At 39.4% G+C, this 117,723-nt stretch overlaps 1 protein-coding gene across 3 annotated transcripts; it reads right to left on the bottom strand.

Annotated features, from left to right (window-relative positions):
• Positions 1-22,482: 22,482 nt before the first annotated feature.
• ccr6a (chemokine (C-C motif) receptor 6a) lies at positions 22,483-93,643 on the bottom strand. 3 transcript variants are annotated; one of them, XM_039747687.1, is made up of 4 exons: positions 93,561-93,643; positions 73,148-73,267; positions 28,059-28,140; positions 22,483-25,535 (listed from the first exon to the last, which is right to left on the bottom strand). In XM_039747687.1, the coding sequence occupies exon 4, from the start codon at positions 25,524-25,526 to the stop codon at positions 24,435-24,437; it is 1,092 nt and encodes a 363-aa protein (XP_039603621.1). In that variant the 5' UTR covers positions 25,527-25,535; positions 28,059-28,140; positions 73,148-73,267; positions 93,561-93,643; the 3' UTR covers positions 22,483-24,434. The 3 variants fall into 3 exon arrangements, with proteins under 3 accessions (XP_039603621.1, XP_039603623.1, XP_039603622.1); XM_039747689.1 differs by lacking the exon at positions 93,561-93,643 and adding an exon at positions 91,923-91,953; XM_039747688.1 differs by lacking the exon at positions 93,561-93,643 and adding an exon at positions 89,327-89,411.
• Positions 93,644-117,723: the final 24,080 nt, after the last annotated feature.

Raw genomic sequence — 117,723 nt, 5'->3', positions numbered from 1 at the left:
TCACTATTCAGAGAGTGAATGTAGAGGTAGTCCACTCCTGCAAGTACTTGGTGGGGGTCCACATTAATGATAGGTTAGAAGACTATGCTCCTTTATTGTGGGAAGTGACATCCTTTGCGTCTTCTACAACCCTGTGATGGCCAGTGAGATTTTCCATACTGTAGGGTACTGAGCTGAAAATGAAATGCTCACTTTAAAATATTTCTTTTGGGAGTATGTGAAATTTTATTTCACGTACAGCACCAGAAGCATGAATAGCAAAAATACAGACTTACAGGACATATAAAAATCAATTGATAGATAAAAAATAACTAATTAATATATATATACATTAAATAAATATTTTGCTGACAAGCAGGGAGAGTATGTTGAAAAGATGGAAGAAGTACTTTGAAGTATTTATGAATGTAGAAAATGAGAGAGAGTATAGGTTGGATGAAGTGGAGATAGTAAATCGAGAAGTACCAGGGAACAGCAAGGCTGTAGTGAAGGAAGTTATGAAGTGGATGAAAAGTGAAAAAGAATATGTGGACAATATACCAGTGGAGGCATGGAGATGTTTTGGTGAGATGGCACTAGTAGATGGCAGAGTTTCTAAATGGATTGTTTAACAAAATCTTGAAAAGTAACAAGATGCCTGAGGACTGGAGAAGAAGTATATTAGTAACAATGTTTAAGAATAAGGGAGATGTGCAGAGCTTCAGTAACTACAGGAATATAAGGTTGATCAGCCAGACCATGATGATATCGGAAATAGTGATGGATACTAGGCTAAGAGGAGAGGTGGTGATCTGTGAGGAGCAACATGGTCTCAGGCCATGAAAGTGTACTACAGATGTGACGTTTGCTTTAAAAGTGCTGATGGAGAAGTACAGAGAGGGTCAGAAGGAATTACATTGCATGGTTTTGGACTTAGAGAAAGCATATAACAGGGTACCAAGAAAGGAGTTATGGTACTGTATGAGGAAGTCGGGAGTAGCAGAAAAGTATGTGAGGGTGGTATAGAATATGTATAAGGATAGTGTGACTGCAGTGAGGTGTGAGACTGGAATGACAGGGCCTTTGAGCTCTTTCCTGTTTGCAATGGTGATGGACAGACAAGCTGGCAGATGAGGTCAAACAGGAGTCTCCATGGAATATGATGTTCATGGATGACATTGTGATCTATGTGACGGTAGACAGCAGGTTGAGGTGAACCTGGAGAGGTGGAGGTACACACTGGAGAGAAGGAGGATGAAACTCTGTTGGAGTAAGATGGAGTACATGTGTGTAAATGAAAGAGAAGGTGTAATAAGGGAGCTACCGCAAAGAGTAGAGGTGGTGAAAGTAGACATATTTAAATACTGGTGTTCAACAGTCCAAAGCAATGAAGTATCTGGAAGATTGGTGGAGAAGAGAGTCCAGGGATGGTGGACTGGGTGGAGAAGAGTGACAGGAGTGATTTTTAGTAGAAGAGTAACAGCAAGAGTAAAAGGGAAGGTCTATAAAACAGTAGTGAGACCAGCTGTGTATGGTTTGGAGACAGTGAAACAGATGAAAGGACAGGAGGGCAGACAGGATTAGAAAAGAGTATATTAGTGGGGGAACACAAGTATGACAATTTGGTGACCAAGTGAGAGAGGCTAGATTGAGATGGTTTGGGCATGTGCAGAGGAGAGATGAGGGGTTCATCGAGAAAAGAATATTGAGGATGGAACCACCAGGCTAGAGGAAAAGAGGAAGGCCAAAGAGGAGGTTTATGGATGTGGTGAGGCAGAAAATGATGTAAAAGGCAGCGATAGATGGAGACAGATGATACACTTCCATAAATGGAAGCAGCCAAAAGAAGAAGAAGATATATTATGCATAAATAGCAAAATGAATACAAGTGCACTTAAAGAGTATATGTATTTATCCTGGAATGTTGGGAGGAAACATTAATTTGCCTGATAGCAACAGGCAGAAAATACTCCCAAAGATGTAGTTTAGCATACAATGGTGGAATGAACCTTGCGTTAAAAGTGCCTAAAAGTGCTCCAAGAGCCTCTTGGAGGGGATTTTTCATGACAGCCTCCAATTTTGCCACCACTGTCTGTACCACAACACCTTCTGGCATGTCTAGGGGTAGTCTTTTGATAGAGCAAGTGGTGCAAAGATGAGGATAGATAATGTAGGCCACCACCCCGTGGTAAAAACTATTTTCTAATCTGTTTGTAAGGACTGTGAAGGTCCTATGCTGCTTTCCAGAGGGCAAAGTTACAAACAGACCATGACCAAGATATGTTTCCTCCCTGCTAATAATGACTGCCTTTTTCTGTAATTGGACAGTATATGCAGTACATTATCCAGGTTTGGTACTTCTGTCCCAATACCCTGCTGAGATGCTGTCACTACTCACTGCAGCTGTCTTCTATTATGAACTGTGCAGCTAATAATGGGATTATTTTGTCTATGGTGTGGTGCTTGAGGTCTGTTAACAGTTGGGAAGGTAGTTGAGCCTTTAAGTTTTCTCAGGAAGAACAGCCCCCGTGGGTGTTTTATTCACTGGGTATAGTGACGATGATAGTTTATTCATTATGTAGATTCCAAGAAATTTAACACTTTTCATCCTCCATCCATAGGTGTAGAGGGGTAGATGGTTAGTAAGTCTAGTTCTCCTGAAATTTCCAACTGCTTTTGTTAAATATATTTTAAAGAATAGTTGTTAAGCAAATGTTACTTCCAAATATTTTAGTGTGTTGTACTACATATTGTTGTCTATCTTATGTTCAAATGATGACAAGAACTTTATTTTATAGTCATGTTAAACTGAAGTCTCCATTCAGTTATATACTAAGTAAGTAAAAAAAAAATAATTTTTCAGAACTCTCAGTGTTTTAATTTTTTTTTAATCTTGGATTGTCTGCACAAGCACAGGGCCAAATATGGTCTGTGAATACTTCTGAGGTTTTCAGGCACTTTCGGTAAGTATGACTACTGTTAGCTCAAACTTGGTTGATGCACACTTGTGAAAAAATCCCAGATGATTGGTGTGAATGTATTTTCTAAATATCAGCCAGTTCTTTTGTATATTACTTTTAAGTTTGAACCACATTTTAAATGCTGTTATTGGCTGGCAGCTCTCAGCTGATTTTCAGGATCACATTGTTGTTTGTTTCATTAAATTGAAATAGTAGATGTTCTGCTTTGGTTGATTTAAGGAAGCATCAGAAAAGCCAGCTTCTTGCACCACTATAATTATCAGAAGCTCTGGGTGAATATCTTATCATGTGCTGCTAGCATTTTTCTGGAATATTGTTTTTTTTGGAGGCATATAATTTGTGACCAGATGCTAATAAAAGATAACTCCTGAATTGCTGGAACCAGTGTCTTTCTCTAGCATGTTAGTTTACAGCCAAATAGTATTTACACCTTGCATCCATTATGCCACAGAGGCCTTTTTTCCAAATTAGCCACATATCACCATAAAGTAAGAAAGGATTATTTTGCCCCTTGGTGTTGGGTAAGGAGTCCTCATGCTCTTTGGTAAAGAGCTGCCAGATCCCTGCCTTTTGGCTTTAGGACTGCTGTTGTGTTCTAGTGACAGGGACAGTGCGCAAGTTAAGGAAGTGTGGCCTCGGACCCAGACACACACAGACGGACATCATTGTTCACCCAACACACGTTTATTTACAGGAATAATTATATTTACAAAGTTCAGTGCACGTCCCAGTGCCTCTTGCACCGTTCCCCCAAAGTCCAGGCCTCACAGTTCTTTGTGCCTTTCTCCTGGCCGCCTCCAGTCCTCTCTCCAGCTCCGTCCTCTTCCACCCGACTTCCGCCATTGACTGAAGGGGGGCGGCCCCTTAAATAGGAACCCGGATGGGCTCCAGCTGCTTCCCGGCACTCCTCCGTAGACACGCCCCAGTGTGGCGGAAGTGCCGGCTGCACACCCGGAAACTGTCCGGGTGTCCCCTGTCGTCTTCCCCCCAGCACTTCCTGGTGTGGCGGAAGTGCTGGGCTCCAGGGATATTTAGGCACCGGGGCACCGCCTGGCGGTGGCCACGGGTCCCTACAGGGCTGGGCTTCCAAGCCCTTTACCCGTGGTCCCCAACATAACCAGGGCGGACGCCCCCTCGCGGTCTGGAGGAGGTACAAGCCCTCCTCCGTTCCTCCTGAGCGTCCCGGCCGGGCTCCAGCCCCAGCCGGATGCCACAGAAGTCATATTAATCACAGATGGATGCAGTTGTATAGGTGTGCCCTCAGAGGCTCCAATGTCATATTTTTCTCTTGTTTAAATGTATATATTTTTTAATTCTTTACTCTTGTTTCTATCTTTTATGAGGTAGCATTTGCATAGTGAGGACATTATTGTGGACTTGCAGACCTTTACTGAGCTATGTGTATCATCTGCATGCACATACTATGTCATGCCAGCCATTTATTGTAATCGCAAGGGCATTATTTCACAGAAAGTCCAAACTGATTCAGCACTTCCTGTTTTGACTTAAATATGTCTTTGACATTGGGTTCTTGATTCCAGTTTTTGTGTAATAATTTTGTACAGTAACTTATTGTTTTAGTGTGTGTTTTGTTTTTAATTCCAAGAATTGGATATTGTGATATTATCAGATTTGGTCACATAATAAAAATTCATGGACCAATTTATTAAAAGTCCACTTGCATATTGATCTATTAAGTTGGAACACCTAGTGACTATTCATTTATTCAGCACTCTGTGGGTTTAAAAAGGAAGACTAGTGACTGTCTACCCAGGTATGATTGTGGGTGGTACAAAGACTTAAAAGAATACCTTTGAGAGAAAAAGGTTTGGGTTGTAGAAAAGAAAGCAAAGCATTTCTTTCTCCTACTTGACTCTGACTCCAGCATCATCTTACAAAGGTAAGTTAAATGAAACTGGAAAAATTTCACAATATGAAAAATGAATGCCAAAGCCATTCTGCAATAGCTTGCACTTAACCATGGCACTAAAACACCGAAGGAAAATATGCTACCAAATGTATTACTCAAATATTTATACAATTTCTTAGACCAGCTTTCTCGTCGTTAGGGTTACACAGCATCAGTGTCCACCTTTAAATCTTTAGGGGCAACTTTCATGCTTTGCCAGTCTTATCCAGGGCTCTTGCATTTACTCATACTGGATGGATTAAGGGTTGACAAACAATCTAACAGTAACTTTTTTGAGCTGATGAAAGAAATCCACATAAAAGCAGGGAGAGAAAATGGTTAAAAGTAATCTTAGGTTTAACCAGGCTCAGGATATCAGCTGCCCTTTCAGTATCACTACAGTTTTGTATTTATTTGTTGAGAATTAAATAATTATTTCAGTGAAAAAGCAGATATCAGTGGTGCTGTGTAATCTGCTGCCCAATGGAGTCCCCCAGTGGTAAGAATTATTTATTTAGCTTAGATAGCTAATAAAATGGTGAAGTAGACCTGATGCATGATTAGAGTTGTGGAGTGAGATGGCAGTAATTTAAAAGGATTTCCTTCAGAATCAACAAAGCAATTAAAATATTTTACTGTTTAGAACAATAAATAAATCTTTATGCATATGTCTACTTAAACTATTGTTTTCATTGCATTGTTCAACCTATCATTATACTCACGTATTTATGGTCACAAACTAGCTTCTTCAAATATTTCAATCAATACAAAGGCAAAATGATCAAAAATAAGCTTGGCAAAACACATAAATCCTTCTTCTAGATCATTTATTATGATTGGCTTAAAATATTTTACTCAATCTGATTAGTATTAGTATCATTTTATTTGAGTTGGCTGTACAGATTTTCCCACACACATGTGGAAATATCATGTGGGAAAATATGCTTTAAAATCATTATCACAAAGTCTATAAAAAAGCAAGAAAACAAAAAAACCTTAATTCACCTTCCTGAGCTTTCTGGCCTTTAATGAGCAGATACCAGAACCTTAAATTGATTTTTCTTTCAGATGCCCTACATGCTCTTAAACTGCTAACACTTCATGCCTCCTTCTCCATTGCTCTTGTTATGGTGGCCTGGGACTCATTGTCCTCTTAGACTCAAGCTGTTACATCAAAAGATGGTGCAAATTCAACAGGTAGATGAACATGTGAAAGAAAAGCATGGTCTTGAACTGTTAGACCTTACAATGATCCGTCACTCTGGAAATCTGTCTTGTAATAGAAACAAAAAGAAGTCTGAGGCTTGTCTTTGAAATGAACAGGAAGTCTTCAATTATTGGCACCTTTGTTGAACACATCTGGTGGAAAATAACATTTTTCTTTAACCTAAGAAATTCCTGTTACTTGACCAAAAATGCACACAGAAAATAGAAATTAAAACTTATTGTGTATCACCTCAACAAACATATCACCGTTATTTGCTTGTCTGGCCAGCCTGTACAAAATAGCTGATCCTGTGCTCTGACCAAAATAAAAAGAAGATTACTTACATTCTTCTAATTTTTAAGATGAAATGTAGCAAAATATGTTTATTACTTTATACAGATAAAATGTTAACATTATTTAAATAATCTGTTTGTTAATAATTAAACATGTGAGGACACCGTGTCGCAGCCATAGTGACGAGCTGGCGCCCATGCAAGGATTGTTCCTGTCTTGCGCTGTATTCTTGCTAGGACTGGCATGACACTGGATGAATAGAATAATTAAACATGTACTACGAAGATATTTCAATGTTCCTTAAAGGTTTTGAAGAATCGGCGTTCTAAGCCTACAGATGGCTTAACATTCTATTACAGAGCTGATTGTGTGTCGATTAGTTACTTAGAGAAAGAAAAGGAAGGACAGGAATTTGAGGTAGGTACATTTGAAAGACAGTACTGCTGCAATAAATTATTTAATAAAAGGTCGCACAAGGTGGAGCAAGCATCTTAAGGGAGGCAGGACCAATATCTTCACCGTCTTCCCATGTTTAATAACATGCTTTCATTCCTACCATCATGAATATGATAACAAGTATACTGTACATCTCAATATTTAAATTATTCAGAGAGCTCTAATATCAGGAATGTAATGGATTTTGTGTCCTGTCGGAGGAAGAGAAAGCCCGTTTAAGAATCATGTAGTGATTCACACACATAGAGCACATAGAATAAATACAATACAAAGCATTTAACGTGCTGCTTTAGTTACGCTGGTATTTCAGAAACTAGTAAATTAAAGATTTTAAGATGAAGTTTATGATGTTCTACTTTAATGACAAAACTATGTGATTAAAGTGCAAATTTCAAGATTAAAGTGGAAATTGAGCTTTTTTCCCCCACTGTGTCCCTATTTTTTTTCCTTTCTCTGTACCCTAATAAGCTTTCATATGACACTCAGACGGTGGGCTACGACTCGTCTTTTCACAGTGACTTTGATATCTGACAACTTCTTTTTTATGTCGGGCACCGTGCGACTTTGTGAACTTGAGCTTCTCGAGTTTCTCTGACACTCTATGTTACTCGATCAACTTCCTTTTGTTGATTATACCACTGTTTAAACAAACAAACAATAACTTTTTCCTTGCCTCCACTTGGTATTCGCTGAAATTCTTCTATTTTCCCCTGTGCTTTTGCCATTGCCTTTTCACAGAACACTGAGCTTAAGGACCATTTATATTGATTTGCATATTCAAAGAGGTATAATTCTGGGAGGAGTTTGGGAGTGGTGGCAGGCACGTGCACGTGCGTTACTTTTCACACTTACTGGGATTTATGTAGCAGAAGAACATGGAAGTTGGTAAACATACAGATTTATGCATCTGGAGTTTTTTGTGTGTACAAACATTTCCGCTTTTGTCCATACGTCATGTTTTAGTGTAAATTCTACGCACGGTGTTATGCATGAGGCCCCTGGACGTTAATACAAATAAATAAATACACACAAGCTTGGTCCGCAACAGAAATGAAATTCTGCGGTATTTCTTTATCTTCATCTTCCTTGCTTTTTACTTTATACCAGTAAATACAAGGTATCATCCATATACTAACAAGCCAATTGTCCTTCATTTACTTAAAATATGGAACCAATGTAGGAAGCACTTTATGTTAGAGAATATTTTATCTGTGGTACTTCTACATGATAACCACCTTTTTCCAATATCTCATACTTGCACAGTTTTTATTGTTTGGAAAATGTATGGGATTAAATTATTTAGAGATTTGTATATAAATAATGTATTTGCAGCCTATGAAGAACTACACTCCAAATTTAGCTTCCCATCAACACAAATTTTCCACTACTTCCAAATCATAAACTTTGCTAAACGAAATCTGCCCAATTTTCCTCACCTCCCACCTATTTCTATTCCAGAAGAAATATTGATCAGTCTTGATGACTCAAACAGCATTTCTCTAAATATAAAAACATTCTGAAGTCCCTTAGAGTACAGTGGGAAAAGGATCTCTCACTAACATTTCAGAAAAGGAGTGGATGGTAGCAATGCACAGAATTCACATGAGTTCCATATGCACAATGCATTCAAATGTTCAACTTAAAATATTTTATCAAACACATCTATCTCATTTAAAATTGTCCAAAAGGTTTCCAGGGCAAGATCCAACCTGTGAATATTGCAGTTGAGCTCCAGCCTTACTAGGCTACATGTTTTGGGTGTGTACCAAATTAACATCATTCTGGACAAAATTTGTTAAATGCCTTGGTGTTTGGTGTACTCAGATGGGCTTGAAGTGAAGAAGGACAAACAAACTGTAATTTCCTTTACTTCACTATTAGCACGTAGACTTATCCTGCTCAACTGGAACAATCCTAGCCCACCTCTTGTAAATCAGTTCGGTAACTGATGTTATATACTACAGTATTTGAAATGGGAAAAAATCAAATTCTCACTCAGAGGATCTGTTCAAAACTTAAAACCTGTCAGGATCTAATCAATAACATTTTTATAAAAAACATTTATGTTAGTGGAGAAGGACTTCTTTCTCTCTTTACTACTCTCAAAGTTTAACTCTGGCTGTAGGGCCTTCCTCTCTATCTCAAGGGTGGGAGTTGAATTGAATTTAGTTTTATTAAGTTTGACTTGATTGTTTGGAACATTACATGCTTTTAATAAATTCAATAAAAGATGAAAAAGAATTGCTTAACTTCAAGACTAGAATATTGGCTTCTTATGGTTACTTAGAATATGGTATAAATAAGTTTGCAAATAGCAGACTGGCATACAGTTTTCAGACCGTTTTGATAGGAACATTTGAAAGTAAGACTATATGACCAAATTTAGAGAAACATGAAACAAGATAAGTAAACCTTAAACAGAACTTTCTTTAAACCTTTCTTTTCTTTAATATAAATATTTTGTCTTTTTTATGTGAATTGTTTTGCTTTGAAATTTTACTAAACTTTTACAACAAAGATATTTGGTAAGTGGAATTATTTGAAAACACATCACATTAATGGCAGAACTGTTCTATAAAGCAAACTAAAAGCTGCAGAGCTTTGATAATTTAGAACAAATACAGCTACAATTATTAAACAGGGAAGTTAAACTTCAAGAGTAAAACCAGGTTATTTCTAAGTTTAATCATCCATACATGGAAATGTACAAAAAAGAAGTTAAGAATTTTTTTTTTGGTTAGAATGGTTATTGGATTAAGTTTGTGAGCGTTATATGAATAAAGTGATTTTAGTAACAACGAATGTGCCACACACATGTGAATGCACTCCAACAACTAGTTTCTTTGTATCAACAAAAACACAGAATGGGACTAGTGGTGACATCCCTAAAAATAAAAAAAAATGAAATGGTACTTAATTCTTGACAAGGGCTAATGTGTTCCTAGTAAAATACAGCATGTTCAAAAATTCTACCTATGAATGTACAGGTGAGAGATCTTCTAGCACAGGCCACCACCAGGATCATCTAACATACGTAATTTACACTAAGTTTAAATCAAGATCTTAATTCATAGCCAAACCAAGGGTGAGTTGTTTGTTTTCTGTTGTTTAGGGTTACGTCTTTAAAAGAGACCCACAAACTAAGTGTATCATGTCCTTATTAATTGCTGTTTTCTTCACTAACACTGGAATTTACAACTTTCGACAGTGGAATATTGTCCAAGTAGTACTTCAGAGGATGGATGTAGTGGCACAGTCTGTTCCAACTCTGCTTTAAGACAGACAGGGTGCTTTTAAGTAATCAGCAGAAGTTGGGACACCTGTGCGAATTGTTTGCTTCAATGTGCAAGGCTTCATTTACATTAGTTGCTGCAGAATGTATGTAGGTTGTAACCTATTAGTTGTTTCCTGAAGAAGGCCTATTTGTAATAGTCTGTTATTTCTTTTTTTAGTTTTTGCCAACCTAAATTTTAAATCTAACCCTCTGCCAGTTTACTGCTTATGTTTTCACCATTTTAGTTCATTAATTGCATTTCAAGTTATTAAACTGAAAGAAAACCGGAAAAAGTCTGGTACTCTAAACCTTTTGACTTGTAGTGTAGCAAAATCCAAGTAAGTAATTTCTGAATTAGAAATATACTGTGAATATGCAAATATTAGCAAACAGCAAACAATCTCTGCTGGTACTTGATTTCTGTATTATTTTTTAAATACTGTGGAAGCACCAAAAAGTGTCACAGCAACGCTTAACACATTTGACCTTCCTGTTTACCAAAACTTTGATCACAACTGCTGCTGTGGTTTACCTATGCTTGGAGTGTGGCCTCTTACTGGACACAAAGTGTTTATTAAAATGCAATCCATATGAACTTCTGCAGCACCTGCACTGACCGTGTCATGTCTCATTTCACTCAGTAAACATTGGTTAGTTTAGATAATTAAAAAAAATATTGAAAATAAAAGAAAAATATGAAAATGTTATTGATGGGAATTTAATGCTTAACAAATACAGGAAAAGGGGATGTTTTGAAAAACATTTCAGATAAACTAAAATTAAATGCAGTTAAAAAATAATTATACTGTCCACTGACTGTGTGGAGCTGGTGGAGAGCATAGCAGTGATCATCAGCAGAGATCCTTAAAACAGGACAACTAAACTGGCACTTTTTAAAACAATAAATTAACAAAAAATATATATATATCACCTTTCTTGATGCATTATATCACTAACCATCAGCCTTCTCATTAAGATTTACACATCACCTTGCAAGATAGTATTTTTTTAGCATCCCTGTGACTTCTACTGGTAAGAACAACTGTAACGACATTTGGACTGGGTACAAGGATCATATAGACCTCAATGACACTCAGCAGTACATCTGTAGATATGCCGTCATGGGTTTTGTGATCTTTATATAGAGGGATTCTTCTTAGAATGCTTAATTGTATTATCATACAATTACTGGGCACTCACTAGGTATCCTTTGTACATAACCGGAAGTCTTTTTTTTTCCAAATTCTTTAAGACTTTGAGGCTCAATCAGCTCTATGAGTTACACTGTTAAAATTTTAATAGAGAACAAAGGTAGATGGATGAGAAAACACTAAAACACCTCAGACTATGATGGGTTTGAAAGAGTTGAGGCAGGGTGTTTAAGTAGGTGTAGCTGGTTTTAAAAAACTGTAGGAATATCCATCCATCCATTTTCTAACCCGCTGAATCCGAACACAGGGTCACGGGGGTCAGCCGGAGCCAATCCCAGCCAACACAGGGCACAAGGCAGGAACCAATCCTGGGCAGGGTGCCAGCCCACCGCAGGACACACACACATTCATAGATGTACAGTATAAATAAACACAGAGCCAAAATTACAGTACTATTACAGTACTTCCCCTAGATGTACATGTTGCAGATATCAAAATCTAAAATATTTTACCAGTAATTGATAAATGTTTCTCTTTGTAATGGGGTTTCTAAATATCATGGAATTTCATTTTTTAAATTTTGGCCTTGTTATTTTATTATTAGCATAATGTTTTGCATCTTGCATGATGTCACTGCTATGGCACAACAGCACATTTGTGTCACATGATTTTTAAGTTGGCTCTGTATGTTACTCGTTGTCCAGGTTTATGGATACATTCTACCGTCTTTTAAGAGTGCCTCCCTGTAATTCTTGTTGGAGATAACAGATTTTAGCTGGCCGCGGAGTTTCGTTTGCATATTGGGTTTTGTTATTTAATCATTTAATACCAGGTTTTGACTCCCTACTTGTCTTTTGGCTTTCCTTTGGCTTAAGATTCAATCTTGTCCTTTATTTATATAATGTTTTCAAAGATGTCAAAAACTAGATTGACAACTTTAGAAGTAAGTTCAAATTTACTGCACCTAGGAAGACATCGCAATGACGAACATAAAATAGAAAACAAAAAAAAAATTAAAGTACAATCAAGATGAAATTTAAATGTCTGGTTCACCCATTTAAATATTTTAGTGTTGTAGAGCAAATACAAAGAATCAATTATTAAAGCATAAAGAAAAATACCCCCTTTCCATAAAAAGCAGAGCATTGGGACCTTTACTGTTTTCACTTTACATGCTTCCACTGGGATCTCTCATTAGGAAACATAATGTTAATTTTCACTCGTATGCAGATGACACCCAGTTATACCTTTCATTTAAATCAAATGAAGTTTCTCCGATGTTGTCTTTAATTAGTTGTGTTAGTGAATTAAAGGAATGGATGAATGAGAACTACTTGTCTTTAAATACAGATAAAACAGAGATGTTAATTGTTGGAGGGAATGACACTGATCACAGCAATATTTTGTCGTCATTTAACTCAGTTGGAATCCCAATTAATTTTACTGAATTAGCCCGCAATCTAGGTGTTATCTTTGACTCTAGCATGTCATTTAAAGCGCATATTACAAAGTCGTCCAAAACATGTTTTTTCCATCTTAAAAATATTAGGAAATTAAGGCGCTTTCTAAATAAACAGGATTGTGAGAAATTAATTCATGCATTTATCTCTAGTAGGATTGACTACTGCAATGCGGTGTTCACTGGATGTTCAAACTGTTCTCTATACAGCCTCCAGTTAATCCAAAATGCCGCTGCAAGAATTATTACAAGAACAAGAAAATATGAACACAAAAACCCAGTTCTTAAATCCTTACACTGGCTCCCAGTTAAGTTCAGGGCAGATTTCAAAATCCTCCTTTTAACATATAAAGCATTAAATGGCCAAGGTCCGGTTTACTTGTCTGAACTTATCATGACTTACAAACCTGAGCACATTAAGATCTCAAGATGCCGGTCTGCTTAGGATTCCAAGGATTAATAAAATAACAGTGGGAGGTCGAGCTTTTAGTTACAGGGCCCCTAAACTGTGGAATGGTCTTCCTGCTTCCATAAGAGATGCCCCTCGGTCTCAGCCTTTAAATCCCGGCTGAAGACTCACTACTTCAGTTTAGCATATCCTGACTAGAGCTGCTGATTAACTATACAGACTGCATCTCTGTTGTTAGTCATTAGCACTATAACATAAGTAACATGATAATTATATTTGAATACTAACCCTCACCTATTCTGTTTCTTTTCTCGGTACCCAAATGTGGCCATTGGTGCCACGGCCCACCTGCCAAGTTGTTTGCCTGCCTATGGTAAAGTCATCCCTGATGGAGGATCACAGGAATCATGGGAAAGAGGGGTCCTTTCATCGGAGCAACGTTTCAGCCGTGGCATGGCCAAATGGGGAGGCAGCTAGATGGATGAGGTCTCCAGGACTCTAAAAATATCCAAACCTAATTATGTCATATCATCTACTGTTAAACCGTAATTCTAAAATTTTTATTATTATGCTGTATTAAAGAATTGTTCTGTTCTGTATATTGTATTGTATTGACCCCCTACTTTTGACACCCACTGCACGCCCAACCTACCTGGAAAGGGGTCTCTCTTTGAACTGCCTTTCCCGAGGTTTCTTCCATTTTCCCTACAAGGTGTTTATTGGGAGTTTTTCCTTGTCTTCTCAGAGAGTCAAGGCTGGGGGGCTGTCAAAAGGCAGGGCCTGTTAAAGCCCATTGCGGCACTTCCTGTGTGATTTTGGGCTATACAAAAATAAACTGTATTGTATTGTATAAAAATAAACTGTATTGTATTGTGTATTGTATTGTATTGTATTGTATTTCACCCCACTGTACCCATGGTGTCAGAGATTAGATAACTTGTATACCCAAAACATTCAGACGCATCCAGTGGCCATGCTGTCAACAATGTGCTCACTTTAATAGCTTGTGGCAGATGGCCAGAACCTTTACCCATCCAGGATGTCCATTTGCTGGAAGGACCGGGGGAGAGAAATTGTACGGGGCATTACTTCCACCTGAGCGCTAGATGGCAGCCCCCCTGGGTTCCCACAGGGCTTCATGGGAGGTGGAGGTCGGCACAGCCCTGTTAGTTTCCATGGGTGCTACCAGGGGGTGCTGCAGAGTCCTACTTTGCTGGTCTTCTGCCTCACCTGGAAGTGTTTCCAGACTATGCTACCAGACACCGGAAGGATGAAAGGAGCCTACTGCCACTGCTCCATTAGAACATTAGAACAATCTAGACGAGAACAGGCCATTCAGCTCAACAAAGCTCGCCAGTCCTATCCACTTGTTTCCTCCAGGAAAACATCAAGTCGAGTTTTGAAAGTCCCTAATGTCTTACTGTCTACCACACTACTTGGTAGCTTATTCCAAGTGTCTATCGTTCTTTGTGTAAAGAAAACCTTCCTAATGTTTGTGCGAAATTTACCCATAACAAGTTTCCAACTGTGTCCCTGTGTTCTTGATGAACTCATTTTAAAATAAAAGTCTCGATCCACTGTACTAATTCCCTTCATAATTTTAAACACTTCAATCATGTCACCTCTTAATCTGCTTTTGCTTAAACTGTAAAGGCTCAGCTCTTTTAAATCTTTCCTCATGATTCAACCCCTGTAGTCCTGGAATCAGCCTAGTCGCTCTTCTCTGGACCTGCTGCAGGAGTCCAGGAGCCAGAGTCAGGAGGAGGAGGATAAAGCTTGCCAGGAGGAGTTGAGGCAGACCAAGACAGAGAAAGGAAGAGAGAAAAAGTCAAAGAAAGAAGTGATGAGTGCTTTATTATTGTGCTCATTGTGATTGTGCTTATTACTGTGGGAAACTCTTGCTTGAGGAAGTTCCTGAGTAAAAGCCTTTCTGTGTGCTGGACTTGTGCCTTGCAAATTCTTGTGTTGGGTTTGGGGAGCTGGTGCGTAACTTAGTTTTCCACAAGCTCCATAATGTTATGAGTATCTACTTATAAAAATGCATTCTTTTTGATATCTAAGACTTTTGTGTGGTTTATTCATAGAAATTCTTGTTTAATGTTTCATAAAAGATTTACAGCCATGTTTCTCTCATGTGTTTTGGGAGGAAGCATTATTTTGTATTATTATTTTTGTTACAGCCCCTCAATGGCATTTTGTTTGTACAAAGGCACTTCTAGTTTGTGGACTGTTATTGCTCAGATGCTGTTCCTAGTCGCCAGTGGACACGGGTCTGTGAGTTGCAATATCTGATGTCATCTATATGACAGTTTAAATGCCGGAGCCATGCTTCACTCATTATCTGTGATTTGGATAACAAACCATTTAAAAAAATAACATACATTTCTTAGTGTTTCTGGTTTCAAATGCTTGGTAATCTTTTCAACTAATCTCTCGTTTTGATTTTTGACAAAAGAATACATTTTGTCTTCTCCATTACAACCGTTTTGTCAGCCTTTGATTCCCTGTCCTGTGTGCTGTATTTTTGCTTGCTGCTCAGTTTTCTGACATTGCACAAAACTACTGCATTGATAAATCAATTGCATCTAAAATATGGAACTAATCAGGACTTTTAGAAATAAGTTGTGACACCTAATTTTAGGCCGATACATAGGACTTGTGATTATCTTTTCTTGAGTTTCTTGTCATTAACACAAAAGGGCCATGTCCTGTTATTTTTTGACCAGAACAATTAATGATATACTGCGACTGCTTCTCTCTATGTTTGCCCCATCATATGCTTTAGGAGGTCACTTTATTCATATATTCTACAGTTGGTGAGAGCTATTTAGACCAGGATTAGAGAACACAAAATTAATACTAGGTCTCTGTTAATGCAACATTCAATTATAAAGCACTTCATTGGCAAACTAGATTCTATCTTGTAACTTAAATTCTTAGTCTTGTTTAGCCATACATAATGGATGGCCATTTTGATTCCGGTTTTCTACAGAGGGAAGCCATTTGGATATTTACATGCAAAATAGCTGCACCATCCATCCATCCATTATACAACCCGCTATATCCTAACTACAGGGTCATGGGGGTCTGTTGGAGCCAATTCCAGCCAACACAGGGTGCAAGGCAGGAAACAAACCCTGGGCAGGGCGCCAGCCCACACAGGGCGATAGCTGCACCAAATGAGCTTAATTTCTTGTTTTCTATTAATTTAAGAGCCCAGATGTGTTACTCAATAGTCTGTTACTCATTCTACATAGGGTACCTTGTGACTAGAACATTCTTTGAGGTTTTTGTAGTTTTCTGTTCAAATAAATATCTTTTGTACAGATATGTGCTAAATTTTCCATTTCTTATACACAGTTCTGCTCTTATTGCGTTGACTATTTTTAGCTATACATAGCAGATGGGCCATTTGAATAATCAACACACAAATTCTGTTTTTTCTTCTTCTGTTAGTTCACAAACTGAGTTTAAGCTGTAAAAAGAGTCTTTAGTTTTGTTGTGCGGGAAGTGCTCCTGGGTCTTCTGGAGTATAGGATGACAGTACTTTCCTGGAGAGAAAGAAGAGAAGTGAGAAGACTATAGTTTGGACTGTGTTTATTGTGATTTCAGTATCTTCTGAAGCACTTTGGGGCCTTAAACAAAAGGTACAGTGTTATAAAAGAGGTCTTTTTAAATTGGAACTAGTGGTTGAGGCAGTTGTAGTGTCAATATGGGGTGCAGGACAAACCTTATATATACATGTAACTAAAGCGATTTACAGAAAAAGTTGGAGGTTTACACTGCCATTATTACTAGCATTCAGGTTTGTCAGCTGTACATGCCAAAAGACTGCTCTATGTTCTAATTCTATTATAATGAAAACGCAGTTGTAACTAATTATTTTTTCAGTCCTCAGCACTTCGTTCTAACAGAATTTGACCTGCATGTATATATATACGTATACTGTATATATACAGTATATATATCATATACATATATATATGTAGCTAGAGAGAGAGAGAGAGAATACCAGCCAAAAGTTTTACAACACCCCCATTTCTAGTCCAGTGAATAACCTCTCTCTCTCTCTCTCAAGCTTAACTGTCAGAAACTTGTCTTCTGATTCTTCTTGTCAGAGTTTCCTTCAGTTTCCAAATTTCTTTTCATTCCATTACTTTAATGGAAAGATCTACACTTTCAAGGGTTATAACGGCCTGTCTGTCTTTTTCTCACCATAATAATAGCAATATGTAGTGCAAAATTTTCCAAATATTCGTCATAGGAGGTCTATTGAACCACTCTTTGTCTCATCCCTCACCTAGGACCAATTTGCCTTGGGTGGCCCTACCAGGATCCTATGACGAATAAAAAATTTGGACGGCGTTTTCCCTTGCCTGGACTCGGGTCACCGGGGCCCCCCTCTGGAGCCAGGCCTAGAGGTGGGGCTCGATGGCAAGAGCCTGGTGGCCAGGCCTGCACCCATGGGGCTCGGCCGGGCATAGACCGAAGAGGCAACATGGGTCCCCCTTCTCATGGGCTCACCACTTATGGGAGGGGCCAAGGAAGTCGAGTGCAGTGCGAGTTGGGTGGTGGCCGAAGGCGGGGACCTTGGCGGTCTGATCCTTGGCTACAGAAGTTAGTTCTTGGGACATGGAATGTCACCTCTCTGAAGGGGAAGGAGCCTGAGCTAGTGTGCGAGGTCGAGAGGTTCTGGCTAGATATAGTCGGGCTCACCTCAACACACAGCTTGGACTCTGGAACTATTCTCCTTGAGAGGGGCTGGACTCTCTACCACTCTGGAGTTGCCACCGGTGAGAGGCGCAGAGCAGGTGGGGCATACTTATTGCTCCCCAACTTGTAGCCTGTACATTGGGGTTTACTCTGGTGGATGAGAAGGTAGCCTCCCTCCACCGCCTAACTGTTGTTTGTGCGTATGCGCCGAACAGCAGTTTGGAGTACCCACCCTTTTTGGAGTCCCTGGAGGGGGTGCTAGAGGGCATACCTTCTGGGGACTCCTTCGTACTGCTGGGAGACTTCAATGCTCACGTGGGCAATAACAGTGAGACCTGGAAGGGTGTGATTGGGAGGAATGGCCCCCCCGATCTGAACCCGAGTGGTGTTTTGTTATTGGACTTCTGAGCTCATCACGGATTGTCCATAACGAACACCATGTTCAAGAATAGGGGTGTTCAAATGTGCACTTGGCACCAGAACACCCTAGGCCTTAGTTCGATGATCAATTTTGTGGTAGTGTCGTTGGACTTGCGGCCACATGTCTTGGACACTCGGGTGAAGAGAGGGGTGGAGTCAACTGATCACCACCTGGTGGTGAATTGGCTTCGATGGTGGGGGAGGATGCCGGTTAGGCCTGGTAGGCCCAAACATGTTGTGAGGATCTGCTGGGAACGTCTGGCAGAACTCCCATCTCCGGCAGAACTTCGACCACGTCCCGAGGGAGGAAGGGGACATTGAGTCATGAATGTGCCATGTTCCGTGCATCTATTGTTGAGGTGGCTGAACGGAGCTGTGGCCGTAAGGTGGTCGGTGCCTGTCGTGGCAGCAATCCCTGAACCCATTGGTGGACACTGGCGGTGAGGGATGCCGTCAAGCACTTTTGTCCCGTGGGACTCTGGAGGCAGCTAATAGGTACCGACAGGCCAAGCGGAATGCGGGCATGGGAGGAGTTTGGGGAGGCCATGGAGAACGACTTTCAAATGGTTTCGAGGAGATTCTGGTCCACCGTCCGGCATCTCAGGAGGGGGAAGCAGTGCAGTGTCAACACCGTATATGGTGGGGATGGTGCGCTGCTGAACTCGACTCGAGAGCGTAGGGTCGGTGGGGAGTATCAAGACCTCCTCAATCCCACTAAAGCAGAGCCTGGGGACTCGGAGGTGGGCTCCCCCATCTCTGGGGCTGAGGTCAACGAGGTGGTCAAAAAACTCCTTGGTGGCAGGGCCCTGGTGGTGGATGAGATACACCCGGAGTTCCTCAAGGCTCTGGATGTTGTAGGACTGTCTTGGTTGATATGTCTCTGCAACATCGCATGGACATCAGGGACAGTACCTGGTTGACAGCATTCACCATGTTGAACTTTCTTATTTATGGCCCCATCTTCACGAAATTTGGTAGGTGGCTTCCCTGTGCTAACCAAAACCGATGTGCGTACTTATTTCAGTGGTATGACGCCACTGTCGGCCGCCATATTGAATTTTCCAAACGTTACTAATTTTCCAACTTCCCGTGTAGGTAGAAGGCTGAAATTTAGCATGCTCATTCCTTACAGCTTACTTACAAAAGTTAAGCAGGTTTCATTTCGAAATTCTGCGTGTAACGGTCATAATGGTTGACAGCGTTCACCATGTTGAACTTTCTTATTTATGGCCCCATCTTCCCGAAATTTGGTAGGTGGCTTCCCTGTGCTAACCAAAACCGATGTGCGTACTTATTTCAGTGGTATGATGCCACTGTCGGCCGCCATATTGAAGTTTCCAATGTCACTAATTCTCCAACTTCCCGTGTAGGTAGAAGGCTGAAATTTGGCAGGCTCATTCCTTACAATTTACTTACAAAAGTTAAGCAGGTTTCATTTCGAAATTCTACACGTAACGGTCGATAACGGTCAACAATGTACGCCATGCTGAACTTTTTTATTTATGGCCCCATCTTCACGAAATTTGGTAGGCGGCTTCCCTGCGCTAACCGAAACCAATGTACATACTTACTTCGGTGGTATGACGCCACTGTCAGCCGCCATATTAAACTTTCCAATGTCACTAATTCTCCAACTTCCCGTGTAGGTAGAAGGCTGAAATTTGGCAGGCTCATTCCTTACAATTTACTTACAAAAGTTAAGCAGGTTTCATTTTGAAATTCTACGTGTAACGGTCATAACGGTCGACAACGTCCGCCATGTTGAACTTTTTTATTTATGGCCCCATCTTCACGAAATTTGGTAGGCGGCTTCCCTGCGCTAACCGAAACCAATGTACGTACTTATTTCAGTGGTATGATGCCACTGTTGGCCGCCATATTAAACTTTTCAGCGGTCTTTGTTACTTATGGGCCCATCTTCAAGAAATTTGGTACGCGGGTTCCCAATGCTAACTGAATCCATATATACGTCCATAGCCTGCAGCTCGGTCACCGTGTGAGGCGCTGTTGGGTCCCCCATCCCAACGCCTCCCACGTTGTTGGCTGCCTGCCTATATAAGGCTGTCCGTCGCTCCAGTCTCTACATTCCCTTTCTTGCTTCGCCACGGGATTCACGTCTCCCTGCTGATAACTACAGCCTTTTTATTTAATCCACGGCGTCTCCGCTGTTTTATTGTTCGTTTATTACGACTATAGTTATTGTTTAGGTATTTTAGACTTACTTTACATTGTTCAGGTACCCATTTCCTTTATCATTCCAACCGTACCCCCATTAACATGTCTATTGAGGTGATCACCATCGATCAAAGAACTGTCACTTACCGAGTGGTTTCCATGCCCGGAGATGGCACCTACCTTTTCCATCCTCTGTGTTACATATTGCACGGCCATATCAGGCTCACTCTTGATATCCGGAGGAACATTGTGTCTTATGTATTGAATGACTGGGACAGGTTCAAGGTGTGGACTGATGATGGTACAGGAGATAATTATGCTACACAGGAGCACTAGAAGAGTGAAATACTTAAGCCCTTCACCTATGGTTCTGCATGTGAGTTGATGGCTGCCACTGAATTGTTCGGTTGTCGCTTTCAAGTGTACCAAAATGGCCAAATATTTTACACCTTTCGATAACTGCCAGTGCCTCTTAAACATCTTAGATTCACAGGTGACGATTTCAGTAGTGGACACTTTGATGTTTATGAATGTTTAAACTCTCAAAAGCTGGATGTGAAGTTATCGATGAAACCGGTTGTATGCTTACAGCGCTTGACAGATGCCGAATGTCACTTCTACGCAAGTCCTGAAAATACTGTCATAATTGAAGCAAACCATGAAACTCAAACCGATTTTGACAGCAGCAATCCAAGCTGTGAGATTTGAAACAAGGTTACTTTTCACATGGCCAAATGAACGTTGCATGCTCAAGAGTAAGCTCAGCACACAGCTTGGTCATACTACAACCGGAGGGCCGAACTCACAATGTAGTATACAAAGAGATCTATAACAAATAATTATTGGTATATTTTCTCTCAGTTTAAAAAGGTTTAATTTTCTTCTTAATAAAAGTTTTAAGGCAGTATTTCGCTGCTGCGAAGCGCGGGTATTTTGCTAGTGTGTATATATACAGTATATATATTGATATGTGAATATATATATATGTATATATGTAGATATGTGTATATGTAGATATGTTTATATGTATATATGTATATGTATATATGTTTATATGTGTGTGTGTCTGTGTGTGTATATATATATATATATATATGACAGCAACACTCATAACAGTGACAAAACAATTACATTGACAATCATGTTACGTTATTTTTAAAATGTTTCCTTTTCTTTTTCATAACTTCTTTAACACACGACTTCTCCACTGCGAAGCACAGGTATTTTGCTAGTATATACTGTATATATACATAATATACTGTTCTCTTTCTCCAAATATGTAATATATATCAAAAAAGATACGTGAGATTTCAAAATTTAATACTGTTTCTCTTCAAAGATAATACAAACCTCAATTACCATTTTTTTTACAAAATGTTTTAAAAATCCCAAAATGTGATGTCATATCTCAATAATTTTCTAAATGAACACAGTTAGTTTTTAGCTCTAAATTCCATGACATATCTAGATTCAGTCCTCGTGGTCTCCTTGAACATTTTAGGATCGTCCTCTACAGTTTGTGGTAAAATAATTTGCTTGCAACACTAGACTTAAGAAAGGTGAGGATAAAAAAAATATATATTTTCATAAAGTAATATATAAGCAGGTGTATTTAAAAAATAGCACTTTAATATTGATCAACATGTATAAGTGATATAGTACATTATTATTTGTTTATGTGGTTTTGATTATTACAAAGTCATTTACAGTAGCAATAGCTTCAAAAATCTATTACATACTTTTGTGTTTTATGTTACAAAAATCACAATTTTGATACCGAACTGAGCAGATTTCTGTTGTAATTTACAAAGTACCATTCTTAAATTGTAAATCATCTGTCAATATAAAAAAGTTTCAGAAAATTAAGAATATATTTTTTTACATAATATTGAGCATTCAGTTAAGTAACTGCTGACCCAAAGTATAGTAGGAAAGACAATGCTATATAAAATATTTGTTTTGAAACATATCCAAAAATGCAAACAAAACACAACAACAAAAAAAAATCTTACAAAAAGCATTTTCAATAAAGTTTCTCCAAGTCTAATTATTTAAATAAATATTTAAAAACTAGATGGAAAAATATATTTAAAACTGTTTTACATAAAAATAACAAACAGTTAATGGCAAAAAAAAATATTGCATAAATGTATCTGGTGACATATTTTTCTTAAATCAGTACCATTCTGAAAAAGCTGAATTTGAAAATATTTTTCTTCCAATTGTTAATGTTTATGTCTCCAAAAGGATTCATGAAGACATTTTCTTGTAAGCTGTTGAGTAAACTTTACCAAGCAGCAAACTCATTTTACAATAAATCAGAATTTCTTGTTGTCATTAAACTACACAGATAGCATGAAACAGCATTTAGACATATTTGTCAAATATCCTGCTGAACAATTTATATTTTTCACCTTGTTCATGATACATACTGTACATTGTGATAGCTTCATTTTTATGTTGTTGAGTAAGAAACAAAAGATCGACTATTACAAAAATAAATACATCTTTCTGTTTTATACAATTAAAAAGGCACAAAGCATTTGTTTGGCATGTTGATTAAACATTGATCCTTTAAAAAAATTGTGTTTATAGGCCTTGAAACATACAAACAGATAACATGAAAAAATAATGCATGTGCAAGCTTAATTCAGACTTTATGTTGTCCTGCTTGTATTCTTACATTTCTTGTTAACTATTGACACACACATGTGCATGGGAGGCAGCTAAAGGGCTTCAGGGGGTGGCATTGTGCACTAACCCTTTCTTTCTTTCTTCTGCTTCACACCCAAGGGAAATTCCACCTGGGGCCGATGGCGTCACTTCCTATTCTGGGCCCGATGATGTCACTTCTGGTTCCAGGCCTGATGACATCACTTCCCCCAGCCGGCCATTTTATTAGCCGTACAACAGGCCTGTTTTGGGCTCAATTTTGTAAAAAGATATTGAGGACTTTTTGTTTTCACCCAATCTTCAAGTATACAGGATGGCTACCCCAAACCTTTTTCTGTGTTCCTCACTTTATTTGACACCATCTTTATGAGTTACCCAACCATCTACATATCCAGTCACCTGTCCATTTCCCAGCTTGTTTTCCACATCATTGGATTCTGGTGGTCTATCATACCTCAGACACAAGGTAGGCCCAGTCCTAAAAGAGATGCCAGTCCATTGCATGGTATGTGCAGCCACACTCACTCATGTGAAAAACTGTAGGGTCACCAATTTAAAGTAGTCTTTAAGATCTAGGAGGAAACAGGAGCCTCTAGAGAATAACATGCAGACATAAGCAGAGGGGATTTACACCAGAGCTGCCAAGGCTTGTGTGACATCAAAGCTAACCACAATGCCACCATATCTCCATCTTGATTAATTGGTTAAACTTAACAATTAACTTTAGGGTTGCTGATCCAGAATACAGTCGGCAAACAAAAAGAATGTATAAATTACAGCAACTTTGAATCCAAAAGGAAGATGTTTCTACTGTAAAGAACGCCTGTATCATTCTTGAAATATTCCATTTGAATGATCGATTTGGCAGGTTTAGTGAGCAGAATCATCGGATTTACTCTGGAGCACTCCAAATTTGAAGCAGTTATTTTTTTGCATGTGTATACCACTTTGAACAGTTGGCTGACTGACAGCTGGGTGCAGAATGTAATTGAAAATAGGGGTGAATATAGAAGATGAACAACTAGATGATGTGGCATTTAGATGACGAGTCCAGGCATTATTTTCTGCTCAGGTTTTAAGAATGCAAAGTTCTTTCAAAAGGATCATAATTGCTTTGGACCAGATCCTGTTACAAAGAAAAAGTAGATTTGAAATTATTGTCTGCTGTTCGACATGACAGTCCATTCAAATAAAAAATATAAAATATTCATGTCTTTTTGACAATCAAAGCTGTCATTGTTTTTTCGTCATAAACCAGCTCTTCATGTTGGCTTGCTTTTGTAGATTTCCGACTGCAGCCATGCAATCCAAGCCAGAAGCAGGAAAGCCAAAACCTACATTGTAAAAGATGAGCCGTTATCGACGTCATACACCTCGCTGGTCTTGCGGGACATGTACATTTCTGATGTAAATCTTGAAGGTCGTCTAACAGATATGTATTTCTTGCTGATGCACCACAGATCTTGTAAAATCTTTCTGAAGTGGTTCCTAAACTTGACACCAATAAACGCATATAGTACCGGATTGAGACATGAATGGAAGAAAGCCAAGGCCTCCGTAAAGAGCATCATCCTGGAATGGTTTCTTTCATCTGGACAGAAACGGTCTGTTCTAAATTTCCGCATTAAGTCAATTAGAAGAACAATGTTATAAGGAAGGTGGCAGAACACAAAAACAATCACCACTGCCACGACTACTCGCACAGCTTTGTGCCTCTGGAAATTACGGGTGTGCAACAGTGTGAAAATAATGCTTGAATAGCAGAAGATTATAATGACGAGAGGAAGGAAAAAGCCAACAGACAGCTGAATGGCAGGCATTGCTGTCTTTAAAATGATAGCTGTCTCATTGTCCTGAAACCTGTGTTCACACACTGTGGTGTTATTAATTTCATAAGTCTCATAGAATATGAAAGTGGGTAGGGACACAGCAATTCCCACCAACCAAACACAAAAACAAATAACATGACTGTATATCAGGGCAGTTGACCGAAGATTGAATGACCTCCTTGCTTGAACAATGGCAATGTAGCGGTCAGAGCCAATGCAAGCAAGCAGCAGCATGCCACTGTACAAGTTAACGCTGTAGATGCCTTTGAGCAGTTTGCATGTGAAATTACCCATTACCCAGTTATTCAGTTGATTGACTGTAAATATTGGAAGGGAGAGGTCAAACAGTATGTCTGCTATGGCCACATTGAGGAGAAAAACATCGGTCATGGACTTGGGTTTCTTGTAGCACGCATAGGTAGTTATCACCAATCCATTGCCAATAAGGCCGAGAACCAGAATTATAGAATAAACATATATCATAATATTATTAACCATATCCCGGATATCAGTCTTATCACAAGGATATGCAGTAGTATCATAATCGCAAAAACCTTCTTCTGTTTCATTACATAGCTCATATTCATAGTCTTCCATTTTTGAATCCTGAAATAAAAACAGATTGCAGCAATTACACTGATATCCATAACAGTTCTGAATATCCTTTAACAAGCTTTGTTTCAGACATTTTGCATTTTATTTCAAAGTATCTTTGAGTGTGCTGAAGCTCACATTCACATCAGTAATTCATGAAACTCCAGTCTCATCGAAAGGGAGAGAACTGTGGTACAGTTCCTACAGCAATTCTTGTCTTCTTCTTGTGTAACTATTATGGCCAAACAGTAATGAGAATTGCTCTCTCAATGAACAAAATGATCCATTTTCATTCATTTTACAAAACCACTCCATTACAGCAATTAAATTCATTCAGAAGTCATTTGCTCATTTTTATTGTGTTCATGAGAATTACTTCTGATGAAAGCTTTGAAATCACTTCAGCTGGTTTTGTAACCCCCCACATACGATAAACCATTGAACTTGTGTTAATGTCGAGTTATGCTAGACATCAAGATTTTTGGGGTTCCTGTGTAGACCTGAAAAAAAACACATTTTTAAGCAGTTTTTGTCCATATTTTGTGCAGGAAATCACACCCTTATGATAAAAAGTTAACCAGTAGGTGTCAGAAGGACATGAAGTTGTGCCTGCTACTTTAACTGACCCCAGAGGTGTACCCCCTAATGGGATACAAGGGGTCAAAGTCACTGCTTTATACAGAACTTCTGGGATTACTCGTCAAGAATATGGTAATATTTTTTTATATTTGATTATTTATCGGTGGTCCTAGCTCTTTAAGGGCCACTCTCAGAAGGTTAAACATTATAAACTTTAAACATATTCATGTGAGCTATCATTTTAGACCAGTGGTTCCCAAACTTGATCCCACAGGTTTTTGTTCCATCCAACTTCTGTTTTTAAATGGACTGTTATTTCCATGTTTTTGCGTTTTGGGGTCAATTAAGAAATTACAAAAGAAAGTGTGTTAATAATTTTAATAAAATGGAGCAGTTACATGTGATAAATTTTTTTTTTTACTTTTTATTTATCCTGATTTCCATTCTGCACTTCCACTACTGATGAATTAGTGGGTCTGACACTGAATCAGTTGGAGCCTTTTAGAATTTAGTGTTGTTCACCCAGTTGCTTGCTTTGCTTGTTTTTAATTAGAATGATGAAGGGAGCATACTACACAGAATAAGGGAAAAATAATAGGACAACAATAAACAAGAGTTAAGCATTTAAAGCTATAGCAGAAAGAGAAATATTTCTAAATGTCTTGTAGAGTAAAAATCATACTGCTGTGCTTTTTTGAATGTACAATAAAAGAAGAGAAAATACAAGACCAGCTAACTAAATTAGATCAATTATTATCACTTATTGTGAGTTTGGTTGGAACAAAAACTTGTAGCCACAGGACTCAGTTTGGGAAGCACTGTTTTAGACTATTTGAAGGCCGGTAATTACTAATGCGATATTATTTTTGATTTTTGATTCTTTACTAGGGATCTAGTCCTCTCTTGGCTTCTATTAGATTGAAAATGTCTATTACAATCAAGACTATTTAGACTTTAAACATTTAAACTGTGGCATACATTTTAATATTCCAGTTACTTGAACAAACCTTTCTTGTTAATCATGAAGTTCTACCTCATGAAGTAAATCATTACTTTTCTTATAAACACCTCAAATTAGGGAATCTTTTTCTAATATTTTTTATTTGTTTAATACTGGAGCTATAGGTCATCTTGGCAGCCACCAATCTATCATACAATACACACTCACTTAAACAATTATAAATCTCCTAACAGAAAATATCTAGATGTAAAGTCACACTTTCTTCAAACATGTATACATATCTAAAATTGTGTGACTTCTCAGGTAGCAACATTAAATAATCAGTCCCGGTTTGATGCAAACTTTATAGTAATTTATATTTTCTTTAGTTGCCAAAATTACAGCTGAAACCTTCCTTAGGAGACAATTTTTTATTGTCTGCACTTTTTTTAACAATAGATATTAGAATATCTAGGTTGTAAACGTAGATGGAGTGGATGTCACCTGGTAGCACACTCATGTGTACCCCAAAAATCCTCAGTGGAAGGAAAACTGAGGAAAATTACTGTATGTGCCAACATGGGAGTACATATATTCTACAAAGACAGTGACTGAGGTGGCATTCAAACCCAGGCCTCTGAGAGAAGACATAACATGCAAAAAATCTAGGGTCATTGGGGCCACAGCTCATTCCAACAGCACCAGATCCACGGCAAAGAACAACCTTAAATGTTCCAGTCCTTTGCAAAGCTCGTACACTTGGGAGCAGTTTAGGATTACCAGTTATCCTAATACACATCCTTGAGATGTAGAAGGAAAACCAGAATACCCAATGAAACAGAATATGCTAACTCCGCTCAGATCGTAGATGCATGAGATAGCAGCTCTAACCCCTGCATCCTGAAGCCCCTTTGCTGTCATGCAATATAATTTTAAAGCGTTTAAGTCAAGGTGTGAAGGAAATGCTGTCCAACCTGAAATAAAAGGGCACATAGCTAAATAAAGTGCGATCATACCTGAAGAGTTCAGTACAAATTTCACAGGACGAAGTGGGATGAATTCAGAGCAGGGGAACTTCCAACAGGCATTAGGAAACAGCTGTGACGAGAAATTTTAAAAACAATACAAAAAGAAAATGTGTCATTTTAAAACAGGATGCACCATAATTTAGTTAGTAAAGAATAAGACACTAAAGCACCATCTAGTGGTGTAACCCCAAGCAACTTACTGAACAGTAGTGGCACTAGGACTGAATTCTTACTTGCATATTAATACATTACATTTCAATTGAAAGATTTATTATTTTTTGTCATATATCTTTTTCACTAGAATATTTATTATACTGTAAATAACAATACAGCCATTACTGCTACCAGAGGAGCAAGTATCTCACAAGGCAAATCAAATTTTATTTGTCACATAAACACAGCACAGTATGTAATGTAGTGAAATGCTTAGTTGCTAAATTCCAAGATTGTGCATTATATTAATGTTATAAAAATAATTAATTAATAAAAAACTTCATATGAAATAATTAACAATAGGCACTCTCCTCATTGAGGATGTGTATGGACTGTGGACAGAAGCTCCTCCTCAGGCTGTCTGAACAGTGGCAGTGTATACCTGACCGCATTACAGTAAAGAGGCTGTATTTGGGATGACTGGTAGCATTGATATATATATATATTGTTGCAAGCGGCTGGGGGTGGAGCCCTGAATGGACGCCCTGGAGGACAGGAGGAGGGCTTGTACCTCCTTCATACCACGAGGGGGTGACCGCCCTGGTTGTATTGGGGGCCATGGGAAGAGGGCTTGGAAGCCCAACCCTGTAGGGGCCTGTGGCCACCGCCAGGCGTCGCCTCAGTGCCTGAACAACCCTGGACCTCAGCACTTTCACCACACCAGGAAGTGCTGTGGGGAAGTGGAGCAGGGACACCCGAAGGGCTTCCGGGTGCACAGCCGGCACTTCCGCCACACTGGGGCGTGTTTGCTGAGGAATGCCGGGAAGCAGCTGGAGCCCACCCGGGTTCCTACATAAGGGGCCGCCTCCCTTCATTCAGAAGCGGAAGTCAGGTGGAAGAAGGACGGAGCTGGAGAGAGGACTGGAGGCGGCCAGGAGAAAGGCATTTTGACTGTGAGGCCTGGACTTTGGGGGATCGGTGCTGGAGGCACTGGGAAGTGCACTGAACTTGAACTTGTAAATATTATAAGTAAACGTATGTTGGGTGCAACAAAAGATGTCCCTCTGTCTGTGTCCAGGTCAAGGTTCACAGTGGTGTAGTCGGCAGGATGCTCCGTCTGGTGCAAGATGGGGACCTGCATTAAAAAAACATTTTTCTGTTGACGGCCCGGCGGAGCAGCAGACCCCACACACTCGCCATGGGAGCGGCACGCGCACAACCCCGTGGGAGCGGTTCACCCCACGGACCGCAGCCGATCCGCAGAATGGCCAAACTCCCCGGGTGAGGAGTGCAGCGGGCTCCTGCGAGCATGTCGCGGCAGAAGGCGCCCGGAACGGCATGTTGCCTAGCGAGGCCATGCCGGGGACGTTTCCCCGGACAGACAGGGCCTGGGAGGTAAGTTCCCTGCTTGCTGGCAAAAGGCCCTGCGGGGCTGCGTGTGCTTTGTCCTCGACAGGCAGGGGCTGCCCGGATCCTTGTCGGTGGCAGGCGCATGTCGAACCGCGGCGCCTCATTAACAGCAGCAGCTGGGAGAGCTGCTGAGAGGGAGACGCTGCAACCCGAAGAGCCAGCATGCCGCCGCACTGGGAAGGAAAGAGCCAAAATAGCAACGGACCGGAAGTCCCACCCGCTGACAGGCACGGGATTGTGTGTCTTGTGTGCCCGCCAATGACTGGATAGAGCCAAGGAATGTCAGTCTCGTGCCTGGAAGAGACCCGATTGGGCCAGAGGGAGTGGCCCACAGGATGCAGACGACGAGTGCGGTTGATGGACAGGTAAGCCCACCGAAGTCTGTCTCCCTGTTCTCGCCGGTGGCTCTGCGCGAGCCGGAGTCCCTTCAGCCCACAGAGTCATCTTTATTACAGGTGCTACGTGCTCTCCCCGTCAGGTTGGAGAAGCTGAAGGGGAAGGGGGTCACATCATCGGAGACACCGTGTGATATGGAGGAACAGCGCAACGCTGGAGCCTTTGGCCGGGAGAGTACGGCGGGGAAGGTGAGTGTTGCCCTCCCTGCACAGCATGAGGGAGGATTCGCCGAAAACGGCCGTGACATTAATAAGAATGACCGGCATTGAGTAGGCAATTCTCCAACAGTGGACGCGGCGGTGCAGGCTGCACGCGAAGTGAGGAGAGTGAGATCACATGGGCTGGCAGGACAGGGGCTGATGAATGCCCTGGGTCCTAGCGCCCTGCGCTCCAAGCCCGCGGCAGTCTCCTGTCGCTCTGCAGGGACACAGACGGGGCTGGATTTGAGCTTTCACCATGCTCAGACCCAGACCGTCAGAGCGTCCAAGAAGAAAAGGAGAAACTGAGGGGTGAATGCCGGTTCCTCCGATAAGATGGGACGTGTTCCAGTGAAGGGCCGTCCTCTGCGGAGGCAGAGGGAAACACCCTGGGCGGGTGGAGGAGCCACCTGTGAGAGCGGATCCGCCAACGACAATCGGACGGGCATGGAACCAGCGTCGGAGGAGCCGAACAGGCAAGTCGCGGGCTGTTGGTAGGAGGGGAGAGCGCTGCCGGTACAGAGATCGGTGGGACGCTCGGTGCGGGTGTCCAGGCAATGCTTCTGGCCTTCCCTTTTGTCTTTTTGTAGGACTGAAACCCCGATGAGCATTAGGACCAGCCTCGTAGGGAACCTGCCCTCCTGGAACGGGTTGCTCCATGGGAAGACTCTCCACCAGAGATCGGATGGTGCCCCGGCTGGCGGGGACTGTAGAGGCGAGAGCGATGCAAACCGATTTGGTCGTGACCCAAAGTAATTTCCCCCATAGGATTGTATGTAAATACAATGAATCCATTCCAGACCGTACAACCTATGTAAATATATTTTTTTAAAGATTTTTAAGCACAAATATAGTTAATTACACCATAGAATGCACATCGTAATAGTAAACTAAATGTAAAAACATTGAATAACACTGAGAAAACCTTGAACAACAGAGAAAACTAACATTGCAAGAGTTTGCGCTATAGCCTTACAACCCGATCGCTGTAAACACTTTTTTTAAAAGAGTTTTAAGCACAGGGGAAAAAAGGAACATTTGAAAAATCTGTAATTTAATAAACCACCAAGAAAAGTAACATTGCAACAATTCACACTACGAACCGAAAAATGAACATTTGAAAAATCCGTAATACAAAAACTAACCATAAACCACAAAGAAAACTAACCTTGCATGAATCGAGTTCTGGCATGTAGTGAGGAGGAACTGGGTAGAGAGGAGATTACAGTGCAGAAACCATGGTTAACTGCAAAAGCACACGAAATACTGTAGAGCACAAAGTGTTCACAGGTAAAGCATGCACGTCTGACCGAGAACAATGCAACACGTGCTGAAATCATCGGCGCACACAAACCGAAAGGGAAACTGGCTTGTTCATATACCGAGTGTGTGGTCGTGAGGCAAAAGTTTGGCCATGCTCGCAGGAGCCCGCTGCACTCCAGCAACGCCCATTGACCTTCCTAACAATATGCGGTTAGTTTCAGTGTATTTATAAAGCCGCGCCAGGAAAATAAAAGAGTCACCACACAGGAACAGTACCACCACTTTGACGCTGGGTGCCGCCAGTCTGCAAAACCGACCGGAGAACTTGCATACGACAAGGAATGAGGTACCGTGGAAATGTGTGTGGCTTTATGCCAAGTGTAGGTTTTATACATCGCAATTTGAACGTGGAAAACTTTCAGTGCGTATGCAGCGTTTATACATAAGGCCCCTGGTGCTTCAAAAAGACGACCTACTGGAAGCAGGTGTCACTTATCACATAGATGACTTGAAGGAAGCTCCAAATCTGACAACTCAACGTGAGACCCAATTTACTAAGAAGTCACCCCTTTTAACATGGCGATTACTTTTGTTGCTTTATGCATTATTTTTGATTAAGACTGCAAATATATATATGTTACTAATCAATTGATTGATTGATTAAATTAATTAATTAATTAAAGTAATTAATTAATTTTATCATCAACAAAAAATATGAACTTCAAGCTGTCTCTCACAAACATTCTGAAAATTGAGAACACTTGATTACTGCAACTCGCTGTATTCTGGGATTAGTAAATCCCTGATACACAGGTTACAATTGGTCCAGAATGCTGCCGCGCACTTTCTGGTTGGGTCAAGAAAGTATGACTGTGTTTCTCCAATTTTAGCTTCTTTACACTGGCTGCCTGTCAGTTTTCGAATTGATTTTAAAATCTTGTTGCTAGTTTTTAAATCTGTACATGGGCTTGCTCCTGCCTATTTATCTGAATTGTTTGTATTACACCAGCCATCTAGAGTGCTTAGATCTTCTGGTCAGTTGTCCCTTGTACCAAGTGTAAAACTAAGGGGGACAGGGCTTTTGCAGCTGTTGCTCCTCACCTGTGGAACTCTTTACCTCATTACATAAGGGAGTCGTCTACAAAGTACAATTGAACTGTGCAAAACAAGATTAAAGACTCATTTCTATTCACTTGCATTCCGTGACCTTCAGTAATACTTTCCAAATAGTTTCCTCATTGTGATTATGTAACATTACTTCTATTTATTATTTATTTTTATTCATGTTCATTTATTTTATTTCTATTTATGTTATTCATGTTAATAGTATGTTTTTCTTTAATTTTACTATTGTAAAGCACTTTGGCCACAGCATGCCAATGTTGTTTTAAATATGCTATATAAATAAAGTTGACATTGACATTGACCTGCAGGACTGCTGTTGGAAAAAGTAAATAACCTATTGCTGTGAAACTATGATGACATGGGCTTTGAGCTTTTCAATCTGAATCAGAAAATTCATTTGAACATCTTGGATCAGAGTGACTCTTCAAAGTAGGGACAGCCCCTTCTGAGCTCCTCCCCCTCAAACATGTTATACAATGTTTTTTGTGCTACCTGACCTTAATTCACTGTGACCTACATTACACGACACTTCTTGAAGGAATCTTTACAATAAGAAGTTGTTTGTTCTCTTCAGTGCATGTGAAACTTCATTGACAACAGGAAAGAAGTGTTAGGTACACCTGTGGTTTTTTTTAGATCATTGCTGATTTAATAATCAAGCAATAATCTATTGCTTGATTGATCCTGCAATGCCTTCTTCTTGAACACCCAAAGTTCTTTCCATCTTTACAATTGCTTTTTCATCATCTATTTGATAACTGCCTATTTTTACTGCAAGAACTGCCATGTAGAAATCAATTTATGATCCAGCCCATCATAAGCTTCCTGTTTTTTATAATCTTTCATTTTTTTCTTACTTTAAAAGATTCTCTAAATGGCTGGAAAGATAGCACAGTGGTCAGTGCTACTGGTCCACAGTTTCTAGGTTCATAACCCAGACCAGTCATCATCATGGTCCTCCCTTCTTAGTGTTCTAGTTTGCCACCGCAAAGACATGCAGGTTAGATTAACTGGTGACTCTAAATTAGCCAGGTATGACTGAGTAGATGAGATACCCAGCGATAGACTTATGGCCCCTTGAATTCTGGTTTGTGTCTTTTTTGTTTAAATAAACTACCTCTTAGCCACGTCTCTTCTGTCCAATTTCTGTTGTTAACAAGGAGCCTTGAAGTCAAGACCATTTAACAAAACTGGCATATCCGTATATTAAGCAGTACTGAAATGTTACATTGTATGCTGTCATCGTAACCTAATATTGCAAGCATTTTGTGTCATTTTAGTATAACCTCATTGACATTAAACACAGAAGTGTGAACAGTGGGAGGGTATGCTTAGTCATCAGCTGGTGACGCCACATGGTTTGCAGCAGGTGACAAAAACCTCTGTTGCCAAGATGGTACTTCTGCTGTGTTTTGAATGTTTCGCTTGTGGCCAGTTACATAACTTAAAATTCAGGTTGCCAGAGGTACACATCTGCCATGTAATTTTCTAATCCACTGAATTGCCAGGAGGGTGGGAGTGTTTTGCTGGAGCCAATCCCAGCTAGTATAGGGCACAAGGTAGAAGCAATCCCCTGGACACTCACACACCACCCACACATACACACTTGGGTGAATTTGACGTCTCCAATCCACCTAACCTGCATGTCTTTGGACTGTGGGAGGAAACCAGAGCACTCTCAGGAACCTCATGCAGAAGCAGGGAGAACATGCAAACTCCACACAGCGAAGACACAGAATGTGAACCCTGGTCTCCTTACTGCAAGGCAGCAGCACTACCACTACACCATGGTGCCAAGCAATGGCTTACTCCTTCTTGAATTCTGGTTTATTATTGTGAAGGGCTACCTCTTATAATAAAGTCACCTCTGTTCTGTTGCTTCTTATTAAGGTGTTACTAAGGAGTCTGGAAGCCAAGAACACTTAATAAGACATTTGACATTTTTGTATATTATACAAATGCTCAAATGCAACGTTGTATGCTCTCCTAGTAAATTAATATTCCACTCATCTTGTGTCATTTTAACATGAACTTCTTGACATTAGCATAGCAGCATGAAAGGTGGGAGACTATCCGTATTCATCAGCTGGTGACTCTGTACAGCCTGTAGCAGGTGACAAAACCTCTTTTCCAAGATGCTAGTTCCACTCTATTTTATATTTTACCATGTGGCCACTTACATAATTAAAATTACAGGCTGCCAGAGATGTACATCTGTGCATGTTCTAAATACTTTAGCAAAATGTATGAAGACTGACCTGATTCTTTTCATCTTTCCTACTGATCACAATATTGCATGCATAGTGCATTTAACAAGTTTTTTCATCTCATTTCTTATATACGTATATGATTTTGGATAACATTACAGCTCCAGGTTTGATTCCTGGGCTGGTCACAGTCTGTGTGGAATATCATGTTCTTGCTATTTTCTTGTTACCCCACCAAGGTGTGAAGGTTAGGTTAACAAGTGTGTCCTTCACAGGACTGTCGACTCATCCAGAGTGTCAAGAGCAAATGTCCAGAATTGGTGCTTTCCTCAGTTACGGTGCATTTCAAGAAGACTCTAGAAATTAACTGGTGTCAGTGAATTGATGGACGTCAGTTGTTTAACATTTCTGGTTTATTTGATTTTGCTGTGTAATAATATATCTTTTAATCGGTGCTTGTAATGGCTTCTTCTTGTCTGTCGACAATGTCTCATTTTCTGGGTTTGATTCTCACTTTTTTACCATGGCCATTCATAGGCCCCTACACACTCCTGAGGTTTGTATTTTATGCTAGAATTAATTATGATATTTTTAGTTTCAACATGTAATTGAAAACTAATGCTCTATTTTGTCTTGAAAAATTCAATACTGAACCTTTTCGGTATGTTGTACACAGCTTCTGTGATGTAGAAGTAAATATGATATATTGATGAGGGGCTCCACTACAAACAGAAAAACGTTAAACCAGTTAAATCGACGGTTCTTGTGACTGACTTTTCTTACATTTTTTTAAAATATTGTTTTTCAGAAGCAGAGGAGGTGGGTATGGAATTATAACCTTGTGGTTTTGTCATATCTTTATTAACACATGCAAATGTCTATACCACATCCTTCTCAGGTGAAATACCAATTTAGGTCAAATAAAAAAGTGCCTACATATTTATCATTGACATATATAAACACAATGGTAATATGATTTTTATTTCTCAGTCTAAATGTTGTTCTCTACATAGCACCACAATAAAAGCTAAAACTAATACATATAAAGTTCCAAGTTTAGAGTTATATGTTATACTTACAAAAAGTTTTATCCGTGTCTAAAAAATTTTGTAAAAGTAAGTTCAATTTACACATTACAAAACAATTCCATTACACTATACAACAAAAACAGTTTTGCTTAGGAACGGCCATGTTAAGGAAGAGTCATTTTCCCTTCTTAACTGAAGACCATCGTCCCTACAAAACATTGGACCAAACATCCATACTACTCACATATATTTTGGATTTAAAATCAATTCTTATTAAAGCCCTGTTTCCCCAAAATCCACAAGCCCTTCCATCCCCCCCTTACTGTATCTACTGTAAAACCCCACTTCTCAATACCTCTCTTAATTTTCCTTTCTAGCTCCTTTTCGAAAATCTTTTTTTAACCACCGCGCATCTCTGGTCACAGACCTCTTTTTCAGGATACACCTGATATCCCATATGCACTTCCTTGCCAGGCTAATAATAAGCCATATCAACAAGGCTTCCCTTGAACTTCTGCCATTTCCAGCTAGACCCGCTCCTTTCAAAATTAAGCCATACAACAAAACAACTGAATCTTTTACCATTTTCAATAATCCTTCAACATTTGCCCACACATCTTTTGTCCAACTGCACTCCCAAAACACAGGCCTAAGTGTCTCCACCTCTGTACAGTCTGGTCTTGGACACGTCCATATCTGTGTCAAACCTTGGCTGTACATCCTGTCCTTCACACATAATCTTCCACACACCATCATACAATTCAGGTCCTTTAAAGTATTTTCTAGCCATTTTTACTGTACCACTATCCATTCCCCTACTTCAAACTTTCTTGTCAAAGCAACACCTCCAAATTGCCTATACTGCTTATTCATAGCCTCCTGGTCTCTCCTCTGCCTCCAGTGATGGTATATCCATAAAAATAACCAGTGTGTTTATTGAAATCTGAAAACTTGGAACAGTTACTTAACTATTATGATGAATATCATTTGGAGTGTGCCGTTATCAGTTTATTTAGCTGCTCACTGATTTTTGGAGATACATTGCAGCACATTTCTCCTTTTGACATATATAGACCTTTATTGTTTAGGGCATCCCCCCCACACACACACAAATTTATTATTAATACCTAAACTTATTAGAATATTTTACTCTCTCAAGTCTTTTTAAAATAAAACTGGTGTAGGAGCTATAGGTCACCTAATGTCTGGAATGATCTACTTACCAAAATACATACATCCCATCAGTCACTGCATTTACACTCACTAAGCGAATTACTCCTTATCTTACAAAAGCAAAGAGCTTTTAAAGAGTTGTTGCTGAGTCTGTTGTTACAGCTTTCTAGTAATGATAGCAATCAATGTATGTTGCTGGCTCTTAATAAGTCCAGGATGAGAAAATGTGAGAATATATGTGATCTTGAATGGATCTGACCCCTTAAACAAATTGGGTATCTACCTTGTATTCATTAATGCAATGAAAGACACCCAAAATCTAACTGTGACATTAAAATATGATTAAAGGGGGGGCAAGAAAATGAATGAATTGATAGATGGATTTATATGTACATTGATATTTCATCCATATTTGTTAATGAATTCAATTCTCTCTGCTTAAAGTAAAAGTGTGTAATATAAAACTGAATTCAGTTGAACTATCTTGGATATGACATCGTTTAAGAACAGTCGAAGGCTCAGGGTGCAGGGGCACCAGGATGTGCTAGAAGAGGCTCCAGCTTAAGCCTGGTGTTCCTGTTGCAAAAGTAAGGTAGCCCCTGACCTTGGAAGATGGTCTAAGGTGTGGTCAAATGTGACCTCTAAAACTATTGTGAATCTTTTTTATTTTTGTTGTATTTTAGTTTTTGTTTACTTTTATAATTTTGTTGCTTTGACAGCACTATCCACACTGCCATTTTGTGGGGGTTTCTGACACCGCAGTTATGTAGTTTGCCTGTTGCTTAGATTGTAGCTACCATGTGACTGCTATGGATGAGATGCATTATGGTATTGCACATTGCCTGTTTAAGATGGTGGTACGACATGCAGAGTATCCTTGCTTTTGCATACAAACAAAATATTTTTTCCATGCGTCTGCTTATTTGGTTTATAGTGTACTTCTTTGATAAGCTGGCTAATGAATTTGGCTGGTTATGACTCTCTTTTTACAAATTTTGCTTTAGTTTGCAGTTCTTGATTAGTTTTCTGGTAATCAAACCCCTGTTGTCATTTTGACTATAGGTTTTCCTATCCCCAAAATCCTTTTTCATCTTCCTGATCAGATTTCTCATAAAATCTATTCAGTTTTAGAGTGCCCATTAATCAGACAGAAATGGGGTTTGAAGCTGTCATATGCTCACTACGTCAAGAGGTAAAACGAGACCAGGGTTCAACAGGCAGGAGGAATAGCAAGGTGAGGTTATAAGGAAACAGTGTGAGAGCGAGAGATGTGACATGGCAGGCCCACTGGAAAGGTGAATATTAACAGCCTCAGAAGTTAGGAACAGGAGGGCTGCAGGTTTTGTCTTTCTAGATTATATTTTTGGTATGCTTTTTTCTGTTTATCCTTCCTAGGTTTTTAGTTATTAAACAAATCTTCTGTTCCTATTATGTTGTAGATTCCTTTTCCTTCTTTATGACAGTGGAATCCCCCAGCCATATGTGTGCATCATCTGCTATCACACACCCACTGTTTTTCCCAGTGACACTTCAGAGACAGTAAAGCAACAGTGAAAAAAAAACCAAGCAGCCCTCATCTGATGGAAACTAAACAAAAATGCAGTGACCTGTGGTTTTGGCTCCTCATACACTATGTGTTTTGCTCTGCTGTTTTTCTTACTTTCTACAGTGATGTTTACATTTCATAGATAGATAGATAGATAGATAGATAGATAGATAGATAGATAGATAGATAGATAGATAGATAGATAGATAGATAGATAGATAGATAGATAGATAATAAAGCAGACACAGTAAGGCATTATGCAGTAGTTTTGCTGTTGCTGCATTTCTTGACACACTTCTGTTAAATAATTTATTGGCTGAAAGTCTTAGTGTTAGTGTAGTTAGTGTATCATAGAGAGAATGTGCAGCATTTTCATATTGACACTCAGTTTTGTCTTCATTCATTTCCCCACTGCAACCTCCAGGGGGTCCAGAATGCATCTCATAATTAAGCCTGGCTTTTTAGTCAGCTTGTTAGACAAGCTGAGGTGTGGTACACATAACACAGAATCTTATTCCAAAACCAAAACTTTCATAGTGATGTTGTAGTTAAGATTTCAATGTGACTTGTTACCCAGGTAAAACTATACTTTGTTTTGCTTTGTTTTCTTTTTTGTTGGTTGCTTTTGGTTACTCTTTGTTTTTAGAAGGTCAAAAAATTTGGATGTTGGATAGTATGTACCACCATCTTTTATGGTGTCATCTTGTCATCCACCCATATTGCTATTTGTGTATACAAAAATCTGGCATCTTTAAAAATGCAAAAAAAATATGATTTTATGTTTGTCCTGCCTTTTACTGTTCGTGATAAAGTTTGTTCTAATGTGTATACCTCATCACTTGCACTATCTGGCATGACTATTATTTTTAATTTATTGAAGTTGTAAGATACCAAAGGATTGTTGCACTTTATTACCCTTCCACTGATCCAATTTCTTGTTACTAAATCACATTTTTGTCCACAAAACTAATACTAAATTGTATTATACAAATGGTGATGATTTCTATAAACCATGCCACTGTTTCTTACTGATGTTTAGAAAATAATGATGTGCTTCTCCGATTCCAAAATTATTTACATCATCAGCACTAAATTACGGAGCTTTCATACCACTTCAAAAACTCAGTCTACATTTTTCAAGTTTATGTTTTGAAAATATAAAATATTCACCATGTATTGTATGCACATACTATACTTTCAATTACACTCCCTGCTTAAGAATAAAAAGAGCAGTGTGCTTCTAAATTAAGTAGTGAACAAGAAAGAAAGAAATTTAAGGAAAAGGAGTCTTGCGTAAGAAATCATTGTGTAAATGGGAAAAGATCATGCGAGATGACAATTTCCCACTGGGGATTAATAAAGCATCACTAAGCACTCATACCCTGATGAAAAAGAAACACTGTGATCTTGCCTTATTTTCCCTCAGCATGTATGTGCCTAGTACATTTCTTGAAAATTAATAACACTCTTATATTATAGTAGACATACACATGGTGATCTGGATAAGAAAAAGCCATGAGCAATCATACCACTATTATTTGGTGCTATAAAAGTGTATATGAGTGTTTGTGATACTCAGCCATTACACTACCAACATAAAACACTGTAGTCTTAGTGATCAAGGACTGCAGTGATTCAACCTGACATTCAGTATATTCCTAGGGTAAAGATTTTGGTTTTTTGGGATTCTTCACCTGGCTTTTTTAAAAATATTTCCTCAGCCTGGCAATTTGCAGTTACTTCCTGTCATAGTCTGAATGTATGAATAGCAGAAGCTTAAACCTGATTAGTATAATTTACATTTAATCCTGTCTCAGTTTTATTTACTGTAAATTTAACCAGCCAGCTCAAAAACATGAACACCATTAAAATGCCTTATATTCCCTGTGTCTGATTTTGTAAATGGAATGGCAATGGAGTAAAGAAGCAATTAAAGTAGAAAAAAACATTAATAGCATTTGTAATGCTATTGGAAAATTGTGCTTTTACAGTATGCTAAATACAACTCATAACGTTTATACTGTGTGTTTTATTTCAGTCTGTTTTTATTTTAGAATTATTTAGATTATGACTTTTAACTTGCGGGCTCAGAGCTCATGTGGGAAATGTTCTGTAACTGAAATAGCAAGTAGGTACAAATTACCTCATTATATCATTAATATTCATGAGATAGTTTTCAAAACTGTACATTTGGGACTAGATGAAATTCTGGGGTGTATGCAAAATAGACATGGACAGGAATTCTGAGAAAATTGTTAAATTAGTGGCATTGTTTATTAGAATAGACATGTTTAATCTTCGATAAAGTGACCAGTGTGTGTATGCTTATAATAATATGTGAAACGGAGGCTTGGGACTCTAAAATATTCATGTTTCAAAAATAACTTAATGGACAATCAAGCAGACCATGGAAAACTTATCAGTTATCTGTAATTTTGGACTGATTCAATATCTTATGAAAGGCAGTCAACAAGACTCTATAAAGGAACACAGAGAGAGAAACAATTACAAACGAGAAGACAACTTGGTTAAATGTTGTCACCTACAGTTTGCCCCTTTGCTCCCAAGCATCATACCTGACTGAAGAAAACAAAGACTGCAACAACCAAAGCTATAGCCACCTGATGCGAAGCTTGCTGTGTGAGCCTGATTTGAATAGTGCAGGTTGTATGTTTTCATAGCTAACATTTACACCTGATTTCTCCTTCAAATAAACATAAGTAATGATTGAAATTGTTTGACAATTGCTATGCTAAGGTTGATGTGCTGTTTATGACATTTAGAAATGACTGATAATTGTTAATTAGGTTATGTACTGTCAGTGGTAACAATTAGCCCTTGGCTTCTTTTAGATTGTGTAGCTCTTTCAAAGGCAGCCATAAGGATACAAAAGTCCAGCAGGAGTAGTGGCTCCTGGCTTTTGCTAGGGTATTCTGAAGTGTGGTAACCCTTTCTGGAGAAGCAATCTGAAGACAGATTGACACATAAGTGAATCCAGTAGGGATACCTCGTGAGCAGAGCTGCTTCTAGCCCCTGGTTAAGGAATCAAAGTTGAGATAGCTAGCCTCGCAAGTGTTGAGATATTCTTGCTTTATATTTGAGCTTATCTGTGCTGGGTAAATGGTGAATAACTACATTTTGCAGGATGTATATGTAAAACAAGGTTAACAGTTTAGGTATTTCCAGTAGTAACTTGTCCACCAATTCAAAAAGAACCTCAGAGGTTAAAGTGCTTTTACACCACAAAACAGCGTTTGAGAAAGGAAAAAAAGGCCAGCCTTGATCTTGGAACTTTCCTTCAGTGCATCTCCAATAATAATATACAGTAGTTAGCCTTTTTAGCCCACCAGAGTTTGGATACGTGGGGTAAAAAATTTTGAAAACATATTAAAGTTTAATATTCTGCACTCCTTGAATTAGAAAAAAAAATATCTTCTCAGTAAACTTGAACTGTAGCTTCAGATCAGCAGCTTGTCTTGATATAAAAGTTGTCAGAGCAAAACTGAGCAAGAAACCTTTTGACTAAAATTTGTTGTATTGCTGTTCATGTTTGTCCTAGACAGCAGAGGTCAGCAAACCTTCATTAATAGTAGTAGAGAAGGTGTGTGGTGCCATTCTACCTTAATTTCTCACAAATGTTTTCTGGTAGTCTAGTGATCTCTTGATTATTTTGAAAAGAAAGTGTTATCAATCGATTGTATGCTATGCTCTTAAGATTTGTTGAAAGTAATTTCTGGTCAGTCAGTGAATTTACAATTTTGGCAGATTGGATCCTGAGTATGCCCTTAGGTATTTTTTGGACAAAATTCACTTAAAACCAGCCTCTTCTTTTAACCCTGCAGTCCCTTTATTTAATTGACACTTTAGGGATAGAAGAATTCATTTTAATAATGTGCTCAAGGCTCTTTGCAGCCTATTTTTCATTTAACCAGATCGGAGCCTGGTAGTGTTAAGTGTCAGAGACAGGAATCAAACCTGGTACATAAAATGGTAATGTGGATTCTGGTATGCAATTCATAGTGCCATTTTGGTTGTATTCACTTTATTGCTTTATATCCTGACTTGATGCCAGGACATTTACATGCTATTTCTAATGTATTGATTTGTATTTGTCATGTAACTTGGACTTTACCTTTAAATTTTGTAGGTTTGTGATGGTGTTGTCTGTGAAAAGATTAAAACAAAATAAAAAAAAAATGTTTGCTGGATTGACTACTTTACTTGTGCCAGAACATAATTTACTTTATGGTCTTTAAATATTCCAGTGCCACCACGTGTGTCCTCCACCACTACCCTTCACATGCAGCTCCAAATTTGCTTGTGGAGAAGTACACTTCAGTGCAGCTATATTCAAGCCCACTTACTCCTCTTCAAGGTCTCAAAGAGCTGGAGTCAGTTAATGCCCATTAGGGGAATAACAAGTATTAACCAACCATGGATTTTTGAGGTAATTTAAACTGCTGGTTGTTGACCTTGTTTGGAATAAGTGTTATTCACTTAGACATCAGCCAAGCTCAATTCAAGACTGCAAGACACATATTTGTGCATGGTTTCACCCCACTCTATTTTCCACTGCAACACAGTCCAGTTCCTTTCTCAGGTTCTATTAGGGGGCTTTACATAAGTTATAATAAACCATATAATAAATACTACATTCAGTTTTTTAAAGTGTGAAGTATCTAAATGAAGGACTTTCAACATGAAGATGTTTCATGGGTAATAGAGAGAAAGTGAATATAACTATGAAGTCAAAGCTCTGGCCCCTGTTAGGAATGGTTTAAACTCCCAGCAGAATGTGGCATACTAAGAATGTTAGTAACTGTCTCTTTAAGGCATGGGTGTCAAACTCCAGGCCTGGAGGGCCGCAGTGGGTGCAGGTTTTCTTTCTAAGCCTTTTCCTAATCAGTGTCCAGTTTTCACTGCTAATTAACTCCTTTTTTCCTGCATTTTAATAGCCCTGTTTTTAAGGATTACATCTTCTGAATTGATCCTTTTCTTCATTAAATGACAGCCAAACAGAAATGAGACATGAAACGAGCCAACAGATGACCAGCTAAATTGGGGCGTCAAACTCCAACCACTTCCTTACTGAGAAGGTGATTCTTGCTGTTAATTAAACCTTTTATTCAATTCCATGGCTTGTTGCTGCTCTCTTTTTGCCACAGCAGACATTTCCAAAACTGTTGATATTCAGTTTTTTTCTAAGAACTCCTAAAATGTTTTGGTATCCTGAGGAATAAACCTTACTGAGACCTTCATCTTTATTTTTAGATTTTGTTTGATGGGTACAGGTGAGCTGGTCATGTCCTGCTTGTTTTATGTCTCATTACTGTCCGGCTGCTAATTAAGGAAAAAAAAACTAAGGGGCCTGAATCAAGCTAATTAAAGCTAAGGCTAAAGAAGTTTAAAAAACTGGTCACGAATTAAGAAGATGGTTAGAATGAAAACGTGCAGCTACTGCGTCCCTCCAGCACTGGAGTTCGACACCCCTGCTTTAAGGCAAAATAACTTTTTGGTACAAGCATAAAGCTGCAAGGGTGACATGGTGTTTAATACTCCTGCATAACTAGAGGATGCTGTGCTCATATCTTAGCCTGATCATTGTCTGTGAAGAGTTTGCTGTTTTCTCAATGTCAGGATGTTGTTTTTTTCTTTAAATATCCTTTACATAACCCAAATTAATTGCCTTATAATAAATGCCTTAAATTAATTGTTCAGTCAAAGTTGGGCTGGCATGAGTGAATATGTTGTGTAGCAAACTGGGAACCTTGCACCAGGACAGATATTTGACCCCCATGACCATATACACAAATGTCTCAGTCCATGGAGTGAGCAATAAATTAAACATTTCATCTGCTTTTATACTTTTTCTGATTACATCACCTCATCTAATACATCATCTCAATTTCTGAATCATGCCAATTCTTCCATTTCTCTGAACACCGCTTCATTAATAGGGGTGTTTTGCAGATTGTCCCATTGATCTTAGCACCGCTCTATAAGAGGGGTGTATAGGCTTTCAGTTTATCCCTGCTTTCTGGAGGGGTGTTTGTTACTCATTTACCCCATTCTAACCTTGGAACATTGGTAGTATCTTTAAGACCTCAGGCACTTCCAGCTTTAAGTTACATTTAGGTAACTCTTTAGTTACATTCCTTCTGTTTAATAATTCATTCTGTTATGGCTTCATATATATACTGTATATATATATATATATATATATATATATATATATATATATATATATGTAATAAATTGTAAAAGATGATTATATATTAATATTATATATTAACAAAAAATTCCATAGCACTATCCAAAACCACCCCAGACCGGTCTGTGACAAAATATAAGTCTGTTGAGTTCCTTCTGGTGCAGGGTTCACACTCTGCCTAGATTGAAAAATTGTACAGTTTACAAAATTGTATATTATGCTACAGGAAACTATATGGTTTCTTGTCCAACTCCATTCCACCATGTCACTTTTTTTGATATACTTTGTTAACCCCCAAGAGGAAATTGACTTTTTACATGACCTTTTGGGGACAGAGCACAGGGTTGGCCATTGTACAGCGTGCCTGATACAATTTTTAGGTTAAGGGCCATTCTCAAGGGCCCAACGGAATAGGGTTTTCACTCCAGCAACAAAAGTTTTCATTAATACTAATAACCATTAAGTCTAGAACAATTCTTAGTTTGGAGTCATGTATCATCTATTCTGTCTTCCAATTTTCATTTCATGGTTTTCTAGGAGCAGCTATGTTGTTTTATTAAAGAGATTGTCTTTTAGAAGCAAGAAGGTTTTAAGCCTGCTTCTACTGACGTAAAGATGTGTTATTTTTAGGACAAGGGGGTAGACACTTCTAAAAATGCTCTTAAAGGTTGGCTTGCTATAGTAAAGCAAGCTGTTTTTATTGGCTTAGCTGTATATCTGGGCATTGGCCTTTCTCATGTTAAAGCTCTGAGACACTCATGTTAGGTAACCACAGTGCCGCCCACCTGTTTTCAAGTCAAATGAGTAGTCTGGGAGGGAGGAGTGTTCATTTAGGTACTGCAAAAAATAGAACATATATCTTTATCTTAATTTAAAGTTGAAGCCTGTGGTTATTTTCGATTCAAAACAGGATAAGAATGCCATTTGTTTATGATAAAAGTTAGCATCTGTTATAATCTGATTTGTCTGTTTGAAGTATTACCAATCTGATGTTATTGTGAGTTTGAAAACTGATGGAAAGATTTCAAAAAGTAAGGTTTGATATCCTCTCTTGCATCTCGTAGTAATCTGCATGTACTCCTTTAATGTCTCAGTGAGGCATTTCTGACTACCATTGCCTCATGGTTTATAAATACTCAATGAGCGACTATGGATCATATCAATGTACAAGAGAAGGCGGGACACTTGATCTGCAGTCACAGATGGTAATTTGTATTTGGTATCTTTGTGGTTCCATCCATTTTTTTCTTTACACTTTCTATTCAAAGTTCCCTTTAATCTAACAATTTGTTACAGACTTACCCTTCATTGGGGAGAAAATATCTGGCCCTGCAATTTTATTGTGAATCTTCAACTCCAGCACAGAGGGTTGTCCAAGCTGAGTATATGGAAATTGGCAGAGTCCTGGTGGACATATTTTTGGGAAGCATAAATGCCTTTGTGTTTGAACAGCTCACAGCAACACACGACTCTGTCTAACAGAGCTTTATGGAAGAGATTGGTTCCCTTTAACCTGCAGTGAAGGCTTAAGAAGCAAAACTTTCGCAAGATGTTGGCAAATTGATGCACACCCTGGGCTAACAAAAGACAGATTAAGACCCTGGAAGGACATTTGCCAAGTGCCAAAGTGTCAGAAATCAAGGACAGAAACAAGCACTGCAAGATGTTTATTATTACCATTAATTTTGTGAATTCTAAAAATCATGGGGTAGTAATTTTATTTTTCATAAACTACAGATTAAAATACTAAATACGGGGTTAGACACCCAAGGAAGATTCTGCTATGTACTAGGCAAATTAACAGAAAAGAAAATAGCCTTCTGTTCAATATACTATCCTATGCCATTCCATCTGCCATTTTATGTATACATCACTAATCACGTTTCGACTGTGTGATTAGTATGGACACAAATGTCATTATGACTCCATTTTGAATAAGTCACCAACTTCAACTTAACACTGCCCAACTGTGCTCAATGAAAAATTGCTACTGACTTATCACTCACAGACACATTGTGCTTACTTAATCCAGTGTATCCCAAACTTGGTCCTGGGGACCCCCTGTGGCTGCAGGTTTTTGTTCCAACCAACTTCTGTTTTTAATTGAACTCCTGAGCTAATTAAGTGAACTGATATTTCCCAAGTTCTGTGTTTAGGGAACAATATAGTAATTAGAAAACTAAGTTTGCTAAAAAAAATATATTAAAATGTACCAAGCAGTTATATAGGAATAATGTAATTTGTTTTCTTTTTAACAGTATTTCCATCTTGATTTTCATTCTACTTTTCAAGGTGTTCTAATTGTTTAATTAATCAATTATTTACTAATTAGTAGGTCTGACTCTAAAGTATCTGCAGCCTTTGATTATTCAGTGTTGTTTGCCTGGGTGTCTGATCTGTTCATTTTAAATTGTCATTAATAAGATACAACGAAGGGGGAAAAACTGCACAGAGAAAGGGCAAAATATAATGAAATCAACAAAAGAGAGTTAAGCATTTAAATCTGTAGCAAAAGCAGAAATATTTATAAATGTCTTATAAATGTAAAAATCATGCTGCTATGCTTTTCTGAATGTTGAATAAAAGAAAAAAAAATACCAGCTAATTAAATGAGCTCAGTGCTATCAGGTGTTGTCACTGATTAGGAGTCTGGTTGGAACAAAAACCTGCAGCCACAGGGGGTCCACCAGGACCGAGGCTGGGAAACACTTCTTTTTTCTGGTCCTTCTTTATTCAAGAATTGACAATATGTTTATTTTTCAGTCTTTACTCAATTCATGGTCAGATTCGAATTTTAAGCTTGCTAGTTTATCAGATCACATAACTGTCTTGGCTGAACTACATTATTCAGAATTTCCCTGACTGACATTTAAAGTGAAGATTTGGAATTTCCCGATTGCATGTTCTAAAAATTTGGTACAGTCACAGAGACAGCAGATAAACAAGCTGGGGGACGTGTATTGTATGCATGGTAGAGTAACAGGCTAGTATAGATGATCCTGAATTTGTGCTTCAGATTACTTCCGTTAGAGGTGAATTAAATCTCCTTCTTCTTCTTTTGCAGAAAAAGGAACTTGACTTGCCTAAAACACAAGTGTTTTTCTTCAAGTGTTAAGCCCAGTAAATTATTAGCCCTCAGGCAGCACCAGTCCAAGGCATTTATTAGTACCCAAACAGCTATTTTTCCATCTTTAAATTCCACTGTGACTAATAACTGTTGGTGAGTATTAGTGATTATTAAAGACCACTGCCTGGTCTATTCTGCCACCGTTCTTTCATTCCAGACTGGCTATCGCTAAAATGAATATAGTATACACCCTAGTACCCTTTACCACCCTTAGCTAATTTGGTCTAATATTAAGTCCTTACTCTTTGTATTTTTATGCAAAAAGAGAAGGCCAACACTTAGACATCTTCACTCTAATCAGACATGGGGGCAAAATGAGTGTCATGCCACCTCAGTCTTACTTGATTAAAGAAAATCAAGACTCAAATGGGTTACTGAATGCAATGCACGTTTTTTATTACTCAATCCAACATCCAGTCCTCATATGTCCTGTCTGAAAGCATCATGGGAACTGTAGTGCTTATCATCTAATTATACAGTATATACTAGCAAAATACCCACACTTCGCAGCGGTGTTAAAGAAGTTATGAAAAAGAAAAGGAAACATTTTAAAAATAAGGTAACATGATTGTCAATGTAATTGTTTTGTCACTGTTATGAGTATTGCTGTCATATATATATATATATATATATATATATATATACACACACACAGAAACACACGCATATAAACACATATACATATATACATATATCAACATATATATACACATACATATACAAATATACATACATACACACACACATATATATATATATACACACAGACACATATATATACAGATCTACATATATATATACACATACTATATATATATACATATCCACATATATATATATATACTGGAAATTGGAGGCATCTGAATTGAAATGGGAGATCAGAGGGTATAAAGGGGATGCGAGGAATACATTGAGTATGGAGAAACTCTAGAGACAGCGTGTGTATTAACTTGTGGATTTTTCTGTATTTGGTGGCAGCATGACGAAGTTGCTTCCGTAAGACCGCGTTAGCTGTGGAGCTCAGCTCGGAGCATATTCTTTTCCTACCTTGTCAATTATGTAATGCGTTTTTTGAACAGGTTTGATGCATGGAAGTGATCACTCGTACTGCATTCAGTCAGTTCACGTGAGCTGCTCTCTTGTGTGATGTTGCGATGTCCACGGCTTTATTTAATGTTAGCTAAGACCCGGCACTTAAAAGTTTCTCGCTACAGCAATTTTAACTCCGTTACAAAGTGATCCAAAGTCTCGTTTATACCTCTTCTCATTAAACTTGTATCTCGCGAATAAAGTATTCATCGAAAGCATGACAAACAGCAGCGGGAACGTGTCTATAAACTTAATTTAAACTTACACCTACACCGTGCTTTGTTTCCGCAGTAGCTGCACTTATGAATATGCTTGTATGCACTTTTTCTTCAGTGCTCTTTGGAGCTCTTCCTTGTTTTCTATGTACTGCGTTCACAGTCAGTTCACGTGATTACGTGGGAGGTGTGATGATGCAACACGCAACTCCGCCCCCCACGGCCATCGAGCTGCAGTCCATTACAGTATATGGATAAAAATAGGTTCCAGTTATGACAGTTACGCGTAGAATGTCTAAATGAAACCTGCCCAACTTTTGTAAGGAAGCTGTAAGGAATGAGCCTGCCAAATTTCAGCCTTCTACCTACACGGGAAGTTGGAGAATTAGTGATGAGTCAGTGAGTGAGTGAGTGAGTCAGTGAGTGAGTGAGTGAGGGCTTTGCTTTTTATTAGTATATATATATACTCAGCAAAAAAAGAAACTTCTCTTTTTCAGGACTGTGTATTTCAACAATAATGTTTTAAAAATCCAGATAACTTTACAGATCTTCATTGTAAAGGGTTTAAACAATGTTTTCCATGCATGTTCAATTAACCATAATCAATTAATTAACATGCACCTGTGGAATAGTCGTTAAGACCTTAACAGCTTACAGAAAGTAGGCATTTAAGGTCACAGTTCTAAAAACGCAGGACACTAAAGAGACTTGTCTACCGACTGTGAAAAACACCCAAAGAAAGATGCCCAGGGTCCCCGCTCATCTGCGTGAACGTACATTAGGCATGCTGCAGGAAGGCATGAGGACTGCTGATGTGGCGAGGGCAATAAATTGTCATGTCCGCACTGTGAGACGCCTAAGACAGCGCTACAGGGAGACAGGAAGGACAGCTGATCATCCTCGCAGTGGAAGAGCCCGGATCTCAATCTCATTGAGCACGTCTGGGACCTGTTGGATCGCAGGGTGAGGGCTAGGGCCATTCCCCCCAGAAATGTCCAGAAACTTGCAGGTGCCTTGGTGGAAGAGTGGGGTAACATCTCACAGCAAGAACTGACAAATCTGGTCCAGTCCATGAGGAGGAGATGCACTGCAGTACGTCAAGCAGCTGGTGGCCACACCAGATACTGACTGGTACTTTTGATTTTGAGCCTCCCTTCATTCAGGGACACATTGTGAAACATTTTTAGTTTATGTCTTATGGTGTTAACTCTTTTAGTGTTCATACAAATATTTACACATTAAGTTTACTGAAAGTAAAAACAGTTGTCAGAGGACGTTTCTTTTTTTGCTGAGTATATATATATATATATACCTGTATATATATATATATATATATATATATATATATATATATATATATATATATATATATATATATATATATATATATATATATATATATATATATATATATATATATATATATATATATATATATATATATATATATATATATATATATATATATATATATATATATATATATATAGTAGTAGGCATTCGTCCATCTCGAAAGATGTGTTTGCGCTCTGGAATGATCTTCATTTGTGTTTTTGGGGGCAGCGTCTGAGTGACTCAGCAGTCCGATCCTAGATCGACAGTCTCTTCTACAGTGGCTGCAGGTGAAGCTGGATGGGGGGCCCGAGTCCTGTTTCTGCTGTCTCATTTTTCTCCTTTGCCTTCTGGTTTCCATCTGTTGACTGCGATGTTGCTCACCCCTCTTGATGCCTTCATGGACAGTCTGGCGCCAGGCGTTCCGGTCATCAGCAAGCTGTTCCCAACTGTCAGGGTCGATGCCAGTCAGCTTGAGATCGCGTTTACAGACATCTTTGAAGCGAAGATGTGGGCGACCAATGGGGCGGTGTCCTGCGGCCAATTCACCATACAGAATGTCTTTGGGTATGCGTCCATCTTGCATTCTATGCACGTGGCCCAGCCAACGTAAGCGTCTTTGGCATAGAAGGAGGTGTATGCTCAGTGAGCTGGCTTGATTAAGCACGGCAGTGTTGGTGACTTTGTCTTGCCACGTGATGTTAAGGATGCGTCGGAGGCAGCGAAGATGGAAGCTCTCGAGGCGGTCTTCCTGCCGGGCGTAGGTGGTCCAGGCCTCACTATATATATATATATATATATATATACTGTATATATATATCACAATGAGGAATACCTTTACCAGATATGGAATTATATCACTGTATATATTAAACATACTGTTTCAAACCTCATTCCTTGAAGTCAATTTATGACATTCTTTCTTTGTTGCTCTTTTTATATCTCCAGCTTAGATCGGTCCTCCTTCTTCTTCTTTCGGCTGCTCTCATTAGGTGTTGCCACAGTGGATCATCTTTTTCTATATCCAGCTTAGATTGGCCCTTAGGACCTGTAAATTGTCTTTATCTTTTATACACCCTCCCACCCCTTAATCAAATTACACACCTTGATATCTTAGCCTAGAAAACCAGTATCAACCTTATATGCACTAATATGAAATGCCTCACGTCATGCTTTGCCAGTTCAGTCTATTTGGCAATGTGATCTGTTCATAGCCCTTCCTCTCCTAAGGTGTATAATTTTTCAAAACATTTCTATCTCAGTTAGAAAACCTATTTTCCAAAATATTAAATTTAAGTTTGTACGCGGATTATATATTATATATATATTTTTTATTTATATTATATATTTATTATCACTCATGTAAATGATTCATTATGTGTTTTGCCGCAAACCCTTCATGTCATTTGTGTTAAATTGGGACAATAGGCATTTTTCTCCACATGTTTAGAAATGTCCCATTATTGCTACTTTTTGGTCCAATGTTGCCTCTCTTCTGTCTTCCATTGTTTTTGTTAATATTCCTCTCTTGCTTCCTCATTTTCTTTTGCTTGATTTTTCCTCCCTGTCACTGAATCTTTTCCAACAGCCGTTAGTCACCCTTGGCCCTCTTGCAGCTAAATGTATTTTAACTTGTTGGAAATCCACAGACTCTCTGTCATTCTCAGCTTTAAAAGCCTCTTTTCTTAGTGTAGCTCTATTAGAGCTATCAATAGCAAGCACTAATGTGGCATCTGGGGTTAATATTAGGAAGTGGAAGCATTGGGTGAAAGTCATTTAAAACCAGGTATCGAGTGGTCAACACTGCTGATCGGGAAAGTACCTCTAGGCATCTTGGGACCAGTGCCAAGGGAGGACAGTTATTTCATTATATTAATTTTTTTTGTGTGTTTACTCTTTATCTGCATTTACTTGTTTCAGTCATTTAATAAACAATTGATTACATTAGAAAATCAATGTGCAAGAGAGGACTCATTCTAGGCTTCATTTTACCTTGACCTATCAAATTGTACATTTGTATTCTACATTTACATCAGATTGTACATTTGCATTGTTTATGTAGATGTAAAACCTGAGACAGTTTAAAAGTTGTGAAAAAGAGGCAGTAATCATAATATGACATCATTTAGTGATGGCAGTTTGAAGACATGACAAAGGATCTTCAAGGCTTACAACAGTATGTATGTCTAAGTAGTACAGAAACAATTCAGTTACACTACATTTATTATGAGATGATTGCTTTGTGGACTAGAATTTACTCACACTTCTGAGCCTTCATAACCTGACATTCTCCAACATGCTTTATCCATTTCAGAGTCACAGTGGGCCATCATGTACTGTCTTCATTGTGCACAGAGTTGCCAGATTTGGCAGGCATTTTATAGTCCAATCATAGTCAAAATCCCACCCAGTCCTTGAAAATCTAGCCTAATACTGGTTAGTGATTGGTCAGTTGCTGTTTATTTTGCAAGAGGAGGCAGGGCTTGGTAGTTAAGCCCTGAGAGTATTTTTCAGAATGGTTGAGGTCCACCAGAGGGTACAACCTAGAGACCAAAGCCGTTACATTGATTTCTTTAAATAAATATGAGAAACAGTAGAACAAAGATTATGATGAGAGCACATTTGGTTATGTGTGTTGTATTTTTTGTTAATTTTTGGCGAAACAACAGAAATTTAGTGAAGGGCAGTGTTAGCGCTCATCTATGAAGTAAAAAGTGTTAAAGGTTATTTCCAAACTGAAATGGAAAAAAGGTAATAGACACAACGTTTTGGCTGTATAGCCATTGTGTCTCTTACCTTCTTTCCTTTTCAGTTTGGAAATAACTTTTTTTATAAACAATAAGTCATGACAGCACTAAACATCATAGTAAATACAGCAAAGTTTGTTCACACAGGAAACATCATTTTAGTAAAAAAAATACTACCAAATGCATAAATGTATTGTGTTTAATGTTTTATAATAAATACTAGACATTAAGCCCGTTACAATAATAGGCGCTAGAACAGTAGTGCATAAGCATTAGTAGGAACAGTCCATATTAAATGGCAAGGGTCCTCAACCTCATTCTGCTTCTTGTCATAATTTGTTTTTTTTTTTTCAAAAATATTTTTGCAAGAAGCCTAAAATAAAATAATAATAAAAATAAAATAGAAACATATATGATAATACAGTAAGTATAATTAATATTGCCTTAGTGTAAAACTTTGTAACAATATGTAATACACAATATCTGAAGAAGATATTTAGGAAAAAGTATTTATTTTTTTACCTCATGAAATTTTTCTATAAAATTTCATTATAGACAACATTTCTTGTAAATGTTCTGAGTTTGGCAACAGTTTGCCTTGTTCAGGACCATCAACAACCTTGACAACAACATCTGAAAAACTTCTAACTCTTGACAATGCAACATATAACTGACCGTGGCTGAATACTGGTTCTGGCAAGTAAATGCCAACTTTTCTAAGGTTTGCCCCTGAGCTTTATTAATTGTCATGGCAAAGGCTAATGTAACTGGAAATTGTCACCTTCTGAAGGTAAAGGGTAAATTAGTAGAGGATGGAGCCAAATCAATACAGGGAATAAAGACCATGTCCCCTTCAGCTGAACCTGTTATTACTTGAGCAATGATGAGGTTTCTTTTCAAGGCTTTAAGAAAGAGGTGGGTTCCATTGCACAATCCTCTTTAAGTGTTTATATTCCTAAGGAGCATAATTATTGCTCCCCTTTTAAGGTTCAGTTTATGCCTCAGCATTCCTGTTGGAATTAGCTGATTAAGAAACTCAATAGGAAAGTTCTGCATATCTTGCTCAGTTGATAATTTTTTTACGCTCATTTTCCTGTTCTTCTATAGATCTATTTGCTCTTCTGAATCTTTCGATTGTAGCGTTTTTATGACGCTCATTTTCTTTGTCTTCAATCGATCTATGTGCTCGTATTTTTCTTTGTCTTTCAGCCTTTCTTTTGTTGATGTTTACTTGTTGAGCTGACCGTTCTTCCAGGAGATGTTGCTTAAAAAGGGTTTGAGTGTCTGTGTCTTTTGTCCCACTTGACGTGTCCTTCTTTTTGGGTGGCATGTTATTAGTAGATAGTTAGTTAGTAAAAATACGCGGGCGCTATGTGTGGCGTCTCTCCAGCAATGGATTTTATGTGCATGGCCGTGAGTACCCAATCAGCACTCTCCCCAGCAAATGCGTGGGGCACTATGTGTGGTGTCTTCCTAGCAACGGATTTAATGTGCACGGTTTACACCTTTATTTGCTTATCATGCGCGGCCGAGGCTACGCCATTCACTGTGTTGCTTATCATGCGCAGCCGAGGCTACGCCAATAACTGTGTTGCTTATTATGCGCGGCTGAGGATACGCCATTCACTGTTTGCCCAGGTTCCACCTTTATTTGCGTATGATGTGCGGCCGAGGCTATGCCATTTACTGTCGTGCAAATGGGCGGGGCACGGTGCAGCCCCTCGCATGCGCACTTCACCAGAAGACACACACACGGACACCTGGACGCACACAGGGGTTTTATTAAAGAGGATTTCATTCTAAAAGGGGGGCACCAGTGTAGTTGTAGCAGACACCAGTATCTGGCAGATAGAAGATATATATGTAAAGTTTGAATTATAAATATTGCATCAAATAAGAAAGGATCACTTAGCAAGCATGCTGCAGCCTTTAACCTTCATATTGGCTCAAAAACCATAAGTGATTAATCATATCTTCCTATACATTTTTTACTATTTTGGACACACTTTTTTTTACATTTACATTTATTTCCTTAAGTTGTTCAAAGCAACTTACAAAAGAGGAAAACATAACTGTTTAACATTAGGCAAGGGCCTGTTTGTTCAGCAAGTGTAGTAGGACGGGTAACAAAAGTTGATTACCACAAGTGAAAAGATGTTATAACTAATAACTATTAACAATCAATAAAGCAGTTAAACTTAATGTACAGTAAGAACAAATCAACAATCAATATGAAAGATCACAGCACAAAGTTTTCTGTTTAATCAGTCAGACAGATATTCACAGAATAGGTGGGTTTTCAGTTGCTTCTTAAATGCATTGAGGGAGTCAACAGTTCGGATGGAGGTGGGCAGCTCGTTCCATCAACTAGGAACCACACAGGAATAGAGTCTGGATTAAGAACTAGATGCTGACCCTGGCAGACCTGAGCAGGCGAGAAGGAGCATAGCACCTCACCAGTGTCTCCATATACACAAGTGCTGACCCAATGACTACTCTGTACTCAAGCATAAGGGATTTGAAATTAATGTGTGCTACTAGCCAATCTGGTGACATGTGCCAAACATTTGTGCTTTTCTTTTTAAGACAGACTGTTTTATAATCCATATTTGGTTGATGCCTACTGAACTGCCCAGCTTTATCAATAACTAGCTGTGTTCCCTGGCTTCACCTGGGAAATTTTCTAAGTCAGTTGGCCTCAGTTATAGTGCCATTGGTTAATCATATCTGTTAGAAGTACAACATATTTAAATACTTTTATGTATACAATATTTGTATTTTTTTTACCAACGGACAATAATATTATTACTGGTAGTTAAATTGAGCTGCTTATTGTTGAATAGCGGTAATGATGTGACAGAGATTGAAGCAGAAGCAGCATTTGTTAATGTTGCAAATGTTATTTAAAGTTGATTCATTCAAAAGTAAAAAATGCTAAAAACCTCTCCACTCCATGAGCATCAAATCCTAAAATTAGCACTGCTTCAGTATATAGTGGATTTGAAAAAAATGTCTTCCAACAGAAATAACACAAGCTACTAATTAGTTTTACTCAAAAGCACTGTCCTGTTCTCTTCTTATCACATTCTGAGAAGCAGCAAACATACTTATTGTGTTTAATTGTGGTATGGCTCCGTCGATTAATTTGTGGTGATTTTTTGCTATTCTTTTTTTATTTCCTCTTTGTGTTTTTTAACTTCAAAGTGCTGATTGCTGATTGGTATTGTGAATTTAACGACAAACAGTTTATCTCAAAATTACTGTCACATATGACATACCTCTGGTCTGCTGGAGAGATTGACAATGCTGTGCGATATTACTCCCTGTTTCTAAATGCACTTGTTTAATTTTTGGAGCCCTCTCCCCAACTCTTCGAATTGTACTTTATTCATGAAGTGAAAAAAAAAACCCTTTCTTCAAATTCTGTCTGCAGGTTATCAAGGAACTTAGAAGGGTAAAACTGGGACCCAATGCCACAAAGGCTGAGAAATGCTACTCTAAGATAGATACAGTATTCCAGCCAGACAATGAAACTGCTATCCCAAAGTGGTTAAGTAAAAAAAAATGATGCCCCTTGTATCAGGAGTTTTTTCTAGTCTGTTCTTATTCATGAAAACATGAGATTAAAGTTTTCTCTCACTCATGAGTTCAAATGATTCTGCGAGTGGAATAGATACCAAGTGAATTTTTTTTTGGGACTAGTATTCCTTTAAGATAAGGAACAACATTGCGAGAGACTTGTGCACGAGCAAATAAAGATTTTAGATAAAAGATTCTTGTTTTGCTCCTTTTTGACACTGACTTATTTAGCTCTTTGAACTTTGATGAATGATGGATAACTCGTGTGTCGACCTTATTTAACGTCCTCGATTATCCTCGCTAAAGACTCATAAACAAAGGCCAGTTGAACTCTGCCATTCATTATTAACAAATTGTCTGATACAACTCATTATCTTCCAATTAGAATAAAAGCACAGTCCACGACAGAATATTAATGCACAGATACGATGTTCTGAACTTTCATCTACTGTCAAATTATAACTCCTTGTTAATATCAAGAAAGAGAGAAATTGGTGACATCTCACCTTATAGTATATTAGAATAGCATATTCATTTGTTGTTGAGGTTCTTGTATTATGTAATATAGGCTTTTCAACAACCACAGGTTCCAAAATATTTGACTAATTAGGGATTTCTGAGTGAACTCATACTGTTTTGTCCTTATAACCCCAATGCATTTACATTTAGTTCACTTGTGAGTCAGCCTTTGTGTGAGTCATCTTTGAATTTCTCAGAATAATTCTTTAACTGACAATGTGTTTTTGGCCTTGTGGTTTTTTTGTTAGAATATGTAGTAACACCTTTTTTGTAGCATGTCAAGGACTCTCAAACACAATTAAAAAAAAACTGGCATTTAAAAAGACTGGAACACACCTAAGGCTGTACTCGTGTACACATACTGTACAAGGTGGAGTGTAGGCACTGGAATGCCCTGTTCTATGTATGTTGTTCTGCTGTTCTTTGGGGATGTGTATTGTAATGGCTGGAAACTTAATTTCTTTCATAAGATCTGTTTACTGTTTTGAAGCAGGACCTCTCATGTTCCCTTTAATTAATGCGAAAATAGAATGCTCAGATTTTAGAAATCTTGTAGTGGGCTACACAGTGCTAAGCACTCTGGCATTTAAATCACAGCCAGAGTAATGTCAACAAACAGTTTGCATCTTCTCCCTATGTGATTGTGGATTTTTCTCCAGCCACATCAGTTTTCCTTTTTATATATGTGTGAATTGGGTTAATTGGGAAGTCAGTGTTTGTATGAGTATGCCCTGCAATAAATTAGCACTCCCTAACCCTAACCCTAACCAGAGTTGGTTGCTACTTTATGTCTAATGCTTCCATAACTGTACTAAGTGGGTTCAAGAATGAATTGATAAGTGGATTATTTTTTCAGTCTTGTACTCTCTGTCATAATAAATATGACTTTGTAATATTGCTGACCTAATCTTTTTTGTTTTCCATATTACAATGGTGTGGACATTGAGAGCAGCTATACCATGGGTTTTTTTATCTCAAATCGGATCACACAGTAGATCCAGTAGTCACATTTTTAGTCCATTGGCATACCGTAGATCCCGGAATATAAGCCGAGAATTTCGGCCTAGATTTTTGGCTTGGAGTTTGGGGGTCGGCTTATACAACGAGTATCGTTTCAGATTCAAGATTTCCAGCGCAATGCTGGTTTTGCTGATTAATACCGAAGTAAATAATGACGAAACCACAGAGCCATCTTTCAGATGAAGAAGTAACTTTGCATGCCGGTACTTTAAATTAAGTAAAGAATTTATTCAAAAAAGTGTTTTAGTTGTTGATTTTATTAATAAAATTTATAATACATTATCGGGAAGTTTAAAATAAAAAATTTTGTTTTGTTTACGACCAACATCTTGCGTTACGACCCGAATGCGGCCACGTGTATCCGCTTGCGTGATTGTAAACAAACAACCGAGAGAGTTAGTAGCGTCAGTCAGAGCCCAGATACATGTGTTTGTGGATGTAATTTCGGTCATTGCAGTGATTTACCTATATATATAATTCACCAAGACCATGAAAGCAAGACACATAATTGCTAAGGAAGGAAGAGAAGGTAAAGAAAGCGATCACAATCGAAACAAAGATGGAAATTGTATGGAAATATGAGAGTGCTGTTCATGTGACGGACCTCGCTAATATGTACAGCAAGTCGAAATCCACCATCTCGACAACTTTACAATGGAAAGATTTGCATAAGGAGGCTCCTTCTAAACAATAACCACCTTCCGTTTCATTCTCCTCCTCCTCCCTTCCTGCAGCCCAAAGATGTCAAATTAAATAGTGAGTACAGTATGAAATTGTTGTTTCTAGAATAGAATAGAATAGAATGCCTTTTATTGTCACTATACACATCTACAAAGAGATTAAAAGCAGCTCCTTCAGTGCACAAAAAAAGTTCTGTATAGGACTTGTATGGTTGTTTTTTTAGCCTTAGCATAACACCGGATCTGCGGCCCCGCTTCTGCTTTCTTTCCCTCCTCCGTCTGCATCATCTCCTAGACCCGATAACAATCCATGGAGAGCCCGCTGGTCTCGCTATGTTGTCTGGGATGTTGTGTGTGTGATGAAAAACACTCGAAACAGATGTCTGGCTCTGGACACTGATGTCTTCTGACGGGTGTAGCGGATGTTTGCTGAACCGATCGTGCAAAAACAAGGAAAAAAAAAAGTACAAAAACAACAAAAAAGTGCACTGAAAAGGAGTGCCCTGAGCCACTGCGACCATGCACGCCGCCATGCTCCTAGCTTAATCTAACCTTCTGGTAGGCTAGGCACTTTTTATAACTTTTTGGTTAGTACATTAGAAAAAATTGGTGTTTTGGTAAATTATGCACATTATACAACCCTTTTTTATTATGAAAAGGTTAAGTAAGTGTTGCAGTGGGAGGTTCTGAACGCATTATGGGTTAGCCTTCACAAACGAATTAAGTTCGTTAGTCAAGGGTCTACTGTATTGTGTATTTAAGTTAATCAAATTTATAACGAGTCTCCGGAAATCCACCCGCCGATGTACCATATTTGCGTATATAGTTTCAACATAAAGGTTTCATTTTACCAAACTTCTCTGCAATCACTTCCTGGTTTCCATTAAAAATGCCTGTAGTCACAAATTCTCACTGATAAACATGATAAATATACCTGAAGAGACACTTTTAAGGAAATTTAGAAAATTTTGCTTGGAGAAGGGGGTCGGCTTAAATACCGGTCATCGGCAAATACATGTAATTTTGTAGGTAGAGAAGGGGGTCGGCTAATATACCGAGTCAGTTTATATTTTCCGGGATCTACGGTACTTATCTCTTCCTATAATAATTCAATCTTACAGGTATACCGTCCACTGAATTAAACATGCTCTAAATCAAAGTGAAGCTCTGTAGAAATATAGGGCTAATTGCAGCGTACCTGAGATAATGCCATACTAGCAGTGAATCTAGGCCAGACTACATAGTACGATACTGACAGGAGGTGATCCTCAAGTCTAAGTGGTGTCTCAGTGAACAGCAGAGCAAGATCAGCCCCAAGTTTAACTAATCCACAGTTTATCTTGTGTTGGCCTCATGTTGCTCAGCAGGCCATTTGCCCATTAATTGCGTTGCACTGGCATTGGACATCTCGACCCCCTCTCAATTAATGACATGGTCCTACACATTCCTTTCAATTACAGAGACAGTGCACAGGGAAAAGATACAATATATCGTTATGTAAACGTAATACAATATAATTAAAATTGTAAAGCTACATAAGATCGAAATGAGCGTCGCTGTCATTATTGTAAATGTTATTCACTTTGAGGTTATGAAAAGATATGTTAGTAGAAGCATGCCTGAAGCATAATGGTCTCTCTGTAACTCATTTCCTAATGACATAGATAATAAAGAAGATTTAATACTTGTTATTCCTTATGCATTCAACTTTTCCTGATAACCGAAATAATCCAACAGTCACAAAAGCACATAAAATACCAAGTCAGTGGTGGGACAATATTCATAAAGAATGTCTCATCACAGCACAAACTTCACAGTAGAGAAGAAGCTCTTTATAACAGATAACCTAAAGAGATCTCACAATGCATCTGGAGGACATCCACAAAGATACCCCCATGACACTCAGAAGGAATATAGTATGGAAGAAGCTGGCAGCATCTTTCAATGTGCTTCTTCTGAACTGGTAGCATTGTGCACCCAAAAATTTTATGGAAGCAAAAGAAATTAGGAACCAGAAAGGCTTTTAGAGGGCATCAGACAATGGCAACACCTGCCATGGCTATTTCTTATTTAGGGACTCTGTCTCTCTATCTTTTTACTGAAGATTAACGGTTAAATATATGATGATCTTAATTTTCCTATTTCTTATATTTCCATGCATTGGTTGTCTTTTTCAATGGCATTGAATTAAATATTTTTGATTTAGTATCTTGCTATATTTCAGTTCAGATATAAAAACAAAATATAGTTTCCATATTTTTTAATGATATGTAAGTGCTTTTTCTTGTTCGTAACAATGTCAGTCTGATGTGTGAGATATGATTTTGTAACATTAACCACTGTACTAAGTCTGGTGAACAAGTTCACAAGGTGGTCTGAGTTAATATCTTCTTCTAAGACTCGAAGAAGCACAGTGTAAGTGCACTTAGTCTTAGTCTTGGTCCACTGCTAGTCCGCAGCTCTGAGGCACACTGTAACAGCATTAAATCCAAAAGTCAGTCTTATTGTCGTAAATAGTACTAAGCTCAGATCAGCACAGGACCATCCCCAGGTCGTAATACACTGCAACTGATGCGCAGACTGGATATCAAAAGTCTGCACACCCTTATAGATATATCAGTGTTTTGTCCTGGGAAGTAAGTTTCCATAGTACTAAGGTCCATTATATTATATACCAGGGGTGTCCAGCTCTGATCCTGGAGGGTCACAGTGGCTGTAGGTTTTCTTCCTTCCACTGTTTACATCGGTGACCAATTTCTACTGCTAACTTACTTCTTTCCCCTTCATTTTATTTGCTGTGTTATGTTATTTTTTGTCATTATATTTTATTTGTCTTTTGAATTGTTTCTTTTTTATTAAATGGCAGAAAATAGTGAGGTGGTAAGCAAACCAATACATGACAATTTGGATTTGGAACCTCAAACTAAACCACTTTAATTTCAACCAGTTACTTAATTACAAACTGACTGTTGTTGTTAATTAAACTCGTTATTTAATTCCATAGCTTGTTGATGCTCTCATTCGTCCATAGCTGACATTTCAAAAACTGTTGATTTCCTTATTTCTAAGACTACTATTGAAATGTTTCATGGACCTGAGCAGATCACCATTACCGAGACCTTCATCTTTCCTTTTTTCAAATATTTTATAGTGCACATAGGTTAGCTGGCTATGTGTTGATGTCCAATTTTTATTTCATTTTTATTTGATTGCTGCTTAAGTAAAAAAAGGTGAAATTAAAGGGTCTGAATTTTAAAAAGCAAGTCGAAAGCTGTTCAGTAATGATGAGAGTGGCTAGAATGAGAACATGCAGCCACTACGGCCCTCCAAAATCTGACTTGGACACACCTGTTATACACTCACCTAAAGGATTATTAAGAACACCATACTGTACTAATACGGTGTTTGACCCCTTTTCGCCTTCAGAACTGCCTTAATTCTTTGTGGCATTGATTCAACAAGGTGCTGAAAGCATTCTTTAGAAATATTGGCCCATATTGATAGGATAGCATCTTGTAGTTGATGGAGATTTGTCGGATGAACATCCAGGGCACGAAGCTCCCGTTCCACCACATCCCAAAGATGCACTATTGTGTTGAGATCTGGTGACTATGGGGGCCATTTTAGTACAGTGAACTCATTGTCATGTTCAAGAAACCAATTTGAAATGATTCATGCTTTGTGACATGGTGCATTATCCTGCTGGAAGTAGCCATCAGAGGATGGGTACATGGTGGTCATGAAGGGATGGACATGGTCAGAAACAATGCTCAGGTAGCCCGTGGCATTTAAACGATGCCCAATTGGCACTAAGGGGCCTAAAGTGCGCCAAGAAAACATCCCCCACACCATTACACCACCACCACCAGCCTGCACAGTGGTAACAAGGCATGATGGATCCATGTTCTCATTCTGTTTACACCAAATTCTGACTCTACCATTTGAATGTCTCAACAGAAATCGAGACTCATCAGACCAGGCAACATTTTTCCAGTCTTCAACTGTCCAATTTTGGTTAGCTCGTGCAAATTGTAGCCTCTTTTTCTTATTTGTAGTGGAGATGAGTGGTACCCGGTGGGGTCTTCTGCTGTTGTAGCCCATCCGCCTGAAGGTTGTGCATGTTGTGGCCTCACAAATGCTTTGCTGCATACCTCGGTTGTAACGAGTGGTTATTTCAGTCAAAGTTGCTCTTCTATCAGCTTGAATCAGTCGGCCCATTCTCCTCTGACCTCTAGCATCAACAAGGCATTTTCGCCCACAGGATTGCCGCATACTGGATGTTTTTCCCTTTTCACACCATTCTTTGTAAACCCTAGAAATGGTTGTGCGTGAAAATCCCAGCAACTGAGCAGATTGTGAAATACTCAGACCGGCCCGTCTGGCACCAAAAACCATGCCACGCTCAAAATTGCTTTAAATCACCTTTCTTTCCCATTCTGACATTCAGTTTGGAGTTCAGGAGATTGTCTTGACCAGGACCACACCCCTAAATGCATTGAAGCAACTGCCATGTGATTGGTTGATTAGATAATGGCATTAATGAGAAATTGAACAGGTATTCCTAATAATCCTTTAGGTGAGTGTAATATAAAAGTTTATAATCTTCCTTTATTTTAGGCCATTCCTTGCCTTATTTGGTTGTGTGTTTCTGGGCATTGTCACATTTAAAGGTGAAATTCTTTTTTAACTGCGGTGGGCTGGCGCCCTGCCCGGGGTTTGTTTCCTGTCTTGCTCCCTGTGTTGATTGGGATTGGCTGCAGCAGACCCTGTAGTTAGGATATAGTGGGTTGGATAATGGATGGATGAATGGATTCTTTTTTAATTTTACCTTTCTTCCAGACAACAGCAATACATCTTCCCCACTATCCTGACCAGTTCCACAATTCCTGCATAAGGGAAGCACTGCACTCACTCAGATGTCTAGCAGTGGGTACCTTGTTGTGTGAGTGATACACTTTGTTCTTTGTTTACCAAACACATATTTGGGAATCAAGGCCAAAAAAGTTCTACATAGGTCTCATCAGAAGAGGCACATTTTCTGACACTGTTGTCAGAGATTTGGAGTCTGCTTTCACAAAATTAATATGGGTTTGGATGTTCCTTATTGTATGAAATGCTTTTTATCTTCCCACCTTAGCCCACAGCTCCGACTTGTTTGTAATATATAAGGAATGGCTGGTCATTGCCATTAAATGCCAACCCTTAATCTCTTCGTGGTATTTGTACTTTGCCTGGCCATCAGGTTCTCTGGGAAGTCCAGACATTTCCAGTGTACTGGCTCTGATGTTTCATTCATTTCTTAATTATGGTATTTGCATTATTCCATGAAATGTGTCATATCTTTGGAATTATTTTTTATCTTTCTGCTGATCTATACCTTTTAACAGATTGTTTCTGTAAGGCTTTAGTCAGCTTTTGTGGACCACAATCATTTCTGAACTATGCAACCTAGAAATCAACATTGCACCCGCAGGGCATTTAATTTTATTTTGGACTACTGGATCACTTAAGTTCTTGCAGTACATGTTGTGGATCATGCCTAGCTAAATGTGAATATGTGCCTTATTAACAGTGTATATATTTATGCATCACTTTTTATATGTATTTTTCCTAAAAAAATATAATTTTGTTTTTCTCTTAAACATTGATCTTACTATGTATGAGAAATGTATGATTTTACCTGATTTCACTAATTAACATTAACAAAACCTGCAATTTAGATAAAGGTGTGTAGACTTTTGACATCCATGATAAATATTATTACAAGGTGGCCTAACAAAATCCATTCATCCATCCATTTTCAAACGTATCCCATCAGATGCAAGTACATGAGGAAAAAAACTTAAATAAGATACTAAATTATTCATTTTTGAGGTAAAACAAATGCTGGGCACATCTAAACAAATATTGGTCAGACCTTCAGACCCTGTGTCATCTTTTATACCTTTAGATTAGGACTTTGTTGTTGAAGCATTAGTGCCTTTAGATTTCATTTTTACAATGCCATGTATACTTAAAAAATAAATCAGATAAGTTGAGCACACACCATGAAGCCAGTAATGTTATTGTACCTAGTGAGCAATGATGCAACTTTTTTGGATCATTACATCAGAACATTAAAATATTAAAAAATGTACTTGAGAAGAACAGGCCATTCAGTTCAACAAAGCTTGCCAACCTATCAACACAATTCCTCAAAAATAACATCAAGTCGCGTTTTGAATGTTCCTAGAGTTATACTGTCTACCACACTATCTGGTAACTTATTCCACATGCCTACATTTTTCTAAGTGAAAAAAAGCTCTTAACATTTCTGTAAATTTACCCTTAACAATTTTCCAACTGTGTCCCTGTGTTCTTGATGAACTCATTTTAAAATAACAGTTTCGATCCACTGTACTAATTCCCTTCATAATTTTAAACACAGTCATGTCTCCTCTTAATCTTCTTTTGAGTGCAGCACTTTTAATCTTTCCTCATAACTCATCCCCTGTAGCCCTGGAATCAGCCTAGTTGCTCTTCTCTGGACATTACCAGCCCTGATGCAAAAGACCATGGATTAAGAATGCTTACTTCTCCCTGGACAGACCAATAAGTACATAAACTGGAGGTAATGCTCGCTGACAGCCCGGTTTCTATCACAACATTTTATTTAATTCTTCCAAAATTCAAGGATATATCCCTTTATAAAACCCAGGTTCAGTTTAATAAACAATAACTTTATTGACTGACCCTATCTTATTCTTAACTTTAATCATATTTTATGCTTCATCTGTAAATAAAAAATGAAATAAGTGAAATTCATTTCAAAACAAAAATATTTTAGATTTTATGTGATCTTTCGTATTTGTGCAATTCCCATAAGCTGAGGCCACCACCTTTATTTTTAAAACCATCATGGGTCACAATAGAGGTACTGAGTGGCAGAAGAAGCTATTCTTCCAGGGAGTCAATATGCTCAGGCATCATTGAGTCAATGTAGGGTGGCACGGTCAGTGGCAGTGCTAGGTTATTTTGTGCCCTAGGCCAAGGTTATTAGTGCGTCGACTGACTGTTTGGTAACTAACCTGTGTGGCTGGGTTCCCACCATTATGATCTGCACCCTAGATGAATGCCTAATTCACCTTAATGGTGGCACCGGCCCCGGACACAGTGGTTAGTGGGGTTGCTTCACACTTCTGCATTTGATTTCCATCTTGGCACTGGTCTGTGTGCAATTTGTATGTTCTCTCTGTGCCTACAAACATTTTTCTTTGGACACTCTATGCATTATGGGTTAAATAATAAGCCTTAATTGGTCAGCTAGGAGTGAGTATGAATGTGCCTTGAACCAATCCAGGCTTTTGTCCAATGCTGTGGCCCCCTGCAACCCACATTTGATGAGAACGGATTCAGAGGAGTTTGTGTACTTAAACAGTAGTGATAACCAATGGGTTTTAAAGAATAAGCAACACATTTTTTTTCCTTTTACTAATGCTTGAGCTCTACCATGGATTCCGTGATACTGCAGGCAAGGAGGACTTGACATCTCTGAAATGAAGGACATTAATTATCCATCCATCCATCCATCCATCCTCTTCCGCTTATCCGAGGTCGGGTCGCGGGGCAGCAGCTTAAGCAGAGAGGCCCAGACTTCCCTCTCCCGGCCACTTCTTCCAGCTCTTCCGGGAGAATCCCAAAGGCGTTCCCAGGCCAGCCGGAGACATAGTCCCTCCAGCGTGTCCTGGGTCTTCCCCGGGCCTCCTCCCGGTTGGGCGTGCCGGAACACCTCACCAGGGAGGCGTCCAGGAGGCATCCTGATCAGATGCCCGAGCCACCTCATCTGACTCCTCTCGATGCGGAGGAGCAGCGGCTCTACTCTGAGCCCCTCCCGGATGACTGAGCTTCTCACCCTATCTTTAAGGGAAAGCCCAGACACCCTGCGGAGGAAACTCATTTCAGCCGCTTGTATTGCGATCTCGTTCTTTGGTCACTACCCATAGCTCATGACCATAGGTGAGGGTAGGAGCGTAGATCGACTGGTAAATTGAGAGCTTTGCCTTACGGCTCAGCTCCTTTTCACCACGACAGACCGATGCAGAGCCCGCATCACTGCGGATGCCGCACCGATCCGCCTGTCGATCTCACGCTCCATTCTTCCCTCACTCGTGAACAAGACCCCGAGATACTTGAACTCCTCCACTTGGGGCAGGATCTCTCCCCCAACCCTGAGAGGGCACTCCACCCTTTTCCGGCTGAGGACCATGCTCTCGGATTTGGAGGTGCTGATTCTCATCCCAGCCGCTTCACACTCAGCTGCGAACCGATCCAGAGAGAGCTGAAGATCACGGCCTGATGAAGCAAACAGGACAACATCATCTGCAAAAAGCAGTGACCCAATCCTGAGTCCACCAAACCGGACCCCTTCAACACCCTGGCTGCGCCTAGAAATTCTGTCCATAAAAGTTATGAACAGAATCGGTGACAAAGGGCAGCCCTGGCGGAGTCCAACTCTCACTGGAAGCGGGCTCGACTTACTGCGGCAATGCGGACCAAGCTCTGACACGGTTGTACAGAGACCGAACAGCTCTTATCAGGGGTCCGGTACCCCATACTCCCGAGCACCCCCACAGGATTCCCGAGGGACACGGTCGAATGCCTTTTCCAAGTCCACAAAACACATGTAGACCGGTCGGGCAAACTCCCATGCACCCTCCAGGACTCTGCTAAGGGTGAAGAGCTGGTCCACTGTTCGCGACCAGGGCGAAAACCACACTGTTCCTCCTGAATCCGAGGTTCACTATCCGACGGACCCTCCTCTCCAGAACCCCGAATAGACTTTTCCAGGGAGGCTGAGGAGTGTGATCCCTCTATAGTTGGAACACACCCTCCGGTCCCCTTTTAAAGAGGGGACCACCACCCCGTCTGCCAATCCAGAGGCACTGTCCCGATGTCCATGCGATGTTGCAGAGGCGTGTCAACCAAGACAGTCCTACAACATCCAGAGCCTTAAGGAACTCGCGTATCTCATCCACCCCGGGCCCTGCCACCAAGGAGTTTTTGACCACCTCGGTGACTTCAGTCCCAGAGATGGGAGAGCCCACCTCAGAGTCCCCAGGCTCTGCTTCCTCATTGGAAGGCATGTTAGTGGGATTGAGGAGGTCTTGAAGTACTCCTCCCACCGACCCTAACGTCGAAGTGAGGTCAGCAGCGCACCATCCCCACCATATACGGTGTTGACACTGCACTGCTTCCCCTCCTGAGGCGCGGACGGTGGACCAGAATCTCCTCGAAGCCGTCCAAAGTCGTTCTCCATGGCCTCTCCAAACTCCTCCCATGCCCGAGTTTTGCCTCAGCAACAACGAAGCAGCGTTCGCTTGGCCTGCGGTACCTATCAGCTGCCTCCAGAGACCCACAGGACAAAAAGTCCTATAGGACTCCTTCTTCAGCTTGACGGCATCCCTCACGCGGTGTCCACCAACGGGTTCGGGATTGCCGCCACGACAGGCACCGACCACCTTGCGGCCACAGCTCCGGTCAGCCGCCTCAACAATAGAGGCACGGAACATGGCCCATTGGACTCAATGTCCCCACCTCCCTCGGGGCGTGGTTGAAGTTCTGCGGAGGTGGGAGTTGAAGCTACTTCTGACAGGGGACTCTGCCAGCCGTTCCCAGCAGACCCTCACAACACGTTTGGGCCTACCAGGTCTGACCGGCATCTTCCCCCACCATCGAAGCCAACTCACCACCAGGTGGTGATCAGTTGACAGCTCCGCCCCTCTCTTCACCCGAGTGTCCAAGACATATGGCGCAAGTCCGGCGACACGACCACAAAGTCGATCATCGACCTGAGGCCTAGGGTGTCCTGGTGCCAAGTGCACATATGAACACCCTTATGCTTGAACATGGTGTTCGTTATGGACAATCCATGACGAGCACAGAAGTCCAATAACAAAACACCGCCGGGTTCAGATCGGGGCCATTCCTCCCAATCACGCCCTTCCAGGTCTCACTGTCATTGCCCACGTGAGCATTGAAGTCTCCCAGCAAAACGAGGGAATCCCAGAAGGTATGCCCTCTAGCAACCCCTCCAGAGACTCCAAAAAGGGTGGATACTCCAAACTGCTGTTCTGCGCATACGCACAAACAACAGTCAGGACCCTTCCCCCCACCCGGCGGAGGGAGGCCACCCTCTCGTCCACGGGGTAAACCCCAATGCACAGGCTCCAAGTGGGGGCAATAAGTATGCCCACACCTGCTCGGCCTCTCACGGGGCAACTCCAGAGTGGTAGAGAGTCCAGCCCCTCTCAAGGAGATTGGTTCCAGAGTCCAAGCTGTGCGTCGAGGTGAGTCCGACTATATCTAGCGGAACCTCTGACCTCGCGCACTAGCTCAGGCTCCTTCCCTTCAGAGAGGTGACATTCCACGTCCCAAGAGCCAGTTTCTGTAGCCGAGGATCAGACCGCCAAGGTCCCGCCTCGCCACCACCCAACTCACACTGCACCCAACCTCCTTGGCCCCTCCCATAGGTGGTGAGCCCATGGGGAGGAGGACCCACGTTACCTCTTGGGCTGTGCCCGCCGAGCCCCATGGGTGCAGGCCCGCCACCAGGCGCCGCCATCGAGCCCCACCTCCAGGCCTGGCTCCAGAGGACATTAATTAACAATGTAAAAACTGTGAGAGAGGTTCAGAGTGGGAACTACATACTTCTCTCTGATTCTTTTCAATTCATAATTCTATGTATTGTAATGTTTAATTGCATTATAAATATACAATGTTGTTTTATTTGTTTAAAGAAATAATCACATTTTCATTGTTAAAAGTATTTCAACAAGTTTAATCAAAAAATAATTTCTGTAATTGTGAAACTTCCGTAAGCCCAGACACTCACTTCTATTTAGATGGTGCAGGTGATAAATGATTAAAACAAACAGGTTAATTCACAGATTGCTACAAAGAATGCATTCATACTTCTCTTCCATTATAACAGAAAAGGGAACTTCTTCAGAAACTACACTTCTTTAGGGCGTGAGATGTATCCATAATAAAGTCACGCGAAGATGAAGAGAAGGTACAAACTTAACACACATTTTCCAAGTCAGGGATCAAATATAGCTTACTGGAACAATGAGACAGCAGCAGTATCCACTGTGTCACTATTCCACACAGGTTATAACGTATATACAATTTTTAAATTAATTTATATTTATGTTCTGAAAGTCTTTTCATGAAATTGAACATTATTAAATGGATGTGAGAATGAATGGATGGACTGATTTTGAAAGTACCTCATTATCACCTTATTTTTTGGAAAGTATCTTCTATGCGCATAACTACTGCTTGATCCATTGACAAAAATAAAGCTGGAGAGAATGTAATAAAACTCTAATAATCCTTCCTGTTACTTACTTCAATGCTTGCATGCACAGTGGGACATTTGCACAGCATTTTGCACAGCTGATAAGGTTCAAATTCATGTGGAGTTTGCTTGTTCTGATGGTATCTGCATGGAGTTTTTAGTGGCATTACAGTTTTCTGCCCACATTCTTAAAGACACGCTGGCTCCACTACACTGGCATGATTCAGGATGGGTGTGTGCAGATATGGACTTATTGTATGCCCTGTCCAGGGGTGGTTTCTGCCTTGTGGTTTGTGCCTTGCTGCAGAACATCTATAGGTTGTAACCTATAAGTTGTTGCCTGAAGAAGGCCCATTTACAATATTCTGTAATTTCCTTTTTATTGTAATTTTGGCTAACCTAAACTTTAAATTTAAACCTCTGGCAGTTTACTGTTTACCTTTTCACCATTTTAGGTCATCCAATGCATTTCAACTGATTAAATTTGAAGAAAAACTGAGGTGTTCTAAAGTTTTGCCCCCATAGTGTATAGAAACATGCACTGAATGTTATATTTTATTATATATTATTATTATTACTATTGTAATTATTTGCTAAAACCTGTGGACAGAAACTGTCCCAGAGGTCTGCTAGTTAGGAAGCATCTTGCATGTAAATGAACACACATGAAAGTAGAGCAGAGCGAAGTTACTCAAAATCCTTTCAGTTGTCCATAGGCCTAAAGCAAGCCCACAATATAGGCTTTGTTAAAGACCCTAATGCACCATGGCAGAATCAGCCATCTCTATACTCACATTTAAAGTGGTAGATAACCAACCACATATCTGATCTGCCATATGTTGAAAATGAACTACAAAAGCTTTTTAAACTTCAGGACCTTCAACATCTTTAAACTGAGATCTTCAAATCAAGTATGGTTCATATAGCACTGATTAACAGTAAAACCACCAAATAGCAGACAGCAGTACTTTGGGGACCATAACTTGACTTCAGGATAATTATAAAAGTTAGGTTAATAGAGGCTGACTGAACAGCCTGTGAAGAATGGTCTGCTCTATCAAAATATGTACTTTCATGCTTCACATCCCTCATTGTGTGCTAAATACAACATTTTTATTTCCTACTTGTAACACTTTATTTTTGCTTACATTTATTCTGCCCATGCCTGTATGCTGTCCTGGTCTCTCTTCAATGATTCAGCTGATTTTGAAATTATCAGCCTTCCTCCTAGTTTAGTTTTCTCATCTGCAAACAGGACCAGCTTGTCCTTTTGGCCATAAACTTATTTATTTAATTATAAATGTATAATTCACAGAAGGATGTTAACTTGTGTAGATCACCTAGCTAACATCCAAATGTGAGAGAACAGTGGACCTTGTAATCTATTGGACTTCTCTGATGAAGGCATTTGCCGTGTCAATGTGGGCTTGTGTGCACGATGTTGAAGGTCGACCAAATCGAGCTTTGTCATTTGCACTTTTTCTTCCCTCTTTAAACCTTTCTAACAATTCATAAAATTCATGCTGTAAATTTCAGCAGCTTTCACTCCCTTTGCCTAAAGAAATGTGTTTTTTTTAACAATAATGCAATCCCGTAGTCAAGTGTCCATGTTCATTTGACTTTGGCTTCAACTAGACTAGGGCTGTGCTGTGCATCTTCAAGCTGCCCATAAACCATTGTGAATGTGCTTTATTGTATGAGCTTTTGCAGTTCTATTGCGGTTACACATACTTTTCAAATTGCCATTACTTTTTGATTTCCCTTGTTTATATCTCAATAAATATATATCTATATATACATTTATAAAATCCAACGTCTGTTTGTCTGTCTGTCTGTATGTCTGTCCGCTTTTCACAAGTGAACTACTGAACGGATTTAGATCAAGTTTTTTCTATAATTTGTTTGACCATTCTGGTTGATTTTTCGACTTCTCTTATCACGTTAAGTATCATAGTTCACTTGAGGTACCGATTTATTTGCATGAATCTGAGAGACATGCAGCGGGCTGAGGAAAGGGGGGTGGGGACCTCCTCATTCATGTACCAGCCACGGGGTGTACCTTACCTCCGCTTAGCTAGCAAACAAGAGAACCACTTAAAGAAATTAGGTTGTTTGTTTTTTCTATAATTTGCTTGAACATTCTGGTTGATATTGAAACTTTTCTCATCGTGCTAGGAATCATAGTTCGCTTGCAGGAGCGTTATATTTGCACTAATCTGAGACAGAGACTATGGGCTGAGGGGAGGAGGAAACATGATGTCTGGAGTAGGGAGCCAGGTTGGGCCTTCCTCACTGTCCTGTTTCACTACTATGTGGGTGAAGCCACGGGGGATGGCTAGTATGTTATAAGAAAATGCTTGCAAATATATTTATTGTACATAACTGTACATGTACAGAAAATATGGTATGTTTCGTGTGCTTTTTTGTGTGTTTGTATTTCTTTCGTTATATGAAAGTATTAACTGCATGAGGATAAACTTGAAATTGAACACAAGACTGGAAACAAAAGTCTGAAATATTTTTCATTGCAATTCTCTGGTCCAGTTTATTTTGTGTTTCTAAGGTTACCCTAGGAGAAACTGAAGTGATTACATCCAAAATATACCAACACTGTACAGAAGGTACTGCAGTCAGAAACTGTAAGAAGGCCGTTCTGTTCTGTACCCTCAATGCCGAGTAATGGAATTAATTTCACACTGAATACTTGGAATGGATTACTTACTTGAAAACAGAAACTGAAAAGATCAAATGACTGGCAGGTTTCACGTTTGTCTCAGGATTGGTCGATTGATTTTTTTCACACAAGTGGCCCACAGACCTCCATCTCCCATCAATCCAGAATCTGTTGCATGAACACAAACACATGGAGAACACATAAAGTCAATACAATTGCATCACCCAAAACTTAGACAGGACTACTTTAATTATTATATCTCAGTATTAAAGGGTCCATATAATGAGTTCTTAAACTTCTGGGCTTGCCTTACTGAGCAGCTTTAATCCACCTTAGTGTGTACCTTTTTGATTTAATTCCAGTGATTGAGGACCTTGACATGGAACTACTATATGTACCATTAGCACACTATGTAAATAACTAGTGGCTTTGTTGGTAAAGCAAGTAGGTCATTGAAGGCAGGAACTCAAAGACTGGACCTTTATGAGAAGAGTTACTGTCTCCTAAGCAAAAGCAAACTACTTGTGTCTAAATAGTTAACACATTCTAGAGTTATAAAGAGGATATTACGTGTGGAGAGAATTCTGAAGGGAGTAGACAAGAAGAAATATCTTAGTCAATTAATAGCTGTGCATTTGAACAACCTGAAAATGAAAAACAACTTAATGTGGCCTCCTACCTAAGCAGTCTTCTTATAATTCTTTTTCTGATCCCCATCAGGACCCTGGCTGTCCCCTAGATGCAGCCCAACACATCCCACAATCTGCCACCTCTTTTGGTACCAGCGGACCCGAACTACCACCATGTGCAGCCCTTGCAGTCCTCGGAGCTGCCACCTCCATCGGTACCCACAATTCCCCAGGATGTCTTGCCCTCACTTGAATGCCACTGCATGGGCACCCCCCAAACTTCCATCTGCTCCAGTAGCCTTTCGCACTGTCTCATCAGTTCTGCCTTTCCAGCCAATGAAGCACAGTCCGGTGCTGCACCAACTCCTCCTCATTTGTCTACCTTCTGTCCCGAACCAGTTTCAGTTTTCTTCTCTCTTTAGCTTTTCCTCCCTTTCTTTTCATCGTTTGACCTTCCTCACACCAACACTGCTCCCTTTTCATACACATACAGCCTGCCCATACTTCATTTCCATGCTGCTTCCATGCCGGCAAACAATAATCATCTCTGTTGTCGACATGTGTGCACCCCGCATCCAACCTCAGCAACTGTGGATTGTACTGTCACCACAATTATTGAATAATTGAAATCAATTTACACCCCCCTTTGCCTCACAACAGGAAGACAGGAGTTTTATCATGTTCTGTCCAAGTTCTTTTGAAGAACCACAAAGATAGGGCAAGGCTAAGGTTTGAAAACATTGTGTTCGACCACATAATGCAGAGCAAGTGAAAGATATATCAAATTTAAAGTATGTCCTTGAGAAGAAATCTAGCATAGCTGTGAGCTCTTCATTCACAGAAAACACTGGAACCCAAGTATAACTGTTCACATACTGTTTGTCAGAAGTGGTCTTCATGGAAGAGGTGCAACCAAAAATCCATTCATCCAAAGTGAAAACAAAGCCAAGGGACTTGCCTGCACACAAAAACACAAGGGCCAATGGCAGCAAGTGTTATGGACTCATAAGTTAAAACAGGATATTTTTGGATCAAACAGCCGGCCGTTTGCCCATTGAAAAGGGCCGGAGAGCATTACATGAATGAACGTCTGCAGCCAATAGTGAAGCACAGTGGATGTTCAAAAGCAGGTTTAGTCCTGCATTTCTTCAAATGGACTAGGTGATCTGGTCAGAATTGATGAACTCCTCAAAGCTGAGGAATGCAAGCAGATTCTCACCCATAATGCAATAGCTTTAGGGATGTGTCTGCTTGGCCCCAGCTTCATTATGCAGCAGGGCAATAAGCCCAACACACTGCCAAGAACACAAGGAGCTCAGAAACAGCTGCTGCGGCCTCCACCCAGACCTGATCTCAACAGGGATAACTAGGAGAGTCAGCAGCAGGTGAGGCACCCAAAGTCTGTAGAAGAGCTGGGGCAAGTTCTCCAGGGTGCGTGAAAAAGACTATTAGCTGATTTTCTTATAAAACATCATGACAGTCACTTAAAAGAATTGATGCACTTTTAAAGGCAAAGGGTGGTCTTCACAAATATTAGTTTATTTATTTTTATTTATTATTTTTAGTTTCTGTGGAATAAATGGATATTTAGAAACTTTACATTTTATCAATTTTGAAAGTATCATTACTCTATTGTATCTTTCTACATGAGCCTAAGACTTGAGGACAGTACTGTTTGTCCACATGGATTAAAGATGTAAAGACAATTACTGATAAATCTTTGCTTAAATTATTTAATCATGGACTATTTTTTTTTGTTGAATAAGGATATTGCATTGTTGATGGCCACTGAAAGACTAACCAGGCAATACAGAGTTAAGGGACAGAGCATTTGGCAGTTACTTTGTTTTAAATTACAAAACTGTTTGCAACAGCTCAGAAGCTATTATGATGAAAAAAAACAAATGCTCATCTAACTTCCTGTTAACCTGAATAAACAGTTTATACCAGGTGATAAATGAACAGTTACAAAAATGTAACCTAAAAGTGATATACTGTGAAGTCAGGCTGCACCATTGTTCTTTATCTGAAGAGCATCTTTTTGTTTAGGTGTGTTTTTTGAATTGTGGTCATTTGTGCCGTGGGAACAACAGAGCCGAGTGACATTTCAGGCCTCTCCTTGTAACCCTTCCATTAATTCATAGCCTCACTGGGGAAAGAGTTTCTTTTGAACTTGTACTCTGTTATCTCTGGTGCAGCGGTGCCCTTGGGGTCTTTTCTGGGGCTTTAGCCCCTGATCTCAGGTGTGTAGCCTCCATCTTTGAGAGTCCTACCCCACTTGTCTGATGCACATTGCACATTTGCAGATAGTCCCTGATGCTCCATTTACTGTTCTTAAAATGACTGTCAACAGCACAAAAACTCCATAGGGACAAACCCTCGCCCTGAAGATGTGACGCACCTGGTCTGGTGGGGAGGTTGTGTAGTGAAAATAAGAAGTAAAGTCTAGAAGTGTGTCAACCTAAAGATGACTGTCTGAACTCCCATGAAATGCACAATTTATCATTTGCAGAACAGAGCTGTACTCAAGATGGCAGGGTAATCCAAACTGGCACCTCACACGGGGCTGTCTCCTGTAACCCTGCACTAGCAAAGTCACTTCAGAGAAGTGTTGGATGGATGTTCTGTACTCAAAGACAGAGCTTTTATAGCCCATTGAGTGGTTCAGTTGGTAATTTAGTTCATCTGTTGGTTCGCTATGTTTTGCTTCCTTTCTAATTTTTGATCCAGCACTATAATCAACCCATAAAATAAAAGTACATTCAAAATTATTTCTAAAAAGTGTGCTTCACCTCTTGACACACTTATCGGGCAAGTACATGAATAGGCACATATTGAAATTCAGAAATAGAAACTATGAAGATGTCGTGGAAGCTGTTGGTGCCCAGCTCACAAACGTTTGCCAGAAGCTACATGATCAACAAGATAGCACAGTGCTGGACTTGCACCCACCATAAACTTCCACAACAGTTAGAAAGCTACATTGGCAATAGCAGGAAATGTTCAGCATATGTCAGCATAATAACACAGGGCATGCAAACAATCAGCATGCACTTTACTGTAGGTGTACTGCACCACCTAGAAACAGACTGAAACATGAAACATGAAAGACAGAGAGAGAAAGAGAAGCCGGGTATTATCATGTACCCCAGGACAGCTCAGCAGTTGGAAGTGGTGCCTGGATGACTTATTAGAGACATGCTGAGGCATACGAGGAAAGACAAGAACATCTCTTGGTATCGGTTCTCATGGAGCAGGTAATAAGCAAAATGTGTTGGAGATGCAGAATCCTCAGGGTTGCAGGTGCAACAGTAGTGCGTGTGTGGTGTCCCTGAAGCAAAGGTGGGGATACTTCTGACCTGGACGCTTAGCTAAATGGGATAGGGTTTAAAGTCATCTTAGTGGCTGGGGTTTATGGAGTGCAGAGGAGAAATGGTGAATAATCAACTAGTGAAAGAATAATGCCGTATTTTTTCTCTTTTGCTTCCATGGTTTATATCTGGATGTGGAGGGTTGCCACATGGGCCCACTCTGATTACAATTACATAATTCTACCTATATGATAGTGAAGTCAGGAGAATGCAAGGCACTACAGCTTGTATTAAAATAAAGACATACTAAAAATTAAATCTCATTCCATCCTGTGTGGGTACCCACCATGTGCCCAGTGTTGCCAGAATAAGCTCTGGTCAATGGCAATTGGAAAAGCCCAAAGATGGATGGACAGTTGACTCAAAAATCTATAAATAATACTCTAACACACACTGAAATGATAACTCTACTTATTAATTTTCAAAGAACAGGTTGTAAAAAAAACCATGAAAAACTAACTAGTGCAAGACACCAGGGCAGCATGCTGGCTTCATTGACTCATTTCTGACTTCTCACTTTTCTTGCGTGTCAGTTCAATTATGTTTTCTAGGACAGGCAGCATTGTGATTTCTTTGTGGTTCCGCTTTTGATTGTTTTCAATACAAAAAAAATCTGCTTCAACAATAACGGTGGTATAGAAAATATTTTTAATTCTTAAAAGAGTAAAAATATATTTTTACTTCTTAAGATGGATTGACTAAGTTGATGCCCGGCTTATTGATTACTGAACAATAATTCAAGAGATTTGCTTAGATCACATTACCCATCACGTACTACTAATAGTATAACTGTGCACTTTTAGTTTTCTCATTTAGCAGACGTTCAGAGTGAGGCAGTGGCTGAGTACACAATCAGATATTTTCACATGTTAAGAATGTGTTTTTAAGCAGAACCATTACCCTAGAGCGACATGTACACTCTCATGAACTAGACTTCCCAAAGCACATATAACCCAATAAGTTCCAAAAGCACTTGCAAAAAATGCCCATTACAGGGGAATATCACTGTCAAACCCTGACTCAATATAAAATAAAAGATGTATTCTTAACACAGTGCTCTGTAACAAAAAGAAGCTCTTTGGAACAAAAGGAATTACCTGAAGCACAGGCATATCCAAGTTGAACAAAGTCCCAAAACAAAACCCAAGTCAAGGTCAAAAAACAGAGCAAACAGGCTGAATATCCAATAATTCACAATAAACACAGAAAAGGGCACAAGAACTTACCACCACCAGAGCTCATTCACAGATCCTCTTTAACATGCTCCCATTAGGTGAGATTATTCATCGGTATGGTTGAAGCTTCTACTGCTATGCCGATGACACACAACTTTATGTAAGTGCTGATGCAACTGCAACATCTTCACCTGTAGCACTGACTGACTGCATTCGGGAAATCAATTATTAGTTGGTACCAAGTCTGTCCTCTCTACCCTTCGTGGGCTAAAAATTAACGTTGATGGGATCCTGGTTGAACCCTCACCATCAGTCCATAATTTGGGTGTCCTCTTTGATCAGCTTCTTACTTTTCAACCACACATTATCTCAATAGTACAGCCATCTTATTTTTATCTCCGTAGCATTGCTCATCTGCATCATCTGTAAAAGATACTAAAACACTCATTCATTCTTTCATCACTACCCATCTGGACTAATGCAATGCAGTGTTTTATGGCCTCCCAACTAAATATATCAATAGATTACAGTATGTTCAGAATTCTGCTGCTTGTTTACTTACACACACTAAAAAAAATCTGCTCACATCATTCCTGTCCTCTATGATTTAGATTGGTTACCAGTTTCTTCAAGAATCAAATATAAAATTATTATTCTCACCTTTAAAGCTCTTCATGGGTTAGCCCCTCATTATCTGTCTGAGCTGCTGCTTCCTTATACTCCTGCCCCTGCATTAAGATCATCAGACGCTAACTTACTCACTGTACGCAAATACAGGTTAGTAATTATGGGTGGTAGAGCTTTCAGAGTGATAGCCCATAAAATTTGGAATTCTCTTCCTCTCAGCCTTCTCATGGAAAAATCTATTATTCATTTCAAACTCCTGTTATAACATATCTCTTCAATGAGTATTATTCAATTTCTTGCATGTAATGTCTACTGGGGACTCTGAGGAGGGCTCTCCCATCTCTGGGACTGAAGTCACCAAGGTAGTCAAAAAACTCCTTGGTGGCAGGGCCCCGGGGGTGGATGAGATACGCCCGGAGTTCCTTAAGGCTCTGGATGTTGTAAGACTGTCTTGGTTGACACATCTCTGCAACATCGCATAGACATCGGGGACAGTGCCTCTATTGGCAGACGGGGTGGTGGTCCCCTCTTTAAAAAGGGGGACCAGAGGGTGTGTTCCAACTATAGAGGGATCACACTCCTCAGCCTCCCTGGAAAAGTCTATTCGGGGTTCTGGAGAGGAGGGTCCGTCGGATAGTCGAAAATCGGATTCAGGAGGAACAGTGTGGTTTTCGTCCTGGTCGCGGAACAGTGGACCAGCTCTTCACCCTTAGCAGAGTCCTGGAGGGTGCATGGGAGTTTGCCCGACCGGTCTACATGTGTTTTGTGGACTTGGAAAAGGCATTCGACCGTGTCCCTCGGAGAATCCTGTGGGGGGTGCTCCGGGAATATGGGGTACCGGACCCCCTGATAAGAGCTGTTCGGTCTCTGTACAACCGGTGTCAGAGCTTGGTCCGCATTGCCGGCAGTAAGTCGAGTCCATTTCCAGTGACAGTTGGACTCCGCCAGGGCTGCCCTTTGTCACCGATTCTGTTCATAACTTTTATGGACAGAATTTCTAGGCGCAGCCAGGGTGTTGAAGGGGTCCGGTTTGGTGGACTCAGGATTGGGTCAATGCTTTTTGCAGACGATGTTGTCCTGTTTGCTTCATCAGGCCGTGATCTTCAGCTCTCTGGATCGGTTCGCAGCTGAGTGTGAAGCGGCTGGGATGAGAATCAGCACCTCCAAATCCGAGAGCCTGGTCCTCAGCCGGAAAAGGGTGGAGTGCCCTCTCAGGGTTGGGGGAGAGATCCTGCCCCAAGTGGAGGAGTTCAAGTATCTCGGGTCTTGTTCACGAGTGAGGGAAGAATGGAGCGTGAGATCGACAGGCGGATCGGTGCGGCATCCGCAGTGATGCGGGCTCTGCATCGGTCTGTCGTGGTGAAAAAGGAGCTGAGCCGTAAGGCAAAGCTCTCAATTTACCAGTCGATCTACGCTCCTACCCTCACCTATGGTCATGAGCTATGTGTAGTGACCGAAAGAACGAGATCGCGAATACAAGCGGCTGAAATGAGTTTCCTCCGCAGGGTGTCTGGGCTTTCCCTTAAAGATAGGGTGAGAAGCTCAGTCATCCGGGAGGGGCTCAGAGTAGAGCCGCTGTTCCTCCGCATCGAGAGGAGTCAGATGAGGTGGCTCGGGCATCTGATCAGGATGCCTCCTGGACGCCTCCCTGGTGAGGTGTTCCAGGCACGTCCAACCGGGAGGAGGCCCCGGGAAGACCCAGGACACGCTGGAGGGACTATGTCTCCCGGCTGGCCTAGGAACGCCTTGGGATTCTCCCGGAAGAGCTGGAAGAAGTGGCCGGGGAGAGGGAAGTCTGGGCCTCTCTGCTTAAGCTGCTACCCCTGCGACCCGACCTCGGATAAGCGGAGGAGGATGGATGGATGGTAATGTCTACTGTCTTGTTAATGTGTTTATTGAATTGTAAATTGTCCTTGAGTGTATGAAAGGCGTTACATAAAAAAAGTATTATTATTATTATTACAAAGAACTGCCAGGAACTATGCTAGACCCTCCAGATTTATAGAGCAGAGGGCAGTTCCTGGTATTGATTGGCAGGTGGCCTTGCCTTTTGGAGGGACCACTCACAAAAGTGTTATCTTTTAAAAACACTTAATAAGCATTTTTGCACTGAAGACACGAGTTGGTTAAGTTTAACAGGTGGAATTTTCTCCATTCATCCTTCATTATGCATGTCTTCATCTGTTCAGTTGTACGGGGCCTTCATATTATGCCACACATTTTCAGTCAAAGACAGTTTAGGACTGCAGGCAAGCCAGTCTAGTACCCACACTGTCTGCTAATGCAGCCATACACTGCAATCTGCACTAAATGTGGTTTGACGCTGGAAAATGCAGGGATGTACCTGGAAAGCATGGCATCTATATATTTACTGTATATGTTGGACCAAAATTTGTACCTATCTTTCTGCATTAATGGTGCCATCCCAGATAAGCAACTTATCCATGCTAAGGCACTGCCACATCCCCATACAATGTCAGATGTTGCCTTTTGGACCTCAAGTTAGTAACAGCTTGGATGGCCCTTTTCCTCTTTGCAAACTATTTTGGAAAGTAGAAAACCACAAAACACAATTTCACTGTGCCACTTTCCCAATCTCCAATAACACAGGTTTAGATACAGATACATAAAACATAAAGAATAGAACATTAAAACAATCTTGATGAGAACAGGCATTTCAGTCCAATGAAGCTCACCAGTCATATCCAATTAATTATTCTAAATTAACATTAAGTCGAGTTTTGAAAGTCCCTAAAGTCTTACTGTCTACCACACTATTTGGTAGCTTATTTCTAGTGGCTGTGGTTTTTCTGTGTAAAGAAAAACTTCTTAATGTTTGTGTGAAATTTACCTTTAACAAGTTTCCAATTGTGACCCCATGTTCTTGATGAACATATTTTAAAATAACAGTCTCAATCCACTGTATTAATTCCCTTCAGATTTGTAAATACTTCAATCATGCCACCTCTTCATCTCCTTTTGATTAAACTATTACTTCATAATTCATCCTAAATAGCCCTGGAATCAGCCTAGTCGCTCTTCTCTGGACCTTTTCTAGTGCTGATATGTCCCTTTGTAGCCTGGAGACCAAAACTACACACAGTACTCCAGATGAGGCCTCACCACTACATTATGAAGGTTAACCATAACCTCCTTGGACTTGTACTCCACACATCAGGGTGCTACATAACCTAACATTCTGTTAGCCTTCTTAATGGCTTCTGAATACTGTCGGGAAGTCGATAGTGTTGAGGCCATGTCTCCATGTCTCCTAAATCCTTCTCATAAGATGAACTCTTGACTTTCAGACCTCCCGTTGTGTATTCAAATCTAATGTTTTTACTTGCTAAATGTAATACTTTACATTTACTTACATTAAGTAACATCTTGTACAAATCAACCTAAGCCTCTGCTCTCCAAATCCCTCTGAAACGATTCAGTGGATTCCAGATTATCTGCCACTCCACCAATCTTGCAATTTAACCAGCTTGTTACTTATATTCCCATCTAAAGCTTTTATATACATTACAAATAGCAGTGGCCCTAGCATCAACCCCGGTGGGACACCACACTAAATGTCAGCCAATTCTGATGAGGTTCCTTGCACCATCGCTCAATTTTGTCAATTTTGCACCCATCTAAAAACATCACCCTGAACTCACACTTCTTTAACTTTGATGCGCAATCTCTGTTGTGGCACCTTATCAAATACTTTCTGAAAGTCAAGATAAATAATATCATTAGCTCCACTTTGACCATATCCTTTTGTTGTTCCTTATAAAATTCCAGCATGTTGGTAAAATATGACCTTCCTTTTCTGAACCTAATCATCTGTTTTCAGACATTCTTTATATATTGATAAATACTCCCTAGTAGCCTCTGTTACCCCTTATCACTTGAGCCTAGATTTGTTATTTAAGTCCCAGGCACCATTATTAGCGTTCAGCCTGTCTGCCCACATTTTGAAAGATTACAGCTCCTCTTGCTAGATGCATGCAGGGCTCCTTATTGGCTTCCTCCGCTTCATCCTCCTCCTCATCTGTCTTTCTGTCTCTAGCGGGTCAGGGGTTTGATACTGAGGTTTACAGAGCAGCTTTTCAAATGACAGTGATGGTATTTTTTTCTCTATTCATTTTGTGACATTTCCATTTCCATCACTGTCATGCTTTCCAAGAGATGCTGCGCTATGTTACAAAGATAAAGCTGATTTCCAAATCATCAATGATGGTGTGCATTATGTACAAATGGGTGAAAGGTAATGATAATGATCTCACATATGCAATATTGATGTACTCGTGCGCTTGGTTTTCTAATTTTGCAGCCAATCAGTAAAAAGCACTTCCAGATAAAAACTATGGTCTGTCACTGAAGCTTACTATGTATGTATTTTGTTTCTTATTTCAATATTCGGAGCAAATATAAAAAGTATATCATGCTCATCATGACTTGTCTCATTTTTCCACTCAATATACTCTCACATTAGCTTTAGAAGGCAGTGAGTTGGTAACTCCTTGATGTACCATACTGTGTGCCAGTCACTTTATGCCATGGGGCTTCAGCCCAATTCAATGCACTTGACTCACGGTGACTCCCTTCACAATGAAATGCCACAAGCGGTTTCACTCTTTAAGGCACAGATGTAATCGCAGAGGTGTACAGATAATGAACACATAGTGATACAGACATTTACCCACAGCAGAAACCATAACTGGCGTTTCCTCTTTCAGGCATCACATATTATTTTGTGTATTATATTTGTAATTAATATAGACTACTTTGCAGAGATCTTTTTCTATTGATCAATGTAAAAAAGCCAAAAGAAGTCCACTAAGGTTGAATGTTGTATAATAAAAGTGTGATAACTTCCAAAAGGGTGAATCATTTTTATAGGCACTGCATTAGGGAGTCGAGTTCCTTTTCACACATTTATTACAAAAAATCTTCTCTATCATTTTGCTTAATAAACCTGATTTTTTTTTTCTTCTGCCATATGACAAATGAGATCAAATCAATCATTTCAACACATACAAATGGCTACTGACATGACAGAATAAACCTAAATAATGTCTAAATCCAACTCTACAACAGAAGAATGAGATGGTTCAAAATCTGTTAATCTGTACTTTAAAAAAGATGGGAAATGAAATGCACAGAGAATTAGTATGATGATGAGATAGCTCTTCTGACTCCTTCCCTTTTTTTACTTTAACCTCATTGAGCATTAAAAGGTTATGATGAATTTAAATACGATTGAGTTTATGAACAATACTTCCTATCCCAGAAACTGACCTTTACTGTTAGGTTAAAGTAAGAACAAACTAAAAAGCTCAAATGAAACTGTCTCACCATTTGACTATCATCATGATGATCTCTGCTGTGACTTAAAATATTCACACTTTATAAGTTATAAGCCAGCTTGCTTCTTCTAAACAGAATGCTGTAGGACTGAAGCTTGGAAAACAATTCATCCATCCAGACATTAACAAATCAACATTATTGATTTCAGAGTCTTTTCCAGCAGTTCTAGATGGTTTACCAGCCTAGAGAAACCATAAGCCATAAAGAGGTGTGTGCTGGTCAGCCATGCAAGTAAGAATTTCACTGCATTCTGTCTACATGACAGCAAATTTATACCTAAAGTTGAACTATAACGTGTATGCTGTGGTGTTCATTATTCCTTTCTTTGTCTAATCGTGGGTCCCAGAGGCCAGAGCCTATTGCAGTAGCATCTCCTGTAGCAAGTCCTTTGTTGGTTAGCTTGGAAAATTTGCTGCACATTATATTGAAACAATTAGTTTTTTATTTTAATAGTTTTAATATCTAGTGATTTTTGTTTTTAACCATCATCATCCTTTTATATAATACACTACCGTGGCTGTCTGTTTGTCTGTCAGGATTTTAAATCACCTGTAGCTCACAAACCGTTTGAACTATTGATCTGAAATTTGGTACACATATACTATGTGACGTCTACTATACGCTTTCGACGTGATGATTGACCTCCAAGATTATTCCTCTTTTTATTTTTGTTTTATTTTATTGTAGAATCAACTCTTGGCAGCGGCCGTGCGGTGCATGCGTACGGGCGCCGTTCTCATCCCTACCACCTTCGCCGTTACTTCCCCTACCTCTTTATATCTTTGAAGATTGATGACTTAAGTGCCAGCTTTAGTGAAAAATTAAAGGAAACATACTAAGTAATTGCAACACCAACACCGATTCAATCAGTTTTAACGTGAAAAGATGCCGACAAAAGAAGAGAAGAAGTGGGCTGCTAGGGAGGAGAAAAGAAGAGCTGCTCATGAAGAAGCAAGCACATCAACCTCTGAGCAAACAAAATGCTAAACAGAGACAGAGACAGAGAAAGAGGATGAAAACTATGAATGCTCAAGTCAAGTATATTCGCACCATTACTGGTAATACTCATAATGTGTGTTATTTAGTGATGCATTGTACATAGGTAATTTAAAAGACAAAATTATAAAAGAAATTTAAAATAAATAGATAATCATAGTGGAAACAAAATGATTACAAATAATAAAGTCATCACAAAAAAGATGGACTAAAATGATAAGGCTGTTAGTTTGCTTTGAAGGAGCAAAGATATGGGACTGATGAACTTGAAGAGAAGCAAATGTTCGGCCACCCTGGGACTTGTGTTTCGTGTGGGGAATAACAAGCAATTCTTCTTTAACAGTCTTCAGAACATGAAATGGAGCTTAATAATGAAGCATATCGTAAAGAACAGAGTAACAAATGTGATGATGGAGTCTGTACATAAGCATACAAATTTTAAAGATCATTCATACAGTCATCTGTTCAGGCCATTTTCAATACTCCAAGAAGCACAGAATTACAGTATCAGTAGATCTGTTTGCATACGCCCAAATTCCTGATTTCAGAAGATGGGGAGATGATGTAAACGTTAAAATCAATGCTGAGATTCCCCACAGATTTGAGTTGTACTTTAGTGATCTGAGAGTAGTAATTCAGTCTTGTCTTTGTTAAGTTTTAGAGAGTTGAAGTGGTGATGCTAGTGGAAGGTCATAAGAGGGCTTGGTGTGCACATAGTTTTGGGTCTTAGAAGTGCTGAAATAAAAACTCATATTGACTTTGCCCAGAGTGAGAGGCAAATAATAAATAAGAGTGGGTCGTGTACTTAGCCTTGTGGAACACCTTAGGTAATAGGGATAGGTGTGGACTTATGGCTACCAACACACAAAAATTGGCAGATAAATTGAGCTAAAACTGTGCCAAAGTTACATCTGACTCAAGGAACTGAAGGTGAACAGCTGAATCGAAAACAGCTGAAAAACCCAGTAGTATAAAAACAGAACAATTGCTATAATCATCATCTACAAGAGGATCGTTCACAATTTTCACTGGGACAAAGCCTTGAAATCTGACTAGAAGGGTTTAAACCTGATCTTCTCAATGTATGATGCTAACTGTGAAGAAACACTTCAGAATTGGATACACTGAAAAAAGGTCAGTGATTAGCTACGTTATATTGGTCAACACATTACTTTCTTAACAGTTGCCACGTTACAGTCACTTGCCATTCATGAACACATTAGTAATGTGTGTACGTGAGAACGCAAGACAGGCGTGTAAACTTCAAATAACATAGTAGGCATGGGGTCTAGTGAGCAGGTGGAGAAGTAAAGGGACCAGCTCACGAACGAAGACAGCGTCAGCTGGAGAGAAGGCCTGTGCACAATCCCTAAATCTTACTGATGAAGAACTTGTACTTGAGGTTTTAGTTGCTCCAAGGTGATGAGACATGCAGAGAGACTGAAATTTAGGTTGGAAATAGATATTTTGTCTGTGGAATCATTTTGACGCTTCAGGCTTTTGCTGAATCCCATTTACAAGCTGAAGCTGCAGAACTTTGGTAATTTCGGGTAAACGTAGCTGCATTTTTTTTTCAGAAAACTTTATGCTTATCCCACTTCTATGTTTATCCCAAACGTCAGGTGAAGGTGAAATCAGTGAGAAATTGGACAGCTACACAAGTTTATCCATGGTGGAAAATAAAGCTCTTGGATTTGCCTTACCATTGTGTAGAACAATGGCGATATATATTGCTTTACTTGCAGAAATTGATTGTCTATATGAGTTGATATGCTCCTTATAAGATATTTCATGCAAAAATACAATGAGCAGTGTCTTACTCCTGTGTGCTAAACTCTCGGAAACATTCATAAAACAGTATGATTAGCTAAATGGCAACTGAGACTTTCATGCAGAAGAAAAAGTATAAATTGACATAAAACTTTTGACTGGAATAAGGGATAAGCAGTTCTTCCAAAAGTTACAAATACCCAGTGGCCATACCTTTCAAGCCATCTTTGATGCAGCAAAGCACACAGAGGTAGTGGTAAAGCTGCACCCGAGTAGCTGAAAAGCACTCAAATGAGCAGAGAGAGAAAGAATGAGAGCTGAGAATATCACCACTACATAGCACCACAAAGCCGATAAGATCTAATGATATACGTGATGGGTGCATTTATAGTGTGCCATGCCGAACTGAAGTGGAGGATGTGCAAGAAAACAGAGCAGAGTGTAACTGCCACTTTCCACAAAACACTTAATAGGACAGACAGGGTTTTTGTCTCGTCAATAAAGCAGATATGGGTTTATAGTTAGTTCAGATAATGAGCTAATGTAGTCAGTCACCGCGATACCAATGCATACACCAATGGTGCTTGCAACTGTTCTTGGATCAGTCAACAATGTAATCTCTGATTCTATCATTGATGGCTTTAGATAAATCATTTCAGATTTCCTTGCAAAGTTACAAAGACTCTGTGAGCATAAGGGGCAGTTCTTTGCAAAAATGAATGCGCAGACTGAGTACAATTGGCCTGTCTGTATAATTTCAGTGGTAGGAGTGAAGATGTCCATTGTGGACGCGGCCCGGGCACAGACAGGCAGACATGTTATAAATCACCACCACACGTTTATTTACAATATTATCTACAATAATTTCAAGTGCACACACAAACCCCCACACAGTCCTGGCCACACAATGCCTTCCTCTTCGGACTGCCTCCACTTTCTCTCTTGCCTTGTCCTGCCTCCACCCGACTCCAACCTCGATTGAAGGGAGACGGCCCCTTTTATTTCATCCCGGATGGTTCCAGGTGTATCCCGGCACTCCTCCCTGGACACGCCCCAGTGTGGCGGAAGTGCCGGCTGTTCTCCCGGAAGCTCTCTAGGTGTCCCTGCTCCACTTCTCCCCAGCACTTCCTGGTGTGGCGGAAGTGCTGAGGTCCAGGGTCCCCAAGGCATTGGGGCTCCCCCTGGCAGTGACCACGGATCCCTACAGGGTTGGGCTTCCAAGCCTGCTACCCGTGGCCCCCAAAGCAACCAGGATGGCGGCCCCCACATGATCCAGAGTGGGCATAGACCCTCTTCCGGTCCCTCAAGGCGTCCCAGCCGGGTCGTTGTCCCTGGCATCTCTGACACCATTTTATGTTTAGACACATAATCTTGTTGGGAGATGTAGGCGTATTATAAGTGAGAACTGAATTTAAAAAGTAAACAGATTGCCACCTTGATGTATGCCATTACTCAGAAGATTTAAACAGATTTGAGAAGAATCAAGTCTGTGGGCTCTCGAGAAGAATGGAGCAAGAGAACTAAATGGTGCACATCGGTGATTACTATTTACTAAGGTAAATAAAGAATTGTCATGAAAGGATTTGATGAAAACGCACGAGGTTCCTTCTGATGACATACTTCAGGATCTAAACATTAATGATCAGCACCTGTGGGCATCACAAAATGTTGCTGCGTCATTTTTGACCTATTTGCCTACTTATTTTCGAGTTGTGGTTGGTTGAATTCTCTTGTTTTCTTTGTGTTTGGCCCTTTGGCATCAAGCATCAATGATGTCATCAGACATGATGAGCCAGTATAGCACATGGGCTGTTAATGCGTTTGAGAATGTACACATCTCAGTGAGTTTGGTTGTTTAAGTAGGTCAGAAGCACAGTGGTCTTCCCGAAAATGTGTCTCACAAAAGCAAAACAAAAGAATTACTGGAAAAGAACAACAATGAAAACACAAAGCTGAACAGAAATGACCAGTTTTGTACTTTGCTTTCAGAAGTGGGATTAGAGGGTTTAAGGGTGGTCCTGATTCAAAACTGGGAAGTCCAACATGAGCTTTAGTAAAACTTTACTTCTGAGCTTTCACGTTTGACTCTAGTGTGGGCTTAACCTTGTGCTTGCTTGTAATCACTGGTGTTTTTGGCATAAAACGTTGGGGGTGATGGTGGGTGGGCATATGGACCTATGAGAAACGGTAAAAAAGTGTTGGAGGCAGCAAGCTACATTATCATGAGAAGCTGACCATAAACAGAACACTTGGCAGGGGTGTGTGTGTTTGTGTGTGAGGGAGAAACAGAGAAGGACTTACAAGATGTGGTCCTCTGCCTAAATCCACCGGTGTGGGTACGCGGTCTCTGGGAGGGTCTTGGCTGGAGTGGAGAAATGTGAGTGCTGATAATACTGTCTCTGAATCCAATTGAGTGGCATTATGGGGGTAGGCAAGGAAGAAGACAGAGGAAGCAAAAGAATTTCACAATGAATTAGACTACCAGCATCAGTGATAAAATGCCATAAAAAAGTCACACATAGTTTAGATCTACCAACATATTATCATATAGTACAACCTCTAAAGAACAGTATTAAAAGACGAGACATTAAGCCCGTTACAATAACGGGCGCTAGAACAGTATTGCATAAACATTAGTAGGAACAGTCTATATTAAATGGCAAGGGACCTTGACCTTATTCTGTTTCTTGTCTTAATTTTTTTTTGTCAAAAATATTTTTGCAAGAAGCCTAATAATAAAAATAAAATAGAAACATATATGACAATACAGTAAGTATAATTAATATTGCCTTAGTGTAAAACTTTGTAACAATCTGTGAAACACAATATCTGAAGAAGATATTTAGGTAAAATGTTCTGTTTTTTTATCTCATGAAATTTTTTCTGTACAATTTCATTATAGACAACATTTCTTGTAAATATTCTGTCTGAGTTTGGCAACAGTTTACCTTGTTCAGGAATCTCTACAACCTTGACAACAACATCTGTAAAACTTCAAACTCTTGATAATGCAACATATAACTGACTGTGGCTGAATACTGGTTCTGGCAAGTAAATGCTAACCTTTTCTAAGGTTTGCTCTTCTGAGTCTTTCTCTTTTAGCGTTTTTCTGACAGTCTTTTTCTTTTTCTTCAATCAATCTGTTTGCTCTCATTTTTCTTTGTCTTTCAGCATTTCTTTTGTTGATGTTTACTTGTTGAGCTGACTGTTCTTCCAGGAGATGTTGCTTATATAGGATTTGATTGTCTGTGTCTTTTGTCCTACTTGACGTGTCCTTTTTTTGGGTGGCATGTTGTTAGTAGATACGTCCGTAATATTTTCTCCTACAGTAATACTGGCTTGTATGTGGCTGTAATATGCATCACTGTAGTCTGTGTCTTTAATTTTCTCTCGCAGTAATACTGGTTTGTATTTCCATAAAATGCCTGTAATTTTCACTGACAGTAATACTGGCTTTGATGTCCGTAATATGACTTTAATTTTCTGTCACAACAGTGGGCAATCAGCAGAGTGTCCCCAGCAACTGATGTAATGTGTGGCGTGTAGCTGAAAATCGTTCCCGTGGCGTCTCCCCAGCAAGTACTGTGCAGTTACCCAGAAAGTATTTTAATGTATGGGGGCGTGCAGCTGATTATTTAATGTGTGGCGTATCCCCAGCAATGGATTTTATGTGCGTGGCCGCGACTACCCAATCAGCACTCGCCCCAGCAATGGTGTCCTTTATTTGCTTATCATGCGCGGCAGCGGCTAGGCCATTCATTGTGTGCCCAGCTTCCAGTGTGTGTGCATCCACGGTGACGAGCGCATGGGCGGGACACAGTGCGATGTGTGGCGCAGCCCGCGCACACGCACTTCACCAGAAGACACACGGATACCTGGACGCACACAGGGGTTTTATTAAAGAGGATGTCTCAGAATGAATATTCATAAATGTACATATTTTGTTCAGTGAGCAAAGTGCTCAATAATATTGTGTCTAAGTTGTCAATGTGATGTATGATTAATAGTTACCCCATATAAATGAAATGTGCAAAGTCTGCGTGTATATGAATAAGCGAGAATACTTGCTAACTACTGCAGGAGAAAGTGATGGGCAAAGCTATACACATTAAGAGTCTCCTGGGAACTTAGGAAAATATCCTTGGGTTTGTGTAAATAGGGAACACAGGGAACACAAGGCTTTTAGATAACATCTTCACTGAAGAAGGGGCCTGAGTTGCCTTGAAAGCTTGCATATTGTAATCTTTTTAATTAGCCAATAAAAGGTGTCATTTTGCTTGGCTTTTCTCTACATTCATAATGGCTAACACGGTACAACACCCTAGTACTACAGCATTATCTGTACAAATTCACCAAAACTCACCTTCCTCAAATTCATAGGAGAAAGTGCATAATTTTGATAAATACTGCTAAGATAAACTATGGGCTGGAACCCTGCCTGGGGTTTGTTTCCTGCCTTGTGCCCTGTGTTGGCTGGGACTGGCTCCAGCAGACCCCCGTGACCCTGTAGTTAGGATATAGCGGGTTGGATAATGGATGGATGGATGCTAAGATAAAATCACCCCTTCATTAAAAGATACATGAATCCATCCATCTGTTTTCAATAAACATAACATCCTCAAACCTGCTTACTCCAATTCAGAGACTCAGTTGAGAACTAAAGACCAACCCAGCTGGGCAGATAAAAGGCGGGTGGGCGGTTTGGGGATGCGCTCCATCACTGGGCCGTTTTATGTCTGCCTCAAGGAATTCTTATCGGTGCTATATAAAGCCACTTACAAATAATATGTACAGTATCATTAGACCATTCAATTGTAGAACTGTTAAGAGCCATTTATTACTTTGTATCTCAAACATATAGCAGTTAACGGCAATGAAAATATAATAATATTCACACAGAAAGCGGAGCCATTGATCGCTTTTCTTCGCAGTCGTATCCATCAAAACTGACATTGCGGCAGCTCAGCTGTCTTCGGTTTCTGCTCGCCCTGAATCTCAAACTCCGATCAAGAAAGGAATGTACTGCGCTGTATATGATGCAAATCTCCCGACTTTCACACATTTCTTATAGATAACACAGTAAATCTCCTTCTTTTGTGGTCAAAGATGTTGACTTTTTAAACAAACAACACGTGACTCGGCCAAGATCAGATAACACATTTTGTCAGGACGTTGAAAAAAAAAATCAGATGTTGCTAATTTATTTGTAACCTCTGCCTCTCTTAAGACGGCATCAACTGAAGCGATCTGGTGTGGCGAGGGAGCCACAGTGTAAAGGACGTGCATGTGGGCAAAAAAGCACCCATCTTTAAAACGACACGCGACAAATTTACGAGCGCAACCCCGAGCGGGCAGCCCTGCCAGTAATCCGAGACTGGCAAGATAGATAGATAGATAGATAGATAGATAGATAATGAAAATTAAACAAATTAAAACTTTTTATCTCAAATCTTGTCTGACATATTTTAAGATTTATTAGCGTTATAAATAAATTTGTATTCAGTATTATTTAGCTTATTTCAATAAATCTTGTCAAGTACATTTTGTTTACTTTGTTTTTGTTTATAGATAGATAGATAGATAGATAGATAGATAGATAGATAGATAGATAGATAGATAGATAGAAAAAATAAAGCACCTTTACTGCAATTAAAACAGCAGCAGAAGAAAAAATACTTTGTGCAGAATGAATTACAAACGGTATTCTCAAAACAGCCAAACACATATTTTCGTTTCTTTTCAAACCCGTTTAGTCCACTTCAGATTTGTGGGTGCAAAAGCCCATCATGGCTGCAATGAGCAAAATCGACACACGAACACTTGCAGAGTTAAATGAGGGATGTCTATAGAGGATGATGTTCTGATATCTTCTATTTTTATATACTCTTGCATATGTACACTTTGAGTTATTAGTTTGCTAACTTTAAATTGAAACTGTAAATTTTAATGAGAATTAGACGGATCTCTGGATCGATTTCCATGTTCTGATTTTTATACCGTATTCCAATATAATTGTAAATACTAACAGTTTGTAAAATGCTTGTCCTTTACTGAAAAAACTGGGAACGATTTCAGAGAGCAATCAGAAACGAATTAAAGAGCTTTTTTTGTTACGCGGAGTTCTCAACAACCAGCTTTTCCTTAAAATAGAAATTCAATTTTAAGCATGTTTAGTTTAAGGTCTCCGATTAAGATGGTACTTTAACTCAAAACGCTTTCATTTAAATAGTTAAAGAAAACGTACCAGTTCCTGAAGTTTTTATTTTCCTTAAATCACGACTAAATGCCACCGCATGGCAGCACAATGTTCCTGTGAAACTACAAATCTATCTATCTATCTATCTATCTATCTATCTATCTATCTATCTATCTACGACGTGTTCATAACATTTATTTTAATGGCACTTTAGCAATATAAAGAAAGCATCATTGATAAAAGCTCACTGATACAGCCTTACTAAAACCCTCTTCCTCTTTGCCTCCTGACCCAGCTTTTAACCAATAAAATCGTGAAATGTGATTTTTTTCCCCCTACCTGTTAGCAGTTGCAGAAATGTGTCCGACAGATCACGTCTGTGCCGAGCTAAACTGCAAAAAGAGGAAGTTTTTCTCTTTTTTCTGACCTTGGCTGTGAGTTTTGAGCCTAAAACGAGTCATATTTTTACTTTCAGCTCCTCCTTCTCTCATTTCAAGCTGTAAAGGTGTGCTCTGCTCTCACATCTAAAGAAACGTTAAATAGGTCAGCACTGACAGAGGAGCTTAGCAAATCACGCTCTGAAAATGCAGTTCTCTGTAGACCCTTTAGTTGCATGCTAATTCACTAAACAGACATCCAATAACAAACACAAATAAAGATATTCTAAACATATTACAAGCAATGATTCAATGATTATGTGACCTTAATTATTATTAATAAATACCTTTGTGGCAAAATCATATAAATGTACAATACAATTTTCTTTTTTTCTGTATAACCAAAGCTGAAAATAAAACAATTGAAGTTATCATCAGGGCCATCTTAACATATGGGCACAATTGGCACTGGCCGTGGGTCCTGGGAGCATAGGGGCCCCCGATGTCTCTTGATGTCTGTGTATGATTCAGTGCACTACTTTGCCCAGGGTATGTTGCTTTTAAGACTGCCCTGATTATCGTATAAAAACAAATAAACTAAATAAAAACAGAAAATCTGCAACTCAAAAAAATAAGCTTGAATTTTTCAACAAAACACTGAAGAAAGTCCAAAAAAGCAGGGGAAAGGATGTAAATTCTGTACAAAGCCCATCTGATGCTTGAACAGTTTGTTAGTGCTTAAGCAGCTGGATTTATTTGAGGACAGATGTGGTGATCCAGGAAAACATGAACAAAACCTTTTATACGCAATAATTAAAATGGAAAGATTATACAATAATTTTCAAGCCTGTCTGCACAGCTAATAAAGTTGCACTATTCAGGAAAGGTCCATCTGTCCATTCTTTATCAAACCTGCTTAATATATTTCAGGGAAGGGTTGAAGGCTATCCAGAAAGAACTAAGCATATCAGCCACGTGCCAACGTTGAACGAGGTGGCAGCCCATCACCTGGTAGACACACATACCCCACGACACTCAATCCAGCAAAGCACATCCACCTAACCAATACTACATTGGGATGTGCCTTGGGAAAAACCCAGAGAAGCAGAGGCGAACATGCAAAGACTCCATTCATCATTTCAAATCACTAGATGATAGCAAATGAACAATGCAAATTTATCTTAAACTAAAACAACACAAGTGTGATGTTTTCTTTAATCATCCATCCATTATCCAACCCGCTAAATTCTAACTACAGGGTCACGGGGGTCTGCTGGAGCCAATCCCAGCCAACACAGGGTGCAAGACAGGAACAAACCAGGGCAAGGTGCACACACACACACACTAGGGACAATTTAGAATCGCCGGTGTATCTAACCTGTATGTCTTTGGACTGTGGGAGGAAACCCGCGCAGACACCGGGAGAACATGCAGACTCCATGCAGGGAGGACTCGGGAAGTGAACCTGGGTCTCCTAACTGCGAGGCAGCAACGCTACCACTGCGCCACCCATCTTTAATCATCATATTATTATTTTATTCTCCTGAGAGATAACAAAAAAGCCTCTTCACGGAAATGTATAAATCTCAGGATAAACCATCATCAGTTGTCATTGTAACTGTACCCTTCTACAGCATCCCATTAGTTGTGCTTTTAGGCCTGTACACCAACATAATGCTGCTGAAATAACTGCAGCAACATTTGGATCCTTGAGCAATCCCTTTGGTGACTTGGAATATATATCAACTTCTTTGAAGAAAAAAACAGGTAGTCATGTGAAAGAGCACTCAGGTGCCAACGTTGTTGAAATGAAGCACTCAGATGGTTGAAAACATCCATTATACCGATTCCAAACCTGCTTAATCCAGTTCATACCTGAGTGCCCACCCTGAGTAATGTAGGCAGCAAATAACAGAAACAGCAGTTGACTAAAATGCTTAAGTCTATAAATACATGACAAATTATATGTATATGTGCTAATATTGGATAACAGATGTAATCAGACTAGGCCAGCATTTCTTAAGATTTTCCCAAAAGCAACTCCTTTTGGGCAGCATGTGACTGGTCAGTGTAACCCACCAGTCTGGTGGAAAATTGCTATGAAGGAGGCATCACTTTCATGGTTTATGACACTGTATTCAGGAAAGACACTATATAGAAAAGTAGGTCTGCACACAAAAAAATTCCCATTATGCAAGAATTCTCTGAAATAACTCATATTTCTTTCTGAGTTTTGCGGTGAATGTGGCAAAAATTAAAATGTGTTTTTATGTCCTAAATGTATTAACCTTGAAGAGACACGCAAGGTCCCTCTGGTACCCTCTGGTACACTGTTCTCTTCTGATTTGTTATCTGACACTAATTATCCTAACATAACAGCATTATGGGCCCCCGGGCAAAGCAGTGCACTGGGACCCCTACCTACACAACCACTCACAGGAATAAAAATGTAAATGGTCGATAAAATTAAACATATATTTATTGTATTGGTACTTCCAACAAAATCAGTGTTTAAACATTAATAAAACACAATGTACTGCAAAAATTAATCAACACAAACATCTGAACAATATAACGTGAACCTTGAAAAACACAAAAATTTCAACATATAAATGGCACTCAATTGGTAAACCATACAGACGGTGATGACACAGTATGAAATTACTATGAATTATTTATTATTAATCAAGTGTTCAACACAAACATTTGCAAAATTTCTTTGCAGAGAATTGAGTTGAAGTGACGTTAACATACGCTTTTACGTTATCTAGTGTGTGAGATCCGTACACATACATGCACGTGAAGTGGCAGAAGTGACCGTGATACTAAATCAGAGGTGAATGCTAATGTCTACTTGTAGCACAATAACAACTATTTATAGTTTAGTATAGCATAGTATTTATTTATTGACAGCAAGTCACAACATACAGTACATAGATTAGCATGGAGCCCCTATGCTCGTGGAGCCCCCAGGCAACTGCCCAGCGTGCCCATGTGTTAAGATGGCCCTGTCCTAACACACAGCTTTTCTAAAGTATGGACAAGTCTGAGTGCCTATGCTGATAAGAGGAAGAACATTTGAACTCTACACAAGACAGTGACTAAGTCCTGACATGTTATGACGTTTTGAGACAGTAACGCTAACTCTGCTGGAGAACATATGTATGACAAAAAGGAAAAATGACATATATATTTATTTTGTGATGTCCCCAGGTGAGGACATCCTGATATGTAGAAGGAGGTTGTGGTTTTGGGCAACCAAATAAGCCCCATTACCAATGCAGGTAGCCATAATAAACGTGTGGCACTAACTTTAAAGGCTTTGGGATTTGTATGTTCTTACTGGATGAAAAAAAATGAAAAGCAAATATTATTTCTTCACAGAACCAGAGAAACACAGAATAAATGACCAAGGACTGCAGTAGAGAGTAGGACTTTAGGGACCTTCAGAACTCAACTTAATATTACTGAATTTTGGAGAAATTAAGTGGATAGGATTGGTGAGCTTTCTTGGGCTAAATGGCTTCTTCAATTCTTGCAACGTTCTAAAAAAGTTAAGAATATAAATATTTAAAAATAAGAAGAGATCTTTTCTGCCTGTTGATTATCTTGTCATCATTTATCCTATCCAGTCAGTTTATGTAGAGAGCCAGGTAGCAAAACGTATTTCTCACTGACAAAGAAAAATGTTTTCTCGACCACAGCAAGGTCTCTGTGTGTTCCACATAAATACACTGTTGTGAGAATCCACGCACTTCACACAAATGGTGAATACACAATTGTCAACTGTTTAAAAACCTCCTCAGCGCAGTGGTTGAAAGCAGGCCACTTCACACAACACAAATAGTCCCCTAGAGGAGCTGTCTTTGTCTTTATAATACAAAAGCATTTTAATAGTGAATAAAGAGGGTAAAGTTAACATAATGCTAAGAAGTAAGAAAGTTATAAATACAGGATTTCAGAGAAGGTATTCAGTGTGGAAGGCCATGTTGGTGTTCACATCCTCCCAGCGTGGAGCAATTGACTATTTTTAATTGTCAACCTTTATCTTCTCAAATGGCCACAATTTGCACATTTTTCATCTTCTCTGGTTGGTTTCTGTCATCTCTTCCGAAAGCTGTGACATTGTATATCTAAATTTATTTTTTCAAAGTGAAATTAACGCTATCTTTTGATACGTTTCACATTCACAGCCTTATAGAAGTTGTATATAATTTAAGAAAGGATTATGATAATATTTACCATAGCAAATACAGAAAGGTGTACAAGTTGTGTTTGAAAGAACAGCTTCATATGGTCAATCATCTTCATCTCCCTCACTCCCCATTTCTGTCATTACTTTAAAAGAGTTTTTTTCCCCTGCAGTTCTTGTTTCCTTAAACCCCTTCTCAATTTCATGACCTAGTGCAGGCTACCTTAACAAAATGTAAGTCATGTCCTTGAGCTGCCTACTGTTCTGAGGTGGATAATGACCCCCATAAGACTGAAAATTTGTCATTCCCTTTAAGTTTCTTATCACTTATTTTTTCTGTGTTTCATTTTGTATTATTTGTCTGGTGATCTTAGACTGTTTAATGAATCCCGCATGGCCGCCATGTTGTGATATCACATTGGCAGTGGTCACACACGATGGGTGTGGTCATGTGAGCCGCTGGGTGACCTCTTGGCAGCAACTCCAGTCACCACAAAAGTAGTAATAACAATAGAATTGTCCGCTCTTGTGATCAAACTGCCACTTTCTTTCAATATTGTCGCATTTTTTGACACTTTTTCCTTAGTTCAACAGTTAATTAATGGTACAAATATTGATTCCATTTATGTTAATCAGTTTGCAACTACAGTACATTGCTTTTCTAAGCGTTTAATGAAATTTATGTCTTTATCTGTACTTATTATGTAATTTATAATTTATGAAGTTTGAACTTGCATTTACTTATGCCGCATTCTGGGTATGCAATCGGTGAAGAGTGGCATACAAAAATAAACTGAATTGAATTGAATTGTGTACCCTTGTAGTGTGTGTATATATATATACAGTGGTGTGAAAAACTATTTGCCCCCTTCTTGATTTCTTATTCTTTTGCATGTTTGTCACACAAAATGTTTCTGATCATCAAACACATTTAACCATTAGTCAAATATAACACAAGTAAACACAAAATGCAGTTTTTAAATGATGGTTTTTATTATTTAGCGAGAAAAAAAATCCAAACCTACATGGCCCTGTGTGAAAAAGTAATTGCCCCCTTGTTAAAAAATAACCTAACTGTGGTGTATCACACCTGAGTTCAATTTCCGTAGCCACCCCCAGGCCTGATTACTGCCACACCTGTTTCAATCAAGAAATCACTTAAATAGGAGCTGCCTGACACAGAGAAGTAGACCAAAAGCACCTCAAAAGCTAGACATCATGCCAAGATCCAAAGAAATTCAGGAACAAATGAGAACAGAAGTCATTGAGATCTATCAGTCTGGTAAAGGTTATAAAGCCATTTCTAAAGCTTTGGGACTCCAGCGAACCACAGTGAGAGCCATTATTCACAAATGGCAAAAACATGGAACAGTGGTGAACCTTCCCAGGAGTGGCCGGCCGACCAAAATTACCCCAAGCGCAGAGACGACTCATCCGAGAGGTCACAAAGACCCCAGGACAACGTCTAAAGAACTGCAGGCCTCACTTGCCTCCATTAAGGTCAGTGTTCACGACTCCACCATAAGAAAGAGACTGGGCAAAAACGGCCTGCATGGCAGATTTCCAAGACGCAATCCACTGTTAAGCAAAAGAACATTAGGGCTCATCTCAATTTTGCTAAGAAACATCTCAATGATTGCCAAGACTTTTGGGAAAATACCTTGTGGACTGATGAGACAAAAGTTGAACTTTTTGGAAGGCAAATGTCCCGTTACATCTGGTGTAAAAGGAACACAGCATTTCAGAAAAGAACATCATACCAACAGTAAAATATGGTGGTGGTAGTGTGATGGTCTGGGGTTGTTTTGCTGCTTCAGGACCTGGAAGGCTTGCTGTGATAGATGGAACCATGAATTCTACTGTCTACCAAAAATCCTGAAGGAGAATGTCCGGCCATCTGTTCGTCAACTCAAGCTGAAGCGATCTTGGGTGCTGCAACAGGACAATGACCCAAAACACACGAGCAAATCCACCTCTGAATGGCTGAAGAAAAACAAAATGAAGACTTTGGAGTGGCCTAGTCAAAGTCCTGACCTGAATCCAATTGAGATGCTATGGCATGACCTTAAAAAGGCGGTTCATGCTAGAAAACCCTCAAATAAAGCTGAATTACAACAATTCTGCAAAGATGAGTGGGCCAAAATTCCTCCAGAGCTGTAAGAGACTCATTGCAAGTTATCACAAACGCTTGATTGCAGTTATTGCTGCTAAGGGTGGCCCAACCAGTTATTAGGTTCAGGGGCAATTACTTTTTCACACAGGGCCATGTAGGTTTGGATTTTTTCTCCCTAAATAATAAAACTATCATTTAAAAACTGCATTTTGTGTTTACTTGTGTTATATTTGACTAATGGTTAAATGTGTTTGATGATCAGAAACATTTTGTGTGACAAACATGCAAAAGAATAAGAAATCAAGAAGGGGCAAATAGTTTTTCACACCACTGTATATATATATATATATATATATATATATATATATATATATATATATATATATATATATATATATATATATACACACATATACAGGGCTGGCACCCTGCCTGGAGTTTGTTTCCTGCCTTGTGCTTTGTGTTGGCTGTGATTGGCTCCAGCAGACCCCCGTGACCCTGTAGTTAGGATATAGTGGGTTGGATAATGGATAGATGGATATATATATACATAGTGGAACCTCGAGATACGAGTTTAATTCGTTCCAGCACTGAGCTTGTATAGCAAATTTCTCATATCTAGAACAAACTTCCCCATTGAAAATAATGGAAATCCAGTTAATCTGTTCCGCACCCCCAAAAATATCAACATAAAAATCAATTTTCCTAACAAATAACACTGATAAATAATATATACAGTACAAGTGGAACCTCGGATGCAAGTACCTTGGTTTACAAGTGTTTTGCAAGACAAGCTAAATTTTTTAATTAATTTTGACTTGATAAAACGAGCGATGTCTTGCAATACAAGTAGTATGGATACACTTTGTCTGCTGAGCGTCATGTGAGCATAACTGAGCTGATGGTTTTTCTCTCTCGCTCGCGCACACGTCTCTCTCTCTCTCTCTCCTTATCTCTCTCGCTCGCGCGACGCGTCTCCTCTCTCTCTCTCTCTCTCTCTCTCCTTGTCTTCTCGCTCGCTCGCTCACGCGCGCCTCTCTCTCTCTCATTATCTCTCTCGCTCGCTCGCTCGCGCGTGCGCCTCTCTCTCTCTCCTCTTGAGGGCAATCGTCTCCTATTCTCCGTCTGCATGTCCGCGATATTTTTGGATACGCTTATACAGCGAACTGCTACAGCGAAACAATGAAATCACAAGCGCACAAACACGTAAATCCTCACGCTACGGGAGAACAAGGAACACTGAGTGAGCTGACGGGCTGGCACCATCAGCTTGGGTGAATCCCCGATCTCTCTCTCTCCTTGTCTTCTCGCTCGCTCGCTCACGCGCGCCTCTCTCTCTCTCATTATCTCTCTCGCTCGCGCTCTCTCTCTCCTCTTGAGGGCAATCGTCTCCTATTCTCCGTCTGCATGTCCGCGATATTTTTGGATACGCTTATACAGCGAACTGCTACAGCGAAACAATCAAATCACAAGCGCACAAACACGTAAATCCTCACGCTACGGGAGAACAAGGAACACTGAGTGAGCTGACGGGCTGGCACCATCAGCTTGGGTGAATCCCCGAGTCGAGGCGGATCGGAAAACGCGTCACGCATAACCACAGCCTGGCTCGTGGCTCGCGAGCCAATGCTTGTATTTAGATCCGAATTTTTCGCTCATACTTTCCTCTTATCTTGAATTTCTCGTATACAGAGATGATCGTATCTAGAGGCTCCACACTATATATATATATATATATATATATATATATACTTTTTTCTAATTTTGGTTCTGTACATTGCCACAATAAATTTTAAATGAAACAACTCAGATGCAGCTGAACTGCAGACGTTCAGCTTTAATTCAGTGGGTTGAACAAAAAGATTGCATAAAAATGTGTAGGGAAATAAAATATTTTTTTTAACACAATCCCTTCATTTCAGGGGCTCAAAAGTAATTGGACAAATTAAATAACTGGAAATAAAATGTTCATTTCTAATACTTGGTTGAAAACCCTTTGCTGGCAATGACAGCCTGAAGTCTTGAACTCATGGACATCACCAGATGCTGGGTTTCCTCCTTTTTAATGCTCTGCCAGGCCTTTACTGCAGCGGCTCTTAGTTGCTGTTTGTTTGTGGGCCTTTCTGTTCGAAGTTTAGTCTTCAACAAGTGAAATGCATGCTCAGTTGGGTTAAGATCAGGTGACTGACTTAGCCATTCAAGAATTTTTCACTTCTTTGCTTTAATTAACTCCTGGGTTGCTTTGGCTGTATGTTTTGGGTCATTGTCCATCTGTATCATGAAACGCCGCCCAATCATTTGACTGCATTTAGCTGGATTTGAGAAGACAGTATGTCTCTGAACACCTCAGAATTCATTCGGCTGCTTCTGTCCTGTGTCACATCATCAATAAACACTAGTTTCCCAGTGCCACTGGCAGCCATGCACGCCCAAGCCATCACACTGCCTCCACCGTGTTTTACAGATGATGTGGTATGCTTTGGATAATGAGCTGTTCCACGTCTTCTCCATACTTTTTTCTTGCCATCATTCTGGTAGAGGTTGATCTTGGTTTCATCTGTCCAAAGAATGTTTTTCCAGAACTGTGCTGGCTTTTTTAGATGTTCTTTAACAAAGTCAAATCTAGCCTTTCTATTCTTGAGGCTTATGAGTGGCTTGCACCTTGAGGTGCACCGTCTGTATTTACTTTCATGCAGTCTTCTCTTTATGGTAGACTTGGATATTGATACGCCTACCGCCTGGAGAGTTTTGTTCACTTAATTGGCTGTTGTGAAGGGGTTTCTCTTCTCCATGGAAATGATTCTGCGATCATCCACCACTGTTGTCTTACGTGAACGTCCAGGTCTTTTTGCGTTAACCAGTGTTTGCTTTCTTTCTCAGGATGAGCCAAACTGTAGATTTTGTCACTCGTAATATTGTAGCAATTTCTCGGATGGGTTTTTTCTGTTTTCACAGCTTAAGGATGGCTTCTTTCACCTGCATGGAGAGCTCCTTTGACCGCATGTTGTCTGTTCACAGCAAAATCTTCTACATGTATGTACCACACCTCAAATCAACTCCAGGCCTTTTATCTGCTTAATTGATAATGACATATTGACGGACTTGCCCATACCTGCCCATGAAATAGCCTTTGAGTCAATTGTCCAATTACTTTTGAGCCCCTGAAATGAAGGGATTGTATTAAAAAAATGCTTTAGTTGCCTCACATTTTTATGCAATCTTTTTGTTCAACCCACTGAATTAAAGCTGAAAGTCTGCACTTCAACTGCATCTGAGTTGTTTCAGTTAAAATTCATTGTGGCAATGTACAGAACCAAAATTAGAAAAAAGTTGTCTCTTTCCAAATATTTATGGACCTAACTGTACAACCTTCAAGAAATGAAAGAAATTAGGCTAAGATGATGTGTAGCAGCATCCTGGTTAGCACTGTTTTACAGTTGTACAGACCCGAGTTCAATTCTTCTGTCTCATTTTTGCCTAAAGCCACAATATACTCCAGTGCTCTCTGTGACTCTATAACTAAAAAGGCAAGAACAAAAACAAGTGAATGACTATGATAAGACAATACCATGTGAATCATGCACACTACCTCTGTTTCTCAGGCCTAGTTCCGATTTGCTGATTGTGTTACAGATTTGTCAACCACACTGAAGGAGAAATAACTCCTTCTGTTACTCAAAAGAAAAAATTACTTGCACTCCATGATTAAGTAGTTCTATGGGTTGCACATCAACTGCATATCCACATTTTACTAAAACAGTTCTTCAGCTTAACAGCATCTCACTTATATAGGTGGGTCCAGAGGTACTCAGTTAGTTCTACTTCATCCACCACCTCTGGGTGTGTGCATTTCTTCTACTTATAGGAGCCATTAGAACTTATATTACCCTCCTAAAAGATTACTCCTGTGCCAAAAGGTTTGCTTGCACTAAACAAAGGGTGTTTTTTGTAGTGGCGGAATTATTTCATTATAGAGAAATGACAAGCAGAAACATACTAAATTAATGCATGAAAACACTTCCACATGAAAACTAAATGCCTTTCTTCTTATGTGAGTTTGGCTGGAAGTGAAACGCCATTTATTTTGAGAATTTGTTTGAGAGAAATGCTACCTATTCAATTTCACTTGAATTATTTAGTTCATTATGAGTGGCACGGTTGGCGCAGTGGTAGTGCTGCTGCCTTGCAGTAAGGAGACCTGGGTTCACTTCCCGGGTCCTCCCTGCATGGAGTTTGAATGCTCTCCCCATGTCTGTGTGGGTTTCCTCCAGGTGCTCCGGTTTCCTCCCACAGTCCAAAGACATGCAGGTTAGGTGCATTGGTGATCCAAAATTGTCCCTAGTGTGTGCTTGGCACCCTACCCAGGGTTTGTTGCTGCATTGTGTGATGGCTGGGATTGGCTTTAACAGACCCCTGTTGGAAATGATGACTGTTTAGCTCATTACTAGTCAAGAACCAGTTTAAAACATATCAGTTTGTCTCTTAAGATCTGCCAAATGGTATTGGTGAGTTGAAGGTCTTTGTCATCAATCTGTCAGAAGTTACTGCCTTTATTTCTGGTGTACACAGATCCCATTCATATTGCCTCGATTATCCACAACATTAAAATCTGTTACAAAAAAATCAACAAAGCAGAACATCCCAAACATATTGAAGACTATCCAACTGTCAGGAGTCAAAGGAGCCTGCTTTAGATGTTTCTGATTCAATACAAAATACAACATAACACCCAAGAGGCATCTACCAGAACTGTGGTAACAGCAGTACCAAAATGACAGCACCCATAACAAAAACAAAATGGTACCATGATAAATGGTGATACCAAAATAAAAGTGTATAAATAAATACATAGACAAACTCAATTGACAAAATATTGAGGAAAAAACTGATTCAGTTCTAAAACTCAAAAATGTAAGTATAGAGTTTATAAAAATATTCTTATGTGTGCAATTTGTTTTTAAAGATATCTAATTCATAACAGCTGCTGATGAAATGTGAAACAGGCATTTATAAGAAAATAAATAAGAGTGCCTGGAAAACAAAGCTTGATGCAGTGAAGTAAGCTGACAAGTCAAAAATATAGAATTTTTTATTGTGATATTTCTTCTCAGCTTAATACATTTTTCTATACCAACCTTTTGGAGATCTTCATTGGACATCAGAGCTTTCTAAGCTGATAACATTTTTATAAAGTTGTTCATTTTCACTTTCTTCTTTTTGTTATTTTTCCAGCAATGTCATTTTCATCAATGGACATCACCATTTTGAGCGTCAATTGCTAAGATACAGGATTGGATTGTTAGGGTTGTGTCCACCAAAATCACATCAAATCATCTCATTGATGTGATGATATATAAATGTGCATCATACTATTCTCATCATCCGAGTGTGGATACTTTGTAAAAAAAAAAAAAAGCTAGCGGTTATTCTGATTGTGTATTTCTGGCAAGCAAAAATTACTTCTTCTGCGTGAGTATCAATTGTTTGATTCTACTTTTGGTTTTGGCAACAGATACTGTGATTTCTCGGTTTCGACCATTGCCTGGTTTTGACTAAGACTTTCATTTCCTGATATTTTGTTCTACCTTTCTGTCTGAAGCTCCATGAGTGGTGGTAGAACACAGGTTAGTTGTGACCCTTCAAAAATATCTTATTATCTTATTGACATATCTCATTTTCATTTCTGTTGTAGCCTTATCTGGTATAGGTAGCTGGTCAGACACATGAAGCTTGTGTTAGCTCAGTGGGCTAAATAATTTAAAGAGGCTACAGGCACTCATTTGGTCCCCTTATTTAGTCTTGTATCTCTTGGTTCTTGTAGTTTCAAATCTGTAATTGTAATTGTGACTCCATGTAATGTTTAGTGATTTGACCTTTAGATCTTTGTTGAAGGATACTGTACATCTGCCAGTTCTAAGTTCTGCTTGCTATTGCTTGATTATTGATCTTAGTTTTGGTAACAACTATGTCTTCATATCTTCCTGTATCTTCCATTCAGGGATTCAAAAATTTTATTTCAGTGCACATTTACACAGTGTTTGATGCATTTTACATCTTAAAATACATGAAATGCCAAAAGACATAATTCAACATTCAATAAAATTGCATAAAACCGAACAACCCAGAGCTAAATTTTACTGCTCAAAGGTTGATCTTTGACGGCGTATGAGATTTAAAAGAGATTCTCATTTCTGTTTCATTTAAGAATCAACTATATCACAGATGTTGCATCTAAAACCTTCTTAAGAGAAATAGCTTTAGACAAAAAGCAGACATGAGATACAACTGAGATAAAAGGTGTCAACAATGAGAATTTGGTTTGAAAGCATATTATACAGTATTTGTGAGATCTCTTTCTAGTCTTGTTTTAATCTCTTTCAAGTCTTCATATTTTTTATCCAAGGTATCTTACAACATCTGAAATATGATCAGTTACATTTCTTTTGTTTTTCCAGTTGGAACATAGGCAGATGAAGTGACTTGCTCATGGTCACACATTGGTGTCAGTAGTGGGATTTGAATCCACAACCTCAAGATTTGAAGTCCAAAGTCTTAAAGACTATGCCACACTGTCTGCCTTTTCATCTAGAATGAGTATGACCTAATTGGTGAACAGCAATATAACTTAGAACAACTAACAGTATTATTCAGAAGCAAGGTCTAGAGCTTTGCAATGATATTAAAGTATTTAATTACTGCCATGCATACATTTCATTGTATATTACTGAGCACACACTGCAAATACTTTGAAACTGCAAAGAAAATGTCAAGTTTCCAGCTCACTCCCCATCTCTAAATCGCTGTGAAACAAAAGTGAACTGCTTAAGTTGCATTCCTTGCGGTATGAGCCAGTTTCATTTCATCTGGGTACCTTTTGGGAAATGGAGACTATGAATGCCGCAGTATCAGTCCCCACGTCCACTGCTTGTGGTGTACCATCTATGTCTCTGTTTGCAAATACAGTATCTTTATTGCCATATCCCAGAAGTTTCAATCTTTTTATAATATGTGTAGTCAGTCTCAGTCTTTTTGCCTTTTCTTGCTGCCAGGACCACCTTTAATCTCCAGAAATGAGTTATGCAGCAACACGTTTTCTCTCGTAATTTTGTTTTGTTTATTTTTTGTAAAGACACAAACATGGGAGTGGTGAAGCTAAGTTAGCCTTTGAATGAGCAACAGCAGTCTAGACTCCGAGACAGATGCACCCTCGGTACAAACTCTGAATTACAAACTAAGAAAGATGATGAAACTAACTTCTCAATGAATAACACAAAACAGAAAGTAAGAGTGTGGCTATTATTGCTCGATGTTGTAATCAACTTTGTAAAGCAGCTGAAAGTTAAGCTGCATGTAATAGTGATGTGAAATTGCAAGGTCATCTCAAGTACTGCAATGTCTTCCCAAAACAAGAAAACCTCAAAGGCACTGCTTCTGCTTTATGATCAGACCCGTGACAGATATTGCTCTGGAATAAAGGCTTAAGCCTGAGGTTGGTGTAATAAAGGCACAGAGCGACCAGGAACAAGGCACAGAGTGCGTAGTTTCCCCAGCTTTCTTGCTCTCCCAGATTACCACATACTTATTTCACTGGGAAGTAGACCACAAGAAAGCAGACAAATGTTCTGTTGTGCACTTAGTTATGGCTTAGCAGTTAAAACAAAGATCCAAAATTTGTCTAAGAGGGTATCTTTTTTCTTTCTAGTGCAGGGTAACACTTTCAATTTCCTGGAATTTGTCAAACTTAATGATTTCTACATTTTCCTTAATGGTATTTCACAGAACTTTAATGAATAAATCTGACAAACGAGGTGCAATGCAAAAGTTCCCGGAATGCATTTATTTAAAAGCATACACCGAATAACAATTAATGATGAACGGTTCCTTCAAAATAGTCACCCGCTGAGTTGGTACACCAATCCCAGCGAGATTTCAACCTTTCGAAGCACCTCTGGAAGTCGTTTTTTGTCAGTGTGTACAAAACGTTTGGTTGTTACCGCTTGGATCTCCTCCACTATCTCAAATCTGCGTCCCTTGAGCCTCATCTTCATCTTAAGAAATAAAATAAAAATCAGACAGTGCAAAATCAGGGGAGTACGGAGGGTGGGGAATGGCAGTAAACTTTGTAGAAGCCAAAAATTCGCTCACAGTCAGAGATGTGTGAGCTGGTGTATTGTCGTGATGCAAAAGAAATGACTGTCAGCCCACATCTGAGGACGTGTTTGGTGAATTCGATTTTGCAAAACACCTTAGAACATCCCTGTAGAATGTTCCATTCACCGTCTGTCCTTGTGGCACAAATTCCTTGTGGATGACACCCTTCACATCAAAGAAGCAAATGAGCATTGACTTGGTGTTGCTGTGAACTTGTCGAGGTTTTTTGGGTCTTTCAAATCACTCATTTTCACGAACAGCCCTTCACAGACACAACCGAAGTTTAAATGAGAACTGCGACTTGAAAAACAACTGCACTGACATTATAACGCGTGATAATAGCTCTCAAGGACAACTTGAACTGCTATCTAGCGGCGACTGATATAACGAAACCCTTCTGGCTGCAGAATAAATGCATTCCGGTAACTTTTGGATCGCACCTCATACATTAAGTAGGATTTCCAGCTTCTGCCCCATCTGTACTCACACATATTCTTAATTTTTTCAAATATCTCCATTTTCAATGTCTGTTAAATGTATTCAGAAGTTACATTTGTTTTCTAAGACAGAGAAGGAACAGAATTTGAATCAACAAAACCAAACAGGCTAAACCAAGTTCGTAGTCAAACAAAATGTTGGTGAAGGTCCTATCACTACCTTGTTTTAATACTCCAACTAGCTTTGAAAAAAAATGTTATTGTTAAAGGGAATGTAATAACTGCTACTGGCTGTTTTTTGTTTGGGGCTAAGAAAGTTTGATTCTGTATCTCCTATTTTAGCCCCTTTACACTGGCTGCCTGTTAGTTTCAGAATTGATTCTAAAATTTTGCTACTGGTATTTAAATCAAAGCATGGATATGCTCCCACTTATTTATTGAATTGTGTGTTTTATTACAGTCATCCAGAGAGCTTAGATCTACTGGTCAGTTATCTCTTATGGTTCCTGGCACTAAGTGCAAAACTAAGGGGACAGGGCTTTTGCAGCTGCTGCATCTTGTCTGTGGAACTCTTTACCCAATTAAATTAAGGAGTTCCCCTCTGCTGAACTGTTTAACATGGGATTGAAGATCTCTATTCTTTAGCTTTCCATGACTTGATAGCTCCCTGCGGTGGGTTGGCACCCTGCCCAGGATTGGTTCCTGCCTTGTGCCCTGTGTTGGCTGGGATTGGCTTCAGCAGACCCCCGTGACCCTGTATTCGGATTCAGCGGGTTAGACAATGGATGGATGGATGGACTTGATAGCTCCATCTTCATAGTTATTTGTTTGTTTACAGCTGGTTTGTATTGTGTTTTTATTGTAATTTATTCTGTTTTTATGTTTAGGTTTATTGTATATTTTATTGTAAAGCACTTTGACTACAGCATTACTGATGTTGTTTTAAATATGCTATGTAAATTAATTGACACTGACATAATTTGAGCTTTATTATTATATGGGTGGAGCAGTCCTGCCTTATGCATGATAGGGTAAGGGTGGCCAACTCTGATCCTGGAAAGCCACAGTGGCTACAGGTTTTCATTCTAACTATTTTCCTAATTAGTGACTAATTTTTGCTACTAATTAACTTCAGTTAATTTATTTGCTATTTAAGACTCAGGCCCTTTAAATCACAAGTGAGCAACATCAGTCCTGGAGAGATGCACCGGCTTCTGGTTTTTGTCCCAACCCAAATGCTTCATTAGAGTTCATTTATTGATGATGAAGCATTTATTGCTCAAGTGACATTTTTCTGCTTCATTGTAATTGTCTCATTTGTTAGGATTTTGAACCCTTAATTGCTTCTTTTAGTTTTAAACAGCTGTATTCATTGTTTTAACAGCTCCTTATTAGCAATAAGATGCAAATGACAAAGGAACCAGAACTAGCTTGTCTGCCCTTCCACCTGTGTGTATTCATCATTCACAATTTGGTTTAATTAAGTACTCAGAAGGAAACTAAAGAGAAAGTGAAGAACTGAAAATTACTCATCCATTTTAGGCTTCAAATCAGTTGGATAATACGTATATCATTAGAAAGGAAAAAAATCTATGATTTAAGAATGAACTGACAAAGTAGAGTTAAAATGCTAACAAGCTCTGAAATTAAATAAGATCTGTTATTGGTGAGGATTGGCTTCTAATTAAGCAACTGGGTTGAAACAAAAACTTGCAGCCACTGTGGCTCTCCAGGGTCAGAATTGACCAGCCATGTAATGGAATCTAGCTAGGGTCCAGCTCTGCCTTCCCAACTAAAATGCTGTACGTATGTTTGAAAGCATACAAATCATAAGCTGTTGATTGTCTTCTGTTGTCTCAAAATCATTGAAACAGAGAAAAACATCCGCACTAAGTGTTTTAAGCATGGAGGCATTTTTAATGTACATAATTGCTAACAAGATTACCAGCCTTTTATTTTATTATACATTTTAATGTAAAATGTCACCATCCATTCTCCATCCCCAGTTAATCCAACTGCTGATCCAGATATTTTGTTAATAATCTTTATAGACCTTAACAGTAGATAAATAGCTACAACTTTAGATCAGGCACTGCAAAAAATATGGAAACATGATTTGTAAAGAAGGAGCTGCAGTATGTTATGTCTTTATTAGTGTTACCAATATATGAATTACTACCTGTCCCCTGCAGCTCCGCCCGTGTAGTAGTGAAAAAGGACAAACTTTAAAAATCAATAAACGAACAGGAATCTCTAGCAAGTTACAATGCAAAACATGGCGAGAAGTAGAGCGATTCGAACAGAAGCTGGCCCGTGAGTGAGGAAGGGCCCACCCAACCAACTCCCTACTCCTGACATCACACTTCCCCTTACTCTCGGCCCGCAGCCTCTGTCTCAGATTAACACGAATATATCCCTCCTTCAAGTGAATTACGATACTTAGCACGATGGGAAAAGTCACAAAATCAACTGGAATGTTCAAGCACATTATAGAAAAAAATCCAATCTGAATCCGTTAAGTAGCTCTCTCATTCACTAGCTAAGCGGAGGCAAGATGCGTTCCGAGGCTGACACGTGAGTGAGGACGACCCTGCCTGGCTCCCCACTACTAACTTCATGCTTCTCACCTCCCCTTGACCCACAGCCTCTGTCTCAGATTAGCATGAATAGATCGTTCCTGCAAGAGAACTATGATACTATGTCTTGCATCTCAGAACTCGCTAAATCATCCAGAATGTTCAAGCAAATTATAGAAAAAAAACAGATCTAAATCTGTTGAATAGTTCTCTCATGAAAAGCGGACAGACAGAAAGAGGTTGGATTTTATATATATATAGAGAATATTTAATGCTGAATGTACATAAGCCAGTAATGTGTTTCACTTTATGTTATTTATGGTAAAAACATTATTAATGAAAGTTATTGAGAAGTGTTACCCACTTATTTTCTGTATATTGCAACAGAATGTCTTAAAAATGCGTATTTATGACTGTGTAATTCCAGGTGCTCCAAAGTGAATGCACAGGCCATGAGAACGCGGCCAGTAGTCCATTTGTGAAATGATTTGCTCTATGCAGGCATTAATGGATATGAGGTACTGTGGTTTTGAAATGAGCACAGGCAAGCAAACATTTACTATAATAGTAAGTTAGTATTAACACACTACGAAAAATATCAGCATTGTGCTTTTATTACATATTTATTTACTTGCTCGCTTGTTTGACTGTTAGTTTTGTTCAAGCTTCTTTTCCCATCTTTCTTTTTTTTTGCATAGTTTTGTTTTTAGTGGCTTATTTTTTTAAGAATACTAAAACTCCTGAGCCTGTGTATATTTAAGCAGCAGAGAGGGCAGAGAGCCACCTATCCCACTAAAACAAATGAACACAGATTTCCATATAAGATTTGCAGAAACACATCACAGTGGCCACAATGCCTTCTATTTGGTGCATAACCAGTTTTATGAGCCCTGATGAACCTACAAAAAAGTCTTATTGTAATTCTCAAAGGAAGTGACAAATGACAAGAGTGAACTAATGTATGAAAGGTTAGGAGAACAAACGGCTTTCTTAGTAAATATCTACAAACATTCAATTAGCCCGGTAATGATATGAATGTGTGTGTGTCTGTTAAATTCATACTTGTTTTATTCGGCATTAACACAGAAATAATAATCAAAACCTAAATTGCTCTGATTGAGTGATGAAAGTGTTGAAAGTTAGTCCTTTTTGTCCTGGAACCAGCAAAATCTCCTACAAACTACTCTGAGTTTATCATAACTTTAAACAGCAAGGTGCACTGCAGCAACACATTTGGTGGGCCTAAATTCAGTGCCTGTTTGGAGCTTACATGTTCTCCTTGGTCTTTCTTTCTTCCAACATCCCAAATATGTGTGGTTTGCTGGATTGGTAACTGGACAAGGAGGGAGTGTGAATGTGTGGGTGAACACCACTCGGCCCAGCATTTTATTAAGCTTTGATTCCTGCCTTGTGCTCCCACAAGCTTGCACTGGATGAAATGGCTTCAGAAAGTGAGCAACATATGAGCAGAATTGTTTAAAATGTACTTATGTTTCTATTTAAAACATTTTGGAAATATGAAAGATACCCTATTCCCAAAAACATCCTTAATTGCCACATCTCCAAAACAATTTAATTACAAAGTACATCTTTGGTCCTCCTTGAGGTGAACTGGTCCCCCAGCCACAGCTGTTTCCTACCTTGTGTTGCCAGGATCCTGAATTGGATTATTCAAATTTGACAAAGTAATATAATAATATCTTTGATTCCAAATAAAAATAAGCTACAATTTATTTTTACAAATCCAGTCCCCTCATCTCTGGCCAGGTTTCAACTTCTCTGTTTTCTTGTGTCTTCTCCACGTACACCAGTTTCTTACAACATGCCAAGGATGTGCAACTCAGATTAACACACAGCTCTTATTCAGCTCTGTGAGGGTGTTGGTAAGAGTGTGCCTTACACCCAAGTGGCACCCCGTGCAAGGAGGTTATTCTGTCTTGTGTCCAATGCTGCTAGCGTAGGCTGCATTTCTCTGTGGCACTAGACAGAATTAAGTGTGTCGGAAAACGGATAGATAAATGAATGAATGGAAGGGTGAATGAATGATTTAATGTGTGCACTAAAAGGATGACTGAATGTAGTCTATTTGATGACTGTGTCATGCATGTGGACACCCCCCCCCACTGGACTTTGTTGATGCTTGCAGTACCAAGTGGGTGGGTGGGTCCATAATAACTGTATTGTCTCTTTCTTCCTCTTCATCGCTGAGACACTGGCTTAGAAACCCAACCCCTTCTGGACCCATACTATAAGTATCGATGTCCCCAGAAGAAATGGTGTCAGACTAGAAGCAATAATCCTGCATGTCCCTGAACCTGATCTGCTCAGCAGAGCCTTTCCTTTAGAGAAGCTAATTAGGACTATTTAGGCAGTGCTTATGCTTATTTTCTGTTCTTGTGCCTACAAGCACTTATTTCAGGTCCTTTTTTTTTTGACCCGGATCTTAAACAGGGTGGCCCAGTTCATTCCTCAACTTTCTCTGAGAATTCCTCTGCTCTTCAGTCCCTTTATAACTGAAAATGTGTGGACAAAACAGAGCTGCAGCAATGGTTCTTACTTCCTTCAAAAGTTCCAGGTTTACTTCAGCCCAGTTAGTACCTGTATGAAATATAATGTTTTGCTTGGCTCTCTGTTACCCCTTAAAAGAGGGGACCCTGTGAACAATAAAGTTTGATTCTAAGCTAAACAATGTGGCCTCTCATGCCTTTCTTCCCATTGTGGGTTGGATTTAGTCACATTGAATTTCTAAAGGACAAATTTTGCAAGTTAATTTTCATCTAGACCCTTTTAGCGAAATGTAATGGTGCAAAAAGGGCATACAGTGTTGCCAAACCCTTATGGAGCAGTGTTTCTTCCTTTCCACCCCCCCAAGAAAGTTTTAAAAGTCTGATTTCAATGAGGTGCACAGTTTTAAAATCACATCTGAAAAGAAGTTTAAGAAAGCATTAGTTTTGTGAAACTCTATGTTAAAGAAAACTTAGTGGTTTCATTCACCACTACCTATTATTTTGTGATATTATATTTTTCATAACATACAGTAGTAGATTCATGCTAACGAACAAGGACAATGGTGGCGTGAAAATAACTCTGAAATGAACTGAAAACACCACATTTTTTATCAAATCAAAACCTTACATTTAAACAAAAATGCATTCATGCATCTATATATCATTACTAGATAGATAGATAGATAGATAGATAGATAGATAGATAGATGATACTTTATTAATCCCAAGGGGAAATTCACATACTCCAACAGTAGCATACTGATAAAAAAACAATATTGAAGCTGCTCCTCTGTATGGAGATAAGTGTGATAGACAAAAACCACAATTGTCATGAATCTCTGGCTCCACAAAATAGAGAAGTAATTAAGCAAGCAGTGAGAGCTGATCTCACTCAAAGCAAGCATCACCCAGAAAAATGGAAGGCTTAGGGCCCTACTAGGCCTCAAAATGAGGAAATGTTTTAAAGTTCAAAAATGGCAAATACTCCTTTAAATTCTTGAAAATGTCTCAACAGGAACAACACCATGTAACTCTGGCTGAAGCAGAGACAAATCCCACAAGGAATTTTTATAAAATTAAAATATTATTAACAAAATAATACAACACAATAAAATGCTCAAAAGAGGCAAAAAAGGAGAAGCCTAAAATTGGACTACGCCCAAATATGTAAATCAAAAATCAAAATTCTTAAACTGAGCAAAAAGTCTAAATACAGAGAGTTCAACGAAATGATAATCATGAAGAGGAGAATTCACCAACACCAATCGCATGCAATGTACTGTGAAGGACTACATTTCCCATGAGCCTTTATAGAGCTGGGCGGAGTCTCTCAATGGTGATAGACAGGTGACTGCCTCTTAGGGAAGAACCCACAAAAACACAAGGGACTTGGTGGAACAAGCATCCATTCATAGGAATAAAACACTTAATAAAACTGATAAAAAGAATTATATAAATAATAAGCATAAATAACATTAACAAAATTATAATAACCATAAATTAACAAAAATGACATAAAATGTAATTTAAATGTAAACCAAACTTAACCATAACAACAATGAAATAAAACGAAACACATTTTTTTAGCATACACAAAGTCACTTTTCAGAATATTGTAGAAAGAGAATACCTGAGGATGGAGTTTGTAACTTTTACTCTTTCTTAATGGTAGACATTTCTTCAAATCCATTTTAGGATGAGGCAGTTGCAATTTTAGATTTCAATATTAATACACCATTGTGATTTGTAGCAGCTTATAATACAGATTGAATGAGTAAACTTTGAGTCATCTTTATGCAATTATTGAATACTGCCACTGGTGCTGTATCCTGTAATAATAATATGAAGACCTGATTACTCAGTCCCCAAACACCCCAACTCTAGGTGCTTGATGCTTTCTAGGGTCCATAGATTTGATTATTCAAAAAGCCATCCAGATTATTAACATAGGACTGAACATCTGCTTGTGAAACCACACAAAACTAAGAACCACAAAGAAGCAGTGTTCATGGTTCCAATTCAGCAAGGAATCACCACAATTATGGAATCCAATTCTAAGAGCCGATCTTAGAAAGTTAATGCCTTAAGTTAAACTCATATTAGTGCCTGCTTAATTAGAAAAGAATACAATTTTCTTTCATACCTATAGATTATGGTATAATCTTTACCCCATGTTGTCAAAGTGAAATAGAATAGACCCATTTGCAGTTTATAAATGGGTAGGCATACAGTTTTCTGACCGTTTTCAAGTGGTTCAAACTTAAAGAATAAATAAGCTTTAAAAAGAACTTTTCTTAAACAAGAACTTTTTTTTCTTTGCTTTGGAATAACAACTTTTTCTCTATTTTTGTGTGAACTGTTTTACCTTGAATTTTTACTAAAGTTTTTAAAAAACAAAGATATTCTTCAGTGGAATCATTTCAATACATCAAGATATTTCCATAATCCCATGAAGCATACTAAAGCTGCACAACTTTATAATAGGTTTATTTTATTTATTTATAATACATTTATTATATATATATATATATATATATATATATATATATATATATATATATATATATATACTGCTCAAAAAAATTAAAGGAACACTTTGAAAACACTTCAGATCTCAATAGGAAAAAAGTTCTGCTGGCTATCTATACTGATATGGACTGGGTAATGTGTTAGGAACAAAAGGATGCCACATCATTTGATGGAAGTGAAAATTATCAACCTACAGAGGACTGAATTCAAAGACACCCTGAAAATCAAAGTGAAAAAAATAATGCAGCAGGCTAGTCCATTTTGACAAAATTTAATTGCAGCAATTAAAAATCTTATTCAGTAGTTTGTATGGCCCTCACATGCTTGTATGCATACCTGATAACATCGGGGGGCATTCTCCTAATGAGACAATGGATGGTGTCCTGGGGGATCGCCTCCCAGATCTGGACCAGGGCATCAATGAGCTCCTGGATGGTCTGAGGCGCAACCTTGCGGTGTCCGATGGACTAAACATAATGTCCCAGAGGTGTTCTATTGGATTTAGGTCAGGTGAGCGTGGGGGCCAATCAATGGTGTCAATTCCTTTATCCACCAGGAACTGCCTGCATACTCTTGCCACATAACGCTGGCCATTGTCGTGCACCAGGAGGAACCCAGGACCCACTGCACCAGCATAGGGTCTGACAATGGGTCCAAGGATTTCATCCCGATACCTAATGGCAGTCAAGGTGCCGTTGTCTAGCCTGTAGAGGTCTGAGCGTCCCTACATGGATATGCCTTCCCAGACCTACACTGACCCACCACCAAACCGGTCATGCTAAATGATGTTACAGTCAGTATAATGTTCTCCACGGCTTCTTCACACCCTTTCACATCTGTCACATGTGCTCAGGGAGAACCTGTTTTCATCTGTGAAAAGCACAGGGCTCCAGTGGTGGACCTGGCAATTCTAGTATTCTATGGCAAATGCCAATCGAGCTCCATGGTGCCGGGCAGCGAGCACAGGGCCCACTAGATGATGTTGGGCCCTAAGGTCAGCCTCATAAAGTCTCGACATTCACACCAGTGGCCTGCTGGAGGTCATTTTGTAGGAGTCTGGCAGTGTTCATCCTGTTCCTCCTTGCCCAAAGGAGCAGATTCCGGTCCTGCTGATAGGTTAAGGACCTTCTACGGCCCTGTCCAGCTCTGCAGGAGTAACTGCCTGTCTCCTGGGATCTCCTCCATATCCCTGAGATTTTACTGGGAGACACAGCAAATCTTCTGGCAATGACACGTATTGATGTTCCATCCTGGAGAAGTTGGACTATCTGTGCAACCTCTGTAGGGTCCAGGTATCGCCTCATGCTACCAGTAGTGACACTGACTGTAGCCAAATGCAAAACTAGTGAAAAAACAGTCAGAAAGATGAGGAGGGAAAAATGTCAGTGGCCTCCACCTGTTAAACCAAACCTGTTCTGGGGGTCGTCTCATTGTTGCCCCTCTAGTGTCCCTGTTGATAATTTAATTAACACCAAAGCAGCTGAAACTGATTAACAACCCCCTCTGCTACTTAACTGACCAGATCAATATCCCGGAACCTTCATTGACTTGATGCTATACTCTGATTAAAAAGTGTTCCTTTAATTTTTTTGAGCAGTTTATATTATATATTAGTTCTGC

The sequence above is a fragment of the Polypterus senegalus genome, chromosome 3, assembly GCF_016835505.1.
Source record: "Polypterus senegalus isolate Bchr_013 chromosome 3, ASM1683550v1, whole genome shotgun sequence".
NCBI classification, from domain to species: domain Eukaryota; kingdom Metazoa; phylum Chordata; class Cladistia; order Polypteriformes; family Polypteridae; genus Polypterus; species Polypterus senegalus.
Note: the sequence above shows the minus strand (reverse complement) of the source record. Positions and strands in the feature narration are given on the sequence as shown.

Coding starts and splice junctions, on each gene's coding strand:
- ccr6a (XM_039747687.1), bottom strand. CDS start 25,526: ATGGAAGACTATGAATATGAGCTATGTAATGAAACAGAAGAAGGTTTT.